Source organism: Trachinotus anak, unplaced genomic scaffold (genome assembly GCF_046630095.1).
Source record: "Trachinotus anak isolate AG129_WGS33_773 ecotype Australia unplaced genomic scaffold, CSIRO_AGI_Tana_v1 ptg000024l, whole genome shotgun sequence".
Lineage (NCBI taxonomy): Eukaryota > Metazoa > Chordata > Actinopteri > Carangiformes > Carangidae > Trachinotus > Trachinotus anak.
The window spans coordinates 9,397,783-9,533,057 of record NW_027273875.1 but is presented as its reverse complement, the minus strand read 5'-3'; the positions used below and the strand labels follow the sequence as shown (position 1 = coordinate 9,533,057).

The window sequence follows — 135,275 nt, the reverse complement described above, 5'->3', positions numbered from 1 at the left end:
GAGCGACACAGAGGGAGTGCCAGGCCCCAGCTGTCCTCCTCCTCTCTCCAGGCTGAAGATTCTGAAGAGCTCATCTCATCTCCGCCTGCCTGCTTGCCTCTTCACGTTTCCACCATTTCACCACACTTTTCAGATCTGTTGTATGAGTCGAGTAAATGTACATTTTTTACACTCAGTCTGGGATAGAAACTGATAATCCTGTCTCTTACGTCAAGCCAACTTCATGTGTAGAATGCTTGTTGTTTTTCATGAGCCTATTTGTGGCCTATAGCGGCATCCAACATATTTTAATCTCCAAAAAAGAAAACGATGAACTATTCAATATCCTAGCCCAAGTAAAAAAGAAGTATACATTTCTATAGCATATAAAGTGCATTAAATGTTTGGGTATATTTTTGCACTATGTGAGTAAACAGCAATCAATATGAGGTAAATCTGTTATTAGTGGACTGCTAATAGTACATTAATTCATATTAATGTTTAATGATATATATAATATATGTTACACCCACCACAGGTAACCAGCTGAGGATAACAGTGCAGAAGGTAGTGGGCCCCATGGTCTCCTGTATCTACCTGCTCTTCTATCAAATCCTGGCCTGTACCCATCCTCAGTCCACCTGCAGGTACACCTCTCAACTCTTGCCGTACCAGCCCACCCTGGACAGCAGGGGTGATGGAGCAGACAACACCTCATTCTGGAGGACACCGCACCACTCAGTGGGGGGGTTGGGTTCCAAACATCCTGGATTTTATTCCGGCCCTTCACCCCATGGTTCTTAACAGAGACAATGTCTCCCTCACTTGGATGGATCTCTCACCTGGTCCTTCTTGCTTCTGGTCTCTGAACTGTTTTCTCACTGCCAAACACTGTCGTACATGGCTGTAAGCCTCCTCCAGTGACTCCTGGTGCTCCTGCACCCAGTCCTCCCCCTGGCCCTCAGTCTCTTCTCCCTCAGCCCCTAGCAAAAAGCCTACAGGCAGAGTAGGTGGTCATGCCAGTTGACTGATGTACTGTAGTGTTGTATGCATAGGTTACCTGAGGAAGGTGACAGTGGTCTGGGGACAGTGTCAGCACTAGATCAGTAATAACATAGTAATATAATTCAAGTTTAAATAGCCTATTTACGTGAATTTAATGTGCACTGTGATTAAAGTGCACTGTTTTGAAATACACTGGTAAGTGGACTAAGGTATATTTTCCATAAATGTATTATAAAGCTTGCATAATGGTTAAGTTTAATTATTGAAATTTTAATTTGTGTATTATATGTAATTTTACTGCATTTAAAAAAATATATAATCACATTTGCATTCAACATAAGATGTATATTAATACACTTTTTCAGAAAAATGCATTATCTTGGTAAGCAGAAAAAGTGCAAGGTAAATAGCCCTTCATTTGCTCTGTTCATATCACCTACATTAAAATGGAGATTTGTTCAAATAAATGTATTTTTTAATTTTTATTTCATTATGTATTTATTTCTTCTTGTTCTTTTACTTTTGTTTTCTTTAATCACATCTAATTAAAAGATGCCAAAACTTCAAGGACTCTGTAAATTGGGACATTTATGCAGCAGTGGAAAACTTAAATGAAAAATAAATAATGCACATAAATCAATGTGTCCAATACCTATGCATCACGGAACAACTTACTTCATGTGGGCATGAAAGCCGCCCATTTCCTTTCAATTTACTGCCCAGAACAATGCTGCAATATAGTTTGATTAAATAATGCTAAGTCCCAAACTTAGATCTGGGGTTAAGCTGAACCTCTAATGGGAGGCAAACACTGTTGTCAAACTACTGGCTTTGTCTGCACAATAGTTTTATGATGGTGGTATCATGATTTATACTGTCTGATACACCTAAATTATGAAGGGCAAACCGAACTTCTGAAAAGCAGTTTTCATGCCAAAACTGAAAATAAATGATGTATTGTATCTTTAATGTGAGGAGGCCAGCCCGCAGACTTATAGTCAGTCAGTGAATCTCTCCAGGGGCACGGAGGCAGCCTGTCAGCCAGCTGCATGAGAGGCTTAATCTCCAATCCACGTTTGAAATGTGCCACAAGGGTCAAAGATTACAGCACCCTGTGATTATCACCACATAATGCATACATTTCCATTCTGCCAGAGCTTGGTAAACACTGTCTGAGGACTAGCTGAACACCAGGATGACAGAGAGGAGGGACAAGTCACAAAAAAGAGAAAGCTGCTGGAGACGGAAGACGGTATCAGAATGAGACAAAGGTCTGCAGTTACAAGCTCATCACCAACAAAATGTTTCATGGTTTTTATGGTTTGAACGAACAGATCCACAACGCTCCTCATCATTGTGCTGTCTGCAGTCCATTGTTCATCTCCAAGAGTAAATCAATATTATGCTGTAGCTGAGTGCACAATAACTAGCTTGCTATTTGTCCTTATAATGCTGCTCATGCACTTGACTGTAAACTTGTGTCAGATCTTAACGTAAGAGAAACATAGCTCAGCCAGTATGAATAATAATGTACACAAAGCTCCTTGTAGCTGTGCATTGCAGACCAGGTGAATCTGCTCCCTGTACCATGCAGCCACTCCTCCCCTCCCCTCTCATCCCTCCCCCCTGTCCCGACATTAACATTCATAGAGCCACTGAAGTGTGGCGAGCCACGTACATCAAGCCACCGACAAGATGCAAGGAATGAGGGGGACGAGGGAGGATGGAGGCCCCATAAATAGAGCTGCTGGAGGAAAGGGAGAGGTGGGGCCTGATGGTGAAGGTTGCTCAGTATGGGATTGTGGGAAAGGTCAGCAACAAAGGCGTCACATCTCTGGTCATACATCACAATTATTACTATAGGTCATTGACTGCTATGGAAATTATAGGAGCAGGTCTACATGGTATGCTGGAGGAGTGGACCAGTACGGGCCAGCAAGAAGTTGCTGCCAGCTGTTACTGTGTCTCTAAATATTGTATAAGCACTGCTTATATGCTTATATGATCTAGGGATGGTAAAGTCAGTCTCTGCTGACTTTGGTGATCCCCTGACCTGTCCTCTAGCTCCACTTTTATTTAACTATCTCAGCAACACTGGATGACTGAAATCTGATTAAGATGTTGATGGTCCCCCTCAGATGAATTGTTATACCTTTGATCCCTGGACCTTTCATCTTGCACCATATCAGGTCAAAACTTCACTTGGTTTATCACCAAATACCTGCAAAAGTAATGTCAGTCCCTGCCTGAGCTTTACATCTGTTCACTGCTAATTAGCAAATGTTAAAGCATGCTAAACTAAGGTGGTGAGTGTTGCAAAAATTAGATTGTAAGATTTTAAACATCAATATGCTAACATTGTGGTTGTGAGCAGATTAGCATGCCGATGGTGCCTGAGCATAGCTTGCAGTCTCTTACTTAAGAAAGTGTTCTTGCTTAAACTCTTACTACACTATACTATATGTTTAACACATATGTGCAATATCTTTTTAAATGTACATGCTTTTTTTCTGTTCCCTATAACTTTCACCAGCAGCTGTAATCATTTGGTGGTGTATATGATCACTAGTAGACACTTATGTATACTTGACATGATTTAATATTTGCTACTTCTGTGAATCACATTTGTGTTCCTATGCAGTCATCATCACCTCCTCTAATGAAAGCAGGGATGATGCTGTTTTGAGTTTTAGACAAAGCAACCTAATCTGTGTCAAAACACAAAAAGGACATGCATGGTAAGTGAGTGGTGGGCGGCCACGTGTTCACACACTGCGAAGTTTCATGTCTTTTTACCATGTAGCATGCAGTGACTGATTGACTGATGACTTCAAGACTATACTGAAAAACTTGCAGCCTGCTGCATACATATGCACTGTGTACTCATTATAAGTTATGGTTTGCACAGAGTTGCTGACTAAAAGAGTTTAGCTGAATGCAAACATCAGTCCAGCAGTGGCACATTTTGAGCGGTGCGCCACATTAAAATGCATGCATTACAGGCACAGCAGTGAAGCGTTTAAAGCCAACTCCCCACGGAACTGTTGGTTTACTGCTCCTCATAGGGCCGGTGGAATGGCTGGATTTGTGACCAGTGTCCTCTGGTTCTGAAGGACAAAGGCAACCAAGCAGGGAAATCATTGTGCTTGACAACAAAGCATGGTGTCATCGAACAGTGTTGGTGTCCCGCATTTAGGACTGATGTTGAAATGAAGCATCAACCTTCGGCATCATATTTCTTTGTCTCTGTGCTCCAACTACATTTACTACATATAAAGTGACTTAAAGGAATTCAGTGTGGAAAATGTGAAGGATTATTTGTGTAAAACCAATCAGCGAGAAAATACCCCTTCATGCCACAATATGACATGATGTTTTTGGGTCCTGTTTGTCATAGGAAAGATCATAAATCAATAAAGTTTTATGGACTGGTAGTGATGCCGCTCAGAATCATAATCCCTTATCAGGTTATCATGAACAAAACTGGCAGCTGTTTGTCAGATTACACCCAGGTGTGGACCGATACTGTGTCCTCGATTCCAAAGTACCAAGCCTTGCCAAGATACGTGTCGATCCTAGGATAGCTCAAAACATGTGAGTATGTTCATCATACTCGCTAAGAATTAACAGCAAAAGAAACACTGATTAAAATCTTAAGAAGCATATCTGCCTTGGCTTTTGTGCGAGAACGACTTGTCAACATCTGTAACATGCTGAAATCTTCGCAGCACTTGGCCTCGCAGATTAAGCACTGCAGGAGAAGAAAGTAGGTGGGGAACTCTTATGATTCGGTCCTCTTCAACTTTAATCAAAAGTACACAGACATACAGCAGCACCCCCCCCCCACCCCCCTCCCCTCTTTCATAATAATGGGCCGCTAAAAATTCAGGAGGCAGGCTCCACATCAATCACTCGCCAGATTTGAGTCCAATGCAATAAATATGTAAATGAGGAGAAGCCAATGTCTCGTAGCTTTGAGATCAGCGCATGGAGAAAAAAAAAAGGGGGAAAACTGTATTAATTGCCCATGGCCAGAGGAATCCTATTACTGTGGGCATTGATTATAAAACTGTATGTGTGAATGATTTTCATGCAGAAAGTGGACGACCAAGCCTCGAGCAAACAGTGAAGAAAGACTCAAATTAGCAAACTGGGCCAGACTGTGCATGTGAATAACCACAAAATGTCAAATGCCAAATCCAAGTTCAAATAAGATTTAGATTTATTAGATTTAGATTTCTTCACGATTATAAAAGAGGTCCACCTCAAATTACAATTTCAAGTATTTTCCATTCATAATATTTGTCCATGTGTAATGTGTAACTCATAATATTCTTTTATTCAATTGCAAAGTCCATCAGTGTTTTCTTTTTCTTTTTTTTTTATCTTGTGGTGAATTGAGCTCAAGTGTCAGGCTGTAACAGTACTTAGTGTGTCCACCTGGCCACTAGTCTGCTGATTACCACCCTGCTGTCTGAATTTTGTCTTTCCACCTCATTTCTTGCATGAAATATGTTCAAGATACAAAACTTGTGAAAACAAACCAAATCATTCATTTCCTGGACACTAATCTCCAAAAATCTGCGGGTCAAGACCCAGAAAGATTTGTTATTCTGGCCACAATATTTCTGCATACATACTTTTGGAAACAGTAACACAAAGTGTACGAATCACTCCTCACAGCACAAATAAACTTTATTGTGCATGGTTTATACAACAGGCACCATAATCACTGTCAGGTAGATTGAAATTGATTTACTGGCTTCCTGTTAGACCTGCAGATCTTTCTCTTAATCAAGGCATTTTATTCAGATAAACAGGGATTAAGCTGATTAACAGCACAACATTATCTCCCAACAGAGAAGGGAAGATTTAAACAGAAGAGGCTTCATAGGCTCTAATTCACAGAATGTGATGAAGTCTAAAACACTAAATACATTTGAGTATTTATATTGATATCCTGTTTAAAATTCTATTGTCTAGCTGTGCTTGTTTATCTTTGGCGTCCTACACTGTTCTTTAAATGATATACTATATTTAATATATTTAATTCTAAGACCAGTATGACTATTATTATCCTATCATATAACTATTCGCCACACTGATCAACAGCAACAGAAAAACAATAAAATTAGATAGAGCCACAGCAATAGTAAAAACCTTCTCTGAAATATGGAAAAGAAACATCTCAACATGGATTTCATAAAATATACAAATATAATTGATAAAATACAATTTCAACCCTGTATTCTTTAAGGTGAAACTGAACAGAAGTCACTTTTTTGTCATTTAAAGTGACAAAAGAGATAACATTTAAAATGAGACAAAAAGTACATTTTGCCTTGTGTTTTTTGGTCTTAGTAGTCAAGAGGCAACTAACTTGTTGCCTAAATGTTATCTGTTGGGGCAGATCATTTAGTTTCAGTGACTCCCACAGGTCCAGTGGGATCAACATCAAACTCACCGTAACTTTGAGAATTACTCTCCAACAACTTTAATAACTGTGCCTTTCCTGAGTGTTTGACAGGGTGTGTAAAGATGCCAAGGGCCAAATGTCATTGTTTATATATGTTTTATACGGTTAAGAGTAAAATAGCAATGCATTAAATTGTAATAAGTATTAGCAAGCAGTAGATACCAGTGTAGCTTTGAAAGTAAACAGAACTGCAGTTGTACAAATGTTGTACAAATAATCTTCAACAACCACAACCACTGGTGAGGATAATATAGCATATATGCTCCAAGCTTCCTCTAAAGCAGATAGCCCCCAGATTTGTACCTGACGGAACTCTGTTCAGGAAGTCCAAACGTATCTCAATGACGAAGAGATTTTATTTACAGAAGAAGTTAGGGTCCAACTATGTAAAGGACAAGTCTGGTGATATCTAGATTTTCGATTTTAGAAAAAAATCCATGAAAACCAACAATGAATCAATCTCACTAACAAGTACTGCTTCTGTAGCCAACTCACATTTCGCCTGGCAGCTATTAAAAACACATCAGTGAGCCACATTGTTGCACTGAAAGACCTGTTTCTTAATTACCATCTACATGGGCACTGTTTTATTTTGAGGCTGTCCCAAAAATGCTGTCCTGTGTCCATCAATACTCATTAGCACACCAAATGTGGATTAATCTGTTGCTGTAAATAGAGCCCAACAACAAGAATAGGTACTCGATTTCGAATAATTGTTAAAAACTACAGTGTTTGTAGTAAATTACAGAGGGTTTTAAAGATGAAACTACTGTATGTGACTTGTTAAATGAAAATCAAGGATCCAGGAGGATTCAAAGGTGTGATAAGACACTGAGGACTGAGACACTGAGTTATTTGTTGTTGATCTTGGTCTTTTCCTTTAATTTCACTTCTAATGTCTGTCTGGTGTTCATCAAGGGCATGCAAAGGCTTACAGGAAGTGTGCTTTGGAGCATGTTGGCTGCACTGAAAAGTATCTCAGCTACTCAGCCATGATAGTTCCAGCCTGCGTTTCCCTAACTTCACCTCCCCCTGTTCTTCTCCTTTCACCAAACTTGGATTTTGTGACAAACTGAAAAGATGGCATCTGTCATGCCCCTCCCCCGAACAGCTCCACTGATTTGCTGCTTAGTGGTTTGATAATCACTGGCCTCCTTTTTGCTCCTCTCACCTTTCCCTGACCATAAAATATTCACTCTGTCATCTGCCTCTTCTCCTCTACTAACACGATGCCTAAACATACGACTGTCATTTAAGACAAGCTTATTATTTGCAGATTCATGTGTCCCTGCAGTAGTGCTTCCTGAATCATGCGGAAATACCCATTAAATGGACAATTCCCAAAAAGACAGAGCCCATTTGTATATAACACACAGACTCATACAGTATATTATATGCATTGATATAATTACTCTGAAATATCTCTTGTTAGAATATTATTATGAATTCATTTCAGTAAGTAAAGAAGAAAACAGAGGGGGAATTTGAAGCCACTTGGTACAAATAATATTTGGGTCTAAGCTTTTTGTACTGGATTGTGTTTTTTCCTCACACTACTGAGCAAACATAAGCCACTTTATAAACTCAACAGCTCATGAACATTTGCAAAGTAATCCAAAGAATGCCATTCGATTGTAAAAGTTTATTGATTTCTGGTGAGAAGTCTCATCTAGATTAGCCAGCACTGCCAGTAACACCACAGTAAGCAGCTCGAGCTTTGATGATGCTGCAGCAGAAAGAGAACCTGCAAGCCTCTCCGTACAAGTCATGTCCCTGTCAAGATGTTCACAGCTGTAGAGTTCTTGATAAAAGGCTATTCTTTAGCAGTGATTAACAATAGAAATTACTCAATGTTGCAGCATAATTCAGATGCAAAGTCAGATTTGTACATCAGTTGTGCCTAGAAGCTTAAAAGACCCAAAAAGTTTCTATTAGTCAATTCAAAAATAACACCAAAAAAATTTTTTTTGAAATGATGGTCATCATTCTGAGGTATGAAATTCTCTCTCTAATGAGACAACCAATCACAATCCACTGTATCCAACAATATCAAGTTTTTGTTATAATGATATATTGTCAAAGCACAACCATGTTTAAAAATATCTGTTACTGATCATTTCCATTGTGGATCAATCTCATGTATCAATCTGTGGATTATTTTCTCTAGTTATCAAACAAACATTTGGTCAATAAAATGCCATGAAATATCAAAATTTTATGACTGATTTTCTGTCGATCAAGTTGATTGTATCAGCAGTTGCAGTGTGTGTGTGTGTGTGTGTGTGTGTGTCTATCAGTCTCAGACAGTAGCTTCCTATTTTAAGTGTAATGGACACAAAAATACAGGGCTTAATGTGAAATATGATGTTTATAAAAAAAAGACAATGAAAATGTCTTCTGTGGTGCTCAATAAATTAAAAAACACTTTTCCACCACTAATAGGCTGTGTTCAGTCATGTCAGCACAGAGCATATGAAAATAAAGTAGATATTTACCAATGTGTCTTAACAATCTACAGCTGAGACAAACATGGTGATAACTGTTCACAATCGTCGCGAGTCAGTTATGTTGAATCATAAGCATGTATTTGTATATTTGTGAAATAACTGAATATTGCCATTTGAAGATTCTGCCACTGTTTTTTATCAGCTTTCAGATCAAGGTGTCTATGGAACTTTCAACCCTGTCAACAGTGCACAGGTCTGGAAATGCACATTTGTGTCCTGAAGCGATACCCTCACACTATCATTTTGATCTGTCAAAAGATGCTTTCAAAATATCACTGCCCATATACATTTCAATAAATCAAGAAACTAAATTCATCCCATACTTGAATGAACAAGTACTATACCCCCCCCCCCCCCCCCCCACCCCAAAAAAAAAAAAAAATTCATTAACAAATAACAATGATGAATATGTGTTTTATTTTACAGTGAATGGTCCTAAACATCTGTTTCATAAACTTAAACAATCTTGTATCATCTCGTGTAAAACATTGCGGCTGCTGCTGCTGGCAGTGCATGAGACCACCAATGTTAATACTTGACATTTTGATACATGAAGAAAAAAACTCTTTCGGTCTTGGATGTTTGGCAAACTGACATCCTTGGAGAATTAGAAGAACTGAAAACGTAAAAACGGATGCGCCTCACAACTAAAGGTGCAGGATTCATGCTGTGCTTTCATTTGGCAACAGTTTTTTTTTTTTTTTTTGTTTAATGAGGACGTAATACAAACTAGCACAGTGAACCACATAAATGAAACAGCTACAAAAGTTTGGTCTGTTTGCATTAAATGGTTTGTCCATCTGAATCAAGAGGTTTTACACAGCTGAAATGTTAAACCCCTGAATACTGGAGCTTTAAGTAAACAACTGACTGTTCTGTACAATTGTCCATTATTCTATATATAAGGGTGGACTCATGTCGTGTTTAAGTCAAATCATTTTCCATTACATATAAAAATTTCAGATTTATAAAGATATCCTTTTGAAGGCAAACATGTGCTGACAATCAAATAATTAAAGGACATGCCCGGCAAATAAAAATAGACCAAAACAATGCTTCCACGGTCCTGAGAGAGGTTTTTGGTCGAATGTATTAAATATCACAATCATAACCTTGTTATTAAAATGATAAAATCTTTTATTACATGTGAACTCATGGATAAAGGGTGCTGTTTGTCAGTTTGTGTAAAACACTGAAATATAATAAAAATGCTGTCACGCACCTTCACATTAACATTTTATGTCAAATACTGTATATTGCAGAAATTCAGAAATTCCCTTGCAAAAAAAAAAAAAAACACTTTCTGCAGCCTATAAATGTACTTGTTTATTGCTCGATCAGTGTGGCCCAGCATTGTGAATGTATTGATGAGTCAAATTCACATGGATTTTTTTTTTTTTTTAAACAATCTATTGATTGGCTAGTCAATAAACAATTGTACTGACATACAAATATATAGCTTTATAAATAGTTAAATAGATGTTTAACAGAAAATGCAAGCAAACAAATAAATAAATAAATAGATAAATAAATAAATAAGTGTACATTAAAAACAAACAAACAAAAACACTGATTTGCCTTTAAAATCCAAGTGTGTCCTGTAGTTCAGTGTCAGTTGGATTACCAGACAGTGCCTTCGCTCATTTCTGAGGAGGGCTGTGACAGTTGGTTGGTGTATCCATTGTCACTGAGGGACACAGTGGTGTAGGGTGTGCTGGGGCCACACATCTCGCTGGAGATGCTGTGCATTGAGCCCGGTCCACTGGGCTCGGGACTGGGCGAGTCCACGGGATGATGAGATACAGTGTCAGAGAAGCACTGCACCTCTCCTGGACAGTGGTGGCCCGGATGGTGGTGGTCTAAGGCTCCTAATGGGGTGCCAGCGGGGACAGAGGAGGGCACGAAGCCAAAGTCTGCTGGAGTCTGAGCCTGGGACGACGGTGGGCCTTGGAAGTACTCATAATTCCCTCCTGAGCCATAGTATTCACCAGGATAATCTGTGTTCATGAAAATGTCTGGATTAGTGCCAAGTCTATGTCTGAATTTAATTTAAAGAAGAAAAAAAAAGGCAACAAGCAATATTTTCTTATTTAACATTTTTATTCCTGTTAAATCTCTAACATGTAGTCAAATGAACAGAAACAGAAAAACACCCTCTCAACACATGATGACTCTAAATTCTGGTGAACCCCTGAAGATGCACATGTCACTGACACGCTGATGAGTCTGTTTCATCAGAAAACCATTAACTCAGGCTCCAGAACCTTATCAGTCATTCATCCTCCATTATCTATCCTCTCACAGCTCACCTCCATAATAAGAGAAGTGCCCCAGCTCTCCCGGTTCCAGCCTCTCCCCCAGCGACCTCATCCTCCTCGGGCTGCGGAAAAACACGTGTCTCCGTCCGCTCAGTGCGCTCAGCTGCTTCATGCGTCTCTCCTTAGACCTCCGGTTCTGGAACCAGACCTTCGGCAGGCAGAGAGGACAGACCAGTGTTAGACAAGGTGAGCGGATGCCTTCCTATGCCAGGGCCATTCAAGTTTCACAGCAACATTTCTGGGCTGCATATTTTTTTTTTTTTTTTTTTTTTTTTTTAGACCTAATTGCATCAGCCCATTTTTGATGACATTAGACACCTTAAATATTATAAACTTAAGAAAAGCCTTAGGTTTATTATTTTCTTTTGCGCATATGTCAAACATGCTGATGAACTGGAATGAGGGTTTGGTTCGTGAAAAGGCTCATTTTGGGAATATGAATTAATGGCTTGCACACTTTAATCACCCTTCTATTTTTAAACCATTTCGATGTAGAAAACAGGTTCGCGGGTAGTTTTTTTTTATTAAGGGAGCTTTTAAAGAAATGTCCATGCGCCACGGCGTTAAGTGAGTCCTGCTTTTAAGGGCTGGAGGAGCGCAGTGGGAGTAAAGATTAGGAGGAAAAAAATACAGAATTTGGTTAAAACAAAACAAAAAAAAAAAAAAACCTTTTTAAAAAGAAAGAAAAAAAAGTAGCAGCGCATTAAGGATGAATTCCCTCAGGGTGTCTGCAAGACGTGGAGCGTACAAACGCCTAAAAACCACCACTGCTTAGTGTCCATAAAAGCTTGTTGAGGCGTTTTGTGTTTAATTAGAGTTGAATTTTCACTCTCTGTCGGGTCAGTTGGCGTTTGAGGCTGTGGAACCCCGCTTGAACACTGCTGAGTGTCGTCTTGGCGAGGACGACGCCCGGCTGTCCGATAATGGGTGCAGGCGGATCGAACGGCGTCTGTAACAAACGCCGTGGCTCGTTTACCTGGATGACTCTCATGCTGAGGCCGGTCTCCCGCGACAGCTGCTCCCTGATGTGCCTGGTGGGTTTCGGTGTGGCCGCGAAAGCCGCCTTCAGGGTCTCCAGCTGCTTGGCTTTTATCGTGGTCCGAGGCCCGCGTCGCTTCCCGACGGCCCCCTGCTCGTCGTTCTCGTTGCTGCACGCGTCTTTGTCGGATAAATGTCCCGTCTCCGAGTCCTTCCCGTCGTCCTGCGGGTCCTGGGAGTCCGGAGACAGACTTGGGTCGCTGCACGTCGTGACTGTCAGGACGATAACATGCGCTGTGTGTTAGGACTTGTAGGCTACATATTTACAGGACCTGAGTGTAAATGACACCTGCAACACTCCTCTAGAAATACAAGATTTATTTATTTATTTTTTTTTTTTTAATTCAAGTGTTTAACACGGAAGCAAACGTAATGTGACACTGACAACATCTCTCTAAATAAGACACACTAGCCAATCTAAAATAAAATAAAATAATACCCACTGTGCCTTTCATTTATTAAAAATTTGATTAAAAAAAACCAAAAAAAAAAAAAAAACCCCAACAACATTAAGACTACAATGGCGCCTGATAATCACCCGAGAGGAGGATGGTGTCTTTGCCGTTGTTGTTTTGATAGTCCTCTTTACAGACGAACTTGAACTCGTCCAGGATGTAGAGCTCCTCTCCCGTGGACAGCTGCTTGTTGCACATCACACAGGTGAAACAGTTCAGGTGAAACACTTTGCTCTTGGCTCTGCGGACGAGATCACTGGGTAAAATCCCCTGAGCGCAGCCGCCACACTTGGTCCCAAACCTCCTGTCGAAGAGGGAGAGCAACAGTCAGAGGGGAAGTTACATCTTAATCAACTTTTTTTTTTTTTTTTTACACTTATTGTTAACAAAGTGAAATTCTGATGGCTTTATAATTGTCATCCACACAACTAGTCAGGACTGACTTAAATTCTCCTTCAGGCTAATGGCCCACGAAGGCATCAGGAACCGTTATTAACTGTGCAGATGATCTCACATACTCAATATCAAATTAAAATTATATCAAGTCAAATGTAATTGCACAGAACATGAAAAAATAATGTAATGTACATTAGTCTCATTATGAATGAAAATCATGTAGCCTTGCTATTTGGACATTTTCCCTTTTTTTTTGTTTTTTTTTTGTGATCCTAGAAGAAAAATTAAAAGATAATGTCACATGGCCTCAGATGTGCCAGCACACACAGTGTAAGATCCATCAGCGTTTGGGGGGGGGGGGTGTCCAGTCCAACGTTTCATTTTTTTTATTGTCAATAAAAAAATCTAATTTAGGGCATAGTTGCAATTTTTTTTTTTCCAGTTTTTTCTGAAAACTGGAACCTCGGATGCTCACCTAAAGAAGTCGTTTTTACAGTACAGTTTCCCCTCCCGTGAGAAACACTTCTCTGTCAAACTGCATTTGCATTCGCAGCACTGGACACATTTGATGTGCCACGGTCTGTCCAAAACTTTGAGCAAGAACCTATCAAGAATAGGCTTCTCGCAGCTGGTGCACTGAAGCATTGTCTGGAGCTACTCCCTGCCCAGTGTGTGGGATGAACACTCTGCGTCTCTCTCTCTCTCCAACGTGCCGGTGTTGACTTGCTTGGGTACGATCCAGGAAATCCACTGTATCCAAACTAATCTGGGTAATTACATCACCACCCGTGAGGTCAAACGCAGCTCTTCTGTTCCACAGGACGACAATCCACATGTGGTAAAAAACAGCCCCGAACGAAAGGTCAGCTGTGGGGAAAAACTATCAGGCAGCATTTCTGGAACAAAATTACAGATTTGAGAGATCAGAGCCGGTCCATCAGGATGATCCGAGGTGTGCGATTTTATGGAGAAGTAGAAAAAAACACAAGGCTACCCATGAACGGCGATTACATCAACTGGGTGTTGTGCAATATATATCCTGAGTGGTGTGTAAAGTAGGGGGGAAATAACGATGATCTGCCCTCAGTGCGCTCAGCCTTGTCATGTGTGTCCCTTCAGCACTCCGATGAGCTCCCAGTCTGAGGGAAGCGTTGGAAATGAGCGCACCTCTTCAAGCTCAGCCTATTGCCTGTGAAGAAACCTGTGACGTCAGTTCCAGGGAAAAAAAAAAAAAAAAAAAAAAAAAAAACCTATAAGGAGACGTTTCATTTTACTCCACTGCACAAAACAAAACAAAACAAAGCAAAACAAAAAAATAGCAGATCAAATGAGTGTATCATGCAAAGTCAAATTTGACTAATAAGCTGTTCTACCTATTTTTCAGCCTCTAAACTTCTAGTTCATATGAAATGATTTGTAATTCCTTGTCCAAAAAGGGAAAAAAAGAAATAAAAAAAATAATTCTTCTAAATATCAAGGGGGTTTCTTTGGTTGTCATAAGTGACACTGACAGCCAAATATTTGTTCCAACAAACTGTATTAAAAACCAAAATAACTTTATTTTTTATTCGCAGGATCAGACACTGAACCACTATCCGTCTCAAGAATAACCCACTGAGGGTCAATGATGATATCCTGTGAACACATTATTTCTCTTGCAGCAGGCTGGGCTGCGTGGACTGCATCAGTGGTGGGTGACACATTACGTGGAAGGGGACAGATGAACGGGCTGAACACGGGGTTGTGGCCCGGCATTATTCTGCAGCTCATTTGAAAGGACAAGGATCACTAATGGTTATAATCTCTGGCGATTGGCTGTTTCTTAGAGATGCTATCGCAGCGTGTTGGTGCGCTGGGGACGGAGATAACGCGTTTCCCACCCTGGCTCCCAGCTCTGGCAGTCCCTGATACAACACCCGGGCAAATCTTAACTCCCGACATCGTACAATGAAACTTCAGTGGAGGCGATGTGATTATCTTTTTTTGTTTGTTTGTTTGTTTGTTTGTTTTTTTTGTTTTTTTTGCAAGCTAAAAAAAATGATAATTCAAAACTAACATCACCACCCAGCCCCTGCACTTTCACTGCTCATTTGACCACATTCTCTTTTTTATTTATTTATTTATTTTTCACCTGACAGCTGATTTCTTTTTTTTGGGGGGGGGGGCGACATGGATTCATTTTTAAAAAAACATCAGCGGCTATAATGGATCTGTGCCAAACACAAAATCCACCAATACCTCAAAAATCCATAAAATTATCGATCAAACAAACACAAATATGAAGGGAAGATAAGGGGTTATTGATTCATTGACTCTCTTATGTCCAAATCGAAACTTTTTCGAAAATATCGGAAATTGTCATTGAATGTGTCAGAGAAATAACCACCATTAATTCACCATGTGAAAAGGAACAGGAATAGCGATCATAGTTCCCCCCAGGGTCATGATATTACTGGTTTTTATCAAAAAATAGCAAAGTGTTTGTTAACGCTTCATAATGAAAGACCCACATAAACAGTTTTGATAACCCAAACTCATATCCAGATCATTTTATCTAATAGGCTACAGATCACTCTGTGAGCTCATAATAACCAATGGGCAAATATGCTTACACCACTAATAGGTCTACTTTATGCCATCATGTTTTTTTAAGCACCTCAATGTATAATAAATGAGCAGAAATATTTTAGTGAACCATTTAAGCCTTGAAGTTTTTTTTTCTTCTGTCACATTGCTACTGTAAATACAGTAAATAAGAGGCTGCATGTATGTTTTCAAAGCCTTTATCCACATCCAGCTGTTAAAGTGCAGTCACACTCTGTGATAGAGGAGGATGCCTCATAATGTCAGCAGAGGTCTTTCAGTGTGTTGTCATATGTGAATGAGGAGTCTGGCAGTAAATGTAATGCTCTCAGGACAGACCTCAGATTAACCACTACCAACAATAATTAGAGTAAATGCTAAAGACCTCTTGTACCCTGTTCCTTAAATCTGGTCTCAGACCTCTAAATGTAACAGTGGGTGACGATGAAAAGACCAGAGGGGAAAGTAATTATCTCTGTGGTGTACTAAGTGCGAATTGTGTGGATAAGTGTCTCCTTCTGGGTTTGTGAGTCTTCATGAGAGGTGTTGATTAGAGCCTGGCCCAGTGAGCTGGCCCCCAGCACCACTCCAACACACAAGAGGTCTCTGTGCAGCACTGGAATCTGGCAGGGTGCACACTGTTTGTTTTGGAATGAAAAAAGCGTGTCATTAGTATTTGTTAATTGCAGCTAATTGGCACTAACGAGATGAGCAAGGCCACCCACTGGGGAATATGCATACAAATAATTTGTGGAAAACAAAATTAATTACTTGATGCTAATTAAAGTCAATTAAAACTGATTAGGCAGCAGTGGGATGGGAAAGTTATAGACAGGAGGAAAAACACCTTGCAACACACAATATGACATCACAAATACATGTGACAGCTCATAGAGCTCCCTGCTCCAAAACACAGGGTCTCCACTGTCCAATCAGAATCTCACCAAAGGACAGTGATTACATAATAACTGTCTAAAGACTGGGAGGAGGATTATACTTGGCAAAAATCCAGTCGAGAAAGTCCATTATTAACTTCTCCTCTCTAAATTTAAAGATGCAGTTTGCTTCCAGTTTTACTCCCATTACGTGGGTTTGGCTGGTTTGGCTGTGACATCATGTTGACCCAATTCATCCTGACTGAGCATCTCTAGTGAAGTTGAAGTAAAAACTTTTCGGGTGGCTTCTTCCTGCGAAGTTAGAGCGGTCTCTTTGCATGTGGCCTGTTTGCAGTGGATTTTCACAAATACTCATAATATAAGAAAGTTATTTAGTTTCAGAGGTTATAGTCTGAGGTTTAGTTGAGGTTGTTGGCTGAGAATTTGCAATCATTTTACAAAAACATTTTCTTATGGTATGATGACTGTAATGTTGTTCAATTGCATTTTTTTTGTTTTACGTGTATCAATGCCATAATAATTAGACAAATATAGTGTAAAAGTGATAATGAGTCAACAAAGCCAGATGTAAGCACAGCTGTGTGCATTGATAAACCTCACTCTGATTTCCAGGAATGGTGCAGCTTCAGTCCAAATGGTGTGTCCATGCTGAAATATACAGGAAATACTTCATTCTATTGTGTTTGATACAATAACGTATGACAGTCACTCCATAATTGTAGGATTTATTGAACGACTGTTGTATTAGACTGCATTTGTTTGTAGTCCAATGGTCAGCTTGTTACATTGTGTTAAAACACAAATATCTGTAACCAGTGTTAAGGACAGCTTAGAAAAAAATCCCTGGCAAAGGAACACACCACCTGCAGCTTCTTCACTCTCAGCCAACTGACCTCACAGTCTTCATATTTCCCAGAGCTGAGAAATGGAACAGCTTAGTGTGACATTTGCAGCGCTCCGCACACAACATACTGCTCCAGTGTTTGGACAGCCTGTGCTTGACCGCATTAGCATAATGCAGGTTGTAGAAGAATGCGATAGAAACACAGAGGGACTGTCATATAATAGAGGCTTAAGGAAAACAATACTTCCCATAATATTTAATTACTTGCTATTATTCATCTGACAAAAAAGTGAATATCTGTTTAAAAAGGTAACAATATGCACACTCTGCTAAACAGATGGCTCCTCCGTGAAAATAACACACACTGCTGGAACAGGAAAACCCATCAATGCAGGCTGACAGCCACAGAGAGAGGAGTAATCCACAGTGACCACCTCTACGCCGACCTGCCAGGTCACATCAGGGATTTTGTCTCATACAGACGTGCAGCTTCATCAGTCTAACACCTATGAATTGATATTACTGATGGTTTGCACTGGCCCTGTCATCTTTGCAGCAGCAGTGACACAGAGGGAGTGGAGATGGAACAGCTTAGTGTGAAATTATATCCCAAAGCCTCCCAGAGACAGCAGTCTATATTAAGTTAATGTAAAAACTCCCATGTGCGTAATCAAACAGCCATTGTGAATAGAGCGAGATCAGTCCTGCTGAACACCATCAAAAATTGTTCTCGATTAGTCAAAGCTGTGCTGAAGCAGTGAGATGGTCATTTCATGCACCATACTCGATTATCGAGAGCTGGTAAAATGATCGCAGCGAGTGGCGGGGTTCAAGCAGTGTCACGTTGTCTGCATGAGTGAGTACAGGGGTGAGGAAGAGGAGACGCACAGAGAGGGAAACCTACCCCTCACGACGGAGTGGAGAGAGAGTGATCTGCCTGAGGGGCCGTTCAGTGAGAGGCCCCCAAGGGACGGAGTGCCCACGGCCCCGGTGATGATGGTGATTGATGCAGGCACAATTCAGACACCCCAGACGCTGCAGCAAATTAAAAGGCTATTTTGTAAAGTTGTAAAGGAGCTGAATGGCAGTGGGGAGCGATGAGCCACCCATCCGACCCCCTCGCCCCCTCTGCTCTGTCACACCATCAGCTTCTGTTTAGTTTCCTTGGTGTCATCAGTCCCTTAGGGAAGAGAGCTATTACAAGCCTTTCATGCCTACCCCTACTGGATACACTGCTGACGCTGCTTGTGCACATACACTGTGTATGAGTGTCTGGAAGGGGGGGGGGGGGGGGGGGGTCAAATATTGTATCCATGCAATCTAAAGCTATCTATGAGTAGGTAGATGGAAGACAACAAACAAATACTGATGTGGGTATGTATATTTTTTCAAGTTCTCTGCTGACAAGAGTAAAAAGAGCAGTGTTTCCTACTTCCTTTTCTGTAAATGATTTACAAATCATTTATCTTCAAGTTGGATTTAATTGACCTGGCTGACCTGAGGATGCACCCATTGTTGGGTGTGTGTCCTGCCTGGGAGCGATGTGTGTGCGGGCAGAAGATAGAGAGACAGTCTGTGTCAGGCTATAGGCAGAGCAGCCTTTGGGGAGCACGACTCACATGCCAGAGGTCAAACCAGTGTCAAGTGGGGAGTGAGCCCAGCTGAGCTGCCTTGGCCCACGCATTGTACTCATCAATGCAGCTGCTGTCAGTTATCAGGAGTGGCCGGGGGTGGGGGCGCAGGCTGTGTTGATAGAAAGGAGCGTGCTTGTGTGTGCATTTGGGGGAAGTGGAGGGACAAGGGATGGGGGATTGTTGTGAGCTTTGGGGCATATGGTCCTCCTACCCGAGGAAAAGGGCTCTTTACCACGCAACACATGCCGAGTCTCTCACAAGCAGGTCACCTGCCTCACATCTCAAGGCTCAGCTTGTATTTTTTTCTGCAGTCCCACTGCAGTGAATTCTTGGCTTCAATGGTACATTTACACCATTGTGAAATTGCTAATCTATAGTTATATATTTGATTCCCTTTTTTTAAATTTACACTTCAGAATAAAAGTTCTAAATATTAAGAATAGGCAGCAACCACTGTGCATAGGTTTATCATTCTGAAATGACTGATATCTATGATAAATGCTGTAGTATAATGAAATAACACCAATAATAAGAGGAGAAGGAATTTGGAAAACTGGACAGTTTGAAATTAAACTTTTTTTAAAAATATATTTTTAATGCAGATAACAAAAATAAAACAACACAATGTTTTTGTTCCTATGTTTGCTGTCTGATTATTATCATCTCCTAGGTGGCTGCTGTGATCTCAGTCAGGGGTGATTTGTTTCAGGCTGGAGTGTGGAGGCTTGAGGCTCTCCGACCTAGCAGCCCTGGGTGAGGTATAATCAGCCCTACTGCAGTAAGGTCACGACTCTTACTGAAATGGTTTGACGGGTCTATAGCAGTTTATCACCTGCTCCCACTCTGCCCAGCCCGTCCACTGAATACTGAATACTGACAACAAGGAGCCCCACTGTATGAATCGATCTGCGCTTACACAGATATGTCTCACTAAGAGGTCACCATGGCTGGTTATTATGTACACTGGCGAGTCAATACGAAAATATTAGCCAAGCAGCTTAACAGAGAGGGAGAGAGGGGAGCAGAGACTGCATGCATGAAAGGATGGATGCATGCATGTGTCAGACATCCCAGTCTGCTTCCCCTGGTGCATCTGTCAGCCTCTGATCTCTGAGTCGTATGCACACAGGGAAAGACATAGATGCTGCATTAGAATAAGAGTGGACTGCAGGAGTGCCGCAGACAGACTGTGTCCTGATGCTGCCGCCCACCCTTGTCTTTTCAGCTGGGCCTTCTCATACTCACCCCTTTCATTCCAGCAGCTCTTTGGGACCGGGCTCGTCCCAATGCACTAAACAGATGGGTGTCTCACAAAGGGTCCGGCTTCTTGGCAAGCTGGTGTCCTACATGGCTGATTACACCTAAATACCAAACCCAGAATTGATACAGTGGCTCATGGTCACGTTGCGCAATGGGGTTGCAGGACAGACAGAAAACAAAAAAAAAAGATGAGGCAGCTTGGAACCTGTTTGTATTAATCAAGCAAAAAAAAATTATCACAAATACTGCTACTGTTACTTTAGAGAAATGAGGGGTTTAGGAGCTGCTGGAAGACACAGAGTATGATTTGCAACGAAGAATAGACATCAGTTATAGAATCTAACACGTTCATATTTTATTTACTTAAAGAGAATTGTATGTTAATGGTGTAATCTGTGTTTGAAAATACTCCAGAGAAACTGTAGATCTCTTTTTTTTTGTGTTGAGGACACTGCAGTTTCACATCTTCCACCCCAGACTGTATTAGACCACAGTTCAGGTAACAGAGCATGCACTGGGTAGATACAGCTGAAATTACATTTTAAGGTGCTTTTCAGAAGAAAAACAAGGGCATCCAGAGTGGCAGATGACATATTCCTTAAGTTCAGAGAGCCCCTAATCAAATCATCGGTCACTCAATCACATAGTTACAAGATAAATCACATTTGTCCTTATCTTTATTGTTATACCTGCCACATTATTGCATGGATTAAAAAAGTATGCATGTAACATATATTATAGAAAAATCTATGGCACATAGGAACAAACACACACACACAGGTGCATCTTCCACAACGGTCTGTGAGCAATGATTCATTCTCAGATCCACTGATTCCCTGTCTTGATTTTATCCCCTGTCTCCCTGATAGGAGTGTTTTGTGTGTGTGTGTGTGTTTGTGATTGTGTGTATGCGCAAGCACATCCACATGTCCATTCACTTCTGAGGCTGCAACAAGTCCTCCAACCTGAACAACCATATAGGTTTTTTGCAGGAGGGCAGTCTTGGGGCAGTGTATGTGAACGTAAGATAGAGAAGAACAGAGAGAGGGGAGTGAGTACATGCCTGTAGCCAGACTATCCACAATTTTCATCAACATAAAAAAAACAAAACAAAAAAAAAAAACAAAAAACAAACTGGGCTCCTTATCAGCAGCTGTGTCCTTTCCTTCCTCTCAGACTACCCTCCCATCCCTGTCTGGCCTCCCAGATATGCTAATCACTATGTAAGAATATCCTGTCAGATAATTACCATACATTACCCTGTGCTCATCTCCGGATTAATTCTCATGTGCATAATCGCATTTGGTCTTCTTTTCTAGCCCAGTGTTAAAGGTGAAATGTGGGTAAATACAATTTATACCGGTCGAACATTATGGTATGGAATGTGTTACCAGGATATTCCTCCAGGATATTGTCTGCAGACGGCGATGGCTGAATGAAGAGGATTATCTCCTCAGTCATAAACTGTCCAGGCTGCTGGATCTTAGAGGGTTGTAATACCACCACCAAAGGCTAATTTCAGTAGTGGATATCCCAGGATTACCCTTTGTTATTTGATGGCTTTAAATTTGTTTGTGTATATATATATATATATATATATATATATATATATATATATATATGTTTTTGTATTTATCTTTAACTGTATTGTCAACAGACAGTTCCTAATTAGAGCCTGAATTAAACTTTTTTGTTTATTTAGTGTCCATTTCAGCAGTACACATTTACAAATTGATATATTTTACTTACCTTGATTTAGTTTGAATTTCATTGTTACAAGAGCTTTACAATAGAAATATGAAACAACCAAAAATTCAGTGCTGAAATGTATCATTTCACTTGTCTCAATTAGAAATCCTCAGAAGTTTACCCAGCTATGTTTTCCAAATCATTTCTAGAAATTTAAATACTAGTGATCAATGCATTCTGGTCACATGATGGCACAACTGGAACCATCCCCGTATTGATAGCCCCTCCCCTATTTTTATATCCTATTTGAATATATTGAGCGGACCATCTGTAAGCCATTTATCTACATCAAAAAAACGTTAGAACTGCCGTCTCCTCCCCCTGGCCCTGCCTCCAGCCCACAGACAGATCAAAACATGCGTGCATATGTTGTTTTGTGCAAGTAAACACACATGCACACACAGACCAAAAAAAACATGCTTAAGGAGCCGTAATGTGTTTCTTGTCATGACATTTTTCATCCATTCTTCTCCCAACCAAGGAATGATCTTTTTTCTTTCAAATTTTTACCACTTAAATATTTCAGTTCTGCAATAGGCTCTGCCTGACATCCACCGTTAGCCTTCTCCACAGGCGTAGGAAGCTGTTTTAATATGATCCTCCTGACAACTGATGCCTGCATGTCTGTCTGCAGACCTTTCAACAGAGAGCTGCTGTGGCAGTTACACACATGACCCCTGCGAACAAACCATAAAAGCACTATTACAAGAGTAATGACCAAATTTAACAGTTTGCCTCAGCACACCTGGGTTCCCGACAAGGACGGTATATTTCCTTTGACAGTCCCAACATCTCTGCAGAGCACAGCCAACCAGAGCTTAACTGGTAGGGTCAATATCCTGGAGAGAAGGAGGAGTACTTTAAAGGCATAGTGTGTTTGTGGGTTCTCATTTGTGGCTGCATAAAGGCCCCAGAGGGCAGAGAGGAGGATAACTAACAACTAACATCTCTGTTAATTCTTACAACTCTGGAATGAGATAGTCAGCAGCGGAATGAAACCATGTAATGTCCAAGGGGAGTTTTATTAGAAATTGGTCAGGTAAGGTAGATGGTTTCCTCGCGCTTCCATTTTCACTGCTTTGAGAAAATAAAGTTGAGTGAGCCAGACATTTGAGGATCTTGCGCATTACATGTGTAGTTCAATATTAACATATAAAAAAACCAAAGTGAGGAGCAGCAGTTGCCTTAATAGCCAGCAGGGCCTGAGGCAGAGCCAGGGGTCTTCATTCAGCCCCTACACTGCTAATATGCTAATTCGTTCTCTTCCAGCATGCCCCAAGGCTTTACACAACGTTATGGCCACAATTAGTCACATGGTAGGAAGGGTCAGTAATGCTAAAATAGCACAATATTTACTATAATATTAAAAAGTCCTTTAGTCCTTTAAACTTTATTCGAGTTTTACACTAGGGTATGTCAATTACTAGGTATACAGAGACAATATAAAACCAGAAATCAATTCAGATGACAACTTGTAACTCAGTCAGATAAGTGGAAGTCAGATAAATATGATGTGCATCATGATATATTATTCATATCACATTTGGTCACCCGTGGAGCTGTCACAGTGCTAAAGACAGAGGGGCAGTGGGTGGGAGAGTGAGGGGAGGGCACACGGAGAAAAGTGCTAATGGACTGACACAGCAGAGCAGCTGATCACAGCTCTGAGCATCCGACAAGACCGCTGCTTCCTGACTCTTGACTAAGACATATGCTCATAACAAAACACATTTCAAGCATAGCTCAGCCACTCTTGCTGCTACAGTCTAATACAATATCTATAGCTGGGAGATGGGACAAGGCAGGAGTGGGAGCTAATGCTGCCTCCCAGTCTGGGACAACCCACATTAACAGAACTGGTATATCTTTAAATAGTCAATCATGTCAATCATTTTCTTAAACAAATCAGCACATATATTGTACATATTGAATAATTCCTTGTATTAATAAGGGTGACATTTATATTAAAAAATTAACTCATTATGTTTCGAGTCATTCTCCAAAACAATATTATCTCAGGTTATTAATTGCCTGAAGTCCCTAAATGTCTTAGTAAAATATTTTCTATTAGATGATCATTTGTCAACTTAACTTTATGGGTACTTTCATCTTCAGATCAATAATAAATTCAGATCAACTACAATAGTCACTACTGAAGTAAATAATCATATACTATATATTCTAAGGGTGGCACAGTGGTGCTGCGGTTAGCACTGTCGCTGTCACTGTCACAGCAAGAAGGGTCGAGCCGGCTGGAGCCTTTCTGTGTTTCTGAGTTTACACGTTCCCCTTGTGCCTGCATGAGTTTTCCCACCATCAATGCAAGTTAGGTTAGTTACTTGTAGGCGTGATTGTGAGTGTGAATGGTTGTGTGTCTCTATATGTCAGCCCTGTGATCCCTGCTGACCTGTCCAGGGTGTACCCCACCCTTGCCCAAAGTCAGCTGGGTCTAGCTTCAGCCCCTATTACCCCAAAATGGATAAGTGCTATGGCTAATGAATTGATTAATGTATACTCTAATCACCCAGCCGCTGGTGGTGAATGCAAGTAATGATGCACACTTTAACTTTAGATCGTTTAACCAGTGGAATTTGACATGATGAGATTAATGTACAACACGCAGTGAGGTGAAAATTGTTACATGATCTATTCTACATCTATTCTTTAGCAAATAGAAACAGGTCTATTTTCATCTTTGTGAAAAATCATTTTTCAGATAACCCAATGAATTTGTAAATAACTTAGGGAGGGGGCCAAATTTCTCAAGCCATATAGGAATCACTTTAAAATTACCAAATTTTGAGATACATGGTTTTCTTGAGACAGCTATGATAGAATAAACATGTCCTCTTGTCACACTGATTTTCAGTCCGTGTTGGTCATAAGGTGATCATATCTGACTCTACTTCACACCCCCACCACTGTTACATTGCCACACCAACTCTTTGTCCAGACAGTCTCATCAATGCAGATGTTACATTTGTCATGTCAATAAAGCCATTTGCAGGCAATTGATCAGTTGCAACTTCTCGGTTCTGGCAAAGGGTGTGTGAGACTTAAAAAGAGAGAGATCATGAAGGAGCAAGAATCACTGATTCCTCACATCTGACCTCAGATAATAGTACCTGTGATCAGCTCTTCACGGTGGCTTCGCTGCAGCACACCTATTGGCTCCTCTCTCTAGAGATGGTGAGGGATCAAAGTAGCCATGACACCATACTCCCTCATCAGGAGTTGTCAGAGATCAGCATCAAAACTCTGGGGAGAAAGAGGGGTTTCTGTAGATAAACCAGTCTGCGAATATTGCAGGGCTGATAGCAGAGCTGATCCACTCTTTAGCATTTTACCCAGGAAAAGCAGTCCTCGAGGCTATGCCTTTTTCTGTTCCTGCTCAAGCATGAGGCAAGTGATCAAACACATCACTGCATCCCGCTTACCCAGAATGCTTTTGTGTATGGCAACCATGGGAGGAAAGGAAGACATATCTGTCAGTTGAACAAAGCTTTCCTGTTTTTTGAAAAGAGGAGGGAAAATCAATGACTATCTCCAGTTTGTGGAGACACAATCAATTTTGTGTGGGCCTTATCCTCTCAATGGAGATGAGAGAACAATAACAGACTATGGTCATTTCAGGGTCACAGCAGACTTGGAGAGATGGCCTTTGGTTGAGGTGTTTGTGTTGGATCCCAAGTGTTGTGTTCTGTATTGATTTCTTCTTTATCCTCTGTGTCGCAAAGAACCTGTGCTTCTTCACACAGAGTGGAGGCAAATCACCCCTTCATGGCTGCTCAAGTTTCTGTCTCTAAAAAAGACCTAAGGCCTGCTGTACTCTCCTTCTGTTGATAACATTGCACCAACCAGTGCCTAAGGTAACATTCTAACACAAGTAGACTAAACACGTCTTCTGTAGCTTTTGAAATTCCCTTTTAAATCTGAAAGGATCTAAAATCGTCCACTCTTTATCATTTCAGAAGCATGACAATGATGGCATCACATAACTGTCTAATTTTACATTGAAAAGCAACCACTAATTTAAACAAACAAAAAATACAAAAATGTATCTTTTTGTAAAAAAACAAACAAAAAAAACACCAAAACAAAACAAAAAACTATAAAATAATGATACTAATACTACTACTACTACTTTTGATAATAAATAAATATGTTTCCTATTCAAAAGGACACAGTATGCATTCATTGGGAGGCCATATACAGCACAAAAAGGATCATTTTACTTTGAGCTGCACATTTACACCTGTTATAATAGTGGTGTAGTACATTAATACTGCTCTGCCTTCAATTAATCTTTTAATCTTGCACATTAATTAAAATCATCCATTTATAATCTGTCTTTATACTGTTTTCATATTGTATTCTTATTATACTTTCTACCTCTATTTTTATGCTTCTCTAATTTCTGTTAAGCGCATGAACGCCCTGTGTATATGATAATGTCCTATGCAAATAAATTTGCCTTGCCTTGCCTAATAGGAGGTATTTTATTGTTTATCCTACATTATTATCCTTTTAAGAGTACACCAAAGTATATTTAAAAGTACAGTATATCAGTGTAAGGAAGAGCATGCTACTACTACTACTACTACTACTACTACTACTACTATGATGACTACTACTAAAATAATAACAGTAATAATAATCATTTTATTATTAGGACAGGATCAGTCAGTACGGTTTGATATTGATGAAGAAAATATTAATAGATACACGAGGCATGGTAAAATTGATCAATATTGAAATAAACAATGTATGTCATGATTATCACAAAGTATAAACCTCTCCTCCTATTGACCTAGGTGGACTTTGTATGATACAAGATTTCCATTTTAATTTCTATCAATCCCCCAAATAATTCTTAATTCTATTTCTCACCCAGGGGATTAGGCTGATTTATTTCAACACATCTGTTGTTTACTTCTTGTGATTTGTTACACCTCTGCCTGCCTGCTAACCAAAAAACTAAAACCACTGTTATTTGTTCAATATCTCTTTTTGAACCCCAGATAATCCATGATTGGCATAGTATGATCCTCTAAAGCATTAACATTGCATGGATAGAGCTTCAAATGATTAGTCTTATCCTTCATGTAAATCCATCTTTGTTCCAAGGCATTCAATAATACAACTGATGTGATTCTATTGATGTAAACCACAGTCAACATCAAGTACATTGACAGGCAATGCATCATATCACACAGGGATTTGCATAAGGCATCAGGCTGTCCAGGCCTGGAATCCACCTCAGAGACCAGCAGCTACTCTGAAATTTGAAACTACTACTGGTCCAAAATCAGATACAACTAATGTGTGCACAACAGCAAAAAAAAAGTCATTTGAAGGGAAAATGGATTTTCTACCTGTGGCAGACACATTATCTCCCTAACAGTGGCCATGGAAAGTGTTAACAGATACAGATGTTTTCCATAAGGATGACAATACCGCACACTTTGGTCAAACCAGCAGTCCTCCATCTCACACCAAAGATAATTACATCACAGTCTTCTTATACCAAAGATGATTACATCAAATGTGAAGAAACTAGTTTAGCCCAGACCTCAATGCTTACATTTCTAACAAGCCTTATTGTTAAGTGTAGTGAAAAGTGCACTGAAAGACTCCAGGAAACACTCTCTAATTGCTCATTTTATGATCAGTCCAACACTTTCAAATGCACAGGTTGTTTTCTTAAGAGGTGGTAAGCTCTGACATCATGACAAGAATAAATCAACCTGCAGAGAACAAAGACAGAGATAGCAGAGAAAGATGAGAAATGAGAAGTGGGAACATCTGTCAGTATTTGTGATAAATGGAAATGGAGCTTGCTGGGATGGCTATTCTCTGATCAGTCATGTTTTGTACATTTGTGGCAAATTGCTCCATCAGACATTGCTAGCACCTGCCTGTCAGACAAAGGGAAAGCCTGATGTCTCACAGACAGGTGAGTGACAAGGACGAGCTTGGGGAGAAAACCAACCGGAGGCTGTGGTGCCAGAAAAAGAGGAAAGAGAAAAAAAAGAGTGAAGGATGAGAAAAGCCGGTGACTCCTTTGGACATGAATTCCCTTGAGTAAAGCAGTATCAGTCAATCTGGGGCTAATTCATGTCAGAGTGTGTATGCTATCTCCTTCAGAGGGCAGCAGAAGGTTGATAAAATTCAAGTGGAAATGAAGTTTTGTTGCACAAGTGGACAGATCCAACACCAGTGGAGAGAACAGGACAGAGATGCTGATGCTGTAACTTTCCTTCTCATCACTCTGTTCTTGGACCAGATTCTGACCATCTTTCAATATAATTTTCCTTTAATTCCTTTATAATCTGGAAGAGCCTGCTTCGCGTGAAAAGTCAGTACAGGTACTTTTGTACAGTGTTGTTAAACAGCAGAAAGAAAATGTATGCATTTGTTTAAAGATTCCTAGTTTGACTTCCTTTTCAAAATGCAGAATTAAACCTGCATCTGTCCTTCATTACAAGAACCCAATACTGAGTTGTCATTGATAAAAGCATAATAAACCAATTTTACAAAAAGCTAACAATTTTACAAAAAATATGGTAAGAAAATCCTATAAATGTGGCATACAATGAGGAAGAGTTCAAATGTTAAAGGAGTTAAATCAGACATTCAGAAGAAAAATCATTTTGTTCTTGTGAAATGATGATAATAACATACTGAGGTGATGACAGTAGCTGACCCATGCATTTGCTCTCACTAATGTTATACTTACACAAGAAGATAGAGCTATGATAAAATAAAAGTATTCATCTGCATAAAAAAACATAAATATTCTGCATTATTTGTTAGGATCTTAAATCATCAAAAAGCTCTATTTGGTGCAATGCCATATAATTTCCTCATTAATGAATGTTATAAAATGTATAATTGTCACAGCAACTGTCTGTTTCTGTAGCTCATATCTGTAATCTGTGATGTAGAAAATGATCAAATTAAAGTTAATTCCCTAAGATTTTATTTTTACTAAACTAATCCATGTGATACAAAGATAAGCCAGGGCACTATGTTCTGAAGACTTTGCTATTACCTATGCTCAACATTGCATCCTGTTTTTTCAATATTTTCCTTAACATTTTTACTCCCACACACAAAGTAGTGTATACTTAATCAGATTTTTTTTTCTTTTAGTAATAACCAAAATAAATGAGACTGGTAGAAAGTACCAACATGGATATATATAAGCAATATTGTCCATAATTTTTATTTTCTTTTTTTTTTCCTGAGACTGAAAACAGAAGAAGCTAATAGTGAAATAATGAGAAAAGAGACAGAGGAGCTGCACTGGGGTGAAGGCAGAGTCAGAGGCAGGTGAGAAAATCTAGCAGATGGTGAGGTTGGGGCTCTGTGTCGAGTGCATAATGTGCCCTTGGGCCTGGGGAAGCAATGTCTAAATTAATATGATTTGTCCACCTTTGATATTTAAGAGGATTATACCTTATGTTCAAACACAAGGTTATGAATAACCTAGGATGAGAAGTGACACACAGCAGAATAGAATTAGCTGCTCCTGAAAGACTTCTTCATTCATTGTTAACTTCTTGCCTAATCCTTATTAGGATGTACAGGTCTGAGGGAGCTGGTCGTAGCTATGGGGACATGTGCCCCTATTGTGTGTCTGATGGTTAATCATGCTGTCATGGCAGGAGGAGGGGAAAGCAAATGGGAAGAGAATGAGGGATCAAGAAAATGCATAAAGGCCCCCTGCTCTTTATGGGTGTTACCCAGTCTGGCTGAGCTCTGATCCTCCTCCATGGTGTTAAATATGAAGTGCAGAGCACAGGCACTGGCTCCCAGCATGTGCACATGAGGGATACCACATATGTGTTCACACACACACACACACACACACACACACACATACAAACCAGCAAATTACATGCAGGCCTATTGAGGAAAAACAGCAGGTGCATCTAGAACCTCAGTAAAATTGGCAAAATAAAACACAGATTTCATATATATGAGCTAATAATTATGTTTTATGACATCCAAGATTTTCCTCAAGATAATTAACCCTCAGTGGGAAGAGGGAAGAACTTTGACTCACTGCTTGATAACATCGTGTTGGGGTTTGTACAATTTATATTGGATGTCATTACAAATCTTTACCTCAGTGTTTTTTCATCATCACAGCTGTCATTGCAGTTGGAACAGGGAGTGGACAGAATGCAAACTGTCCTCTAGGAAATGACCTAATGCATGATTTTAAAGATGGGAATTGTAATATAATGAGTCAACTGGTGTTGATGTGTTTTGGCATGTGTGTGTGTGTGTTTTTTTCCACTGATGGAGTCACTGGATGTGTCCAATTATTTTTCTCTGAGTACAGTGCTACAGTGCTATAAGGCTGGAGATAATGCTTTGTTTCTCTTCCCAGCGTCCAGCAACACTGGTCCACTTGGAATTTTTATCTGTGAAGTGAATTACAAAAATATCATTATCCTGAGGAAAATATTAGCAAATTCCATCTGAACTGAATAAAGGAACTGTTTTGAGTTCCTTGGATATTTTACATTAATTTTCACCATTCAGGTGAGTTTTCACCTTTGGGAATCTTTCCCAACACTGAATTATTTTTTAGTTAAATTTCCAGCAATAAGATTCATCCCTCAACTTTCCAGGTGCTGAAAATGTAAATCTCCACAGGCCTGTGTCAGTGCTGCCGGTCATGAACAGTCTATGCAGTGGTTCTCAAAGCGGGGTCCAGGCAACCCCGGGGGTCTAGAGGGGGTTCCTGGGGTGCACAGCAAGGGCAGTAATGTATTTTCACTATAATTCCAACCATAAGTAACACAATGACAGAATGTATGACTATTATTGTCATGGGTTTCAAACACTTTCTGTAATAAAGCATCTAAATGTAAAAATCTTCAGTGGGGGTTAGTGGTCTAATTTGTGCCAGTTTAGGAGTCCTTGATGTAAAAAAGTCTGAGAACCACTGCTTATGAATATCCCTGTTTCTGAATATCACGCAAATAGAATAAGTCGGGACATTTATTATTCTTTTGAATGATTGGAGAATCACCAGCAATTAATTTTCATCAAACAGCTACACTGTAATCCAATGTGCCAAGCAATTAGCCGCAATATACAGTCACACTTAATGACCATGCAACAGTAATTAGAGATGTTTATGTAGCTCCCTGCTATCGCACATTTGTGTGTCGATGTGATGCACCAAAGACCAGAATCTTTGAACAGAAGTGTGTGTCATGTGTTCTCCTCTTAGATAAGACCTGAGTAACAACAAAGGTATATGTTATTCATATTCCTCGAGGTGCTCACCTTCCCCTCACCCCTCAACCCAACCCTCCCAAACATCAACATACTTCCATCGCATGCTATGTTGCACCGGTGTGACCCCAGCACGTTCACATACACACTGCGGCAGTACCATCATGCAAATGAAGTCACGAATGCCTTTGGGAGACCACGGGTTTATCAGAAACACCTCCACCAGAGCAGCTCAGTGTTGTCCGTTCATGGAGAGCGCGTGCGAGTCATATTCACAGCCTAAAGGTCAAACACCAATACCGGTGCAAACAGAGCTGCATACGTAAAAAGCAATTCAGGCTGTTGCCACCTGTTGTTGTTGTCGTGCGTTGAGGGCCTACTTTCTAATTCTTGATAATGACAAGGGGACATGATTTGCATATCAACTCCTGCATATGTTTATTCTGTTTAAAAGTACAATTCAGGGATTCCTTTCCCACATCCTCCTGTCCACATTTGACCCTTGTCAATCACAAAACCAAAAATTGAAATGCCAGTGGCGTTGGAAGATAATATACAGTCCATGTGGGTGGTGTTATGGAAACCAAATAGATTTGTGGAAAAAAATGAACACTAGATTATTCATGAAATCGAATCCACTTCAGTATCTGAACCATACTAATATACCAAACAGTGCGTGATATTGACAGCAATGAAAGCTCCTGGTTATTCTTACGCCTGCAGAGCTCGCCATCAAAATGTAATTAAATTATGAACTGATAAACACTGTGCTCGTCACGCTTGTTTGTTTATCCATTATTAGAAGCAGAGAACTCTCATCCTGTGAATAAAAATCAGGGCTGACCCGAGCACTTCCCCCACCATACTCCTCTACAGTTATATATGATGCACATAAGGGTATAGAGGATGAATTCACACCATTGTTTTATGATCTGGTCTGGATGGAAATGAAGAAATAACCAATAAAATGTGTGGTTTACATGGAGTAAACCTTCTATCACTGTACATTCAGTAAACATAATTGCATAGAAGATGAATTTTCCTCAAGTTAGATGTTAAATAAAATACAAATATAAACAAATAACAAACTCTTTCCCTTTCCAGGATGAAACCTTATTTATGTCACTTAAAAAAAATAACACTTTTCAGGATGGTTGACATCACTCTTGCAACAGTCCACTTTCCTGTTGTAGGCTTTTGTTCACCTGCTTGTGCCATGCTTTATGTGTACACACACACACACACACACACACACACACACACATGCACGCACACACACAATTGGAGACACATTATTCTTTGTGGGTGAAATTTAGTGCCAAGTCGAGCCACAATTCAGCCACATCTTTTCTTCAACTAATACAAGTTATAATGACAGACACTTCAGTTCTCATTTAATATACTATAGGTCTAAAAAAAAAAAGGCATAATTGTAGTAGTTAGAGGAAATTATGACACTTGTGGGTAAACGTTCTGTAAACTGCCATTAGAAGTGAGGATGCTTTCTGTGCACTGTTAAAACAGCACAGACAGCAGGTGGAGAGGCAACAGGCTTTAGCCCCCACAATCTGCCATAATAACACTTCCATTTACTAACCCTTCCATAACACCTCACATGTCCCATTCTTCAGTGTGATTGAAGTCTTTTCAGCAGTTAGATGCTCCACTTATCTTCTTACCTGTATCAAAAACATTATACCTGTTTAAACTTTGTTGTATAGTATTATAAATGCCTTTTAAAAGGTTTGTAAGGGTCTTTTTTTTAATTCTTTTTTTGTTTGTTTTGTTTTTGTTAAACTCAATGTTAGTCCTTTCCCACTAAAACCTAAAACTAAAAATGTAATATTTGTGCATGGTAAGAAACATGCTATTCTTCTGGTAATGGCCACTTGCTTAAAAGAAGGACTGAGTTGTGTAGTATTTTAACAAAGAACTGTTCCGGGTAAGTAGGTGCACAAAATCACAGGGTGAATTTCTCCTTAATTAACAATGAGAGCTCTTCATTTAAAGAGGCTCATATTTTTGCGCTCACTCCTCTCAGGTGTGGTACAATTAGAACAATTACACAAGCAAAGTGGCACTCCGTTCTCTGAGAGAGAAAAAGGTGTGCATTGTGATCCTCTGGCTGATTACGGACTCCACTTCACACTGCAGCTATAATGAGAGTGGAGTGCACGCCTTGCTGAGGTTATGAACTCTAGCTGGACTTCTGATTCAATGGTATTCATTCATGTTGCTGATGTTCTCTGATATGATAATGATCCACTCATGTCAGCCACTGAAACCCCTCTTCTTAATCACCACATGCTGTTCAAAGTGTCCAAAGCATTGGTTCTTCTGCTTTCACTGGTGGAGTTTTAATGATAATAACACAAGGAGAACTATTATAACGATAGACTTATTAGATCTGTTACCATATAAGGGAAACTATCAAGATTTGTAATGTTGCATGTTGATGATATAATGACTCCATATGTCTGTCGCGTGTCTGTGTGGCATCAGTGTCCTCTAATCATTCATCTCTGAACTTGACCTCAGCTCCTCTGCCTCCAGTGGCCTTTGTCTCAGACACAGATTTGGTGATTCACAAGCAGCACATTCCTGGTTTTAAACTTCTCATTAGCCAGCATTTTCTGACGGAGGAGTTGGTGTTCTGTTTTTGTTTCTTTCCATCCAAGACATAAAGCTCTCAACTGTGTACGTGACAGTCTTTTCTTGTTCATTTCACATCATGCACAACTTCCCTGAATAGCAAGCAAAGTTTTCCTTAATCAATACATCTGATCAAGACATGCTGCAGTAGCTCTGTCTAACCTAACACATTTCACACACTGGGATGAAAGCACTGATTTTAGTTCATTGTGACCCTTCTCACTGCTCCACTTTGTGACTTCTTTTCATTATCATTTGAATATGAGACAAAAGGCGACTGACAGAATTTAGAACTTAGAACTTAAGCAGCAGCGAGCCTCTGCAGAGTTTAGCAGCTTAGCGGGAGTGTATAACAGCTGTGAGTGAAACATTATGTATTTGATTGTAACAGAAGTAAGGTAACACTTGTTAATCATGCACTTTACACCTGCCTTGCACATTATCATACATGTGTCATAAAAGTTGCTGCAAAGAGACTTGATAAAGGCACATGTTTCCTTAATCATCTTTACAGGGTTGTTTTTCTATACTCAGCTTGTAATCAATTTGCAAATTTCCACTGATTGCCTTGGTATGTTAAACACTGAATACATGTCTGTTTTATTTTCTCACTTCTTCATGGGTTGATTAATGACAAGTTGTTTTGTATTACTGTGCTCTGTTTGAAGCCAGGTCATTAGAGGATGAACTGCTATTAGTGGAGAAGCAAATATCCTCAGGCCTCAGAAACCGGATCGAGCTCTTTCTCTTCCCTCGCCATGTTTCTGCTTCAGCTGTGACACTGCTCCCTGCAACAGTGGAACAGTCCCATAGATGGGATCTGGTTGCACAAAGGCTGCACTCTCCTGTTATGACAATACTAATCGCAAGATATCTAATAACTCTGCTAATTATCAAACAACAGAGAGCCTTTTCCTTCTAATTAGGTTATCTTGGAAAGTGCTGGTGACAGCAACATGAGTGTGGAGATCTGGGTAGTTTGAGTGAGGGATGCTCATGTTTTATCATTAGGGAAATACAGTCCTCTATCAAAACCTAGACCACTGCAATTACCCTTCCAATCATTTATTCAGGCTCTATCTGTATGGACCTCATACCTAATCCCCACATATGTAGTTAAACCTGGGCATCATTCACAAAGCATGTCTGGCTCATCTCCTAGACCTCTATTTCTTTACAGTCCTCTTTTCTACCCAGCTATGGTTTATCAACACATCTATCCATCCATTATCAATATCATCTTATCCATAATGCAGGATGACAGAGATCCTTGCTCACAGAGGGTAGATATTCACCCAACTAATTGAAGAAATTATAGAAGACTTGTCCCTCTGTGTAAAAATAAAAAATCAAATCCAAGACATGAAGTTACTTCCCATTGTTTTTCATTCCAGTATCATTAAATGGTCAAAAAATAGCTGTCACCAAGCTTTCATTCATATAAATGAGCCATAAATGATCATTTAAACAAAACAATGGGAACCAAAATGAAGCATAAGAACAATACACACCAAAAATACCACATATCATTACATAAATTATATTATCTGACTTAACGTTAATGTAGCGTCAGTAATAATACATTGTGTGTACAGTACTTTAAAGGGTCAGACAATTGCAGCAAGGCAGAAAAAAAAATTTGCATAGAGAGGAAATTATTTTACCACCCAACATAAAAATAACACAGTCATTAATGAAGTAAAGGACAATCAATAACCAGAGTTAATTAATATTTAGCCATCACTTTCCAAATGGACGGTGCTAGAAGAAGCCCTGCTTAATAGGCTGACACACTGGCATTACATTGCTGTTTTACAAATGACTTTGGAATTGCATGTACACAGTGTGACACTGGCGCAGGGAATAAATGAGCGTTCACAAATCAGGCCACTGTTATGGGCTCGTCTTCAGGCATTATGAATGTTCCATTAACAGGATGTCTGATAAAACACACTGAAGCTGCTGTGACGCGTTATTGTTTCTATAAAAACAGAAACAAAAGAGTGCAGTCATCCATAGGCTATTATCAACACGTCTTTGACAGTGCACTGTAGATATGAAATATTTATGTATTTTAATGAAACATTTTTGTTCATAAAGAATCACATCCTTTCAATGGAAATTTCAGCCAGCTTTTCCTTATATATCTTTAGCCACAAATGAAATATAAAATGATTAATTATAGTATAATTTGAAAATGCATTTGCTGCTAAGTGATTAATCAAGACACTTGTAAAATATAGTCCCGTACTGTAGTGCCTCCTGGTTAACATATTAAAGAACATGTTAAATTTTAATGTTTAATTATGAGAAGATCTCAAATGAAATATTTATGACCTTTAATGATTCATGTGTTGATTTTTATTCTTATTTTTCGTGTATCTGTTGCTTCCAACGCTGCCAGTTACAGTGTTTAAATATCTTTGGGATAACTGTAACGCTTACTATATCATATATTCATTTAAAATCTGTTCTACAAATGTATTTTTGTCTTTGGTACTGTTCAATGATCAGCTCCTCAAATAGGCCTCAGGACAGGTGCATAAAATGCGCGCTGCATGCTAATGGTTTAAATGTAGAGGACTTGACAAATGATCTTGAACTTCAAACCAACAGTGGAGTTATTAATGTTTAAACACTGCTCAGCTCAGTTAGACTTAAAGTGATCTGTCCTCTTTGTCCATTTTTGCTCCTTATCGCCTGCTGTAACTGTCCTCCTCTCTTCTCCTCCTTTCACTGCATATCAACTTTCAGGTTAATGAGATGGTTTTAATCAACATTCAAGACGTGTTCTCAGATGAGAAAATGTGCATTTTCCTGCTTTATTTTTTTATATGTAGCCTCGTTATTCAGGATTCTTGATGTTTGCACTTGCTAAAATGCTTGTTCAAGTTATTAAAGTTAATACCTTTTTGTTTCCTATAAAGTTTCTGATGGTTATGATTCCACACAACGGCTTCAAAAGAATTTATCTCGAAAATGGGAGCGCACAAGCTCTGCAAACTGAGTATTGTTTACCCCATCTTGATATGCTCATGCAGCTAATAAGCAGCATAAAGACAAATTTTCCAGATCAGTATTGGTTGATAATGATTATGCATCACTGTACTGAGCTGAAATGTGGGAGAAGACACTGAGATCGATAAGACCTGCAGATTCTTCCCTCCATGGCAGAAAGGGGATCTATTATGGCGAAATCATGATTTATGTCAACGGCAGGAGGGATGTCAGGTTGAGCAAGAGATGGAGGTAAGAGCCAATAATGATAAATGCCCCCATCCACATGCCCACCCAGCCCCTCCCCAATACACTCCTCTGTGACCAGAGGTGAAGCCCTTCAGCATTTCTCTCCATACCTGGTTCTCCTCAGCATTTTCACCCCCACACCTTTATCCAGTCTTATTGTCCCACTCTCTCTTATCACCCCTTTCTTTTCTGGCCCTCATCAGATATAGTCCCCTTGTCTTCTTTCTTCTTCTGCTCATCTGATGTTGTCTGTTCCATGTGATCTGTCTATGTGGAGACCAGTGCTACTGCTCATGATGGATTCCAATGATCCAGCGCTTTAGGGAACAAGGAGCGACGCAGTCACCTTTAAGCTGTGGCTGAGCAATCTGTCTCTGTCAGACATCCCCACCATACATGCAACATGGGCCAGACAGTGAACAAGAGGAGGAGGAGGGGATGAGGAAGAGGTATGGCCAAGATGGTGTACAGGATAGGATCAAATATGCTAGATGGAGTTTTAAAAAACAAAAGAAGAATGAACTGAGGAGAAGAAGCCATTAATCTGGTTCCACACCATTGAAATAACAATCTTTTGATTTATTCACATAGCCTAAAAAAGACAGTACTGTTTATACAGTTGTTATGTACTATATTCATTTAGAATATGTATATAAACTAAACACAAAAAGTAAGGAAATTTGTGTTTGGTTGATTATTTCTTTGTTGTAACAATGCTTCTTGGCAATAAATCTTATACCGTTGGAAAGCCTGTTTATTTCCTTTTGAAATGGTGCCACATTTGTAAGGAACATGCATTTGTGGGATGAGCAGCAGAGCTGAGTATGTGGGTTGCGCCCATGAAAGATTTGCCAAACAGCTTTTTTTTTTGCTGTTGACTCTTGTTTGCTGTTGTTTGGTGAATTGGATGATTGACGTCTGAAGAAACAAGACATATCGGCAATTTAACAATTTATTCATTTAACAAACAGGAGCCTCAGTCGCGTGTTGAAGAACCATACACAGCTACAACAGCCTGGCACCTCCTCCTCATGCTGGTCACCAGCCTGGTCACACACTGCTGTGGGATGGCATCCTATTCTTCAACCAGTATTTGTCGCAAGTCAGCCAACGTGGTTGTGTTGGTCACTCTGGCATGAACAGCACGCCCAGGCTGATCCCACAAGTGTTCAATGGGGTTGAGGTCAGGACTGCTGGCAGGCCATTCCATCCTCTCCACTCCCAAATTCTGGAGTTAGTCTCTGATAAACCCCGTTCTGTGGGGGTGAGCGTTGTCATCTTGGAGGATAGAGTTTGGTCCCAGACTGTGGAGATATGGGATTGCCACTGTTTACAGAATTTCTTCTCGATATCTCTCTGCATTGAGATTGCCTCCAATGACGACAAGCCTTGTTTTTCCAGTGAGGGAGATGCCGCGCCACACCATCATACTGCCTCCACCAAAAGATGTTACTCCATCAGTGCAGCAATCACCAAAGCGTTCTCCGCGTCTTCTCCACACTTTGACCCTACGATCCAAGTGCTGTAGGTAGAATCTGGATGCTGAACATAGCATTCCTCCACATGTTCAGGTTCCAGTGCACGTGTTGCCGACACCAGCGCAAACGGGCCTGACGGTGAAGGGCAGTCATGGCAGGCCTCCTGGCAGCCCTATGAGACCGGAGATTGGCTGCATGCAGTCTATTCTGGATTGTCTGGGCAGAGAGCCGTCGGGCATATCATCCTGCAAACCTTGACTGCAAATCTGTAGAAGACTACCTACGGTTCCTAAGTGCTGACAAGATGAGGAAACGGTCTTCTTGGGGTGCCGTCTTCTTGGGACGCCCACTTCGTAGCCTGTCTCTGACATCCCCCGTTATATGGAACTTGGCCTTCAGTTTGCAGACAGTACTAGGGCTCACTCCAAATAGTGCCGCAACTTGGTTTTGATTCTTGGGGCAGACACCGCCTGACCACTGTAGCAGGGCCCATGCTCACAGGTGCTGAATCAGGATGACATCATCCTGATTGGCACCTGATTGTCAGCCCCTGGGGGTAGCAGAAGCTCAAAACAAGAGTCAATAGCAACAGCAAAAAAAAGCTATTTGGCATTGGCAGAGAAAATTTGGCAAATCTTTCATGGGCGTAACCCACATACTCAGCTCTGCTGCTCATCCCACAGATGCATGTTCCTTACAAATGTATTGCATTATGAAAGCACATTTTAATTTCAGTTGTATTTCTACAGGACGCTACAATGCAAATATTTTAGTATGATTAGTCAGCTGATTATCAGTTTGTAAATTCAAACTCAGTAGTAATTGAAAACATGGCAGTGAGTGGATAGCAAAATCAGGATTATTCAAATCAGTGGTCTTGACATTTCTGGGATTGGTAATGATAATCATTTTAGTTTAATTAGTATTGAGTTCTGCGTCAATAAAATCTGCTACAAACGACAGGTTCATTCACAACAGAAACACTGAAGTGGTTATCAGTGAGAATTAGCATCAACATAGACATGATGTTAGCATTTGTTAGCACACATTATCAACAGTGACTGGAATGAGTTTCTTTTATGAGAGCTATTTAATGTGTATTGAAAAAAAATGCTAAGTGATTACCAGGGCCACCCTGAGCTGTGTTTGCATGTTCTTTCAATTTGTGTTTCCTCCCACAAGTAAGTCACACAGCTCAGGTGAGCCAATAAGTGTAAAACTGACTGGAAGTGTGAGCAATCGATTGTCTATCTGTGTTAACCCTGTGATCGACCACCCAGTGTCCACTGAGATAGACCCTTCACCAACCCCCTTACTGCCTACCAATAGGAATATTTAGGTGAAGTCAATGAATGAAAGCAGCTTGGTATGTTAAAGGCATACTAGGCTTCACCAAAATCCACATTCAGCAGGTGTCTGTTGTGGATGTGTGGAAGGATCTTTTTTCCCTGCGTGGTAGCGGGAGGGCATGAGGCGCCCGGTGTGTAACTGACGCAGACAGATAGCGGTCAGATGTGATTAGTTCCGGCTTGGTAAGCAGTCCATTGGTGGCACGGCTGACAGAAGAAAACAGAGAAGTGCAAAGGCAGCAGTGGAGAGATCATAGGTGTTTGGCAACAGACCGGTCACATACGGTCAACCTTTATGTCTCATATAATATTCAACAAACAGTAGTTATGCTGATTTAAAAATTCAAAGAACTCTCCTCCATTTTTCTTTCTTTTATACAGATAAGTAATTAAGACCTAATGAAACATTGCTTAAGGGCCAAAGCATCCACTGTGCTTCATTTACATTCGTTTTCACCTGCCACAAATTCTGTATAAGCAAACACCAGCCATGTGCTTTGAATTGACTATGACAGTTTGACCTTCTGTATGACACTACCTCGAATATGCAAACAGTCCAATTTAGATAACCATGTTTTAACTTTTCATTGGCATGCATTTATATTCAGAAATGCCCCAGCTGATTGCCAAACAGATGAAATAAAATCTACTTAACATGCTGAGATGCATGAGTAAATAAGACCACCCCAACTCCGTATTTGCTATGTGGCACACAGATACCTCCCTGCTCTTAAGCTCCAAGCAAACAGGATTGTCTGCTGCAAATTTACATATAGGATGGATAAGCAAGGATATCCCTGTGCACTGTGTTGGGAATGTCAGTCCATAGGTGAATTAGCTATCATCTTTCAAATCATAGGAAAATAATGTCAAGAAAAAAATAACCTAACCAAATTTGGGTTTCTTGAAATATTCTGATGCATTTTTCAGCCAAACGTTTTCAAAAGTATTTTTAATCCACTCAGTACCAGTTGACTCTAACAAACCAATTTAGACAACAACTTTTCATAGTTATGCTGGCTGATCAGTCTTTATAGATAACAGTTCGCAACTGGAGTTGATATTCTGCAAAGATTAGTTATAAGAATTCATGTTTCCTGCTGTGGCCTGAACAATAGCAGAGGTAGTGGTGCACAAACAGCTGACAAAATGTCTTTTCTGAGCAGGAACATGATCTAAATACTAATCAAACATCGTTTACAGCTGGCTTTATTTGAGGCTCCTGAGAGACTGTCCCGTCCTGCTTTTTCACCATGGTAACCAGGGATTCATTTCAGAGGTGTCATGCTGCATTACCATCTCACCGGCTCATCCACTCCCCTCCACCCTCTGGCTCACTTGCTTTTGTCCCCCCTCTGTTCAGACCCCTCAATCTCAAACCTGCAAGGAAAACATCTTGTATCTTGCTCTACACACAGACACACACAGAAACGCACTTGCTTAAGCAGCTACACATATCTAAACATTGTGGCACCTACAGTACTAAAACACGCCAACATGGTGAAGCAACAAGGTTCATACCTGGTGCATATCTCCGGGGATGTTAGTTTACATTATTCACCCTTACACTGTAGAACTTTCACCGAAGCTGTTGTGCTGCTCTCTAAACCGTGTTGTGCACTGATGTATGAAGTGAATACTGTAAGTTAACACTGGTTCAGGAGCAGCGGGTCACACCTCAACTACACCCATAATCCTCTGTCAATGACTGCACTGCCCTCATTCACCCATCCACAAGCACATCCACACACACCAGCAAACTGCAAGGTGGTAGCCTGAAGATGGACTGAGCGTCATTAACCTGTCTCTCCTCCATGTTTCTGGTATACCGTGAGAGACACATTCCCAACACTGAGTCATTTTCCCTCTGAGGTTCCACATGAGCAGCCTAAGTCCAACAACCTCCTGCTTCATTCATCCTTACAATCATTTGTCCTCCCTCTCCATCCATTCATCCCTATCACTTAAATGCTACCTTTACATCACTTAACCTTAATCATCAAGCAGCATATGTCTTTGCCAGTAAACAAATGACTTCCACTTTACATGTAAAAGGGCAAGATGTGTGCTCCCTTTGCTGCATCCCACAGGTCAAAGGTCACGTCTTTGACTGGACGTGCTGTGGAGGAAGAGATAAAGATGAACCATCCTACGATGATTCATCTTTATCTCTTCCGCCATATCAAGCCAAATCTACTCTGAAACAGAAGAAGATGCGTGTAGCTGTTTCACATGCTCAATAATCTTTGGAGGAACATTCAAACCTCAGAGAGTAATCTTCAACAGCCTTTCCTTATGAGTGGCAATGAATGGCATTCTGTGAGAAAGAAAAGTGCACATTGTCACTTTTCCAAATATTTGTCTCATGTGTCCGTCTCTTATAGGAACAAGGTAAAAAGTAACCCAGTGTGCCTTTCAAACAAACACAAGAAATAAATATGTATTTCCCTCTCTGTCTGAGATCCACTATGCCAGCAGTCGGTCTAGAGGTTGGAGATGGCAGCAAATTCATACAGTTCTTTGTTTAGAGGATTCCCAGTGATCAGTGCACATTAAGGAAGCCCTGACCCTCTACGTATGCGGGAGAGTAAGATTTGGCATCTTGCCACATCAAGCAACACCAGAGGCGTGCAGAGGGTTCACCCCTTTGTTTTGTGCAAAATGGTTTCCTGGGGCTGCAGTTTGTAATGACAAAGACAGTGAGCCCCGTCTGCATGTGCGATTATGACTTGGCAGCCCCCTCATCAGCCGTTGTTCCACGGGTACAAATACAATACAGTAGCAAATTGGAGAATTTCCTTACATTAAAACTGGCAATAAAAGGATAAAGAGAAGAAGAAGAGAAAATCACTTAAAGTCTTGTCTTTCATTCTTGAACAAAATCTCACAATTAATAAATTCCTTGTTGAAGCAGTAAAATTACTCATTCAACATATCTGTAACGTAAATTATCAATAGCACCTGCATGACTTCAGTAGTATTCAAATTGTGTCAAGTTGCATTTCTGTCTGTACATCAGTCCCCCGGCAGTGTAATGTTGTAACACAACATTAGTGATTGTCATGCCTCTTAATTAAACTGCCAATGTCCTTGTATGTAAATCTGATGGATATGTTTATTGCAAACCCGGGGAATTCAATTAAAAAAGAGGGTAAAGTATTCAGCAGTTTCTTAGTAATACATTTCTCGAATAGAAAATTGTTTAATAAAATGTCATGAAAAAAGCTACACGAGGTTTGTAGGTTTTAAAAGAAAAACAATAGCCATCTAAAATACATAGCAAGTGTGCTGTATTTCTTATGGTGTACAGGCAAGCCTTCTATAAAATGAAGAGTGTTGGCCCTTATACTGCAGGCCTATGTGAACAAAGGTCAGATATGTGAGGGCCACAGCTTTAATGGAGCAACAGACCCTGGTGGAAACCTTCATTTCTCCAACACCTGGTGCTACCTTAGAGGTCAGACGGCTTTAACCTGTCCAGGTTCCATTTCTGAGCTGATGTGTCTCCTGCTGTCTTAATGGCTTAATGTTAATCAGATTAATCAAACCACGCTTGAGGGAGAGAGAGAGGTGTCTGTCAATTTCAACTTAAAACACAGAGGTAAAAAGTGAAAGAAGCCTCAGGGTGAACCGTCAGAGCCTTAACAAATCTGAATAAACTACAAACGTAAGCATATTTTTTCATGTTCAAAAGATAAAAAATAAAAAATTTAAAGTAATACCTTAACTTTCTTATTTGGCTAGAGCAGTCTTAAGGAATAGCAAGTGAATCAAATATATTGTGATTGAGCTTGTGCATATAATACATAACATTTCTATAACTTTTAAATTTCACAATTTATTACTAATATTAAATGACAAACCACTGTGTCTTCTTTCGCTAAATATGTTCTGCCACATTTTCTAAGCATACAAAGCTGCAGAATATTCCTAACCACTACAACTAAAAGCATACTGTGCAATAGACTCTTTGAATGGCTCATTACATTAAACTATCCCTTGTAATAAGTATCCCACGGCCCCATGGTAAACGTACTGTATACTCTGGAGCCGCTGACAGACAGGAAGCTCTAATGGCCTGCTGTATTAGCGGGTTAATTGCCATGTCCTGGTCTCTATTGGATTGTGAGTTGGGGCATTTTAGCTTAATTGTGAGCCATCCGCAGCCCACCACCAGTGCATTGTGGGAGTAATAAGTGTTGGAGATGGTCTTTATGATGCACTTGATGCGCAGCTGACCCCTCATAGGAAACTGACTTGGTGGTAGAGCGCCACCTGCTGGTACTATGATATAACTAAGACCTCTGTGATGACAATGAAGACAGTCTGGTGACTGAAACACAGATGTCAAATCAATTTGTACGTATACTATACTTTATTATATCATACCATACTACACAGTGTTGCCTTTGTTGCCTTTTATTGACACCTTTGGTTCATGTGTTGCTGCAGTGTTGAGAATCTTCTGTACTTTGTCTTATCCCACCTGTACTCAGGTCAGTTAAACTACCTGTGTAACTTCTATTTTAAACAAAACCCAAGTTAGATAACAAAATAAAATTTGATTTTATGTTTTTGGCAGTTCTTTATTTTTGCAAAGAGAAACTTTCCAAAGAGAAAATTTCCAAAGCGACATGTAACAAACCTATGCTATTATAGTAATCTCTCTGTTGATGTTATTTTTCTTTAGCCTTTATCAGAAGCTATTTGCTGTCATTTGTTGTTATTTAAGTTATCAGATGATTTGAGAATGAATTATAGCATTTTGATTGGTTGTTGCATTCTCATTTAATGCAGTTAGATTACATGCAGCATTTCAGTTCAATAAATAGGTTTTTAATACTTTCTGAATCTTTAAACCACATCAGTTACAAGCCAACGCTGAAACTGGGCAATAAAAAAATAACAAAGAAAGGCATTAAATCTTCTTAAATCTTCTATTTGTGCTTTCTTGTATTTTCCAACAGTTTAATAACCTATTTTTTTCAAATCGAAGTAGTTCCTCAGTTGTTGTCCTCTTCCTAGACTGCACAGGAAATTTACATTTTAATGGCTCAAGCTGCTTGGTCTCCCCTGCATCAGAGTGAAAGCTCAGCTGAAATCATGGGTGACTGCCCCCAAATGACCGACTGAAACACACCAGCTCCCACATAAATGCAGGCAGACAAAAATGAGTGTGGCTGAATACACAAACACTGTATATAATTTAACATAATGCAAAGTAAGTAAAAGTGGATTATAACTTGTGATTACTTGACAGAACGTCATATGACCAAAACATACACAGGGAATCATTGGTTCAATTTTTATTTACCCAACACTTGTTTAATTATTATTTCAACAGTCTTATTCTCTTTATTCAGACACCAAAAAACATCATGTACTTTAAACCATGTGAGACAATTGGAACTGCCAAATCTTCTGCAGTTACTTTGCCACATCTCTCACAAAGCTACTGAACAAGCTAAAAGATCTCAGTCAATTGTGTGAATCCCAGTGGATCCCCAGAAGTCATCATTTGTTTAAAGGCCAAACGGGACGCTTGTTAGTTACAGTTTGTGTGTTTTTGTAATACAGAGAGGTCTGACAGTTTAGTTTGTCGTCTGCAGCCAAGACAGTAAAGACATGCTCATGACCTGTGTGGAAAACCATTCACCTTAGCTTAATTGTGAGCCATCCGCAGTCCACCACCCGTGCATTGTGGGAGTAATACGTGTTGGAGATGGTCTTTATGATGCACCTGATGCTCAGCTGACCCCTCATATGGACCTAACTTAACTATAAGTCCACTGCTGTATCATTTTGATCAAACTACACAAATTCAAAATTTATTGAAATTCTCCCATACTTAAAAGAAAATAGCTTGAGGCTGACTCCTTACTTATCAGACCCTGTTCACTTGCAGCAAGTGTAGCCACCAGCGTCAGAGAACGTGAACTGTCTACAGTACAGTCTAACATTTCCTGAGCACCTAGTCCCACCTTATCAGCCATTCCTGTTCCTCCCTCCTCCCGATGTGTCATGAGACGTTCAATGTGTGGAAGATTGAGAGTTGTAGAAATTAAGAATTTTATAATATAATGTACAAAGATGAACTGAGTGAGAAGTATGAGCAGTGCTGGCAAGGCACACAGTATAAAAGAAAGCTTAAAGGTATGAACTTTATCTTATGTAAGCCTCATAGTAAATGGTTACTTGTTGTCATGCTGCCATCTGGAGGTAAACAACTGTATGACTGTATGAATGTATCATTCCTGCTGCCCCCTTCCCTATATTGTTCATTTAATATTTTCTATAGGTTTAATTTGAACATTAATTTTTTTTGCTACACATTGGTAATTGGTTTTCAACAACTTATCAGATACCAATTAAATTAATTTCATCCCAGTGTTATCACAGCTACTTCTAAGTGTGCTGCAGTTAAACCTGGGATGGAGACCTGATAGGAGATTATATGATTGATTGAGTGTTAGTTAAATGTCCTGCACCTTTCTGGTGCCCAGCTCATATGGGCTTACAAGACACGTAACCATAACCTTGATGGCAGCATGACAAATCATCATATACACTTCCACAAATTAGCACAAAGTTAATCAAATCATTCAATTATAGAGGGCACAGTGTCCTCTGTCTCAGCTGCCAAGCATCTCCTGTAAACATTGCCAAAACAAAAGAAGGATTTCTAATATGCCTACATTTTGACCTGACCTGATGGATAATAATAATGATGGCTCTGTTCTGCTGAAATGTCCTGCTACTGTCAAATGTCTGCATGTCAAAATGTGCATTAATCAAATATTAATGTGTATCAATCAAACACAACAATACTTTAAACAACAATTTATTTTATTATTAATCAGAGGATTATAGATATTTGAAGGTGATTTGGTTTCCTGGTTGTGGTTGCACCAGCTGTGATGCTGAAAGAAAGATTTGTTAGAGTGTAAAGTATATGCACAAAGGATATGAGATCTATCTACAAATTCAACACAAGCTGATGCACCACAACAATGTGACACAGGAAAAAAAAAAAAAAAAACCCATCTGTTACATGAGTATTTATTGTTCACATCGCAAAATAAATCAACATTGTGTTGATTTGCAACACAGGAATCAGTCTGATGTTTGACTCAACAGTCTGCATCAGTAAGTTAGCTAAAAATGCCGTTTTCTTTTTTGTTATAACAGGATTTCACTGGGTTTTATCTCATGGTCTGCCAATGTTGAGGTGCAACCACATTTTGGAACATACACAAACAAACTAGTTGCTACTTATTCTTTGAGGCAGACTTGACAGTGTGACACAGGAGCAAAGTTATGCATACTATAGCTGATGTGTCCCATAAAAGAACATGAATCCTCTGAGGCTATATGCAGCGGGAACCACTCTTCAGCTAGTAGGAAAATATCCGGCATCATTTGGTATTGTTTCTTGAAGATAAACCGTGTGATGGAAAAGACTGAGCACAGTTGGAGTGCTAAGAACGTCAGGCCTACAAATACAAAATAATAGTTGAATGAAAGATTTACAAACATTTCCACATGTGATTTCTCAGGTTATAGTCAGTGAGGCACTCATATTGGACAGGCAGTTTATTTACAAATAGCATACCCATTCACACACGCACCAAAAAAAAAAAAAGTAATAATTGTGAATTTTCCAAAGAATGTTGGGAAATGGGGAAGTTGTATTCAACAGATCTCAATAAGCAAAGCACAATCCCCCTTGTTCTATAACTGCTACTTGCTTAGGGCATCAAAAAGTACTCAGAAACATACAATCACCAACGGTCATCAGCAATTTACTTTATAAAAATATCACCATGGTGGCCCACAGATTCACAGATTTGACCGTGGAGACAAGGACATATTTACAGTAACCCACATGAAGGGAAAAAGGGAAAAAAAAACATTTGGAGGAAAAGATGAGCAGTGCAGAGAGGGTCCCAAAAGGCAAAGCTTGAGCAATTCTTGCTTTATGGTCTCTATATGGACACCTCTTAAATCTTTTTCATTTGTCCTGTAAAGACCAGACAAACAAATCAGTTAAAAAGGGGATGGTACATTTAAACAAGTTCAAATAAATATTCAAATGCAGAACTTAAAAGTTCCTCATTTACAATACAATAAAAAGAACTGTGCAATATTACGAATATACAAATATATCTTTTCTTTTTTTAATGTATTGACAAAAAATGACAAAAGAAAAGAATATCTTTATGGTACAAAAAATTTATATATATATATATATATATATATATACATAGATATATTATAGTGTATCTAATATATATTCAAAGATTCTGACAGTATTGTGTCGTAATTTCAAAAGAGTAATTTCCCAACAATTCTTTATCTCCATTATTCCTTATCTTTTTTATTTTTTTTTATTTATCTTTTTGCATGTATTTATCTGTAGGCAACTACAGTTACTGGATCAAACACAATAATCAGTTAAATACCCTAAAGTAAGGTGCTGTAAAAGACACTAACAACAAAATATGGCCAGTGTGCATGTGACACTGAGGTTACAAATTTGTCCATGAAAGCACAGTATTATCAGCTTTATTGAAATATTAGGATGACAGAGATGTAGGGAGGGAGAGTAGAGGCTTCAAAACAGAAAAAAAAGTAACTTTCATCCCCATTATTTCAGGCATGATCAGGATTTATATTTATTTATGTTTCAGGACTGCACAAGCATTGTGTTTCAAAATTCTCACCAACCAGTGGTCATGGTTGTCTGTACATACAGAAATGTAGTTTCAGACTCGATCTGCTGCAGAAAAATTTGCCTATAAGTGCAGACTGAAGCTCTGCAGTGAAGCCAGATCGGAATGTGTGGCAGGTTGGGAGAGACAGTCAAAAACATGACAGTGAGTGGGATATGCTCTCAGCATCAGAAAGAAATCTCACCTCATAGTTGTTCTGCAGTACAGCCAAAGTGGGCACACTGACTGTGTTTAGTATCTAGAATGAGTCTGCCAGTGCTGAAGGAGCAGGGGGGAAAAAAAGATGAGGACGTGCCAGTCGCAACTGAGACCAGCATATGAAAAGAATAATGAACAGTAGGACACTTATATCCATATAGTCACAAGTCACACAAATTATAGCAGCCTATGCCTCCATGATAGTTGGATCTACTGTACATATAAAAACTGGAAGATACAGTAAAAGCTTAACACTATTCAATAGCTTTTCAAAGTAAAATATCTATAACTGTGATTGGCCGACTCTGACAAAGTGAAGCCTGCTTTGATCCTGCACAGCTTTGCTAGATGTGTGGAAGTTGTTCATTTCAAACAACATCTATAAATGAATAATACTGTTTGTTTTTTTTGTTTTTTTTTGTTTTTTTTTTTTTAATAAAACCACAGTTTCATTTCTGTAGAACAGTTTAGACTAGAAAATGTGTATGTACCCACCTGGTGTGAATGGAGCATGCAACAGGATACATGAATATGACATGGGTAAGAGACAACATACCACAATGTGAATGACATAACGTGTAATGTGTTACTGTCACCCCTCCAAGTGGATGAAGTATGGAAATCCAGGATACAGGGTGGAGGTGAAAATGTTCTTTTATATTTTTATGAACAACATCATCAGCTAATACCACCAGCTCTTACTGATGATTGATATGGTGAGCTGAGAGATGAGGTGGAGGGTGCCCTCTGCTGGTGAAACATGAGATGACGACAGGGTGACGGCCAGATGGGAAAGGATCAGGACAGCACACTGGTGTTCTGTGAATCCACGTCTTGCATGTTCATGACATCTGTACTTACTCCACTCTCATATATCGGGTTGTCGAAAGCTGACTCTTCTGTCATGTTGTCATACGGTGGCGAGGATGTTGGCATTCTGAAAGACTTCCCTTGCAGTCTGAGTAAAGAGAAGAGAAACACAGGACGTCCTGTAAAGGCTCATTTGGTTGCAAATCAAATAAAGGAAGTTTTGAGTTATGACTTACTTTGAGAAGAAGACATAAATCCCGAAGACAAGCACCAAGATGATTGTAGTTGGAATAAAAACTGCAAGGGCAATATTGGTTCCCTCCATGCCATAATCCCTATCAACAACTGGGAGGACAAACACGAAAACAGATATTATTTCTGTGAAATATGTACCATAAAGAAATACTGCAAAGTTGCAAAGCATGGCTCACCATCCAGCCTGCGTTCGTTCACATACTGGGTCGAGGATGCTACAAACACACAGTTGGAGTTTAATAAGTATTTGGACCAGAGTTGTATAACGAAGCACAGTACATATATTCCACTTGCATATAAAATACACACAAAGACTTTGATTCACAAACAGCAACAAAATCAATAGCACATTATAGAATCTGGGTCACACTGTATTTACTAATGTTGTAAGAGCTGTAAAAACAAACAGTTTGCTTTGGTGTGTGGATGTGGTTTACCTCTGCAGGCAGGGGGAGTGCTGTTCCACTGTGACGGGTGTCCAGGGATACAGTAGATGGTGGCCCCACCCTGCAGCTCGTAGCCTGAGTGGCAGGAGAAGGTCAGCGTCTCTCCTGCTTGGTAAAAGGCCTTTTCAGAGCTCTGCACACTGGTGGAGGCAGCACCCGGGTTCCTGCATGGCTCGTACTTTTCAGCTGAGATGAAAGATAATATCTTTTTTTTTTTTCCGCAAAATGATTCTTTTGCATCTTTTACAACAGCAGAATGCTGATATACACTCAGATGAACACAGACATGAAAGGTAAGATTTTGTTTTGCAGTCTTCACTGAAAATGCATTAAGTTAGATATATGCTATAACTGACACATCACAAAAATGAAATGGATATCAAGTTTAAAAACACACAGTCATGCTTCATGGGATTGTTGAGCAAATCACTAGTTGTACTTTGCGAGATTATCAGAGGTGCAACTAACAAGCTACTCATTCATACATCATTTTGAGGGCGTGATTTGGACTTTTACTTTATATCGTGAAACATAAGTAATTCAGTATATCTGCATTATCATAGTTTGTCACCAGAGAAACAAAATTAGCACAAAATTAGCACAACAATAACTCACACAGTATCAGTGTGTGCAAGAGCACGTGCACGCGTGTGACCTGTGTGACTTACGGACACACTTCGGCAGCCTCTCACTCCACTTGGGCGTGGCTGAGTCTCGGTTGTAGCAGGTGAGGAGGCCGCTGCCAGACAGGATGTAGCCTTTATTACAGATAAACTGCACCGTGGATCCCACAGCGAAGCGGCTGCCTGTGATCACCTTACGACTGTGCTCCACATTTCCAGGGTTGTGACATGTCATAACTGGTGAATCACAGAAACAAATGATGAAGATGATTATGTATCATTGCTACTGATGGTGGTAGTAGAGTAATAAAACAAGGAAATAAAATATAATTATTTACATTATTGTTATAATCTTACTTTTCTAGGATAAATGACATGTAAGTTAAACAGGTAAATTCCTTACAGCTACCTCAAAGACCTGTCTTAATGCCACGTAAGATGAAAAAAAAACTAAAATAAATGTAGCTGCTAGCCAATAACCTTAACCAGAGATTGGTAGCAGGCTACAGATGTCTGGTAAGCTCACTTCTTTTTTTTTTTTTTTCATTTTCAAACAAGCATGTACCAACATTGACTCAAGTGACATCACTTAAGGCAATTGACCAGATTTTCCTGAGCTCTCCCTGGAACCACAAAAGGCTTTCCATGACTTTTCACATAACACAGTAGTCCTCACCAAGACCCGTAAACCAGTGTGTAAATTACAGTTGCAGCCACTGCAACCATGGAAGGTCAGAGGCAAAATACCAGTTTGTTGTATTACACAGCTAAAAAGGGATCTGGACAGTCACACTTTGAAAGACACTACAGTTAATGAAAATGACTTCTGACTGGCATCCGACGGAAATATGACCCACCTTTGTGTCAGTGTTTGCTAAAGTGAATCGGCTGCTCTGTTTCCCTGTATCATCAGTTTCTATCCAATACCAATTTGCTTTCAATATGTTTGGTGTCTTTTTAAAATTGCGTTTATACTGTTTACAATTTGTTTTCTATTCAAAAGAAAAAAGAAACAAATGTAAGTGTTCAGTGCTGTGACGATAACTAAATTGACTCAACAGCTACAAAGAAAATAGTGACCAGGACAGAATGAGAATTTTATTAAATAATCTAGTCTGATTAATATGCTACCTAAAACAAAGGATTCAGAGAAAATATCACTGTTGAGGTCCTACTCTCATTCACTCTCCCTGTGCTGCTTCGTGTGCTTGCTCTCACCTTCCTCACATCGCGGCACATCACCGCTCCAAGTGAGATCCCACTGACACATGAGGATCTCAGAGCCGACCAGCTCATATCCAGGGTAGCACTGGTAGGTGATGACAGTACCGTGGATTAGATCAGGGTGGGATGTGCTCTTCCAGCCATTGGTGATCTCTGGCAGTTCAGAGCAAGTGTCGTTCCTCGGCACCTCTGTTGGCGTTTGGTAGGAGAAATACAATTGGAAAAGTTTGGTGAGCACAGTAAGAAAATACATTAGTACTGGGAGTGCAGAATTAATTAAATGTTAAATTTTCCTGTATGATAAATATTACATTTTTAAACAGGATCTGGACTGTAGAGGGACACATGATGTTTTGCTCCAGGAAATCTCAGCATTAATATGCAACAACCTCCTCTGCAGGGAATGAATACGACTGCAATATTGCCTGTTCTGTTTGCACTAAACAGCAGTGGTTGGGGAAGAAAATGTACAAGCTTGTGATGTTTGCTGGGGCGGAACACAGCATGTGGTCTGGCACCAGTCGGTCAGTGCCTCCCTAAATGCAGTATACATGGCCAAGAGCACAAAGCAATGGGCACAACCAGCTGATGTAGAAGTGTACCCTATTACTGTGTTTCTGTGTTTGCTGTTATCTAACCTAAGCCAGAAAACAGATAGTCAAAGAGGCACAGAAAGAAACAAATAGACTTTTTAAAAAAATTGATAACCTGCTGACTTATATGCGTAATGTTTTATATTCCATGCATATTTCCACTTTTTGGTTTCCTATCTGTCTTGTAAATGTATTCTAAAAGAGAAAAATGAAATAATTTGATTTTAAACAAAAAAATGCAATGTAATCATAGCAATCATAATGTAATCAAAATAATAATAATAATAATAGAATCACAGTCTTACCAAAGAAGTGGACCACAAAGCCATTGTTGTAGCCATAGATGTTGGTGGCAGGATCTGACTGAAACTGAATGGTGACATCAGCCATGGACGTGTAGAGCTTGAATCGTGGCTTCGTGCCACTGTATTGGCCCAGGATGTTGGCTGTGAGGTCATCACCATCATAGAAGGTCAGCAGGTCATTCTTACCCACATGAAGACTAGGATATATGAAAAAAGAAGCTGTTACATTTCTTCCTAATGATATGAATGCAGGTTGTCATATAGAGCACAGCTCTACTGCTTGTCACATGCCTGTGGTTATGTGTTGTGTTTGCTGTGTATCTTACTCAGAGTCAACAGTTAAGTGACTGCTACACTTCTTGGCTGATGAAAGCAGAAGCTGATGACATAAGGCGATGTCAGCAGCACTTGGAAAATATTAATTCTGTTTATATTGGATGGATCTGACGTGAAGTAAACACTAAATAATTCATGATGTATGACTCTGCCTTGCGCATCGCTCTCATGAATATGTACTGAAGTGTGTATACACAAATATATGAGCATAATATAATAATATCCTTTAGGTGACTAGGCTTATACAAAAAAGCATACAGAACACTGTAATATTTACATAAAATGTAATGTAAGGCAGCCGGGCTAGTCTGATAGAATCTCTGCTGAAAATGATTAACTTAAGAATGCATGAACCTTTTCCATTTGGTGATTCATATGTCCTTGCCCTCTTTATAGAGCATCGGTAAAGCTTGACATTTATTCACACACCAGGGATGGTGAACGGTGTAAAAAGTAATAGGCGGCAGAAGTTGTATTTCCCTGCTGATATAGTAAGCTGGGGAAACTAGTTGCTCTTTATGTGCCTTAAGGCAGGCATCAAAATAGCTCTGCAGATTGGCTGGATGATTGTTAATATTCACAAGCTGTGCTGAACAGAACTTAACAGTGATAATTAGCACAGTGCCATCACACACGTCAGGGAACAGCGCTCTGTGGCTATGAATCACCTGTCCTTCGCATGAGCTCTCCACCCCCGTTTTCATTTGCAGGATTAAGCAACCGATTAAGTGCACAAACTATTTGAGATATCAGAATGGTACATAATAATCTCTGCCTTTCCCTAAACTGCAAGTTGTGATACCCAGGAGAAAAAACAAAACAAACCTTGCTCTCAAATCCTCTGTCCTTGTCTTTTTTTCCCCTGTATTCATCTCTTTGTAATTGATTGACTTTAAATCTGCAAAAATATCCATGTTGTCATGTTAACTGGTACTGAGTTGTGATCTTTTTTTAAAGACAAATGTTTGCAGATTTGCTTAATTAGTTGAGTCAAACTTTAAGACCAACCAAGATAGAAATCAGAGGGAGGAGAGAGCTGCACACTTGATGCAATCTTTATCTTTGCAGTTCTGTGACTCTAAAGCTTAACACTAAGAAAAAGGAAAAAGAAAGAAAAAAAAAACACACACACACCATGACATATAAACAGTGGCAGACAGGTGATTCAAATCAATGAGGTCACAGGACAATCAACATAAACTTGGAAACAAATGTCATAGAGATCTCAAACTTTGTCAAGAAAGCCTTCAAACATCCATATGTCCTCACTCTAAGCCTGGAGAAGAAACACATCTCAGTCACATGTACAGTGCAATATCTAAAGGTAAATTAACAAAGATCTTTTTATAAATACCCTATACATTGGTCTGGTGTGAAAATATTAATAAAAATGCATATTTCTGAACAGAAATTACAAAGTAGGAACATTTGGGTGCATATATATATATATATATATATATATATATATATATATATTGATGCTTAGTCTACAACACAGTACAATGATGCATCCATATTAAAGTGTCTCCAAGTAGCAAAAATAAATCTCATCTGCATAATGTTTTAAAGATGAGGAAAATAGTCACTATGTCCTCTGAGGAGAGAGGTTGTGATCCCACAAAGAAACAAGAACATTAAATCTTCTCATGATTAAATTCTACTCTCCAGACATTTTACTTTGTGACTTCTACTCGCTGATCTTTCTATTTTGTGTCTGTTGCTTCCTAAAATATGGACACATGGATGTTGGAAGGCTGGCTTGCCTAATGATTGATAACATTGCTTGCTCACTGATTTGACTCATCTGTCCGACACACTATGTAAGTCAGTAAAAGGGCTTGCTTGTTTTTTTGTTTTTTTTCCTTTTCCTTTTCAACTTTAAGAGCACAGTATGTGCTGAAACATTGATGCACAGACTTGAACATGAAAAGCTTGTAGTGGAGTTAAGTTTGAGGCTCCCTCCTGTTTTTTTTTTTTCTCAGATTGACCATTAGAGACCATGAGGCTAGACTGTTGAACATGCAATCTGAATATGCACTGATTTTTGTAACTTTGTTGAAGCAAACACAGTTGTAGGAGTCTGCAGTGGGGCCACTCTATTTGTGATTTACTATTTGTGAGTTTTATGATGAAAGGAAACAAATGACTCGAGTCTGTTTGCCTCCCCTCGGTCTCTTATTCACAACAGAATTTCAACATTACTTTTGAAACAAGCTGCAGTTAAACTCAAAAGAGATGCACCCACTTCAGCTTTAATTACCCACACTAGGAACAAATCCTACCTATTTATGTTGACTATCAGCATTCATGAAAAATTTATACTTAGACCCACAAGGACTCTCTCAAGGACAACTAGTTGAGGCGAGCAAGTCCCTGAGGGTGAAAGTTTGAGGCAAAAACATCTGAAAGACATGATTTTGTGCTTGTGCAATGTACTGGTGGTAAAATTTGGACAAAACTAAATTCCATCTTCTCCTGACGTACCACACCAATTTCCATGTCCACACCACCACAAGAACACTCCAAGTGTGCAAGTGCCTCTTAGGAGGACATTTGACAATGTAACAAAAAGCATGAAAATCACCAGATTACACAAGGTTTTCACACTAAAAGCTCTTATGATCTTGTATATTTTTGTAACACTTTTATTTGATGCATACTCCATGATGAAGATGCATCCTGCCCACACTTTGTGACTGCATGGTCACGTGGTGTAGCTGCAGGTTCACAACCTTCTGCAGAACTGGTCAGTCTCATCTGATTCAGCCTTGTCACAATAAAGCATGAGTGTCCATCGGCGAAGTCCTCAGAGCCAACACCACAGCCAAATTGTTTGCGTCTTTTTTCTATCGCCACATATTATGCTTCACTTCTATTCATTCTATTCCATCACTGCACTTTATTTCACCTTATGTCCTGCCAAAGGTCTCCCTGCATTCAGACCACCCTGGAAGGAGGGACACAGTACTGTCACTTGGCAATTTTACTGGGTGATTGCCTCCAGTCTCTGCATTTCTCCTTTTGCTCCATACGGTACAGGTTTTGCACCCTCCCTTTTATGACATTTCCACATAGAATTGAATAGAATATATTTTTATTGTCATTATATAAATACAACAAAATTGAAATGCAATCTTTGGAGCGAAGAGAAAAAAACAACAACAAATAATCAAGCTTATAAAACTGCTTATAAATCTAAGAAAAACATGGGTCTAGTGCTTAATTTCACCATTTTTACTAGAACCCATTCTACTCTTCCTCACATTGCTATACACAAGCCATATTCTTCATTTGAATAATCTGGTATGGTAGGCTCAATAGCATTGCTGTTGATCTTCATCCATTCCTGATGACTGTATACCACAAATGTGATTTGCTCCTATAAATGAAATTTGATTTCAGTACTTTATCTTTTCATAAGTCAGTGCAACTCAGAAATTAAACCTGTGCTTCTAAGTGTCTAATTTTTATCATTGAGGGATCTTGGCCCTTGTATTATTGTATTACCCTTGTATATTTAGTCTTTATGCTTCATCCCTAAAACTACTACAACATCATCAACAATAAACTCTGCCTTTTCCTTCTGATATCCAAATTAACATTACAAGACAGATGCTTTCCTTTTTCCTCGGCAAAAACATAAATCTGCTATTACTTTTTCACACCAACATCACAATCACGCTCACTCCCAATCCCAGTCACATTTTAGACGAGATGCAAGGCCAACACTGCAGCCATTTTCAAAAAGATGTCAGATTTATAGTCAACAGCAATAGCAAATCACACGCTTTCCCACTTGTCATATTGTAACCTCTCATCCTGTCTGGGTTCCTGTCTCCCCAGTCACTCTAACTCATCAAGAATGCTGCACTCAACCTTGGTTTTAAATTTTCCCACTGACCCCTTCCATTTGCTCCACCGTCTGAAGTGTATTCAAAACCCTGGTGACAACCACGACCAATGCCAAATGAACAGTGCCTTTAGCCCACACTTGCACAGCAGTCTGTGGTTAGTCACTACAGGCCGCTCAGCTGCCGTCTGTGTAGCAACTTGGCAATCACTTCAACCAAATGTCATCCCACCTGGCTTTTTGAAATGGTTTCCCCTCAAGTAAAGAAAGCAGTCACTCCCTGTCCTGTGCTGCACACTGACGATGAATATTCTTAAGAAATATTCACACCCTGTCTCCCAGTGTTAGTTCATCTTTCCTTGATTTTACTGTTGTCAGTTTATTTGATTATACATCTCCTTCACTGACATAGTTGGGTGTTTGCAAAGTTCCATGTGACTGTTTGAAAAAGGACTTTTGCAGTGAAAACTTCCCTGCATAGTAATGGAACCAGCCCAATACTGAGGGGATGACAGCTGCGGCTTTATACTAGGACTCTAGGCATTTTGTCACCTTCACTGACCTGTCAAGTTAAGTGAAGTCAAGAAGTGAACTAATCTCCATTAACTCTAAAAGAAGCAAAATAACTCTCAGAGTGAAGATTGCAACTTCCTTTGGCTTCTCATACACACATTTATTTATAATTGTTCTGCTTGGTGAAAAATAAAAATAACCATTTAGTTTCCTGGCTCCAGCAAAAGCAGACCTGCTGTTGTAGTGCTCTGAGTCTCCACAAGAGGACTCTGTAAACCCAATATGTCCTATCTGTAAAGTGTTTCTCACCCTGCTCAGTAAACTGACATGAACCACTGTAAAACAGATTTCCTCACTGTCTGGGATTGTGGAACATTCGTGGATAAACCCTAAATGCTAAAATCCACGTGTGAACCATTTACCTTGCTTCCACAGGTGGGGCTATCAGCTGTAACTCTTGTCTCTGGCTCTTGCTGGAGCCATGCTCTATGCTAATTAGCAAAGAGCCAACCCTCCTGTTTGGCCTAAATTAATTAATCAGTCCTCATTATGCACACCGCTCCTCTGTAATTGCCAGCACAGTCATAGTGATGAATGATAATACAGAAAACATTCCCATTAATGTGGAAAAGTGTGTGCCCACCCTTATAATGAGACAGCACTCATCCACAAGAGCCTTTTGCCACTTAAACATGCATAACACATACACACAAATAAACACCCTTTCACACAAATTACATGTTGACCGAGTCTTTAGGAGCGCTTTTCTCAAGCCGAGCAGACAAGACATGAGGGTAATGGTAGGGTGTGCGGGGATCAGACAGGCTGCGGGTTTCTAGAGCCCTAAAGGCCATGCATGACCAACCTTGTGATAAACTAGAGCTTGCCACAGCACCATTAATTTACAGCGAGTGGCCTCATGAGGCTCGGATTAAAACAAACTAAAGGCTAGCGCAATTTAAAAAGAAATCTCTGAATGGAAATCACTTTACTTCAAATCAAACTTGTTTACTGCTGCATGAAAAAAATCCCCTCTGATCTATTTTTTTTTTTTTTTTAATCCTAGGTGCACTGGTTGACTTTCAACATCAGTCATTAATCACTGAGTCTTAATCTCTGGCTGAAAAAACAGGGGGCAAGCAGGGCCACACAAACCCCAGCGTGGTACTTTGACATTTTGTATTATTGGTATCCTCTAATGCTGTTATTTCCTTTTTGATCTGTGGATCATATTTGAGTGACGGCTCATATCTAAGCGAAAGAAACAGTTTAAGGCATTATGTGCATTGCAGCCATACAAAACTGGGCCACTACAGAAACATCTACGCTTTCACCAAACCTCCACTGACTCAATGCCACAGATATGAGGGAATCCCTGGAACTGTTTAAGTGTACTTTAGATGTAATTCAGCAGCATCTGTAAAATGTCTGAATATTGCCTAAGAATGATATCTTTGATATCTGTGATGTCTGATAAATCTTATGCTATTCCAATGTATTTATTGAAATTATATCACGACAAATTATATCACTGATTTCAAACAGCTAATACTGTTAATGAATTTTTAGTTTTTTAAAGTATCTATTTATCTTTTATGTTATTATATGTAAGATTTTCATTTCTCAAGTTAAATAATTGTTCTCAGCTTTTCACTCTTACTTTAATGGCAATAATATGCAGATTTTTGAAGTGTAAATGGACATGTCAACCATGTGGCACTTGAGTGGGGCAGTTAAAACATGTTGTGCGTTTTTTTTATATAAAAAAAATATATACTTTCTGTGTCTACAACTATAGATTGCAATCTGTCTCTACACCATCCAGACCTCATGTCATAATTAAGTCTTGTAATTTTATCAGAGACAACAGGGAGAGAAATATATGTATACAGTCCTGGCCACCATTATTGGCACCCTTTCATTTTTTCCCTAACCTGTAGAATATCTTCAAAAATAAATGGAAATGTACCAACTTTGTATCATCGGAATATTTCAATTGCAGGTCCAGAGTACTTTAAGCAAAAAATATTATTTTTCAACTTACATGAAGTAATTTCGAAGAAGAAACTGGAAATACGATATGGACGTTAATAAAGGCACTTCTCCTTAATATTTGGTTGCACACCCTTTGGCAGTGACTCCTGATTCCAAACCTTTGTTGAAGCCATCTATAAGCTTCTTGCACCTGTCAGCTGGAATGTTCTCCCACTCTTCCATTGCTATTTGTTCAAGCTCTTGAATGTCTGCAGGATTCATTTTCCCAATTGCAGGTGTCAGATCTCTACAAAGATTTTCAGAGGGATTGAGATCAGGGTTCATTGCTGGCCACTTTAAAATGATCAATTTTTTCTTTTTCAACCATTCTTGTGTGCTTTTGGGTGTGTGTCTTGTGGTCTTTATCTGGAGAACCCATGATCTTTGATTTAAACCTAGTTTTCTTACACTGTGTAGCACATTTTGTTCCTTTTGATGTCTTTTCTTCTGGAGTGGGGTCCTCCTTGGCCTTCACCCATAAAGCCCTTCTTGGTTTAGTGTGCAGCATATGGCAAGTCTTGAAACCACGACTCTAGATTGTTCCAGCTCAGTCTGTAGGTCTTTGGAAATTTTATGTGGTGTTTTCTCCACAATTCGCACCTACTTACGAAGACTTCTCTCATCAATTTTCCTCTTCCCCCCACGTCCAGGGAGGTTCTCGACAGTGTGATGCTTAGCAAAATTGTATGTGTTGAAACAGGGATACCAAGGTCTTTGGAGATGGCCTTATACCCTTGAGAAGCCTTGTGTTTTTTGATAATAGCACTTCTGATGTCCTCAGAGCTCCCTTGTCTTCACCATTGTGAAAAACATGAGGTGTTTTTAAGCATTGAAGTCATCTTTCATTGGCTAATTCAAGCCTTGTGGGCACTGACAGTTTATTGCAGGTCAGTCTAATTTCCAATTCATCACAGGTGAGTCAAATGTAATTATTTTTTCACAATCATTTAAAGGATGCTAATATCAGTGTCACTGCAATCTTTTCTGTTCTTGTAGTTTTTCTTCCCCCTATTGTTTTTTTTTTAATTGTTGTTTCATCATTTCCTGTTCTGTACCAAACATGAGTGTATATGGACCACAGCTGTTTCACTAGATTTGTTTATTTTGTGATATTCTACATGTTGTACTTAAATTTCATGGGTGCCAATAATGGTGACCAGGACTGTTTTCAATCTCACAAAAAGAGTGAATGAATTATGAAAAAACTGGAGAAAGCAAACGCCTGCATGCATAAACGACCACGGTGACCAATAGCTAACAATAGCCTCTGTTTGAGATTTGTCAGTGGCTGTTTTTCTACAACCTCAGGCAGTATTCCCGCTGGTTTAATTTTAACCTCTCTGTGCCCTCTTGTGTGCAAGTGCTTCAGGCAAAAACACAAATCACTTATGCTGTAGTTTTTTGTGCTCTCTGTAGGATGCATGTTCATAGAAATATCGTGACAATCACTCACACAAGGCAAACAGATAAATCCACATAAGATGAGCAAACAAAGAGATTCTCCTGCACATATATTTAAATAGTTTCGCTTTTGACGAAAACAAGGAAATGTTTTGGTTCAAACTTCAGAGTGATAACTTGGGAAGTCAGGGATGTGTTGCATGTGTGTAAGTAAGAGTGATGGGTGAAGGTTAAATACAGTTTGTCTATATTTATGTTGGATCTCTAATGTCATTGTGCAGCATTTAAAAAAAAAAAAAAAGCACAGTACATTTGTGGTAAAGTAGCAGAATATGGGGTGGTATGTGCTATGCTATATGACAGTCTTATGTGAGTCTGTGTGTTTAGTGCATAGTGAGTGTGTGTGTGTGTGTGTGTATGTGTGTGTGTGTGTGTATCTGTGTGTGTGTGTGTGTGTGTGTGTGTGTGTGTGTGGGTCAGTGGGTGGGTCGGTTGGGTTATTGCTCACAGCAGTCTTAGAAATCCGTGCGCATGTGCATTGAGTGCGTGTTGAATTACAGTTGGGAAAGCTGGATAAGTGGCTCAGTAGTTCACTGCCAGACCATATTCATTTCAAAGCCAACTCTGAGACACACACCAGGGAAGTGGGAGCAGGGAGGCTTACTGGCTAATCTGGTCAGAGAGTGAGTTGGGAGCTATACAGAATTCTTAATGTAGCGAATGGGGGGAAAAAAAAAATCTAATTAGTGACTGCAACCACAGAAACCCTTCCCCTCGTGCATGTCATAGTGTGTCTATGTGACTGAGAGGAAAGATGAGAAAGAAAGCGAGTGTGTGTGTATGTGTTTATGTCAGGAGATGGGAGTGTTTAACATCCCAAGGTCAGTCTGACCTCCCCTGACCTCTCTGTGTGATTTCTAGTCTTACACCTGAGTGCTGTCTCTTACACTTGGATGTCAAGCATGATCCTCTTGTCCTCTTCCACATGGATGCCCCAGATGCAGTCCTGCCCCTTGTCATAGGCCTCAGGCCAATTAGGAGACAACACCACACCAGCAGAGTCTGTGATCTCCCCGCTGCAAACAGCTGCAACACACAAACACCTCAGGTTGATGCTGAGAAAAAAATATATGCACTGTTACGTATTTCAACCTTAGATCACAGTCAGTTTAACATGTAAATTAGAAAGTGAATATCACATCGTGCAATTTGTAATTTTCTAACTCGGTGAATGAAACTACCAATATGCACTGATACATGAACTGCTATGTGACTTCATAGGATGGAACCACAATCTTTATGCTTAATAAAACACAGCTCAAATGCAGTGTGCAATCTCCATGACATGAAAACCGCATGCTGCCACTGAACCGCTTGGTGACCATGACCCACAGGAGCACAAATTAAATTTCCTCATAGCTAGCTTTACTAGAGAGCTTTTCAATTTCACTGTGTGGCAGAATGACTATGCTGGCAACAAAGACCGGGAGTAAGGTCAGTGTGTTGGGCTGGAAGAGTGAGAGAGAGGGAAGGAGGTGAAGGGAAGGGGTCAGGGGAAGATCGCTGTTCAGTGTGGTGCTTAGTCTTTGCCGCGCGGCAGTGTTCATCTCAGGCCAACTATTGTATGCCTTTAATCTTGCACATGACTAAAATCTACCCCGCAAATGCACATATCAAAGTAAAATCATTGTAACAGTTTCAAGAGGAAATTTATCATGGATCAGAGGAAAGCAGCTTAAGAAGATATGGTTAACTGCCAGTGGTATTTAATGTTTGAATAAAAAGACTGGACTAACCCCTGCACTGATCAAGCGGACAATGAAAGCCTTAGGTCCTGAAGCCAGTCATATCTGGCTCTAAATTCTTCTCCAAAGGAGGCACATTTTTTAAAAGATTTAATGCTGCACTATTACTCGAGCAGATTAAATCTGTTGACTCACCCCTACAGGCCGGCTCAGTCTCATTCCACTGTGGGTTTTGTGCGTCCACACACTCAATCACGACAGAGCCTTGCTCTAGCGTGTAGCCAGGGTCACATGAGAATTCAACCACTGCACCCACACCGTAAGTGGAGTCACTGCTGCTGAAGTTGCCGTATTTCACAAAGGGCTCATAGCACATGCCTTTGGCAAAAGCTGTGGAGACAAGAATTGCGTTAATGCACTGCATTAAAAATATGTGGCACGTACAGTATAACATTGAATGTTAGCAAACTCTGCCATCTGCAAGATTGACTTGCCTTCGTATCTGATGGCTGCACCAGTGGAAGTCACTGTCCCGTCTGTGGTGAACTCTATAAAGAGGTAACGTCCAGTGCTGACCACACCCTCGTTGGGCAAATACTCGACCTCATAGGAGTCATACAAAGGAGGAGAGTCTATGTTGTTGCCATCCTTGATCATCAGCCTAAACACACACACATTTAAAGGGACATAAGCGAGCCTTGAAAGGTAAAAAAGAGCATAAACGAAGTTACAAGCTATCTGAGAGTGGCTCACTGTTCCAACGTAGGCTGTAATAACTTTGTGATAACATTCTTCACCACTTGGTAATGAGGTGAATGGCCATGTGTGACGATACCCATGTGGATCAGTGAGGAAAAATGTAATGCAATTGCAGTTTCCTTCCTCTCACCACCTTCTGTAGTCCCTTCAATTCATTCGCTTGATAGAACACTGTTAAGGGATTATAATGATAAAGGGTCTTTTCAAATCCATCTGTCACTCCCTGAAGATTTTGGTTATTTATAGCCTTGAGGGTTTTAATGCTCTATCCACAGGCATACTGTTTAAAGCCCCGGTGCCATCTATTAGCTGAAGACATAAACACACACACAAGTGCAGACACACTCTTACTGCGCACTCTTAACTCTCAATGTGATTTTTAGCATTATGCATACACCACCTGTCATCATCCTCTGCCAGAGCCACCTTCTCAAAGTGAATGTGAAGCCGGTGGCCTTCAGGGACCTCCAGGACCCAGTGGCACGTAAGATTGTTGCTGTAGTTGCCAGGAAAACCCGGAGAGACGATACGACCATAGGTAGCATTTTTTATCATTCCCCCACAGGATGCTATGTGGAAGGAAAGAGCGAGAGGAAGAAGACAAAGAGTTGGAGGGTATGACTTGATGAGAAAAGTAATGACACCAACCATGGTAGGGGTCTTGGAGAAAAGCCCCTGTCGGAGCATCGATATCATCAATATCCAGTGGACTGTGGCTGGGCTACAGCAACTCAACCTGGGTGTAAGAGTGTGTGACTGTGTGTGATGGACTTGTAAAGAGAACAGCGAAACAGCAGCAGTAACACTATCAGTTCAGAGCAGCTGCAGGCAGGCACACAGAGTCACTGGAACTGGCAGAAGAGCCTTTACCAGCAGGAGAAGGATTGTCATGCAGCCCAGTTCTAATTAAGGCAGCAGGTCCAATGGCCTTGTTTTGCACCGTCTCCAAAGAATAGCTCCCTGTGCTGCTAATCACATGCAAACACACTCATTTGGCCTCTGAGTGTAAGTAATCAACTCAGCAGGAGACAACCTAGTGAAAGTGTTCGTTAATCAAAATCACCTGTATTCTAGGGGAAAGCTGAAGAGAAAAGGAGTCGCCATATCCCTCCAATTTTTAAGATATACTAGTTTCTACATCAGTTTAATTTTTAGAAATTTAATTACAAATAAGATTTTGAAAGTATGCCCCCAAGTCATTGTTAACTCCTAGAAGGTCACTGAAAAAATTTAGAGATTTAGTTTTGTATAATTTGCATTTTAAGCCGTTTTGCCCTGAACCACCCCGATTATTAATGAGCTAACGTGTGTCTGGCAATGTACCAGTTCGTCTTACCCACACACCGGGGCTCCTTCCCACTCCAGTAAGGTGTAGTTGCATTGCGACAGGTGAGCATTTTGGGGCCTTGCAACTTGTAGCCGGTGAAACAACGGAAATAGGCTTCTCCTCCGGCATGGAGGTGAGTCACAGAAACTTCTCCACCAGCAGGCTCTTTGGGGAACGCACAGCTCAGCACAAAGGCTAGAGAGGAAATGGAGAGAAGGGAGATGTTTTCATTGGTTTTGGCATCTTGCAACTAGTCTAAAAATCATCTAAATCTGAAATATGGTACATTGTATGAATGTTAATTTGGTTGTGTTAGTACTGTCAGTAAAATGTATTGAATGTGATGCTTGGTGCTGTGGTCTGTCCACTGTGTAATCTGTGATTAGACAGAGAGAAAAAATTTAAAGCACGTTCATGCTGTAATGCAACACAATTAGATCCAAACTAAGTTAATTACCCTGATGATCCTGATGATGAACCACTTTATCAAGAGACCCGCTTTGTCTAACTTCTTTTTTTTTTTTTTTTTATCACAATTTGAAATGTTCTTTCACTGTCCCGAGGCTCCAGGGAGATTTCATGACAAACCAAGTTTTTAGATATCTAATTTCCCAGGACCCAATGTACCATTCAGGACAAAAGTCCAATTCTCACCAAAGTAAACAGCCAACAATGTTAACTGGCTCCACAACATAATCCTCTGTGTCCTGCATTGTGTATAACCCTTGCTGTTTTGTTGCATTGTTGACCATGTTGTCTCTCCTCCAAACCACTGCTGAGCACCCAATACACATTTAGATACAAAGAGTTTTTCCATTATTTATGCAAATAAATCAGGTGTAAACATCCAAAGACACACACACACACACACACACACACACACATACACACACACACACATACACATACACACACACACACATATACACACACACATCCTTGTACACCTGTGTGGGTTTCTGTTGTTGACATAATGCATAACCATATTCTACCCTGAACCATTACCCAAAACCAAGCCTTGAACCTCAAACAGCACCCCACAAATATAGTTCAGCAAGCATACACAAGCACACACACACACACACACACACACACACACAGACAATTCTTTCTAACCAAGCCCTCAACTTTGTTTATGAGCACTCCAACTTTAAATTAATTGCAGTTTACCAGTATATACAATAATAATATGCAAATGTACAGAGCCATGTTTGCAGCACAACAGTAATTAACATCAGTGTGCGGTCCGGTGTAGCGCCTCTGCAAATACTTTGACAAATGTAAATGTTGCAGAACAGTTGAACATCATAGCAGGTCTGTGATGTGATAGCTGGAAGAAGAATTGCCTCTGTAGTGGCTGTCAAAGAGTTGAGATTCCAGCAGCGTAAGATCAATGTTCCTGGACTCGCTTTGCATTGTTGTCCTGTCTCTGCTTTAAACAAATGGTGCAGGATGAGATGGTGCTCACATGGATAATGGAGTGAACTAACCAAGTCTGTAATGGAAACTATTAAACAACCTTTTCCTCCTGTCTAACAGCCACACTGTTCTACCTCATTAGTGTGGGCACTTTAATGAGCAGACGAAAACTTTTAAACTTCTGGAAATGTGTGAACAACATAACAAGCAACATAATTGGAGCCACTATGGCTTGTGTTACAACAACAGTGTAATTGTGCAGCAGCAAAATCGTAGAAACCTTTTTAACAGCTGAAACTTTACTCCAATTTTGCAAGTTGCATGTCTGTGTTACAGCGTAATGGAGTGCATGCGAAGCCCAAATAAGAGTTAATAGAGGAAGAAAACAACAAGGAAAAGGGCAGCTGGCAGACCTGTCTGTATCCAAATCACATTTGCAGTCTTAAAAGCAATTATGATAATAATCAGGCGTGGGCCATGTAGGGTAAACACCTTAATCTACTCATGTAAATGTGATTAAGTTGGTGTTTTAAGAATGAAGATGTGACTGCTTTCAGCTGCATACTTAAAGGGCCGTTTGGTGTGAGTCTGCACAAAAATCCACTATCCTCTCTCACTTCAGCTGTCAATGCTTGATTCTTATCCAATTGAACTACATCATGAATCTCTCTTAGATGCACTTCTATTTGTATGAATCAATGAGGGAGAAAAGCAAACATCTTATCAGCCTTTAAAGTTAATATTTACTGAGGAAATTGAAAGTCGCAATGCAATAGGGTTTTCTTTTAGGTTGTTTGTAACATGCCTGACCCAATCTAAACTGTCCTGATAAAGTAAACACCAGCCAACAACATTTGTAAATAGACTGTGACACAGGTCCCTTAATAAAAGAGCTGAAAGCCTAGCCTCTTACCGAGCAGTGGCTACATGTGGAAAGCAAAAGCTGACACCTGATAGACAGGCTCTTTGGTCCACACATGTGAACGCTTGAATATGTTTTGGTTCAGAGGTCTTTGCATGCACAGATGCTGGGCAAGTGGAGGTTAAACAGCACAAAAAAGACGGGACACTGTGTAGCAGGTTGGATTTGAACTGCTTTCATTCCAGCCAGCCATCTGTAAATGAAAAACAACACTTTACTGATGTTTCTCGCATTACCTTGAAGCTAAATCGGATATTCAAAAATGTCATTCTATCAATCTTTGAACTTGAACTCAAGGGAAAATGGGCCTAAATGGATAATGGCCATAAAGGCTTGTGAAACTGTCCCCATATACAATGTTTTAATCTACTGACTTAGGTTTTCTTTCACACAAGTCACTGGTTTTCACCATAATGAAACAGGCCTTTCTTTTGCAGTAAATCAGTGAGCCACAGGGACGAGGTACGCTGCTTCTGGGTCATCCATTCAATTCATAGTTTATCACTAGCTCCAATGAACCTAGTTATTGCCATTATCATAGCAGCATTTACATCCCTATTGAGCATGCAGTGGGAGAGCCAGAGGCAAATATTGTGGAGCCAATTCCTGAAGTATTAAATTACGTGCTGCCTCCATTCCAGTGGATGTGGTGCTGGGCCATAAAGTCTGATTGTTTTGCCATTACAAATAATAGATCCATGGTGCAGGCAGCCAGGAAGATTAGCTGATGGTACTGTAGGGCCACGGGAAACAGATGTGGAGCTTATGTCTTTAGTTATTGTTGTAGAGGAGAGGAAATAGTCACATTGGTGACACTCAGGTAAACCCTCAGTTTGTAGTATAGAGGAGCAGTTCAGATCAAATTTCAGCTTTTGCAGAGAGACAGTCCACTACAAAAGAGCGCTGCCAAAATACTGTATATACTGTTGAATACTGTACATCTGCGGACGTTGCAGCGTACAGTGTACAAGTGTGCACATTTTCTGAATTACATAGAACTTAACTTTACATAAAGCGCTAATATGGTTATGTTGGTTCTAGGTAAATAAGTGAGAACGGGACACATTTCCATTTTTAAATACTTACTTTGCTTTAATACAGTATATATGTGCATAATGGCAGTAATATTTGCACTCACTGTCAAACAATGAAAAAAAAAACATCACCCCACTTCCATACTAGGAAAAGAAAAACATCACAGGTCTAAACGTGAAACACTGCTGGCATAAATCCTGTGGTGACACACTGTTTCTTTGTTTAAATAGTGTTTAAAAAGGGTGTCTTTAAAAAGATTACAATTTTATAGGAAAAAAAAACTGAAAGCCTCAGGGATTTAAATGGCACAGTTTTAAATTTAGAAAGTTGCTTTATACACTGTACAAGTAGCTTGTCATAACCAATATGTAATCACAAGGCACCTGAACGTCAGCTAAATGTTTTTTTTTTTCACTTTATTTTTGTCATTTCACAGAACTCGTTTACAGGAGTTCAAGAAGAACACATCCTGTTCTTCATCCATTCTTTTTCTTTGTCTTATCTGAGCACCACAATGGATTTTTCCTGCTTTTTATTGTTTCTGTTTAAATTGCTTCCTGCCCTTTCGCACCTATCTGAAATGCAAGTGTCATTGCTTAAAATATGGAACCACAAATGTGTATTTTGGATGAATAATGAGTTTTAGTTTTTCAGTGCTCTCTCAAAAGTCACGAAAGATCAACTTTTGGAAATCATTTAAAGAGTCAACATTTCCTGGAAGAATACTTGGTGCAACTCCTGCATTCACCCACACATTGCTGCCATTAATGAGGTGTATTCTGCTGTATGCACATTTTTCATTTGCCTGAGTAGTTACAATTGAGAATGCAGATTTTCAACCAATAATGGACAAATATTATTGACTAGGGCACAATAGAGGAGGTGAAGAAGCCAGCAATAGCAAGTTATCTGCCACATTTGGACAAACAAATAAAATGCATTTCAATTTAAACCTAATAAACTGTTACACTGTTAAATTTCAAGTGTTGAATCCCTTCCGGTAGAGAGCTGGAATGGGATCAAACTCTGCAAGGTGAGGGCAGGAGATAATGAAATAGTGTGGCAGGGAACACAACACAAATAATGAAAAGTAGGTCCGATTGTTATTATATTTAATGGGGAGAATATTATCCCCCATTTGTTGCATTTGGCATTTAGAGGATAAAATGTGTTTTCACGGAGAAAAATATCTGTGCTGATGAGTCATATATAGTTAGCTGTCTGATGCACTGATATGACAGCAGTCCTGCAGTTAGCAGGTGACTTGTGGGAGATTGTGACTGTCACTGTATATAAGCCCTGTGTCCTGGCTGTGCACCACAGCATTACCTTTTACAGGAAGATCAATAGTGTTGTCTCAGGGAAAGTGATCCACTTGTAGAAAGCCAGACCGATGTTCTGCCATGATATGGCCTATTGATATTTATGTGGTTGGGTTAAAAACTCAATTTTAATGGTGATTCACTCAATAAAGTCTATTAAAGAGAAATAACTTTGGGCTGGAGGTGGCATCTCATCAATGCTAGTGAGAAATTGTGGCAAATGGTGGATCACTGCCAGTGGCATAGGCTCTCTGGCAATCTCACTTATCAGCTCAGCTTATTAGTTACAGCCAATCATTAATTTCTGCAAGACATCATTGCCATTGGCAATGTAATAAAATATGCTCCATATAATTCACAAAATCCTAAAATGACAATTAAAGCTAACCTATAGATGTAAAGAGGTCAGACGTGATGATGGTGGTTTCTGCTGGTTAAATTCCATCATAATTTAACTACAATTTCAAATAAAGCAACTCCTAATTGGGAGCAAAATGGGTCTTGGGTTGTCCACATTTGCATGTGCAGTGTTACATTTAATTACTAGTTTCCACAATGTTCATGCATACAGATGATTTTCCTCCTTAAATAAATTGCAGCATTTTTTGACCCTTCTGTTTTTAGCCAAACATGACAGTGTTGTTAAAGAAAAGAAAAATAATCAAAACTTATAATTAGTTAGTTCATCAGAGTTGTAAAACTTCATAGGATGAAGTACCCTCTCGACATACTTGCATGCATTGTAGCACAATAATTCAGTTTTAGGAGTTAAAATTTCAGTCAATCCTTGTTGCAAAAATAAGTTTATGGATTTTCACATTGCAAGTTGGAATAAACCTGCGAATATTTGTGTCACTAATGAAAATGCTGTCAATTTAATTGCAGGGAGAATAGGAGCCTAAGTCTGCCCCAAGTTTCATTATCTGCATTTCTTGATACAAACTCCTGAGTAACAACTTTGACCCAGACAACATCTTTAATAATTAATGTCATTATGCCCCTTAAATATGGTGTGTGTGTGTGTGTGTGTGTGTGTGTGTTTGTGTCTATACATTTGGATTAATAGGTCCAAATATTCATAAATTGCAATTCTGATTCTAAACAAATGGGTTGCAATAATTATTATTTCACCAGCAAAGAATACTGACAGTAAGCACACACTGTTGTTTATACTCAGGATGCACTAATTCAGGATTTATGTTGTTGGATGCATTCATGCTTCATTTTCTTTCTTTTTCTTTTTTTTTAAACCATAATGAAGCTGCAGCGACTGTCATTGGACATTACTGTTAAATGGACACATTAATACTCCCTGTTCCAGATGAAGATATGTGTGTGTAGTGAGAGAAAGATAAGGATTTACAATGGATCTGGTATTCCCTTCTCTAGTTCCACACTCCCACATCCCACTCTCTACATTAAAACACACTTAGAAACCTGTTCCAAGTGTCAGGCTCTGTGCTGATGTTATAGAGGCATCCATCAGTCTGCCATCACAGGCTGAGGCAACGCTGCAGCAGATATTAATTACCCTGAGCCGAGATCCATCTCTCCACAGTTCTGTCCCCTTCTCCACGCTTGTCCAATCATATTTCTCACAGCCTATTATAAAGGACAAGGTGATACGCTGCTTACCAAGGGGAGGACCACAAATTGAAATATCTCCTGTGTCTCCAATATGTCCAGGCTTCGGGAAATCTGCTCACTGCATTTTTTCTTATTAGTGTAACTAAATTTGTCCCATCAAATTACAAACATCTAATCTGTTTTTATACGCTTACTGCTGGCAGCAACTACAATACAGAAAGTCATCAAGGTTAAAGTGTTTTATAAGGAGTTTATGGGGTAATAACAACTGAAATCATGAGGTGCCAAGGAATATCTACTGTAGCATCAGACACAACAGGAACAAGCACTGAATAATATGAAGGTTCTGCATCGAGCGGAGCCCATGTGAAGATGAAGCCCTTATTTTATGAAATAAATTATTCTGAACCGATGTCATTCACAATGTTGAGAATGAAGTTATAGACGTTCAGCAACCCAGGGTCATTTCTGGATCGTGGTGGTCAAGGCCAGATGTCCACTGCACGCCTGAAAGGACTTATGTTTCCATAGCCACATAATTTAATGATACAGGTTTTGTTTGTTTGTTTGTTTGTTTTTTTCCAGTATTGCTCAACTTCCGGCCTGCACAGTCAGTGAAACATATCCTAGTTTGTTGATGGGTATGTTTACATGCACAGTATTGTCGCTGCACTGACGGAGTCTTATCATGGTTCTATGGATATAGGAAATATGATATGGATTATTCTGGTTTCTGATGGTCTGTCATTTCTCTACAAAGTTACAGGTATTACCAGTCTACTCTGACTTTCACTTTATGGTCCTGACTGCATTTTATTATGTGTAGATCAGCTCAGACCATCCTCAGTTTCACTTTAATTTCATTCAAGGATGTATATCATCATAGCTTTTAACATTACATGTTTAGGTATGTGAGTGCTGAGGGCAAACATGCCCACATTCAATATCCTGGTTATTGCCTGGTTTTTATTATGTCTGAGATATGGTATTGGCGTGGATAAGCATAGGCATAAGGGATGACCTGGCTGTTCATGGTCCTTCACAAAGTGGTGTGAGCAAAGGCACCTTAGATCAGAAAGTAAGCAGCAGCCAGCAGCATGAGTTAAAGCAATATCAGTCCATATAGTCCAGCGATATAGTCTGCCTACAGACTATACTGATACCAGCTGCATGGTGTAGTGCAACCACTGGGCTTATTTAATAGTGAATGAGCATGGATGGATAGATGAACAGGTCTTTTAACAATACAAAAGAGTCAAAGAAATAGTACAAGGTATTCATCTACATAAATCTATGAATCTGGAAAATAATTTCCCGTAAGATTATTCTGAATTATATTTACTAACATGCAAAAAGGAGAAGTGAAGGAGAAAAGCACACCTGACAGGGTGATATATTTCAACTCTTTATCACCATCTGTCCCCATCTATGCATCACCCTGTATGATCTGTGCTGACCCCTCGCTGTCATCATTCAGCCTGACCACACACTGGTGTTCACACTGGCTGATTTATCTCACGTCAGCGGCACTGTTTTGACGGTCGCTTTCATTTTCGAGCTGATGAAAGTGCCATAGTAATGCGATGGAATGAATGTTTTGTCCACCAGCTTCCACCATCAACTCAAATCGATGGGGCATGTAATTGGTGGCCACTTTGTGTGATTGCTAAGATAAACAGACATTGTTGCGGACATGGAAGATCAATGTCATGCACAAAACAAGCAAGAGGGGTGGTGGTGGTGGTTGGGGGGGCTTATGGTCTGTCATATTCACCAACAACAAACAGTAACTATACCTACCGGCAGGGTTTGTTGCCCCAGACACTATTGTAGTTACAATTTGATCAGATCTAATATTTTGCTCTGCATAGATTTTTAATCTGGGCAAAGGCCAACTGGTTCCAGAGCTCACAAAACCTGCTTGAAAATGTACATTTGACTAGTGACCTATCTTATTTCCTGCCATCTTTTAACCTACTTGCTAACTCAGCAGGACAACAGATGCTACACACTGTGCAGGGTGTAGGTAGTTTAAGAGATCCTCCTCTGGTTTTAGGATTGTGGAGTGAAAGAAAACAAAGACACAATAAATCTTGCTTCTAGCAAGAATGAAATAGATGTTTCTTAATGGACATAGTGGGAAACAATTAGGAGAGAAATAATCTTATACACATCATGGTGCTTATGGAGGCATTTTTATATCACTGTGCAATACTCTACTTTCAATAAGCCGACCACTCAGTGTTCTAGTTTAAACAGGAATCCCTGCTTGCTTGCATTTCTGTAAATACAGGTTGTCTCACAAATGATTGTACTTTTTTGTTCTTTTGGCTGGCACTACCAAAAACACCCACTGCTGAGAACAAGGACAGTGACAAGGACATTTTTTTTTTTTTTGCCACTGTGTCAATGACATTCAGTATTCTTACAGAAAATTCTTCATTCAACAACTGAGGAAAGCAAACATCTGACAGCATGGCACTAGCTCACCTTGGTAATGCAGCAGGAGGAATCCGGAGTTGTGCTGTTGGTCGCTACGAAAACGGATGGAGATCTGGTTGCTCCAGCTGCGTAGTACAAGGCCTCTCATCAAGACTGACTCATTGGCAAGGATGAAGGGTTCTTGGCCACCCGTGTCCTCCACTGTCACCTGCTCTCCCTCCAACACGCTCACATTTAGCACCTAAAATGAAAAGAGACCATGCCGCATGATTACACACTGAGCTTTTATTGTAGCACCTCACGTATAATGTCATGCTAACCAACCAGCCACTTCACTGACTGAGTTACCCTTTTGCAAAGGGTCCCAGAATAGCACATTTCTCAAAGAATCATCAAAGGTAACAGCCAGTGCACTGCATTTTTAGCACTGTAAGAATGAGCATATTTATTTCTATCCACGCTTTGAAAACACATAGGTGGAAATTTATTGACTTTAAACTCCAACATAAAAAAAAAATGCCTTGCACACAGCTGTTGACTTGAAGTTTCATTTCACACCAGATGGAATCTCAAGGTTTAGTCTGATAATGTTACCCTGGAAAAATGGGTTACCTGCTGTGTTACTTTAATCTGCTGCCTACCAACACGGTCACATAGGGATTTGGTGGAGTTGGTTTGGTTGAGTCATTTCTTTTGTAACCTTCTCCTGGATTGTAGACATGTTTGAGTGTATAGTGTAATTGTATGTGCATTGTGGGTTATTAACTCATGTTACGTTGCACGATTGATTCCTCTGTCTGTGCTCTCCTTGTGCCTGTAAGCTACTCCGAGGGCTATATATCTTCAACAGGTTTGAACAGCATCTGCAGCTAAATCTGGTGAAGAGACCTCAGGAGGATTGCATGTAGTTAAAGTGCCTGGATAATGGAGTACTGACATATTTCGGAGCAACATCAGATTCATTCCCCACAGAACCATAAAAGAGGTATGTTAATCCACCAGCAGGTCATGATTATTACTCTTTTTTATTTTTATCATAAAGCTTTCACCTTCACTTGTTTTTGTAAGGCAGTATTGTATAGCATTAGTGATTTTTATTCAACCTAATCCAAGACTGAATCTTCTTATCGAGTCTGAACCCTTTGATTTTTTTTTTTAAATCAAATGACTAAATTAGATTTTTTTACTGACATTCAAATAACTAAAACAAGATTAACCAGATGACATATTTGCTAAATGAGAATCTTAAAGTTTTGTACATTGTTGTGTGCTAAAAAAATCCAATAAGACATAGAGCGACAGAAAGAGAGGAGATAAAACAATATAAAATACTACCACAAGCCTAATGAATCGTGCTGCCAGATCCAAAATGGATGCAGCTCCTGTCTTGAAAAACAAGTGTGCCATCAAAGCTCGTTCAACCACATCTGTTTCAGCCAGCAGTGTAATTCATGTTGTGTTCTGAAAACTGATGCTGTCATAGGTAGCAGGCTCATGTCTCAGGTATGCCATGAGGCAGAGAAAGGGTTGCCCTCCATAGGCTGATGTCCCTTAGGTATTATGTGCGCAAGGACTGTTAGTGCAGCAGCCTGGAAAAGCTGAAACAGTGGACACACAACAGATGATCACATTGCACAACAGTGGCAGCAAAATGAATTTGGTCACGTTGACTAACTGTCACTCAGTTGGAGGGGAAGCTGACAATGAGCACAGAGAGGCTAATGGACACTCCGAGACTGAGCTTGGAGGTGACTTCCTCCAGAATGATCCACGAGGTCAGCCACTTTGATTGATTTGATTTTTATCACAACCAGGATTAAACACAACGCCAGTCTGTGGGTTTTCAGACAAACTCATAAAACACAGCACAGTCAGGACAGCAGATATTCTATGTTGTGCATATATTTTGTATATACTAAAATTGCATATACTAAATCTGCATATTACCATAGCAGCTTAGGTATTTCAGTTGTGGTAGGAGCCTCAAACAGCAGTGTCACAGTGAGTAATAAAGGAATGTCACATTGTTTTAGAATCGCTGTTTCTCAGTCTCTCAAGGGCAATGGCAATGACAAAGCCTTAGGCACATTTCTCTTTTTTTTCCTCTTCTGCCTTTTTGTCTCTGAGTTAATATGGAGGGCTTAGATGTTCTGTAAATCAGGTTACTTCAGTTACTTGCTCATCTTCACAATTCATCCACAGTAATTCTCCTTCAATTTAATATCCATACTCATCTATTCAAGAATTGTAGAAATATAATAATAATAATAATAATAATTTCAAATACCATGGAAACTCATATCTAAATTACACCCATAATTGATTGTATAGTGATGTATAATATAACCTATGCTTGAATTATTTTCAAAGAGCAGGAAATTTAGAAAGGTTCCTTTTATCTCTCACCTGCCATTTGAAGTTATTTTCTTGTGATGTGTTTCTGTGGCCTCCACCATTATGTAAAACGAGATGGCTGATATTCCACCATGGTTCATACATATTTTAGTCAACCATCCCTCCAGAAACATGTGGGAGTAAAGCAAGATGACATGCTTGATAAGACCGTGGGAAAAGGCTAGTGTGGTGTGAAAGACTAGTGTAGCACACCACCATGACTTTATGTAGTAAACATTAAACATGATTTTTCTTTCATAACACATTTATTATTAGTAGTAGTGGTAGTAGTAGTAGTAGTAGCAGACCGGTGTTAATCTTGATGTGGTTTACAGAAAAATGACAAAAGTGATAATCGTGAACTGTGTAAGACAAACAACAGCACAGACCACCACCTAACTACAGCAGTATTTAATCTTTATTCAGACAGCCCCCGATTGCCCAGGTGTTTATTGTGCTGGGGCCACCTCAGTACGGTATGCTGTCTGTGATACTGCTACAACTTATCATATTCAGTGGGGTCAAACAGATTGTGAGTCTCTGTCCACTTGGTTTACATAAACCAGGGAGGCTCATGAAGGACAGGTGAGCAGATAGTGGACAGTGAACATTTGGACTGATAGATAGCTTGGCCCCAGAGGGCCCTATCATCTGTCATCCACCCCGGGACCTGTCAGAGCAGCCAGCAACAGCTGTCCTGCCTCAATTATGAATCATTGGCCATGTCAGGAGACATCAGACTACCTTATCTTCACCACTGCTGCAGCCAAATGCCCAGAGGGACTTCTTTCTCACTGCCTCCTTCTCTCTCCCTCTCACACACACACACACACACACACTCACACATACATATATGTGTGAGTGTGTGCCCATGCACATGCATGATCCTGTGGACTGTAATGAGAGCAAGCTTAATGTGACTCCGAGCTGGAATCTCTGCCTCAGCAGACACTTTTGTGGGACTGGGGTTTTGGCTGACCAAGCACACTTCTGCACCAAGCACAACATTATCAGAGGATGCCATCTATACAGTGTGTGCTGTTCCATTTTGAGAATTGTGTAGAGAGAAGAAGGAAAGTATGTTTAGTGTTTTTTATCCAGCTTCTGAACAAAGCTCTACACAATGCAAGAGATTTATGATTTCCTCTGTGTGGGTGCTCTTTCACTTCAAGCATTCCTTTTTTCCCCAACGACTCTTCCAGTCCAATCAAAACGAGAGGAGAGAGGGTCATCGCACTCCTCTGGCCACTGTCTTTTCAATCAAACCACTATAATGAACAGACTGTCGTGCAAGCCCACAGTACAATTGGCAGTCCTAGAACTGCACTTACTATAACAAAAGAGGGAGGAAAACCTCTGAAATAAAGGTTTCTAAGGACAACAATTATTGCAGTATTGAATAGCTTGATCTTGCTGTGCTTGCCTTGACCTTTGTAAAACAGGGAGCTTCCAGTGTGCTGCAGTGTTAAACTATGAGAGTGAACAATGAGCAGAGGTGAGGATGCATTTTATCACATGCAAACAGAAAGCAGCCTGGCATGGTTTAATCTGTGACTAGAGTCGCTGCTGCTGGTATCCTACAATTAGTCCCATACAAGAGATAAACTAAATAGTGTGCATCATGCTATTAGAAAGTTACTCTCAAAACAGAAAAAAGAAATCCAAGAAAAATGCAATTGGGCAATACCAAATTCTCCTGATGATTTGAAATAAACAACCTGTCAAATTTGTCTTTTTACACTTGGCATGTAATCTTTATTCACTCATTAATTTATCCATAAGTACACAGTGCGAGTTAACTATCCACAGAGGCTGCTTCTCACTGATAATTTACTGTTGAAAACATCTGGTGGGGCTCTGCAATGAACATTTACACTGACTCACAGGAGCCATTGCTGATGCAGAAATGAGCAGTATGTAATCAAAATGCTCCCACTATAGATGGAAATTAAATGACCCTGCTGCTGGAGGAAGTAAATCAACAGCCATTGGACTCACCAGCTGCAGTGTCATCCTTACTGTGATAAAAACCCACTGGCTCATACAGCGGAGCACACGGGTAGTGTACCCACCTCATCTCCCCGTATCTAAGGCTCACATTTGACCAGACTCGGTATACCACATTCATTTGGTGTTTTTGTGTATCTCCTGATAAATTCATACATAACCAGAGGTCTCCCACTGCTCATTATATGAAAAATGTTATCTTAATTGAACATTCACCTGTATATAAAAAAAGCCAAGGCCATTTCCTTCTTGCCCTGCTGTCTAAAACAATGGATCGTTACCAATCAGCAAAAGCTGAATGTTAATGAGAATGTGCCGGAGCCAGTGGCTGAATATAACGCTCACTTGCTAACTGTCACATTTTAACGTTATGTTCTCGAGATCGCAACATGTCACCACCATATAGTGACCATCTCCACAAACATTATTATTCTTTACCCTTCCAGAAGCTGGGAGCGAAGCAGAAGCCGAGACCCTCTGCATTTGAAAGACTTTCATCAGATGATATTCTTGCTTTCTGATAAATCAGCCTCACTTTTTTTTTCAGCTCATCTCCTGGGCTTTGACATCTCAGTGTATTTGCTGCAGTGTGCATTTTTTGCATAGATTTAAATTCATGCATTGCTGATTACTCTTCACATTTTCTCACATGCATCTTTACTCTCTCATCCTCATCATGACACTGAAGGAGTTGGAGAGAACATAGCCTTCTGCCAGACAGTCTCCTCCCTTTATGACAGCTAGCTGGGTGGAGGAGCAATTAGTGTCACCTGAAAGCATTCGTCTCGGGATGGCTAGGCCCCATGAAAACTCATCTCAGCAAAGCCCTGACACCCTAAAAAGCTCATCAAGATCAAACTGGCCTTCTTTATGTCCTGCCTTACTCCCCTAAGGCACAACATGATGAAGGCTTCCTTCTGCCTCATCTCAAGTTGATTAAAGGCAGCAAGCCTGTCTTGGCCCCTATTACTCAGTTAGGCTCAGTTTCTCTGCGACATACCTGGTACGTGCTGTGTCATTCGTGCTGCTGGGGACCCAAGTCACATAATGGCCAAAACATGGGCATTACCTTTACAAAATGCCTCTTTAAGAATGTCAGATGTGAAGAGGAGGAGGAGGAGGAGGAGGAGGAGGAATTACAGGCACAATTGCATTTTAAAGAGGATCCCTTGGTTTTCTGACAAGAGTATCGAGACTTGCTTGACTCACAATGAACACCAGCACAACAAATTTAATTCCCTTCCTCATCAGCCACATTTGGCTGGGGTCAATGCCATCAGCATTTTGCTTCTTTTGTAAGAAATACTGAAATTAAAATGAGAGTGCAAAGATCAATACAGCAATTCAACCAGCACTGAGAGGAGTCTGTGTGTCAAGTATTGGTGCAGCTTATTAACATGACTATTGATTGCAGTCAAAGGAGCATGGTTGCAGAAGCGGCATCAAATACCAATCGTTAACCCTCTAGTTGGGGTTAGCTTTAAACACTTGGAAAACTCCCTAACGTCTCAATCCTTAAAGGGACAGTTCTCTGATGATCCACCTCAGCGGTTTATGCTTTGTCCTCACCTGGGTGTAGCTCATTAGCTTAGTTGTTGTGGTAAAGATTTATTTTGGTTTGTTTGGAATCCTCTGAAATAATACTGACTCACTTGAGGATGAAAAACTTGGAAGTTATAATTTTAGCCCCTGAGATCCAAAGCCTTTGTTTGATATTTATAAGCTTTAATTACCAACACAAAAGTTTCCTGTTCTCTTTCATTTCTCTTTCACATTCTTTAACTGCACAGGGAGACTTCAAATTTTATACCATCTTTGTTACAATGTTATATTTGTATATTATTGAAATCATTTTTTCTTTTAACCAACACAATCACAAGAATAAAAAATAAAATACAAATAAATACAATTAAATAAATAAATAAATAAATAATAAATAAGTAAATAAAAAGTGCTAATTAGAAAAGGAAATCACATAGCAAGTAAAGCTATAGTCATGTCAATTTGTTCCTGTGTCCTCTTCATTTATTCCCAGGTTCACGGCAAGAAACTGAAACTGATTGAGACAGGGTAAATGAGCTATAGACATATATAAGAAAAAGAAAAAGAAAGAGAAAAAGAAACAATTAATGAGAGTAGGATGGAAATAGAAAATGAGAGAGTGAAAGAGCTGGAAGAGGGGATGGAGAAGAAAAAAAGAGATACAGTATTGACCTCAAAATCCTTCCCCACCATCTTCTTGAATAATGCTGCTATAAACCTGTCAGAAAATAGAAACACTTTCCCAATCAGCCTTTGTGGCAGTGGGAGAAATTGGCCACATCTGGGCTCCTAACCCCTCAAATGTATCAACCACTCTCAGTCCTCCCTGCACAATAACATTCTCCTTCAGCAAGAGAGCAGGATGTAGCCTCCATGAAATGGAGCTGGGACAACCTGAGCAGAGCTTCCGAGGGTAACTCCTTGAGGCCCAGGCAGGTAGATCACTGAGCAGAGGAGACAGAGAAATCAGAGTGGGACAGATGGCCTGGAAAGAGCTGATAGCTAGCTAACCCACTGGATTTATTTGATCAAATAAAAAAAGCTCCAAAATAGATTTTATGCACTTTAATGCTACCAACCAGTTGTGGAAAACCACCATCTGTCCTCTACTGAAACTTTCTGCTAAAGTGACTGTTGAGAGAAGGAGGAAGTGGATATGGAGGATAGAAAAGACATATTGCCAGTTCACTGTTTTAAAAAAATTTCCAATTTTGAAGACCCATTTGCAAGTGCAAGACTTACATCCCATCAAGGCTAATTCATAAAGATCGCTGCAATTGTAACAGCTTTTTTTTTTTAATTTATTTATTTTATTTTATTTTATTTTTTGACATGGTCATAAAATGACAATTTCTGTACCATGGCCTATATGAACAAAATGTCTATCTTTATTAGGAAAAAATATATCACACCCAAAGGCATTTGAGTGAATGCTAAGATTGGTTCTTTTATATTTTATATCTCAAGGACATGAACACTGAGAGAACTGAAAAAAAAAAAAAAGCTCTCTGGTAATACAGTAACCTGCTCTGACTTTAAAGCTATTCATCACTGCTAACCTTAATATAATAGCTGGGAATGTCAGACAAAAATCAATACTCTACATCTTAACTCACAACAAATAGTTTGCACTCTATGTGTTCAAATGTCCTGCGCATATTTTACACATTTAGCTAGTAATTAGTTAAGTGCAGTATACACTAATATACATGCAGTATACAAGTAAATTATTATTTTTTTATTATTATTATTTTTAATTAATACATGTTTTTGTTGTTTGTATAACACTGTCATCTATCTCTTTGCTGGAAGTTGGTGTTACATCAGCCTCCTAATATTTTTGCAATTATTCTGCAAAAAAATCATAATGTGGCCAGAATCACCAGATGGGCCAATGCATTATATGCTGTTAGCTGTGGCAGAGGGGTTGAACAGTCAGGCTGAGGGCAGTAAATTCTCCTGATGCATTTTTCATCCTGCCTCTCCTTCAAACTGCCAAACTGCTGAAAAGAGTATTGACTAAATAGAGAAAAGGTCTGATCTTGCTTATATTCCTCACCGAACTCTGTGATGTGTGTGGTGAAAGTCCAAAGGGTCTCTGAGTGCTACAAATGACTGACACTGTCTGCCTGTAATTTTAGGTACACTACACCAACATAAATATTTATCATACAGTCACTGCATCTGTCCTTCAGAGTTATCCTCTCACCTAATTTCCCTCCTTTGCCCTTGCAAAGTGCTGGTCCTTCTGCTATAACGAGGACTCCCTTCCATATCGGAGGCCAGCTGCCAAAACAAGAACATACACTTCAACCATAATGTCCCTCCTACGGCTCCTCTGCTCTGAGAAGTGGAGCATTTTCCTCGTGGTGATGTTCTGCACAGTAAATGGTATCAAAACCCAAGTGAATACTAAGACATATATTTCTGTGTGTCTGACGGATGCAGTATCACAGAGAAAAATCTATAGCAACAAGTCAACAAACTGTCTATAATCTGACCAGATAAATAACAGGGGAAAGTCTGTGAGCCCTCCAGAGATCGTTGTGTGATGAAGACAAATAAGCTCATCAAAAAAAAAAAAAAGCGGAAGCAATCAATTTAGCTATTCCAACAGTTCATCTCATCTCTTTTTCTTATTGGATACTGTGATTTAATCAAAGTGAAAAAATGTTTGTTACTATCTGTCCCATGAAACATGCAAAGTCCATGGTCTGGGTACAATTAAAGGCAGAAATACGACAAATTGACATATACACATTGGCAAAGTTATCTGTTCTCAAATGCCATCTCACAGGGAGAACAGTGATACTTTCCATCTCTGTGTAAGCTGGTTAGTATTATCATAGTGCTGTTCACCTGTTTACCTGTCCGAATGTTGCACCAGCTAGAAAAGTAATAACGCAAGTCTAACAAGAACAGATATATTTATACAGGTACATGACCTGGTGGTAACCATAATGTCCCTGGTTCAAATTCTGCTGGACATCATTGTTCCATGTCACCTTTGTCTTCTATTTATGTCTCCACTCACAAATGCCAAAGAGAGGGTTACAAAGGGAATCTGGGAAAGGTGTTAAATTTACAGAGGCATTGCTGCCATTCTCAGATTTCAGTTCCAGGTCTGTTCTTCGTACGTGTTTGTGTGTGTATGTGTGTGTGTGTGTCTGTGTCTGTGTCTGTGTGCCTACATGTGTTGGATAAGTCCTTTCAAATAAGTAAATCCCATTATGCAACAGCTACATGTGAGTCCATTTTCTCCTGCTTGTTTCAAGAGTTGAACACGGGTGAGTGAGGGGGTAATCCATTGTAAACCAAATACCATACAAGCAAAAAAACATTCAAAATTTGAGGTAAAAAATTGTGCTGCTTACATAACGCTTTCTGTGCACACTGCTACTCCACAAGTCTACTTTGTGATCTCCTTCATTCCTTTAAAACCTTGAGACCTGGATAGCCTCCAGGCAGAGGAGCTTCACACACTGCTGATGAGAAGTTATGACAAATGCTTGACTTCAATTTTATCTTTCTGTCTTCAGTCAGTTTGTGTGTTTGCCAGGAACAGAGACCATGGCTCCTTGTTCTCTTCAGCTGTGCCAAGCAGTTGTCTGTATAGTTTGCCATCAGATCGCTATCAGTTGAGCAGTAGGAGGGAGAGAGACAGTGGCCCCATCTGTTCACATGGTGGTGCTGAAACACATGGCTTCCTCCTGTTTCTTTATCCAGGCTGGTAGACGTGTGAGAATAACATGTTCATATCTTTCCCCTTTATAGTCTCGCAGTTTCTAAAGTCTCAAATGAAATTGTGTGCCATATGCAGAAGCTGAGAGAAGTTGAGAGCTGACACTCAGTTATAGTGAAATTCATGTATGTGTATGTGTGTGCACGCACAAGTGCAGGTGAGGTGTGCCTGTGCTTATGAGTGGTTGAAGATTTACTTAAGTTACCCAGAGGAAGCTTTCAAAGAAATACACACTCTCAAACATATACTCTGTCAAGACTTATCTTAGCCCTCCAGAGGCAGCAAGACAAAGCTCACACATTTTAAAGTCTCCAGTGGTAAATGAGGCGTTTGAGGAATTGCAAATGCCAGGGAACACACACACACACACACACACACACACACTGACAGTTAATTTTTATAACCTTTTGTGAAAAGACTTACCAAGCAAACATTAAACCTGAGACAGACCCTGTCACTAGTTCCCCCATCCACCCTCTCAATCCAGCAATTTGCTGCCTGTCTATCTCCATCAGCCCACACAAGAACAACAAACACTATAGTGCCAGAGACTGAACCAGAATATGTAATAATGCCGCTCACGCTCCTGAATAAAGCCCTTTTCTTTGTAACATCATTTTACTTTAAGAAGTGTTTTATTACACATCCAACAGCACAGTTCACAATAAAGCTCCTATAACCAACATATTTTAGATTAACATGAGATCAGATTTGTACATGAATTGGGTCGCTCTTGATTTATGGCCCAGCACCAGCTCCAATAAGCTTCTGTGTTCACCTGACCCACATCAAACAGCAGACAATGTTAGCAACCCAGCTAGTGCAGCATTTAGCATTTAGCATTAACGCTCTGGCTCAGGAGGTAAAGCAGGTCGTCCACTAATTAGAAGGTCAGTGGTTTGATTCTTGGTTCCTCCAGGCTGCGTGTCGAAGTGTCCTTGAGCAAGATACTGTACCCCACATTGCCCCTGATGGCTGACCCATCAGTGTGTGTGGGTGTGATGTGTGAATGTATGAGTGAATGGGTGAATGTGGCAAGTATTGTAAAGCGCTATATAAGTGCAAGTCCATTTAGCAGCTAGTGGAGCATTTAGCAGCTGAAGGGTCAGATTAATCCATATGGTTTGGTGGAAACCCAAGACAGAGCTGAAAGGACACTTAATTTTGGACTTACATTCATTGGGTGGTCAGAAAATTTTAAATGTATGTTAATAATAATTAAAAAATCATAAAATGTCAATGCTCTATCTATAGCTTGTGCTGCTTTATATAAGCTTCTACACTATAGTATGAAAATTGCTAATAAGGGACTATAGTGAGCCTATAGCACTGACCTGAACCTCGATGCCATATCCCAGGTAGACGGTAACCAAGTAGCTGCACTCCACTCCGGAGTCAAGTTGCTGCAGGATTTCGATGTTACCCTCGGGGTCAGTGAAATTCAGACCACATGACTCTGTGGGAGACAGTAAGAAGACAAGTGATTCCCTTTTTCCCGGACCACTGATCTTTCTGATGGCCCACCTGTGCCCGTGGCCCTGTAACCTCCTAACTATCTCTGCAGAGTCCCTCTCCGACACTGCTCATCTGGGCCTTCAGCCCTCTGTGGGCAGTGGAAAGGACAGACAGGACACATCAGGGGAAAATCAGATTGTTTTTGACACATGAGCAACTCTGTTATCCCTGCTGGAGAGATGAATGGCTGTGTGCAGCATGTGAAATGAACAGCAGTGATGCTGATGACCCGATGCTTAATTTTCTTGTCCTCTGGAATGGATGTGTTAAATCTTTGGGGGAAGATACTTTCCATTTTGAATTTACAATGGTTGTTTTATTGCAGCTGCTATTTATTTCAAAGTCACTTGAAAATTGTAACTTGTACATCTGTGAAAGTCAGAAAACATGAGCACACCTACCTGTTGTTTGTGTGATGGTGATGGTGGTAGTTGTGATGACGGTTGTGGACATTGTGGTGGGACCTGCTGCTCGGGACACCTCAGTTAGGTTGGGGGGTGGGTGATCAGGGTTGGTTTTGTACTTCAGTGGTGTTTCCTTAGCATCCCCTTTCTCCATCCTCACTGAGAAGGGTGCAAGGGTGGCGCCTACTGGAAAAGGAGGCTGACCTCTCTGTGAGGATGAAGAAGCCAATGGGTTGTTGTCACTTCCTGAACCTCTATTATTTGGAGTCACTTGAGTGGTGAGGGAGTCTGTTGTTGGCTGTACCTTGTCTGCCTCCCCGATCTTCTCCTTGGAGGACTTCTTTTGAGGGAGAGACATGGGTGGCCTTGGTGTTGTGGGAGAGAATGTGGTCAGTGGAGAGGTGGCAGCCGGCGTGGCAGTAGTGGCAATGTCTGAGAAGGCCGGGGCATCCTCATGGGGCACCAGTTGAGTGGCAGGGTCTCCCGCATCCGATGCAGACACAGTGCCTGGCATGGTGGGATATGCAGCCACAGAACCATCCCTCCTAAAAAAGTGCTGGTCCCCCTGGAAGTCCCTTGTAAGTAGGTGCTCATGAAGGAGCAGGCCCTTGAGAACAGGCCGGTGGTTGGGGATGTTCATTGGTGAGACAGTGGTAACCAAGTGGATTTCGCTCTCTGTGTCCTGTGTCGGTGAGTGTGTGAAGAGGTCCCTTTCTGGGTCCAGTGTTCTCTTACTGATGCCATTGCTTTCCTTTGGACCTGAGAGAAAAGAATAAAGATTATATGGTTGTGTTAAGCAAAATATGACAGTTCAGTGAACTACAAAGGCAACATACAGAACACATCAACTCTGCCAGCCTATAATCTACTTAAATTATGCCTAAGGAGCTGACAGGCTGTCCTCTCGTATAATTATTCCATATATGTTTTGTTGCTATTTTAATCAGTTCATTATGTATGTGTGTGTGTGTGTGTGTGTGGCATTGGGGAGTAAGGACAGTGGCATGGTATAATCCTTTATACTATCTATTATAGGAGCTTTAATTTTAGCAGAACAGTCTGGTGACTTGACATACAGTCAGAAGGTCACTACAAACATCGTAATGTATACATGGTACTAGATGATAGTAGTATCACATGTGTATAATTTATTGTCAAGTGTCTCCTCTCAGTACTTGACATGCTATACTGTACATTTCACTGAACTACCAAAAAAGGACATTATTTTAAGGTCCCTGCAGATTACTACTGACAGTGGTGAGGAGCAGCTTGCAAAAAGCCGCTTTATTATCAGAAATGAATTCCACAATCACACCCCTACAGGCAGTGAAATCTCAGAGCCCAGAAACCCTGAGAAATAGTCTAGTTACTTGCGGGATAAAAAGGTTTAAAAGCATTTTTTTTCTAAGGCCTCCTTTTATAGGCTAGTATCCCTATTCCCTCTATTTTTCAAACTCACCAAGACACACACCATTCAAACACAGTGCAGGGCAGGCATTATTAAAAGTTCCACAAGAAAAGCACTCGACCAATGAAAAGTCACTAAACCTGTGGATGGAAACTGCAAAACACCCACACATCACACGTCCAGATTTAGAAGATTAAAATACATTGTAATAATGGCTCCAGTAAACAAATTAAAACAACAAAAATAGTTTTCCCTATTACAATACACCAGGAATTTGGATGCAGTACACTCTTACTGCCTACACTCTTACTGATTAGTATAATGTATTGTAGTGTGAAATATTATTGCAAGTCACAAAAGACACTTGCTGACACAAGTTTTAAACATGGGACTTTAACATGACACTTGACAGTAATAGCCAAAACAGCAGATCCTCTCCGCAATGACTTTGGCATTTTGACAGTGATACTGCTAATCCATTCAAAAGACAGACTGAGCTCCACTTGTAATGAAAGAAACAGGCATATAAACACTGTTACACTTTAGTAATGAAATAATGAGCCACCTCAGGCAGATGCATACATTTAAGATTGGATTTAAACCATAACTTTCAAAGATAATAAAGTAATACCATCAGTGTGAAGTACGCAACACAAACCTGATTATTATTACAGGATTAAACCTGCACATGTTCGCTACACCTGTCTTTGTGACACCTGTCTTAACAACAACCAGCACTGCACAGTAAAAGTGTCACCTATTTCCCCTTAAATGAGGCGGTGAATATTTGCTTCAGGCAAGTAATAAAAAAATGGCTATGGAGGTTTCCTCACCTACAGAAAGTGACTAGACAAATACAAATAAACACCACAGCCCAACATATAATTCAACTCACTATGTCGTTTTAATCATCGTATCTTTTACAGCCCAAGACGGACAGTCAGGCCAATCACTTCATCAAGTGTAGCCAAATGACTGCTCTGTGAGTCCAAGACAACCATATTTACCCCATTATCTGCTACATTTCCCTCACATCAGTTGTTTGGGGGGAAGCTGATGAGTCGATGGATCCGACCACTGCAAATCCTTAAATGCTCCAGACAGTGTAAACATCAGCAGAGATAAACTTCTCTGCATGTCCTCAGTGGCTTTGATGGGATGGTTATCCTGAAATTATCAAATGTTGTCCAGCTGGCTGCTAGTCAGACTATCCATGCTCAGATGACAACAAGGAGTTTTGCCTCATTTATTTATGTGGAAAGGGATTTTGTGAGGTTTTGAAATTCTAGTGCTGACTTGCTGTTTTAAGGTGTGTGTGTATATCTTGGCAGGATTTCTTTATATCTTGTTAGTATAGAGGTGAAAATGCAGTGTGTTTTTCTGGGTAATGCTGGACAAAATAATGAAATGTCTGCTGACTAAAAATACTACAGCTGACTATGAATTCTTGTTGCCAGCATCAATGCAATCTCCATGTCTCTCTTTTTGCATCTAATTTTCAGAACTTAATTGTTTCACCTCCTGTTCATCTCTGCTCAGTGCAGCTGGACACTACATGGCAAATTTGCAGTTTAAAGCTACAAATATTAACATAAAATAACTCTATGCATTTTCAAGTATCACATGAATAAGATGAATATTGAAAACACTGAGGGAGTTCATATAAGCCTGTCATGTCATTTAGCATCCATTAAGTCCTGCAAGTGTCCCCCCTCTCCAGGTAACCAGAAACATTTGGCTCTCCTACTCTGATTTGATTCATCAGACCAGGTCACCTTAATCACCAATGGACAGGGGTCAGCGTGGGCACTCTCACCACTCTGAGGCTTTGCAGCATAATATGAATCACTGTTTTATTATAAGGTTTTCAGCAACTTGTACTACAGTATTTCTTCTGTGGAATGACACCACACAGGCCAGCCTTTGCTCCCCACTCATATCAGTGAGCCCAGAATGACCATGACCCTTTCCTTGGACCATTTTTGGTAGGTACAGACCACTGCATGCCAGCAACCCCCCACAAGACCTGCGGTTTCAGAGACACTCTGACCCCGAGGTCTTGCCATCGCAATATGATACTAGTCAAAATCACATAGATCCGTGCACTTGGCCATTTTTCCTGCTTCCAACACATCAACTTAAAGAACTGACTGTTCATGTGCTGCCTAATACATCGCACCCCTTGACAGGTGCCATTGTAACAAGATAATCAATGTTATTCACTCCACCTGTCAGTGGTTTTAATGTTGTGGCTGATGGGTTTATGTCTACATGAAACAATACCTTGACACCTTAATTAGCTTGCATTCTGGGCGACAGTTTGTCTTAATGAGGCAGAAAAGCTGCCAGCGCACTTTTCATACTTATGGATGAAAGGATGTTGTTGACACAGTTCGAAAAATGAGTGAGATATTATCAGGCTGTGTGTTTTTATTAACTACAGCGTTCCAAGAGGATGAGGGAGAATGAGGAACTTTAGAGGTAGGTAATGAAATGTGGCATGTCACGGCTGAAACACATCATCGCTGCTTTACATAGGCAAATATGTTGTGTGTAGGACAGCATCTCAAGTCTGCCTGACATTTCCTTATTATGTTTGGCCATTGAAATTCCATATCATTTATCCAGAAAAAAAACCCCTGTGTCTGAATTGGATCCTACATCTTCTGCTTGACGGTTCATGATGAAGTTCATGGCCTTCTCTGGTTTAATCCTCATGATTAAATTATAAAGCTTGCACAGTCTACAACTGACTGGCTCATTTTGGCTCTATTGATTACAAGCGCAGTTGCTTTTCTTGCATATGAAATAGATGCTTAAATCTTCTTGCCAGGGGGTAAACCTTCAAACATCGGAAAACTATAGCGTGAAGTGTATATTTAGGTTTTAAGTGAGAAATGGCGTCTGAATAAATGTGAAAATTGACTGTGCCACAGGAGAAGCTCTACTTTGCTCATAAAACTTTGAAAGCAATTGCAAACCATTGTAATGTTTTGCTGATGCAGAGTGTTGTTAACATCATCCAGCATGCTAATAAAAGTTTGATCAGGCTATTCACGAGGAAGAGTAAACAATTTTGTTACAAAGCCTCTCCCAGGCTGACATAATTGACACATGGTTTTACATTTTACTAGCAGCCCTGACAACACCACATTTATCTTTCTTAGCGACAGAAGCAATTCAAAGACCTTTTTGATGTTCTAAGATGGAGGAGAAATATTTCCTTGTAGCCTTATTCTGTCACAACAAGAGGAGCCAAAGCTGCGCTATCAAGGCAAGCTAAGCATATTTGACATGTCTCACTAGCAGAGAGAATAAAGAGTGTAATCGGAGGTCTTCATAAATGATTTAAACATATATGGCTGCCCCACTCCTCATAACTGGAAAGTATGGAGGGATCTCATGCTAAAGCTGGAGAATGATCCTTTGGCCGAGATGATTGCTATTGCAGCATCAAACTGGCGACTGACCTCCTGACTAGCCTCTTATTTTCTTACCTCATCACCTTTTTTGTCTTTATCTGTGGTGGTCAGCTTTTGACCATCCAGCTGCTGCCCTTCAGTCAGAATATCGAGTGAAAGTGGAGAGTGAGAATGGGGAACTGGGTTAAACCGGAGTTTCTCATACACGGATCAATGCAGGATCAATGCGTACAGGTTGGAGACCTCACTGCGGTGATTACAGAGGAGCATGCAATGCTACCATACTGTTCTCATGTCTGGACTTAACTGAATGTTTACAGTTGAAGTTTCCCAGAAGAAGTGGAGCTGAAAACTGAATTTTAATGTCATTTGTCGAGTATGAGTGTGATAGAAATCAATGAATACAAAACAGGAAATAGCAAAGTAGGATACACAGTCTCATTTTATGAGTCTTATCAAGTTGCAGCCATTGTTTGCAAATATGACAAAATTTGCCTAAATTGACAGTGGCTGATTACTATTCCAGTCTGTAAATTATGTGAATTGTTTTATGTCTCAGCTGCTGAAAATCCTGACAACTCAGATTAGGGTTTGGTTGTGAAACATCATAGTTACAGCCTACTAAATTCAAATATGTCTGAAAATGCAAAGCATATTGTCATATGACAAACTGCCAAGCAAATTAGATGATTTCAAAATGTAAATTAACAGAGCATGTAAAGGCTAATGGTAAATTTGCTAAAAAAAATTTAAAAAAAATTCGGCCCCACAGCACAAGGCGCTGGGAGCCTCACCAGCATCAGAGCTGCACTTGTCACTGTAATGGGAAGTGTATTGTAACTGGTAAAGGCATATTGTGGTATTTACTTGGATTTGTTGTAAGAAGTCCCGCCCACTTTGATCAATCATCACCAAACTTTGCGCCTGCACTCAGAAACACGTCCACTTCACATATACCAATTTTCATACAAATCCTACTGTGACGACATGTAAATGTTCGTGATTTTTGGTGCCCTCTATTGTCGGATTTGTGCCAACAATATGTGTTTTTTAGGTTGTTAAAAATATTTTTTTGCTCATAACTTGGGAACTTTTTATCGTGCAAAAATTATTTTGATAACTTGTAATCAGGCACATGTGGAGATGTTATGTGCAAATTTCCACACAGGTCAGGCTTAAACTGTAGGAGGGGTTTGAAAAAGTACATTGTGCATATGTAACGACTTGTCAAAAAAATAAATAGAGGAAGTGGGCGTGGCCTGTGTCATACGATTAAGCCCCATTCAGGGAATGCAGTGATATAAGTTTTTTGAACGTACCACCAAAAAGGTGGGAGATATAAGGCAAAATGCGTTTACCTTGATTATGGCGCCCCTGATAGCACACAGATGTAATTTCTGTTATGAAAGGTCTCTGTATCAGTCAACAAGTACACTATGAATTTCATGGCTGTCAGATTAATGTTTCAGGTGAATTAAATTGTTTTTATTTTGTCCTGTAATAAGCCCCGCCCATATTTGACCAATCATTACCCCCTTTGGTGCATGGCCTCAGGAATGGTCTTGGAGCGTACCCACCAAATTTCATAGAAATCAGTGCAGCCATTTATGAGATATAAACTTTCCACATTTGTAGCGCCCCCTAGTGGCCAAGGTTCGCCAAATTAGGTCCATATCCTCACAGTCCCATGCCAATCATATATCTAAAATTTAGTGCTAATAGGACTTTGTTTGGGGAAGATATCTAACAATATGTATTTTAATTGCAAGTGATAAAATTTTGTTTGTCAATAACGTGAGGAAAATGTTTTGATAACTTTAGATCAGGTTGGCCTGAAACTTGGCATTATACATGCCAAGTTTCAGGCAGATCAGTCAATAATTGGAGGAGGAGTTCGAAAAAGTATGTATTGCATATTTCATGATTTTGTGAAAACGTTCGTCAGGTAGCAATGGGTGAGCTCATAAGATTTGGCTCAATTCAGGGAACAAGAGTATGTAAGTTATTTGAACGCGAGACATGCGGTTTGGGAGTTATGGGCCAAAAGGTGTTTACCTTGATTATAGTGCCCCCTACTGGCAGGCATGTGTCAATTCTTGCATACCAGCTGCTGTACCTACCCTGCCAAAAGAACCATCCTACCTTGAGGTCCTACCTCAGTTTAGTGGCGGAAAAATAAAAAAGAGAAGAAGATAGAAGAGGAAGAGAATAAAAAAGTACAATAGGGTTCCCAGCACCAATGGTACTGGGAGACGCGTTGCCTTCCATACATGTCCCCCAGCCCACCGTGGGCTTGGACCCCTAAAAAACATAGTTTCTTGCCAGAGGCTGCACATGGGGTGGTAACAACCCCCAGTGGAATCTGATTGCCCACCCTCTGCCACCTCCCCTCCCTCCTGAACATGGCCGACAATTACCTTGACATTGTTCGCTGTCATTGTTCATGTACAGAGAATATATAACCTAAACAGTTGACAATGACAATATAAAATAACAGTCTGTTTATTGATGATGGATGATGCAAATATATTATCCAAGAACATTCTGCGCACTTTGCAATACAAAATCTACCAGTATGTCTGGTTTAGTGTTGTTACTGGCATAACCTCTGCTATCCATTTGGATTTATTTTGTTATCCATACTTGAATTACCATCAAGCTGAAAAAAATTTGAACCTTTCCCAGGCCCTGATTTCCGATATAGAGACACAGGCAGTCCCTGGTCTCACCTGTCTCCATTCATAGTTAGAAAATCACACTATACTGACAGTCTATTTAAATTTACTGTGCTTGAAGGACTCCAATCACGTATAGATGTTCTGTAATATGTTGGCATAACCAGTGTGCTGCCACAACAAAGTGATCTTGATGTGCTCTGTCAGTTTCACAGAATAGGTGTCATGCTATCATATTTAACCCTTCACACGCTAGCAAGTTGCATCAAGTTCCAGGCACTGGATGAAATCACAAAGAGATTGCATATGTTAACATTTCTGACAGTTGTGCTCCGCATAGCATTGTACGACTCATAGTCACAAGTGTTCCTATAGGCTAAGTGCAAGTGCAGAAGACATGGGAGCTAATGTGAAATCTGATGTAGCCTGTTACTCCGCAACTCACTTAAATCAGATTTACAACAGTAGAGCTGAAGGTAGATACCATGCGGCACATCCAAGAGGTTATGTGAATAACTGCATTACATCACACAAACACTGGAGCTGCTTAATTAGAGTTAATTCATAAAGTCAAGATGGTAATGAACATAACACAATGAGATTACAGTGACCTTATTCTAAGCAGTGACACAAATACAGTAAAATACCATTTATTGTCCTTGGGGAAATATAGTGAGTGAAATTTTTCTTCCATGAGTGCATCCAGGAGAAGACATTCAGGATATACAAGGTTCTCAGAGGAAGCAAAAGGGCTTAACAGAATACAGTAGGTTCTACAGGAACCAGTCCTTATGTTCCGTCACATCCAGCAATAATGTAACATCATCCTTGTTACTGATGTTTAACACTGTTTAAATAAGTAAATATGCAAGCATCCTCTGGTTAATGATGCAGAAAAATCAGACTTGTCAGTATAAAATTATCAAAACCAATGTGGATGTTTATGTAAAACTGATCTGGGTAATCTGAGGTGAAGCACAAAGTGATGTGGTGAAAATAAATACACCCTTCTTTTCTTTCTGGCAAGGCACTTATCCTCTGAAGGTTGTGAGCTACATAACACACTGCCACATAAATAAATTGTTAAAAACACATGGTCCTAATAAATCTTAAAAATATATCTTAGTAAGAGAGTGAACAGGATGTTATTCCATGTCTCAACTGGGCTGCCCATTTCTTTTCCTGTGATGAAAGCATTTGGCAAGGCAAATAATATAAGCTGTGTGTGAACTCACACATCCTTTGAAGGCTGCATCTGATGACCAATTGCATTGCAGCGGTGCAACAAGAATCATTTAAATGCAACAGAGATATGTGTACTTCATTTCCCGGGTAATCGTGGCTCAACCTAACCCAAAAGTCATTGTGCGCAAGTGATGAATCACTTTGGAAGCACTTTTTGAAAAGAGAATATGGAGAACTCATTTCGGTTCAGCCTCTGCAATGGCTGCGAAAGCCTGATCTTCGAAGACAGTGTCCTTTGAAGGATGTGGCCAATGAATTGAGAAATTGTCCGAGATTGCTTAAGACTTTTAAACTTATGAAGCTTGTTTCCAATTGCTCATCTCCACTGACCCAATTATAATAAGAGGTGTCCAGCCATCTGGATTATGTGTGACATTTAGAGTGGAGTTAAAAGCTCACACTTCACTCTGATTTTCCATGGGTCCATGACAGTCTCGCAGTCTACACTGGCTAAGATGGCAGAGTGAGCAGTCATAGGGGAATCCTCCTCAAGATGGCAACAGACAGCCTCCTCTACTCAGTTGCATATCAATGGAGTCATCAGTGAACACTCAGTGCATGGATAGAGCGCTAATAAGATGGGACAAGCCACACTTGAGGCAGGCGGCTGATTGACATCAATCTCCTTATATCCAGGGGCTTTATTTCCCTATTATTACTGAGAGTCACTAGACAAGCAAATCAATAAGCAGCTTCCGTTGGGCTCAGATACAAGGCTTTCAGATCACTCTACACGACTCCTTCTGGGGTCCTCGGTGGAAGTTAGCGCTCATGAATTCATTTTAAGACCTAAGGTGAAAATTTCCTGTTTCTTGTCATTTGCTTGCGTTTCCTGCAGTATGTGCAGATTCTACAATTGTTTGTATAAAGCAATGAGGAAAGACTAGAAAATAATGGGGTGAAACTGATAAATGATTCCATTAGTCAACTTAATGAATTGATCATTTAATTTGGTTTGTGGGTGTGACAGGTCTCTGAAAGTGGAAATAAATAATGAAAAAAAAAAAGTAGCAGGAAGGAAATGAAGAAATTTAAATTAAGTGAGCAGTGGCTGGAAGAACCAGCCTTTAAAAAAAAACAAACAAACAACAATAGGTCACAGTTTCTTCCCTCACATAGTGATTTATAGCCTAAAACCAGAGTAGTGCTTCCATAATTACGTAGCGATGCCAATTTCAAAGCATCAGATTTTCCTTTTAGAGTCTGTGTGGTTTTTCAGTCATGAGGATAACACAGCTATTGAGATGAGACAGACTCTTATCCTCCATCTGCCCTTTGACTTCATTGAGCGGAACCATAACTTTTCCCTTTCATTTATTACGGCCTGTCTGTGTTCCGGTTCATTGAGCATTGTCCTTCAGACAGGCTCTAAACAAACTGTCTCTTAATGGTGCTAGGAAACTCATAAGACCTGACCTTTAAGCTGGAGCATAACAAAAACAGACTTACCCAGCACCACTATTTGCATGAAATCTACTGTAAAGCATTAAAGCTTCAGAGGGTAAATGGGTCAACCTTAAACAAATCTGAACTCTATGAAGGGTTGAATTGGCAATGGATTGTTTTATAACCTATCACTCTGTTAGCCAAATCAATTTGTGTTCCCCATGCCGCTATTATCCCTGTTTTTTTCTTCTTCAATACATTTTTTGTTTCATCTTTTATGTTGTTTTTCTCTTTCTTTCAGAGAACTATGGGCTGAATGAGTACAATACATGTCTTGTTGTACAAATGTCTGGTATCAAAATTACATCAGTTCTGTAATCATGGAAAAAACTGTCTTATATAGAAGCTGGATCCTTGCTGTATTTCAATTTACCAATGTGCTGCATCCCAGAAAATACTGGGAGGAATGTCTCTTTTCACACTTCATTTCCTTCCATTAGAGTAATTTATCTTTTCATTTTCTTCTCATTTACTCCATGGTGGAGTCAATTAAAGAGCTGTGGGTGAAATAAGACCTACAACTTTGAAATCTGTAGTGGATTACTATATTGTGAGAAATTTGCTAAGTGTGTTTTCACAGTAGTTGTGAAGAAGTAGAAGGATTAACAACAGAAACATTTAATAAGCACGATTATTCTCTCTCTCAAACGCTCTCCTTTGGCTCTGTCCTGTATTACTAATCATGATCAAATCCTAGTTGGCATCCTTCTCACTATAGCAGCTAAATTATATAATGCAAACCTAAATACAGTGATGTTACACTTTAAAATGGTGCTGTTTGTGCATCTGGCTCTTCTCCTGACAGCATAGACATTAGTGGTGAATTTACAGGCCTCGTGATTAATGCCATGCTCTCTGTCCCTTTTCAAAATGATTTCCCAGCCCCAATAACAATTCCATCAGCTCAAGGAAAACACTATTAAAGGAAAACCCTGGCTGATTTTCAACATTATCTGTGTACTTGCATGCCTATGTACACCATTACACTTGTCAATGCTATGTATCATAGAGAGGCTCTTGTTACGCCACAGAATCAGTTCGAGGCCATACACTGAGGCATTTCAGCCTAAAGAACATCTCGATTTTCTTTACAGCAAAGATCATTTGAAACTAGGAAGAAAAAAGTCAACTAAACTAAATACATTGACAACATTTGTCATGTTGTTTTGCAAGTATTGCTTTTGGCACTCAGAGTGCAGACCTTCGCCAAGGCCAAAGTCAAACAACACTAAAAAAAACAAATAAATAAATAAATACACCAGACTTCAGAGAGAAAAAAAACTATTTATAGTTAATGATCTGGACCTGCCCCAGAATTTAAAGTTACTCTCCATACGTGTTTTTAAACTATGTAAAAATACTCTATTCTTTAAGGTGGTTTTCCCACATGAAAAGTGAGAAGAAAAATTAAAAAACGGAGGCTTTAAGCACATCTACTCTTTCTTCCTCACTGAACCTGCTAGGTTGACAGGTGAAACAGCAGCATGTATTAATATGATTAGCGGGGGAAACATCAGAGATACTCAGCCACATGTTTGAGCCTCAGTCAGACCCAGACTCAGGAGCTTTTTAGGAGCTTATTGTGCACCATAAATCAGTGACTAGATGACGTATCAGAACGATAAGCGTAGTTAATTGGATTTGTTGTTTTTTAGCTTGTAACTGGCAGTGGCTGACACAGTGTTAGTAGCTTTGCTAACACAAACTCTCGCTTTCAGTTCTGACAAGAGAGCAGCGCAAATCAAGATGGTCTGTTAGAGGAAACATTGGAGAGACTCAGCTACATGTTTGATCCTCAGTCAGACCCAGACTCAGAGAAGGAGTGTGTTGTGCAGCAAAATTGGCAACTAGCACACATATCAGAATGCTTAGTGTAATTACTATCTTTTATTTGATTATGCTGTTTGTTAACTCACAACTGGCAGTAGCTGACATAGTGTTAGTGGATGTGCAGATGCAAACTCTAGCTCACTGTACTGACCAGGTGTCACGATTGTTTTGCCTGCACGTCATCCCTGAAAGTTGATGAGTTTGGTTTGTGTCTCATATTATATAAAAAACATCATGTGGACATATTTACATGGTTAAAAAAATCTTTGATTTTCTTTATTGAGTTCTTCCCTGGCCCATTACCCATCCCGCCACCAAGTTTGGTGCAAATCAGTTCAGTACTTTTTTGTGTAATCCCACCGACAAAAACACAGCAGAGGCAAAGGTAACAAATACAGTCCTCTTGTGTTCATGTTGCCAGTGGATTATGCAAGCACAGCTGTACACCTTGAAGAAGAGGTAAAAAATCTGTGAGGGGGCCTGCTTAGTGACTCCACCCCTTTTACAGCTTTTTAGTTTCTTTTACTGCAGCAGAATGGAGAAAAGGAAGAAAGGCTCATAAGACTCATTAGTTTTGATACAAATAAACCCATGTTAAAAAAATAAATAAATAAAACTTCAAGGTATTATCTACAACAACACATTTTTGCATAGAATAAATCCAGCAGCTCCCTTCACTCTGGCTGCATCAGCTTCACTCTTTACAGTTTGCCCATATTGTTCAAATTCACTCGCCCAAACACTAATGCAAACTAGAAATCCGTTGCCTCAGTCTTACACTATGTGGGAATCTTCTCCTGCAGAGTCACCTTCCTTTGAAATGAGCCTCCTAACATTCTCAGTAAACCACACACTGTCTCTTTACTGTTTAAGTTCACACTTACAGTTTACCTTGTACTTAAGTTCTCTCCTGACCAGCTGCTCCATTTGTCTAGCCCTTTATACTCTAACATACAGCACCGCTCCTGTGATCTGTGCTTCCTGGTGCACTCACACACATATGGTACACACAAAGCTGAATAGACACACAGACACACACTGCAAACCCTGTTTTAACACAACTCTGTGCTTCACTTGTGTATCAAACCCACAGCCAGGCTCAGGCTTGACAACAAACTGAATTGTGTCTCATTACTCATGCTCAAAATAGTCAAGCCGAGTCATGTCTCAGGATGATATTAAGAACAGTGCTTTATTGCGCTGTTCTCTGAATATGAGACTGAGCGTTTGGTGTGATATTTCAAATTTGTGGTCCAAGTGTTGCTCCAGGCCAGCGCTGATTAGTTCCACATGCTACCATTAGGAACTTGTGAGATAATCATGACATGAACATTATATTTTCATCAATGATTTCTGGTATGGTTACTAACCTATCAGACACAGGGTATGCAAGGTGTGGTATGCAGGGAATCAGCAGTCCATTTCCTCTACAAAATAATATTTTTCCTCTGTATTTTCCTTCAGCCGTTCATGTTTAAAACCCTGGTCAGGAATCTCCACTGATGAGAGGGTACAAATTCAGTTTAATAGCGCTGAAGAGACTAAAGGAGAGCAGAAACGATTACATTCAAGTGTGAACCTTAACCTTCTCGATTGGTTGGAAAGCAGCAAATGAGTAGATTTTCAGACAAAATTCCCTCTTTTTTGGCACTATAACATCTGCCACAGTCAGGGCAATGTGAACAGCACAAGTATTTTCTGTGCACTCTGTGAAAGTAAGCAAGCAAAAAAGAGCGTAATAGGTCAAAGGGGCTATAAAAAAAAAAAGAGAAAAGTTAAAAGGATGAGAGAAACCATGTTTAAAATTGTTGTATGTTTTTGATATGTGATGGTTGAATCCCTTTTAAGAAAAAGCAGTCACACGGTTAGATAGAAAGACCCACTATTAGGTTATCATTCTTTTGAGGGAGATGTTATTTTCTTCCTTCTAAACATGACAGACACATACTGGAAAATTGCATCTAAGTGGAGAGATGGTGTTCACCTAAACATAGGAAAGATGCTTGAGTCTGTTGTTTTGGCTTTGATCAGAACTACAGCTTGATTTCTTACACTACAGCTTTCTATTTTAACGTGTTCAACCCTCTTGTAAGTTGCAAATATATATATTTTTTTCAGTCAGTGCCAGCTGGATATCTGTGGAAAACATTTTAAAAAGTTTTCTACTAACCAGCGCGGTGGTGAATTAGATCCAGATAGTAGTAAGAGTAGTTGCTGTAATATTACACTTATCAGTCTCTTTTTAACAATGAAAAACCATTTCAAGCATTTAAAAAAGTAATCGATAACAGTTCAGCTTTTGTCATCCTCTACCTGCATCAAATCTCAGCAATTTTGAGAAAACATTTTTCAAAGCAATCCTGAAACAAGATTCAGAACATAAAATACGAACAATAATAAGCTAAATCCTGGAGGGAGAGAGAGAGAGAGAGAGAGAGAAAGAGAGAGATGTCTTCAAGCAGAGGCATTTTAATATGCTGGCCGCATGTGATGTTGAAATTAGTTTTATGCGTTTTGGCAGGGGGATGCCAGAGAGCAAAGCTAGGTGAGGGCCTGTGAGTACACAAGTCTGAAAACATAAATGCTGTAAACCAAAACACAAGCTGCCTATTGGGAGGTGAGGGGAAACAATATTAACACTGACAGTGATGGATGATGCTGCTTCCTGTAGAGGTCTGATAGATACACAGCCGAGAAGCACCGTGCTCTGGACTGCACGTGATCTCCGTGTGCATGAAACTTGCATTCATAAGTAACAGGTGAACATAACCAATGTGCCTTTTCTTAAAGATAAATTGGTTTATTCTGTACTTTTTTCATTTATATTTACCAGCTGGACCGTCACTGTAAAGTAACTGTTGGCTATAGAAAATTCATTCATACCGTGGAGCACTGCTTGCATTGTCTCTAAACAATTACATGTTCAGTCTTACAAATTTATGAACCACCACTGTTTAGGCTTGTGACATCATCTGTCTCAGCAGCATGTGCTGATAAAGTTGTTTTTTTTAATATGTGGAATTCTTGGTCAAAACATCGGATTGCTGCAAAACATAATTTATCATTTATTTTGCCTGGAGATTAAGCACCAAAAGACAACAGTGTAACATAATGGCATATGGATGGTTTACCCCAGCAATTGCTATGTGTACATGAGTGTCTGCGTGTGTCTGAATGGTGCTCACTAGCTTTCCTTGGCTATCAGTAATGTCACAACAAACATCCAGACATCCAACAGCAGACACAAATTAAGTCTAGATCGGTTTACTCTTGCCTCTCAGAAGGAAGAGAGCAGCTAAAGCACAAGATCAACAGCCCTCCTCTCCAAAAAACAATATCCTCTCCTGCCACACTCTGGAGCTAAAATTGATGTTAGCCCTCTCTCACCACATCAGCTCTGTTCAACACATCAGACAGCCACTTGAGGTAATTTAAGTGTAGAACGGCTCCCTTAAACTTCTGTGCTTGCAACATGGGGAAAAGGTTAAAGGGAGATGCGCTAGTGGAGGGTCAAATTAAAAATGAAATTATTGTTGATAATAAGAGATAAGATGTCTCTGGCAGGTACAGATTGGTGATACATTTTTACATTTAAGCATTTTCTTGCCATGGTCTTGTTTGTCAACGTTGGTTAAAAAAAACACATTTATTGATCATATTGACTTGTAATAATCTGGTTATTAGTATTTCATGAAAGCAGGGTGTTTTACCTCTGAACAGTCCTCCAGTAGTTGCTTTAAATAACTGCAAATCGCAGCCTCTTGGAGCTTATTGCATTAATAGATGTGACTGATAGAGCAGGAGTCGAAATACTCTGCTCTGATCTTATTTAAACTTCTCACAGACGAGGAAGGCCCTGCCTCATGGTGCAAGAGCAGGTTATTATGAAGTGCTATAAATTACCACACCACCACGTAATTGGAGAACATCAGTAGAACCAATAAAGTTGAAGCACTGGCAGATGGTAAAAACAAAACCCAGATGATGAACAAGTCTCTTGCCAAGCAGCTGTTACTCTTTGGAAACAGGCTTTACATTAACATTGTTGACTTCATGTGTACAACCTCAAAAACACCACATCACTGCACTAAAGTTGCAAAGTTGTTTTCCACTGGTGTCTGAGTAATGAAAAGAATCATCACATTTTATAAACTTTTTATTTCATTTTTTTCTGTGCTTTATAGCTTCACCAAAATTGGATTTCAGGCCTGGCTACCCTAAGAGGATCTACAAACACATGTGGTGCAAGAGCAAATTTGTGTGGAAGAGAGTGAAAAAAAAAAAAAAGTGTGAAAATTAAAGTGGTTTAGACTGAATGGACTTCAGGTCTGTGGAAGAAGAAAGTGGCAAGTCATTCATCCTGCTCACACCACTGATAATATATATTGTTAATGGTTTGTCTGTTTCAGCTCAGCAGAAATCTTGAAGCATACATCAGGAGGTGGTTCACTCTCGCCCTCTTTCATGCAGCTAAACTGTGCTGTGGGTGGCATTAACTTTTTGCATCATTAATCCAGTTCTATTAATTATAGATCCCTGCAAGCAACAATACTGTGTAACTGGTGAATTGCCAATGAAAACCAATCAAAAATATTACTGCACCAAGAGACAAACACTGGAGTGATAATTCAGTTTGCTTCAAAAAGCATCAGAACCCTCCCATACACACCCATACCTTTCCAATATTGCAAGGTCGGAGGTAACCCATAATCCAATGAGCATGGTAAGCATGCACTCTTCAAATTTGATTTCATACTTCACACATAACTATGAGTGAATGATATCTGTCCTATAACCTCTCTCTGTGTTGGAAGGTTTTCCTCCCCGCCTCTATCTAAGGCCACTTGGAAGATGTAAAAACACCTGTATAGAATATAAATTATTATGTTTTAAAAGCACTTTGTACCACGTTAAATCACACTGAACTCTTTACTCTTGCATGCATTTCCATCGTATCTCCTAGGGAATGAACACTTGGACAAACATAACCAAAAAAACATGGCTGAGAAACCTCCACTAGGCTTACTGTATTTATTATATACATAATAATCCCACAAGCCCCTGGAAATCTGATTTAAAAGATTAACTATTACTATAAAACTTAGAATATGAATGAATGCATAAGAAACAACCATCAATGTGAGTGTTTGTAAATCCTGATTTTCTGGTGCTTATTGAAAAAGAGCACAGAGAAAAAAACAGAAACGCAAAATAAGAAAACTGTAAGAAGCTAATTGAGAAAACAGGTTATTAAAGATTCCTTTAAGATGCAATATTGTTTAAATGAGGAAGCATGCAACACCTTATGTAATCCAGTACACTCATACATAGGACACTGTGAATCCCTTGTACATGGTGTACAATTTGAAACTATATAGGAAGCAATTACATTATTTCAGTTGAATGGCTGATGCTGAAAAATAACTGTGCTGTAATAGTAAAAAAAAAAAAAAATCACATGGAAGTCAACTCTCATAGGATACAGTTATTAGATTTGTCCTAATGCAAACAACTCATATGGCTTCCTGTGATATACCTCTAGTGTGTTTTATGTTTTCATAACTGACACTGAAATAGTGACACTTCAGCTCTGAAGGGACAAACTAACATATTTTCCCAATGACTCCACAGGAAATAACCAGGAGCTAGCAAATACAAGTCCACATCTACTTATTAAGAGTAAGAAATTAAACAGAATTAGCTTCGGCAATTTATCTAAATTGGACCTTCTTCAGAAAGTCTGCCTACAGACATTGCTGCAGAGTTTCAACAGGGTCAATTCAACTTTAAATTTACAGTCTCAGTGCTATACTCCATTCCTGTTCTGAAATAGGCAGCCTCGTGCTTATGTGCTTATGTATAGATGTATTTCAATGTAAATCTACTTCATTTTATTTGAACATGAGGCACCATGATTATTTGCATGCCATCTGGACTGAACTGAACTAAAATAACCGTGGAGGAGCATCAGCTGGGAAGTGAGAGGCAACACAAAGCTGACAGTGCTCTAACAATGAGGGGAAATCTTCCCTCATTTGCCTCTCTTAAGTCTCTTTGTGTACTCCTATTTGAATCCTGTTGAGAATCTAGCACAGCGCCTCAAGGTCTTTAAAGACAGCAGGTGGTCACAACACCCACACCAGCACTAACCCCTGTGTCATCGCACATGCAGGAGACATACATCAAAGCTGATACTCGCATCTGCAGCTGTTTGTTTATGGCATAGCTACGCGGCAAGATAGGAGATGAACAGCTCTTGCTTTTTACCATTTGGCTTAGTTGTCTTCAGCATCAACACACACACACACACAAGCCCTCCTTTCAAATCATCCGTAATGTGTTATGATTATGCTGCAAAATCAAACTTGTCACTGCAGTGTATAACAAGGGAATCTGATTTGCCAAAGAAAATTGCCATGTAATCTCTTTTTTTTGTCAGATGGGTAGCCTTTCATACCTCCCAGCAGGCATAGTTCAGATTTGTCGTGGTTTTCCTTTTGAGATGGTGAACCTGTCCACCAGGAGCAATAAGTCAGATAGATAACGTCTGATCTGAGGTTTTGTTATACAGTGTTGTTTAATACTACACTGCAGTGTCTCTATGTTGAATTACACTCAGGGTGCATCGAGCAGTTATTTAAAATTGTGCAGAACTCAACTGAGTTTAAGGTCTAATACATTTGACTGGAGAAGAGTCAATGACAAGGCCATAAAATGCATTTTAAACCTCACTTTTCTCATAGATCTGTTTGCGTTTGAGGTTCCTACATAAAAGTTCAGACAGTAGCAAGAACTAAAAAAACTTGATATGACTTCATGTCCATATATAACAATGAAAAACCTTATCAGCATTGATCAGTATCCGCTGGCAGGTTTCACAAACATGACCTAAAAACTTCTCTCTTATCTGTTTTCAAAGTGATGTGGACTGACAGTAGCAGTATCATGCATGAAGCCGGGTGAATAATTCAATGTATTTTTTAAAAGGACAAAAGACTAGGAGAGACTGACAACTTGTCAGCGAGAGATAAACTGAGCGAATGAATAAGAGATGAAGAAAATAAAAATGTGTGCTAGCTCATGTAGGTAACCCAGTGCCATCCACTTTTCTGCGGCGTGCTTTTATATGTGTTTACCCCTTTCTTTTCTTTTTTTTTTCTCTTTTGCAGTCATATGTCTTAAAAAGAAACACTTCCTTTTCATTTTTCAGTTGCTGTGTATCCAATGAGGCCTTGGCAGGCATTTCTAGTTCAGAATGGTTTCTAGGTTAGAGAGGTGAAGAGATGTTTTAATGGTGACTAACACTGGCTGCTAATGCCTTTGGCCACTATGTGACTCACTCTTGCTCCTATCAAAGTGAACTCTGACCAAGTGTGTCCAACACGACAGCCGTGCGCAGGGCTGAAGGGGCGCTACACGAACAAGACAGGAGGGAAAGGCTGCAGAGTGTAACTCAAGGCGAGGCCAGGAGGCAGGTTCTGCTATGATTTGACAGTTTATGGTCAGTGCATTTATCACAAATGTCATTCCTCATCACTGTTGAGCTGTACCACACAGCCCACATACATGCAGCACACAGTAAAGGTCTCGATAAAGGCATCAGTGAAGTGCTGGGGAGAGATTTTAATGATATTTTGTTGTAGAAAATGTATTCCTAAAGCTATTTAATAGCCAGCGATGAAATGCCAGATGCCCATGAATTATATAACCATCTAGAGTTGCACAATTATAACATGAGCTGTATTTGATACAGACACAATAGCCCGAATGTTTTTGAGTGGTGACAATAATTCTGTGCAATCCAAGGAGTACCAAACCCCATATTCCAAAACCCAGTCATTTAATAGTAAAAGAAAAATCTCACCTTCATTGTTCAAATTCAGTGGTGATTTGTTTAGGAATGCAGCATGGTGTGAAAAGAGAGACACAGTAAGTGCATGTGAGTGGTCTTGATAAAGAGCATTTTTATAGGCATATATATTTTACCTTAAGTAACATTTTTGTAACTGTCATAAACTATCAAAACTACATTGCAAGCATTTTATTTCAGACTTTAAATGCATATGTCTGTGAAGGTGCAACATTTGTCCCCATCTACAGTTTTGCCCCTTTGATCCAAACCTGAGCGACTTTTAAATGTCTTCATTTGAGCAAGGACACACAAGAAATGTAAACAAAGTCAGTAGTAGTATAGCATGGTACCATATGTGATTGTCTACTACATTGTTAACAGTTCAGGAAAAGTACATATGTGTGCAGATTTTTTTTCCCAATCATCACTACACTGATTGTTTTCTTCCAGTCATCTTGACTTCAAGGCTAGAGATCTCTTGCAATGCGTGTATATTCACTGACTGCACATCTGCAGCCATGTTTTGCTTCTCTGATTTTGGGATTTCTTTTGCCCTTTTAAATCTTTGGATTTAAAAGGGCAAAGGAAATCACAACTTTCCATATGGGACTTACAAGATATTTGTAATGCATAAATAGTTTAAGTCGGATATTTGTGTAATCAGATATTCTGGTCTCCACAAACACAGTGCACCAAAGGCTTGTGGGAAACAGTACAGTACATGATATCATCACCAACCGAGGTTAGAAAAGTTAAAATTGACTATCAGATATCGACCTCAGATTATGAAAGAGTCATTATCATGAGGATCAAATTATCTCTGTCTGCTATGGTGGCAGCAATTTCATAATTGAGACATAACATTTTGGAATAAAACAAGTCAATTAGCAGTGATACCACTCAGTAGTTTGTTTTACCAATTTTTTGTGTAATGCAATTACTCTGAAGCTTGTTCCTTTATTTCACTTTCATGCTGCTTTCAACTCGATCATACCTATATTATATATTTAAGGTCAGGAATTTTTCTACTATACCTTATTCCTGTGTAATATAATGAAAGTTAAATTCAGGGATTGCACCGCTGAGTGTGTGTCTGTGATATGGAAATTTGCAGGCCTTGAAATATATATATATATAATATAAATAGCTAAACATGTTAAAGATTAAACTGCACTACATCAGTACTGTACAGGACAGTTAACATGTACTGTTCCAAAGTCAATTTGCTGGTTAATCTGAGTGGAAAACTGTCGTCACAGTAGTGCAAGGTTAAGCGGTTTGTAGCACCACGGAAAATAAAACCCTGGTCTGATCCTTTAAATCTTGGCAGATCTACCAGCACTGGTGGAAAAAAAACCCTTCCACCCAGCATTACTGGAAACAGATACTATATGATGCACATTGTCTCTTTGTTAAATGTTTGATTAGTTCAGCCTCCTGTGAAAAGAGTTTTCCCATGTGGTCGTCTGATATTTGTCCCATGTTTTGGCAGGAAAAAAATGAATGGACAGATAATTGCAAACCCCATTTAAATCATCCCATTGCCCTTAGTTATTTACTTTTGCCGGAGATAAGGAAAACAGTATACGATTAGATTTTTAAATGCCTTTCAGTGCGATTGCAAAATTGAGTCCTCAGTCTTTATTAGTTTTGACCAGCAACTTTGCAGCCAAGCACAAAGCCAGTCTTCAAAGAGGCCTGAGGTCATAGTGGCACCAGCAGCCTGTGAGTTAAATACTTCAATGAGAGAGGGTCTCTGTTTATCACTTGTTACAGCATCAGTTGTCATCACTACAAAGTCAGCCAGCACCCTCACGCAGCTCCAGCTACCTGTCTGCTCTGTCCCGTGGGGAGGTGAATGAGCAAGTGGTCCGACACATCATGGTGTCAGCGCTGCGAGCGGTGCCAGCCACAAGGTTAAAAGGACAGCAACCTTTATGTACGGCTGTTCACAGAGAGGTTATGCTAATTCTGATCTTGACTGAGCCTGAAAGTGTTGCCTCTTTTTTTTTTTCATTCTGTAGCAACATATCATCATAGTTTCATCGCTTCTCCTGAGGAAACAAATAAATAAAAGTAAAACTAAATAGGAGATTTAGGCTGACTTGGAGCCTGAGAGCATCAGACCTTGTCACCCTTATTTAAATATTCTGGAACCAAAACTCAGACACATATCCATCTGCCCCAAAGGCAATGTTTTGATGTAGGTGTTTACAAAAAGAAAATTAAACAGGAGCATGCAAATGACTGGAAGAATGATGAATGGAAATGAAATATTAATAAGCAAAAAAAGCTTTTACAAACAAGGTAAGGTTAAATAACCCTGAAGTCTAGGTGGTTTGCTTGTTCTGAATTCTCTAGGTCTTTTTATTCTTCATGAAGAATAAAATATCTGCACCTATTCATCTGAGATTCTTTTACCTTATGGAAATCTTTCTTGTTAAAAGTTGGTTTTTTTTACCCCATTGGAATTAATTAGCATCCTGTAGAGCTGTTCTTGGACTATTTGATTTAGGATTTTAAACATTTTCTGTGGCACTTTTCTAATCCAGAAAAAGCAGCCTGTCTCTCCAGTAAACTGCAGTTTCTTCAGTCAATGTCCTCTGCCATCCTGTATCCATCAAGCTTAGCATCAATACTGCTGATGGCTGACTCCCTGCATTGAGGTCTGAGGATGAGGGACATGTCACACAGTGCCAGAGTGATAATCAACCACTTGTGAGAAGTTTCATCCTAAGAGCAGAAGCTCCAGGTGGGATATTTAACAGAAATTGCAGGAATATAGTGACAGACAGTTTCTTCCCTTTACTGCACTAATGCATTGTTTATTCACCGCACAACAAACCAGAACAACAGGCGCTGCCCTAAACCAAAAACATAAATGGAGACTCCTTCACCCAGTAGACTCTCTTTCTTAAAGAGACCATGTCCATCTAACACACAGCCCAAATACAGAAAGGCACACAAAATAACTGTGTGAACATACAGCAAGCTACCAATCGTGGTGAATTTTGTCCATATAGTACGCTTCAATATATCCACTATTACAAATGCATAAGTAAATTTTGCTATCACTTCATAGCCAATGTTAGCATTAACAGCTGTTTACTTACAAGTCTAGAAGTCTTGGTATAGAGTTCAGCATCTAACTTCATTCCTTTACTCACAAAGAGCTGTCAGCTCTTGTTTTGCTTCTATTTCTGTATCTTCTCTTCTTTTCTACTGTAGTTAGCATGCTAATCAGCTAGCCCCAGTCACTTTCCAATACCGAGTCACTGTAGCATCAGGTCTGGCCTGAACAGGTAGCACTTTTCAGAGGTCGGCTTATAACCTCTTGTGTTATAAATGCAATGATAGTTCAATGGGAGGAACTATGTTTGGCAGCAGAGAACACTTACAAACAGCCCCTTTAATATCATAATAGTATTTTACATTTGGGATTGGAATTGTTGTTGCTGCTGTATTGCTCTACACCATAAAAGACTTTATAAATTAGTTGTTTGATGGACTCACAGCAGTTAATTAACTAACAATAAAATACCATTTTATTGCAAATGTTATTTATAAAACTGGGCAGTCAAACATTATTTCTGATTTCTAAACTTTTCCATGCCACACTGGGAAATTCAGCAGCAGCAGCCCCGACCTGCCAACTGGCCTGTAAAGTGCTCCTCTTATCAGCCTGGAATTTATGTCAGCATGTGTAGTGCAATGGCCACATTTACAGATAAAACCATCTATCTCTCTCAGTCTGATGGCTGAGGACAGAGAGAGCTTAGGTCATGTTGCTGTTATAGTAGACAGATAACTGATGAAGCGATGACCCGCCGACGACTCAGAGATTGGCACAGACAGAGTTTTATGGCCCAGAAAAGGTCACGGAAGCCATAAACAAAATCAGATGCCGACTGAGCGGGCAAGGTTGTTGATTAAAACTCCACAATTTTGTTCATAACTCCATGGAGAACTTATAAATGAGACATGGACTCATCGACCAATCACACCATCAGTATAACTCAGAAACAAAGGGTAGCTCAATAGGGTGATAGAGCAGATAAACAACTGACATTTGAGGCAACAAGTGGGAAAAATAGAGCAAGAATAAATAAGACAAACAGGAACGATGGCACCTCTCCGTACCATCCAAAGTACGATAGGTTGCACAGCTTGCAAAACAGGGTAGATTACTGTCATCAAAGATCTTTCAAAGTGCGGACTGCTGAGCTTCACTCGGTTAGCGACATTGCCTTCTGAAAGATTCAGATAAGAAGCTGATTTCCTTAGAGTATTTTTATATCTGTTATTTCTTTGACTGCTGTTATTCTTAAGAAGAAAACTGGTCGAGATCAAACGTGAAGCAAAGATCTTGACATTAAAGGACCGAAACAAACATGTCTGACCAGAGAGCTGATGTTCCCCATGTAGAGGCGTAAGGAAAACCAATGGATTTAATGTCGCAAACTCAAAGATGAGGAATAGCAGAGAAAACTCTTTCATTTAAGGCCCCCCATGAATATCATTTTGTTTTCAAATGATGGTGTTATTCTGTGTGTACGTAAGAATAAAAACCATGGCAATAAAAGTCAAGGTCTGACTACAATTCTTTGTTAAATCTCCTGTTTGAGTGTTCAGTGTCTAGTTAATGACTCTATCAGATGAAAACACACTTTTCCCTGAGATGACCATAATGATGAAAGATAGATGGAGACCGTCCATAGATTATACAAATGTCTTCATTCCTCCAGTGCAATGAGTCACAAGTTTGGCTGTGAATACTCTAAATTATTAAGCTGTTTGTCAGACGTCGGCAACAGATTCTGCACTGACTTTGCATAGTGCTGATGCTGCAACAGGATGCACAATGGCATTTCATTCTGTTTGTGATTGAGTGCAATTGTCAAGCTATGAGCTATAGCGTCATGAAATACATGTTTACTGAGCAAGACAGCCAGTCTCAGACAGGCACAGTTTGTAGGATCAGTTCAGCAGAAGGCCACATGAGTCAGTCAAAAGAGAGCGATTTTCAACAAAGATGGATTAGATGATGAAATTATTAATTGTCATATAATCACTAACAATAACAAACTCCATAACTTACAAAATCTGAATATCTGTGGTTGTTGTGGTAGAATTGGTATAAAAATTCTCAGTTTTTATTGTAAATCACTATGAGTCAGTGGACTTTTTGTGAATTTAATCTTATCACAGTCAGTCATTCTCTGCCACATTTAATACTTTGAATAGCCACAAATAACAATAAAAATCTGATAATTTTACGCTTTCAGATAATACTGTACATCAGCAGAACCGTGATCCCCGAGATAAGGTTTAAAGTCACAGAAGTAGATGGCTGTCACTGGCAATCTCTGGTGTTATTTCTCGAAAAGGCCTCTTTGTTCTCCCCGCTTATCATCCGCTTAAGCACAAAAAGAATACTGTTATCAGGCTTGAAATGTATTGTAATTGATTAAAACTATTGAGAGGGACAAAAGGACAAAGAGAGTGAGTAAGACAGACAGCGAGTGATGTTTGGAGGAGATGATGGCAGGAGAAGCCCTGGCCATCCAGCAGAATTTTAATTACTGCAGGCAGCAGCAATTCTCGCAGACTAATCTCCTCCACAGTAGGATTTATAGGCATTACTGATGCTGACAAAGTGATCGCTCAGGGAGAGATAAAACATTATAAAATAAAGCATGAAAATGGATACGAATAACACTTCCTCCTCAAGGCAAGGTTGTTTTAATGTTTGTTTCACTAAATGGCATTGCTTATTAACAGATTGTTATGGATTATTACATTTTGTAAAAAAAAAAAATTATAAATGGGTGTTGTTGTAGAGGCTTAATGGCATTTTTTTTTAATTGAATTTCTAAAATATTGTATTTCACAGTTTATTTCACAATTTTTGTTCCAAACAAAGTGAACAGAAATGTCTTTCACAAGAGGTTTAGCACCGCTGGTGTGAACATTTCCCCAACAGCAAAGGTTAATGTCATTTTAAAGCCAGTGTGAGTGGGAAGTAATAATAATGATTCTACACTAGCTGTGATTTCCAAGGCTTGGAGTTAGGACATCCCCTCACCCCTCCTTTCCTTCCCCCTTTCCCCTTCCTGACATTCTATTATTGAGAAACAGCAACTCTAGGATAGCATGCTACTGCTGCCACACTATATCCGCTCCGACTTAATCCTCCTGGCATTTCACTAGCCTGCTCTCCTTCCTCACACACGCCAAACTATTTAATATTTAATCCACTTTGAATGAGATTACCACGCCACGGGTTAGCAGAAAATTTTGGCAGGGGACGGCCTTATCAATGGGTATGATGCATGGCAATTTTTCTTTTATTTCCCATTGGCTATGAAATGGAACGACGGTTGATTGTGCTTGTTGAGGTGAACAGGGATTGATGAGAGGTCTGAGACTGCAGAGAGAGTTCCTAATGAACAAATAAATCAAACATCTCTCCAAGACTGAGCGGGTGGATCGCAAAGTCACACCACATCAGACTTGCTAAAGGAGATGATCAGGGGCACTAATTGAATTGCAGAATACACACGCATACAGTGCAGCATGCCCCGCCCCCGAACAACTGGAGCTATCACCTCAGTGGATATTGCCTTTAATTTCACAGCCCGAAGTCAATTTCACACCCTGCAATCTCCATATGTTTATCTACAGAAATTTAATTTCTGTTATTAGCGACAGTCCTTTCGGCCACATGCTCAAGTGCTCATGCACACATGCCATGAACAAGTCTCACACACACACACACGCACACATTCCCAGACACAAACATACCCTGAACAAACACATACACCCTCGAGGTCTAAGTGTGAGAAGAAATATCATGTATAAATTCGGTGCAAACTATATCCTTCCTGAAAGCATTCATTCTAGCTGATGTAGGAAATGGCTGGCTGATATTAAGAAGAGCAGCCCGAAAGAAGAACGTTATTTGAAAATGAAGATACTGATGACTTTGGATTGACATTTAGTTTCAAAAGGGTCTTAGAAGCAGCAAAAGAATATTGTGGCTTTGTGTTGAGCAGTTACGTGGGTTGGTATAACATACAGCTGAGGACATAGCTCTTTGTATTTCCCTTTAAAGGCAAGCTGATAGGCTGAAGCAGAACTCTCAAGGTATGATTAATGCTTTCAGTCAAAGCTTTCCATATATCTACATTGTTGAGATGTTCCCTTTAATTTCCCAGACTAGCTGTTTGTCTACAGGGAGTCTTGCTGCCAGTCTCACAGATGGGATCATTACTGGGAAAAATCAGGATATATTCTTGTGTGATCAAAATAAAAGCAAGGGCCCCTCTGGAGGCTTGTCTGACTAAGAATAGAAACAAAAACATCATCTCACAAATCTTGTGAACTAAACGCAGTGATGGAAATCCAATAGAACTGGTTTCAAAGCATTCCACAGTTAACCATCCCACTCGATCTACTCTGTTCTCTGTAGTAGCTGCAGCAAACCTGAAACTTTCCACTAATATAAACAAAGGCAAAGTAATTGTTTGCACACACAAAGCCAGCTAAAATTGATTTAATATGTATCATGTTTCAGTGTACCCATTTGCATCTGTCTAAGTACCTTCAGCAAGAATGAAATTAAATGATAAATGTACTAAGGTTCAGTTAAGGGCAGGAAAAATACATTGATACACTAGTGACTATATGTGGGATAAATCCTGACCTAACATATTTTATTTCCACTCTAAATCCAGATTACTATTCCAATGTATTACCAGCAGTGACACAGGCATGCTCATGTTTATGCAAGAACGTGCTGGAACAAGAGGTTTATGTTTACTTCCTCACATTCCCCCTAATCTCAAAGTTATCAGGTACGTTAAAATGAAGATTTTGTGCAAAGTAAACTGATGCTATTCACCCACATGCTTCAAAGTTGTTGTTTTTTTAATACCTGTCTTAAGTCAGTCTTCCTCAATTTTACATCTTTCAATGTAAGTTTCCTTGACAGAAGCTCACTAGTGGCTGCAGTGACGTGCACTGTGGATAGACTGATCTTGGGCATAGAAAGATAATTAGGTATTATGGCTGTCTGGCTATGCCTTCAGCATACAATATGCTTGAGGTGGTTTACTGCTTACACTTTTTGAGTGTGGTACAGAAAACATCATAACAAGTCTCATGTGGAATTGGGAACCTGTGGGAGAGGGATTTAGATGTGTCGCCAACCAGCCTATGTGATTATTGAGAAACTGTGTGAGAGCTCAGCACACCAGCATGAAGAATGAGATTTGTAATGTAGAGATGTGGGACTCAATACGACAATCAGAAATGTGGGAATGCCCACTGGCCTCGTTCCCCGAGCTTACATATGATAAGCTCCAACTATCTTGTCTTGAGCTGCCAAGTTAGTGTGTAACACAGCCTCATCTGGCCGGGGCAGTGGGCTATGACATTTCACCCCCCTGCCAAGAAGATCCTTCTTCTATCTTCTCTCTCCAAAGCCCCCGTGGCCCCTGAGAGCACCGTCAGCATGCAGCAGTCAGCTGAGGCTGATTGAATTAACTGACACAAAATGGATTCTACTTGCTCAACCTGCTGGACAGATGAATGCATCGCTGACAGACTTTGAATCCAGGCAATGTGAGTTGTGTGTCTGATACAAGCTTTCAGCAGGATATAGTGGCTCAGACGGCCATTAGGATAAACACATTCTCAGTGCTACATCAGATACAACTGGGACAACTGTAAAAGATAACAACCCTCAACCCTGGCATGGAGCTCTCTGAGGCTCAGAGAAAAGGTTTCTTGTTTCTGCGCTGCTTCAAAAGCATGGTTGGATGTTTGACGTCGATTTATTTGTTTCCTAGCAATGGGGCAGTGGTAGCCTGAGGTTAAAGAAGCAGACTTGTGACTGGAGGTTGCCTGGAAAGTCTGGGTTGTGGAAATTAATGAGAAACACTTTCCTGTGGTTGCAGCAGGCAGCCCTCAAGCGTGAGTGAACACAATTTCATGAAGTGCATACAATCCTCCTTTCCCTACAACTTTTGCCCCAAGGATGTAAATGAATGTGAGCTATAAGTCACCATACCTGGTAGAATAAAACGCAAAACTTCCTGTGAAATCTGCAACAACAACATCAACCATTAGTGCCACAAATATGATGCTGGGGTGCCCTGAGGAGAGTTACACTATGATCAAAATACTCAAGAGCACTAATGGATGCTTAGACCAGTGTTGCTGTTCCATTAGGTACACACAAGGCCACGGGGTAAAACATACATACAGTTTCAGGTTTGCTTGAAGCAGGGATTCCAGAAGTTTTTTTTTTTCAGTTTCCTTGTTGTACTGGGGAATATGCTATGCAGATAGAATGACAGAAAAAGATTTTGGGACCTTTTGCATGAGACTATGTGTATTATAATCAACAAATAGAATGGAATGAATCTTCCACTGAACCCTTTAAATGATACTGTGCTGTGTCCTTTAACAATGATCATCTTTTCTTTTCTAAATCTAGTGCTGCTGTCTCCACAATGAGACATTTGGGAAAGAGACCCACAATTGGAACAATCCTGGAGGACGGGCGTGGGTTCATCCTCAGGGATTGACTCATTGATTCCCTTCAGCCCTCGAGTCTGGCTTTGAGAGCCACTAGGCAGGTTTCAAGGGCTCTCATTACAGTCGCATACATGTAAAGCTGTTCACCGCTGCCTCAAGCTGTCTGCAGAAGAACCCTAAATTGAGCGCTGCAGCGAGGATGATGGATAGTCTTGTCCAGGATACAGATGGCTTCTGGAGGGGGTCCGGCTCCCCTTTGGGACAAGTCAGCTGGGCTGAAGACCACATAATGACAGTCAGAATCTCCTTGCAGTGTAACATAAGCCACCACAGAGCCATCTATAACAGCTCAGAGACCATGCACGTCTCTGAGATGTTGCACTGGTACTACACAATCAATAAAGCAGCCGAGCATAACACTAACAGCTCCATCGTGCATGTTATCAACTCTAGACTGTGCATAGTCATGTGTGATGTGTGATGTGTTTCCCCTATGGAAACTATAACCCCAATGTAGCGTCCTCCACTGTGCCACAATTATAATACTATTACGTAATTATAAAATATGTTTTCTTATTTCTTCTTATCTTATCAAAAGGCATTTCAAAAATGAAAATTATAAATTACAATTATAAAAATATTGAGCTTAGTAAACATAATTTCATTTTTTTATCATCACACTTTTTTTTCCATTTCAAAATCAATGAAAAATGATATTGGAAATAACAAAAACCATAGTCTAATATATCAGCTTCAAATCATAGTTCTTGACATGATTTACCAATATGTGTGATTATAAATTACTGATGACATATATACAAATAATTTATAAGCACACAATTTAATTGTCTATGATGAACATATCAGTAATGTATCATACTTCTTATATGAACTTTAAGATTATTCAAACTCACTTATCTATTACTGTATAAATCATTCATAATCCATTAGAAGTATTAGTTAACAAGCAGCCATATATACAGAGAGTTTCAAAGGCTTTTCCTAAACGACATAATTCTTTGGATGCTGAAGTCACAACAAAGGAAGAAAAAGCAGTCAGTTAAACAGAATCTAAATAACTAAAATAAATTGATCCAGGACAGGTCTCTGTTTCCTGAGAAACTGTACTATAACCACCAGAGTCCTCAAGTGAATGTGCTGCCACGACTTCACAGCACAGGGGAGACACATAAATAAAACTGAGCAAGTGCCGGTTTAGTGTTGCTATAGAACAGGAAGATCTGTGCTGTTTGTCACTTTGACTGAGAGAGCTGGAAGCTGGTGGGTGATAGAGTGCACTTGTGTGAGCGAGGCCTCCAGGGTCACATGTCTTTGTGTGCTGCCCTTAGAGTAGGCCTTGCCCTCCTGTTCCTGCTGACCCTGGCTCTCCTGTTGGTACAGGTATGGCTAATCACAGACTGTGGCATTGGGTCCACGCAGTCAGCCCTGAATAAAACATGGAGCGAAAAATTTAATCAAGAGAGGGCATCTGCCGCTGTCTCAGGCTGCTGGTACTAACACTCCAGCTATTCACCACATGTGTCCTCATACTAATGTAAGGCCTAAAAGGAGGCAGAGGGCAACCTCTTTTCATAATCAAAGTGTTTTTATTCATGACATGTCTATTAATTAGTTTGGAATAGTCTGCACCATGTGCTCAGGAGAATTTAAATTGGCTGAAGAGGATTTGCCCTTTCTCTGTTAAGCCAATGATTTCTTGGCAAGTCTTTATAACCAGGGAGGGACAAAGAGGGGGAGAGGAAGAGACAAGGAGACAGAAAGGGTGTCTGTGTGTGCATGTGTGTCAGTCTGTCTATGTGTGTGTGTGTGTGTCTCTCTCTCTCTCTCTCCCTCTCCCTCTCATTCCCTCTGTGTGAGTGACTCACGGAGCCTATAAATCACTGTTAGAAACAAAACTGCATCTGTAAGTGCTGTTTGCCTTGTTACACCGTGTCTAATCTAGGTGTGTATATTAGAAAGAAATACACATGTACACAACTCATTGAATCCAGTGAAAAAAGAATAACCATCCACATGTAATATCTTCATTTGACACATCATCTACAAAAGAGAAATGCGACTTAGGAATTTAATGCATTACAAGAGCATCAGATTAGTTTAAGAAAATAATATCTTTGCAAGAATTGGAAGTTTCTGTTACATTTTGCCAAAGAAAGGAAGAGTAAAATGATTGTGAGGGAATATCCATGGAGACGTCTTCGAGTGTTTTGAGGAGGAAGAAAGTAATATTCTCCAATTAAGATGGTGGATGTTTATGTAAATAAATAGAATTGTTTGAAGGGTAACAACACCTAAGTCTTGAGAGACAGCTACATGGCAAATCTTATTGCTAGATTGTGTGATATCCTTTTAAACTGCTGCACCAGCGGCTCCCATGTATTATTCCACTGTAACAACTCGCAAGACTTAGATAATTAAATGTCCTCTCTCGTGGCTTAATGCCTATCCTCTGCGTCTCACCTCCACAGAAAAGAAGCTATTAATGTTTGTCTCCTGTCATTAAAGCTGCACTTCCACTTCTGTCAGCGCACAACCTGACACAGTTATCTGCTTTCATTCAAATTATGAATCACTAACAGTATTCAATTCAAAACCAAAATAATGGAACCTCATAAACAACCTGTCTCTGGTTCAATTAACAAATAGGCGTGCAGTATTGACACTTGTCAAGACATAATCAGGAGTGATATTTTAGTCATGGTGAAGGATGGAACAGGAGGCAAATTGTTTGCTAATTCTCATTTCACACTCCCAACGTGAAATCATCCAGGCACACAGAGCACCAGTTCCTTTACATGCACAATGGTCTGGCTCACTGCGTAACACCAAATTATCTTTCCCTTGGCTTAATTATTCATTAGGCAAACATAATTAATTTAAGAAGCTTCTCTCACAGGAAGTGTTTCAAATAAAGGCCAGAAGGACAGCTTTCTGCTTAATCATTAACTGAACACAGAACGCAGCCAAGAACCTGCAAGAGTCTAAATGCTTCATTGAACGTAATCTTAATCTGTGCCAACAATTTTTACAGCACTGAAAAACTGGGGCCCTGTGCAAATAAATGCACTGCAATATGTTTATTGCTTCAGCTGATGCGGCTAGAAAGGCCTTCAAATTTAAGCTCTTCAACCATACGCTAATGTTGCGTGCGTGTAATTCAATGCCCATGCTAATATGAGCAAGGAGCAAAACCAGCGCACAGATTCCCAAAAGGCAGCTGCAACATTTTCAAGTCCTTACTTGCATACATCATTTACCAGGCCCTATTTTGTCTCAAGGTGTCTAAGGGGGCCCTGATGCTTGTGTGACAGAGAGAGGATGTGAAACCCAGACAGAGGGATTATCTTCTGCGGTTCCTCTTAACCAATCCATCTCCTACCCTACGTATTTACCAGAAAACCACCCTAATTAGACACACTGAGTACACAGGCACACACAGACAAACTTTGCCCTCTCTTCTCCTCCTTTATCTCCCCTTCCTTCGCTCAATCTTCCCGACTCTAACAGAAGCGTCTTGGAGAGAAGGCACAGGCTTTGATCTATCTTTTCCGTGATTCTGAGCTTTCAGATCAAGGGGCGGTTTGTCTTCAAGCTCACCAAATCCTCAGATGGACCGAGACAAAGAGCAAACATACTGAAGTGCCTTCCCAGATCCATTTGCCTAATGGCAGATCTGTCTGTTAGTGTGTATGTGTGCGTCGGTGTGTGTGTGTGTGTGTGTGTGTGTGTATGTCTTTGTGCATTGACCTTCCTCTGTTGCATCCTCTTGTGCCACTCCGTGCCAACAATTATTCTAGACTTCTTTTTGTGCTTGAGTATCATTATTATTATTCCACTATTTTCAGCCTTGGTGAGATGTTGAAATTGAAGGGCTGAAGCTTCCATACCACTTTTGCCATTGTCTGAATTCACCTTATTTCAAGTAAAGTTTCCTCCTGGAATTAAGCTCTGCAAGCAAACTATCCTCCCTCATATTACCATGGAAACAACAAGAATTTTTTTTTCCCTGGGGATCTATTAAAACACTTCTATTCTGAGGATCTATTTGTGAGTCAATGAAGAGGGTGAATATGACACCTCTGAGCTGACAGTCTGTCCACTGGTCAATAATTTTAGTTTAAAGGCTTCAGACCGAGCTGTTGTTTTGGTGATAATATATAGTATTCTTGAGAAAGAATATTTCAACCTTTAAAGTTTCACTCAGCTACAGTATTGTTTTTCAGTTCCACTCTTCAATGTGCAGTTTAGTTTTAGCTGCCATTGTTGTTGTTGTTGTTGTTGTTGTTGTTGTTGTTCTCTGAAATGTCTCATCTGTTTTTTGATTTTTTTTTATAAAATATAGGGAAAAACACAAAATGTAAAAATGTTTCTCTACTCTATACACGTCAAGGATTCTCTTGCCAATCAGTCAATAAACGACAGCTCTTTTAGATATTGACCTATCATTCAATTTGATAAATTAACTTGTGTTTAAATATGACTGATGTGGCAACAAAAGACAAAATTGGTGCGTTCTTATCGCTCACCATAGAAGAGAAAACAATGATGGGACATTATTCCAAGGTAAAGTCACTGAAAAAAGCTGAATAAACTGTGTCTAATGTTTTCTTTCTAAAAAGGTCCTGACCACACTTAACACAGTTTCAAATTCAAGCGTTATAGTACTTATATTAGAATGTTTATTACCTACAGTACATAATATATTGTATTTTTAAAATACAAATATAAAATTTTAGTTTTTTTTAGCCATAATCAAATCCCCATCGACCTGTCTCTTTCGCAAGCAGTGGCATGCAAAGGCAAATGAGTGGGAAAAAAACATTTGCAAACCTTTTAGAATCTGTTTGAACTTGTGCCTTCAAATGTGTCCTCATATTTGCCTTCATAATCAGTTTGGACAGACTGGATTGTGCTGTGAAATGAAATGTGAGCTCACAAATCCCATTGGCTTATAGGGTGACAAATCCAGCTGGCTGGAAACCTTTCTCTCGTCTCTTCTTTCATTTACAGTTGAGTGCAATAAATATGAAAAAAAAAGTCAATAGTTAACTTTGTTTGAGTTTAAAAGGTTAAAAACAGCAAAGAGCACCCTTGCAAATGGCAAGGGATACTGAGACAGAGAGTGCGCATACAGACAATAAAAGGAAAGGCTGCAGAATAAAATGACTCCAAAATCACAGCAGGCGTTTAATCCAATTTCCTTGGCAGTTGGAGCTGCGTAAAAATCACATAGTGGTTTGTCCCCTATAAAAGCCATAGGGATGGCTGTATGCCATCCAAACAGAAAATCCTGAAGCAGAATTGATCAACAATCTAATGAGAGAAAGCCAGATTCAAAGGGAATGTAAGGACAGAAGTAGAAATCAACATGAGATTAAATACCTTGTTGACGTTCACTCAAGTTTTGTGATAATTTTTTTGTTGTCGTTGTCGACGTTTTCTGTTGTGTTTGTGTATTATTTTGGACAGATATCTAAAATTGTAATTGTATTTTAGACAAAATAAGAGCTAATATGTCAGATATGGACATGTATCTGACAGAGCTCTCTGGAAGTCAGGCCATGCTTTATCTCATTTTTGTATTTCCTCTACGCTACTAAAACATTAAAAACACTGTAGTCTGACTTACACTACTTAAACAATGTTACTGGGAGCTGTCTCCTCCCTCCTGTCTCTGCACTACCTTTCATCTCTACCTCAAATGTGCATCCACACGCAGAGCCAGGGCTCCTGGAGCTGGGCCAGAGAGTGTCCCTGCAGCCTCTCAGCAGAAACAGCTTTGTCAAACTCAGTTAGCCGCCTCCGAGGGGAAACACCTCTTTCCACAGTAATACTCCCAACTATTCTCATCATGCCCCTGCCTCTGCCTCAGCCACCTCATCAATCCACACAGCAACAAAGGTAAACAGCCTCGCACCTTCCAAACAGAGGCCCGTGCTGCTTTGTTGACAGAGTGCATGTGCAAACCGCTGCACAGAGGGTGCGAGACTCACAGGATAGACTGAGCTTCATTTACAGAGGGTAATTGCACTGGAGCCAAGTGCGGCACTTTTGTGATGAGATTTTTCACAGCTTTGCTAAAACCTCGTCTAGATTTGTTTACTGGTCGGATGAAGCTACTTTGACAGGGACATATAATAAGTTCAACCAAACACAATCATGTCACCTTCAAGCGGAAGCGGTCACTGACATTGACAGGCTATTTACCCACCATCCTCCTTATTGTGTACACCTAGGCATAAAATAACATGACACTTGTCTGGTTGGGACCACTTAAGATGCTCGGAATGAAAACATTTTCATGGTTATTGTTTCGAGCAGCGTTGTGTTCTGAATGCTCTCCTAGTTTCCTCCTGTTAAGGCACTCTAGATAAAAGCATCAACAAAACGGTGAATCTAATGTTCTTCCTGATATAAATCGAAGGATTGTGGTGGAAACGATTCCCCGCTACTTTCCTCTGTAACTCTGCTCTCTCTTTTGCTCCCTCCTTGTCAAATTGTTTCTAACCTACTACCTTAATTAAGCTGGGGCACATTTTTTTTTTACCATAAAAAAAACACAGGATAAACCCTCACAGCCGCAATTTCATTCAAGATGTTCTACTCTATTATGCTATACTACGTACATGTTCCTCAGTCTGTCTGGGAAATCAGCATTGGAAAAAAATGAGAAATACATTTTTGAAAACAACCGATTGCCACCATCCAGGGTGTGGAGATAATAGGAGACAGACACTGTATAGGGGAGAGTCTAACCAAGTCATTATTTCAGCAGCTGTCCTCACATGTTTTGAATTCAGAGTCGTTCGTTTTGTCCTGATGAAAAACTCAGGATGTAGCAGAACAATTCACACACAATACAGCAATTGAAATGGAGAAAAGTCAAGAAGCATGTGAGTGGTTGGTAGCTGCGTGGACACTCGTTCAAGATATGGCCCCAGGATGATCTTCCACAGAATATTTTCTCTCCTTCTCCCAAGGCTGCCAGCTGATAAAGATCTGGGGGTTTTTTTTCTTTGTTTGTTTGTTTGTTCCAACAGAACAGGCTCCACTAAAAACAGAGATGTGTTTACAATGCTACTCGTGTTGATAGAGAAAAAGAAAAAAAATAGATTAATCTGAAGTGTTTTTCTTTGTTTCTCTTCAGACTGCCTCTTAAAACCAACAATGGTTATAATGCACACACTATTAAGGGTAGGTGCTTAGAGTTTCTCAGGCAAGGACATTTTCCTATTTAAGTAATATCTGTTGCAAGGATCGAGGTGAAATCTAGGGTGGAGAGAAAATCCTATATTCTTTGAAATTGGTGCATTTCTAAAAGAGCACAGCATGCCACAGTGGTTAGTACTTGTTGACTCACAGCTGGGAAGATCTGGTTTGTTTCCCTTTGTAGATTCTACCCTGTAGTACAGTATGTCTTCTGGGACGGACTGAGATATGTTGTCTTTTCAAGTTGGTGATTTGCCCTTTATGTGTTTCATGTGAGATGAAACTCCTTTATTAGTTATTATTAAGGCCATAATCACAGCAACATGAGAGTGTGGTGTTTACATGAGTGTGATGTTATTTGGATTACGGTGAATTGAATCCACATTTACCGCTGATGATTGATTGTTCTCATGTGTCCAATGAATGGATATTCCCACCCAGTCTCTTCCTGAATACCTCAGTTTACCGTGCACACACTGTGTAATGCCCAAGCTATAGCAAAAACTCATCCCCTACTATCAGAATTACTTTTCTCCTCTTGCATTTATAATTCAGATATAATAATATACAGTACAGTGCACATGCATGACTGAATACGTGCACCTTTCCCAAACTACCAAGCATCTGAAAAATTATCTCTGGGTAAATTAAGAAGTGGAAAGGAGATTTTCTTTTTTTTTTAATGTAATGCAATGCTAAGCATAAAATGGTCAAACTAAAGAGTTTATTCAGTATGATCTTTCAGTGATGTTTTGAGCTCAGAGGCAGTAAGAAAACCCTTTATTCAATTAAACGAAGAAAGAAGGGTGATTTCAGATATCAGTGACATCTATTTAGTCCATTTAAATATACCATGCTCTGTGAAAGCATGGGCCTACAGGCTTCAGCAAATCAGCCAAAAACAACTAGAAGGTAACCAAGAGGAGCAGCTTAATAATAGGCACACACACACACACACAAACACACACACATGCACACACACACATGCATCTAAATACACATCTATTTCCATGCAAATATGGTGGTCTCACAATTAACCCAAAATTACAGATAAAAGCCGGAATCATAAGTAGTTAAATGGAAGACATTAACATTTCAATGTCTGCCAGGCCCTTTCAAATGGTATAAGCATGCTACCGTATGTAATTATTCCAGTTTGTTTTTAATACTAACAAGTTTGTGGTGCATTTTAGTTGCTGAACTTTCAGGCAAGGAGATTTGAATTGTTCCTAATACTGAAACACAATTCAGGAACGTCCCCACAATGGTGGTGCCAAATAACATCATTTGGTGCTTTTAAGGACAAATTCAGAGACGCTAAAGGGAATCAATGAAAATGAAAGACCATTCAAACCAATCATTAAATGTCACTGCTTTCCTCTTTGATGCAGGTTGGATGAATCATTAAAGACACGTTTGGGTTCAGGCCTCTTCACTCTCAGCTCTGTCCTTAAAGGATAAACATATTGACATGCACCTCCAGCGAAGAGGACACAGAGAGTCAAACAAGAGTCTCCAGTATGTGAGTGGCTCTGAGGCTGTACTTAGACACAGTGAGGTTTTGCACAAAATACTGACATTGGCATGGAGCCATTCTCACACTGACAATGCTAACACGATGATGTTCAGCATCTTAATTTATGGTGTAAGCATGCTAACATATGCTAATTAGTTCAATCGCATAGTATAGCCGGGGCTGAAATGTCGGAAATGTCTGGCTGAAATGCCTGAAAGTATTGTCTACAGTATGGGAGAAATGCTGACCTGTTGTTCGTGATAGATGAACAGTTGGGGGATAAAGTTAATAATAATGTCTTCGGCAAATTTAGTGGTAATCCATCTAATAACAGTTCACTCAAAACCACAACTTTCAACTAATGGAAATGCCAGCAGAATGACAAAGTCATTAAGATTAGTCATCTGGACACAATGAATATATTTAATACTAATCATCCAATAGGTGTCAAGACATTTCACAAAAAACATGGCGGCAAGAGGAAAATTGATCGATTGGTGTCTGTACAATATTCCAAAGCAATCCATCCAACACTTGTTGAGGTATTTCAGATGACGTCCTTTATTTATTTCACAAACTGATTTGTAAAAAGAGAAGAAACATAAACTAATATTGAGTGATACGGTTACATTATGTTCCTGTCAAATGTATTGTCTGGTTCACAAAGCTTTGCCTCTATCAATAGGAAAATGCTAGTCATTTCTTTTCATTTCACATGCGAGCTGAAAGAAATGTCAGAAATGCACAGGCCAGCTTTTACCACTAAAAGCTGTAGTCCTGCAATCAATGACGTGGTCCAACAGAGCTGCAGCTGTTCCCTGCTAAGTAGTCCATTCTTACAGGCGAGCATCATTTTTAAAGGCAGCTCACTGCTCTGACAGATGAGGACGGCCACAATGAGCTGGTGCGCCGTTACCAGGAGAGAAGCAGAGGCAGAGGACTGCCTTATAACTGACAGACAATTGCCTGGCCATCCGGCAGTTGCTTGGACTGAAAATGTTCGATATTTTGAAGATGGCGGTCGATGTTAGAACCTTTAAATTATACACAAGGTCCTCTGGGACATTGCTTCAATACATCTCACTACAGAGATCGAGGCTCACAGTCACATCTCAGCCCTCTGTGTCTGTATTGTCTGTACTGAAGACATCAGCTGTACAAAATGCTTGGGAACGGATGTTCGCCTGTGATACTCTGCTACATTTTAGCCAGTGACTTAAAGGGAGGTTGTTTCCACTGCAAGATTCAATGCTTTTAGTGATCTTGTAATGAATTTGTGATAGGTAGCACTTGTACTTAAAAAAAAGCAGAGAGGCTGCAACTTCTCCCAGCATCTTGCACACTTTCTTTGCTTGCGTTTGTCTTTGGTTATTTTCAATTACTCGTGGAGCAACTATCCCCTTCCTTGATCTATCCACAACATTGTTATCGTTCTCTGCTACTTATAATATGTTTACTCATCCTGATGAATTCAATTACATCTTTTCAGAGGAAATTACTGTGGGGGTGGTTCAGCCTGCCAGAGGTCAGCACTAACTGTGAATACTAAAACTACTCCCCCAAACACATTACACAGCCTATTACCTGCTGCTTTCCACACAGCACTCTCCAGCCCTACATAAGCCTTTCCGCTGCCACAGATGAAATGCTTTCTAGATGGGATCTGGCATGGAGAAGAGGGGAAGAGAGCTGGAGCTGTCCCCAGGCCTAATCGTTTCAGAGAGCCATCCCCAGTGCAGCCGCAAAACACGCCAGTGCTGATTAGGGAGGTGTGTACACGGCCAGGCAGAGCGTGAAAGGTGCGGAAGGGAGGCTCGGCCTGGGGGACGCTACTATGCCGACTCTTTTTTCTTTTTTTTCTTCAGTGGATGACTGGTAGGATCGATAAGGTGCAAGGCCAAAGGCAAAGCAGGTGGAAAGTCAGCCAGTGGCACAGTACCTTGACAAAGTGGTAGACATCGCTTCATTTAGGGTTTTGCCAGAGGGGTACTCTTCACTTGGAATAAATTAAGTGTGGATGCCCCCCCACCACCATCACCACCATTGGCCTCCCTGCTGGATGTCCTACCACAGTCCTCTGCTTTGAGAGGGAGATTTCATAAATGGAGCAGCTGAGAGACATTTCCTCTCCTCTGCTGAAAATATAGGTTGACAATTCCATCGTAAACCTCTTACTTTAGATCTCTGAAGAGATTGTTGTGTTGAGACAAAACACAGTTTGTTGGAGAAGCCTCTCACCTAATTATCTAAGCGGAAGAACCCATTTCAGGTCTATCAGCAAACTGATTAAACAGGACAGGAAACATTATCTTCTCTTGGAGAAACTGTTTTTTCTTTCGTTTTTTTTTTTTTTGGACTGCTTTACTGTACCATGTAATACTAAAAACTTTTTTTCTTGACATATCAGGTACAAGAACAGACTCTAATTTACCTGGGATATGAATGTAGGCTGAATGTACTAAGGCAAATTATGTTACACCAGCTCCATAATCATTATATATTGCTAGGTGTGTTCTCTTTGTATATCTGAGTGTTAACTGTAATTTTTGTGCTATTTTAATAGGCTATTCAAGCTAATCATATGTATTATTGTTATTGTAGCAAATTATAAATGTATGAATCTAAGGATGGAGACTTCAAAACACACATATTATTAATTGAGACAATTACATTATGTTACTTAGAATACAGGGAATATGTAAATAAGAAGAATTCCCCTATTCATGCATAATGTCTAAACGCCCCTTTTCTTTTTTTTTAAGATGACGCAGCTCTTTCACCAAATAGTAAAAATATGGAGGAAAAAAACGAACCATGTGTCACATTAAGATTAAACTGTAGTCTTCTTAAAGTTTTAGATGAAGAAATACAGCCTTTATTTAGTGAGAACATCCAGGTTTATTTTCTATAGGGTAAAACCAGCTGTTTGAGAGCCAAAACAGAGAACAAATCCAAAAAGATCCTTGCAAAATACTCTCTCTCTCTCTCTCCCCTCCGACAAATAAAGCTCCACAGTTTGGACGAAGAAAATACATGAGGCAATGACTCAAATTAGGATGCACAGAACATTCACTCGGAGCGAGAGAGGCATTTGCACATGAAGAGTTGAAAATGAGTCGCATTCAGCCAAGCTGTGAGCTCCACCTAGGAGGCAGTGAAAGAGACCACGACAGGCACAGAGAGGGGCTGAGGCAGGCAGGCACCAAGCCTTGAAGAGGGGCATTCTGGCATAATGACTCTCATTTACCATTGACAGGCCTTGGGAAAGTTAAACTAATTATGACAGCACACAGATGCTGAATAGCCCTTGATGAAGTTAATCACTGGCAATCCAACAAACAGGTGGTGAATTTCTGTTACCTCCCCTAGAATTAGGGGATGTGAGGATTTTTCTAGCGCACCACGATCCTGAGAAATTTCATGAATATGTGTGAATGTGAACAACACTGCTAGCTCTGGAAGAGAGACTAGCGTTGTGACCTCAAATGTTGGCGAGACAAACGAGAGATTTTCAAATGAGCGGGATGAGCACGCACAAAATGCTAGTTTGAAACATGAAATGAGCTCCATTCCCCTGTAGTGGTAACAGGTGTTAATACAAAAGCTAAAAACTAGGCACGGAAATGTTTCTTCCCCCTTTCTGTTCTGAGTTCAGTATCTCGGTGGTGCAGATTTATTATGTTCCTTTTCCGATATTAACTTTCAGACTTAAATACAATTTTTGGGTCACAGCCTTAAAGAGAGTAAGAAAAATGTTTCTGTTTCCATGTGAACTGGTTGCTAAATCGCTACACGAGGATAAGGTAATAATTATGAATTAACATGTATTGTGAATCTACTGATGTCTTATCCAATGTGAGTAATTACAAATAATCTTCTGATCTTAAACAACAAAGACTTATTGTTCACATCCACATCACAACACTTCCAACACATTCTTAAAACCAAAAGTGGCATTTCAAGGAGAGCTCTGTCAACCAGGAGGAGAGCATAACTTAAATTAATGAGCTTTCAGATACATAAAACATCTCTTTCTCTAACTCCCACATAACAGATCGCTGTTAACAGGCGGAGATAAATGTGTAAGCATAAAGATAATAGGCTTGGCTGAATGACATTAAGTTGTGTAAAGCTTCAAGCGCCTCACTGGGGCCAAAGAAAACTCTGAATGGATGCATGATTAGCTATTAAATATCTGTCAGGTTTTTTTTTATTATTATTATTATTTTCATCAGATGTACTAATTTGAATATTTTTACAAAATTCAATTAATAAGGTGGTTTGTTGCAAATGATTGGGCAGAAGATGTACAATGAATATTTTTTTTCAGTAAATGTAGTACACTACTTTTTTACAGTGGTTAGGAATCATGATCTCCTACAGTATTTCTGACACAGAATCTGACTGTAAAAGTAACAGCTACTTCTGATAACGTGCTTTACACAGAGTATGAATTTGACTGATACCACTTATGACAAGTTCAGGCTGTTGCCTTCTGGTTGTCTATGCAAGTTAATGTTCATAAAAACTTCTGTCACTTTGTCCCTCAGAGATTCGCAGTGAGACGATTAAAGGCCCGTAGCATTCTCGCACAGTGCTAAGTATGACTTGTTGCAATTTGGAAATCGCATCCTCAAAACATAGCCGCTGGTTGCTGTGCACAGGTCTCTCCATTAATCACACCACACACACTTCACCAAATCACGGAAAAATCACGTTTGACTTCTAATGACGTGAAAGATGTTTTTATTTCATTTATATTTATTAGTAATTTACATTTTTTCTTCACCCATTTATGACGTGAGATGGTTTTCTATCTCACGAGACAAGTTGCCATTCCATCAAAGGACAAAAAAATCTAGGTTTAAGGTTTATTATATGATTTCTATGGAGTCACAAACCACTTGACCTGTTTGCCTTTACGATGTTGAAGAAGCCCAAATTAATTTAGACATGAGGAACCCATGCAAACTCCACTAAGAGGAACTGAGTCACTATGACATTTCCAGAAAATATAAGTAAAGGCTGGAGGACAAACTAAATGAAAGTGCCTCGTGAAAAGCATGGGAGAGATTTAGGGGTTGTCCGATTTATTTTTCTTGTTGTTTTTGCATTTAAAGTTATACACGACGAGCCGAGAGGTTTGGATCAGACTTTTAATCATCCTCCTTCTGTTTTCTCTCTCTCTCTCTCTCTCTCTCTCTCTCTCTCTCCCTAAATGACCTCCTCTTATTAACGTGAAAAAATAAAGGGATCAAAGGCTCGAGTAAAATTCATTTGCAAAGCAACATTGTTTGTCATAACCATAAACTTAGTGCCTACAGCCCTAAGACTGTTTGGTTTTTTTTAACTTAATCATTAGGTAATTAATTTTTTGCATGCTTACATTTCCATTTGTCTCTTAAATTGTTTGCTTTCTATTTGATGCTAATGTTTTCACTACCTCGACCATATGAAATATAACGCTGAAGCAGTCGTCTAAGGCAGGGGCACAGAGCTTTCTGTTATACCTAAAAAGTCTTTAATCTACCTGCACACACAATTTTTCTGACTTTGAAAAGGCATGAAAAGTTCGAAGCCAATAAAATCTCATATGAATTCACACAACAAGAAAGAGAATGGAAATGGTTCAAGCAACACAGTGTTTTCGTAATGTAATGTTTCTACCACAGTGACAACACACAGTGCAGGGTATTGTTTAAAAGAAATCTTCACAATGCCTGAACGCGTCAGTTGCACTGCACATACAGAAACACGTAATCAGCTATTAGAAATGATTGTTTTATGAGTCACTATTGATGTATTGTTGACTCTCAAGCGTAAAATCCTGAATAACAAAAGCAGCCAGATTTTGCACTGCAAATTGCAAGTGTAAGGAACAATGCAACATCAGTGGAAAATAAAGAAACCCAGCAGTTAGGGAACAATCAGTTGCTTGTACTTTTGATGACCCCATAAAGCTATAATTATAATGAAAATGATTAATTGGTAAGGGACATTTTTCTTTACATAATAATTTGCTCACCACACATGAGACAGAAAATGCCTCTGCTCCTGTGCCCATGACAGTGGTGATAGATGGGTGTTTGTATTCCCTGCTAGGTAACAGACTGAAGCAAGTTCCCAACAACAAGCTCCGCCACAAATAAGAAATCAAGACGTCGTCTAAACCTAAACTTCACTCACTCCCGTGCATGTATATGCATTCCAAACTTCTGACAACAGCAAAACATCAAACCCATGAGAATTAAAAATTGAAATGGCCCACCTTGGAGAATTTACAAAGAGATGAACATTTGCTGGCTAAGCAACAGCAGAGAATTCACTAATGGAAAAATTTTAGTTTGCTTCAAAAATAGCGCGCTGTGCACTTTTTCCTCTCCCTAGGGTTTTGAGCCGTGAGTGAATTGTGCAGGTGAGTTCATGGGATATGTGAAAAGACAAAAAAAAAGAAATCACACATCGACTACTAAGCACTACTTTACAGTGTTCCACTGCTGAGTGTATGTTTACTCAAATAAGTTAATTAAAAATATAAAATGTCTTCTGGGTGTGTTAGGTTATTCTACAAATACCTGGATTTGAACCTTGCTTGCGTGAGGTTCTGAAACTCTGCACTAAAGCAATGCAGCACCTTTCCTCCACCAGATATTCAATCAGCAGATGTTTCGTTGATAGTGTTCAGTATTGTTTCCGGCACTGGTCCAGAATTGCATCACAGTTTTTGATAGGCTGAGATGTAATGACTGAAACAGCCCAGGCGATGTGAATTCATTTTCACACTTATTGCATTGTTTAGTAATCACTTGGTCCTCATGAATGTGTTCATTTTCAACGTGAAACAGAAAGCTGTTTCATCAAAAGAGAATGTGGAAAGCCATTCAATCTACTGGCATTTATATGACCTCATGTTATAACGGAATCTGTACAGTGCATAACAATGGACTAATAATGCATGTTCCATGCCTGTTCATAGAAAAACTGTCAAAATGTGCAAATTCTTATTTTTAATATATATTTAACATGTACTCCTGCTCGGATAAATAAGTAGAGAGATACATATTACTTTGTCAACCCTTTGCTGAGACTGTACAGTGACTGCACATTCCATAATATTTTATTCAGCTCATTTATAAGTCATGTCCAGCATAGTGGGCAAACTGCATCTGCATGCATTACCTTGAAAGGGACTCCTATCCATGTCCATTACCTTGACAAATACGTGATAGATTACCACACACACACACACACAAAAAAAAGGACGGTGGTTGTAAAACTGTGTAGACAAGTTGAAATACTGAAATCATACTCATGATGATGAAGAGAGGGCAGACGCACAATAGAGAAATAATTAGGACAAGGCCACCGTGCATGGATCCGTTGCCGCTTCCCACACAAGCACTCAACTGTGTCAAACAGCTTGGTCAATAATCTTCAGCAATTCCTGAGGATTAGAGTCTTATTACTGAGCACCGTCTGTCACACAGACCTCAGTGCCCAAACAAGTCACTTCCTGACTGTTTACTCCGGGTTTCAACAAAGAGATGAAGAATGCACAAGAAAGGTGACCACATCAGGTTGAATATGTTTTTTGTTTGTTTTGTTTTTTTGTTTTGTTTTTTGTTTTTTTTTATGTTTAGTTTGGATATCTCACTCAGTTTTATTTTGCCCTGGGGTTGTTTTAACGTTGTATCTGTGGTCAGATGTGTGTGTGTGTGTGTGTGTGTGTGCCTGCGTGTACATGCACTTGGAGCAATCCGAAGAGGTTCTATAAGTTGCTGCTGACAGAAACCTGTTATGTAACTGACCATTAAACACATTTTTAATGAGCCATACTGTGTGTGCGCTATGGAGCCCCTTTATTTCCCACTCGTTTCTAATTTAATAGTTATGTTATCTCTGAAATTAAAGGAGAAAGCAGAAGTTGTGTGTAGATGATGAATAGACGTATCCTTGTGGACTACAACTTTTAAACCCGCAATATTGTCTCTTTTCTCTTTACAACTTGCGCACTGTAAGATTTTCACATTGTAAACTTCGTATCAATTTGTAAGCGCTGAATTGTTGTTCATAAAAACCACATGCACATTTGTAGAAGGAGAGTCTGAACCCGGTGCCACAGCTCTACCTTCGCCTCGTGTAGTTTGACAGAAGGAAGTACACGGAACAATCCCCACAAAGTACGTGCAAGACCCAAGTTCTTACCTTGCCCGTGCATTTGGGCCACGGCGGCAGCAAGAACCAAAACCGTGAAGAGGCTTTCCAACTGACGGTCTCGTCTCCTACACATGTCTGCTAAAGTCGAGGTCGCTCTTCGCGCAGCTACACAACACGTCCTTGTGTTGAAATATAAGAATACTTCCAGGGCTTAAAAAAAGAGGGGGGTGGTGAGGGGGGGTGGGGGGTGGAAGAGAAGCAAAGCGAGAATTTGACCGACTGCAAAATACAAACAGAGCCTTGCGGGTTGCCGGCGCACTTCCTTTATAACGCGCGGGGTGAAGACAGTCGAGAATAATCAAGAGAGATACGGAGGTCCCTGTTTAATTTGGACGCTCGGTAAGCGAATCCGTAGCTGTGTGAGCTGTGGGCACATGGAGAGAGGCAGCAGCCGAGGCTTCAGCACCGCGGACAGCTCCTAGCGTCAGCGGAGGGAACAGCCTCCCCAAAGTTAGTTCAGCCTGTTCAAGCCCCTGTAGCTGCTCTCTGCGTTTCCTTCACAGCCCGCTCACACTCCTTTCTCTTTAGGAGCAGAGTCGTCCTGTCATTTTGTCTTTTTTTTTTTTTTTTTTTTTTTTTTTTTCCATATTCATGCACTGTTGCACAGGTTGAAATGAACAGAGGAGGGGATATGTTCAGGTATGCCAATCTAGTTCTGCTGTTTTGATAACAGCCAGCACCGGAAAACTGTGTTCTTATCTATTTATTTATTTATCTATTCATTTTACTGTTTTTTTTATTTTTTTATTATTTAAACCGGTAGTCTCACTGAGATCAAAATTTCTTTCTCTTTCTCTCTATATATATTTTTTTCACCTGATACCTTTACACAAGAGAACATATAATATGAGCATGGACCAAAACAGAATTCACAACAAAAAATAAAAAAGGAAATTGGGCTACATATATCAGTAGTTACATATATTCAAAAAAAGAAAAAAAAATTAATTCAACATGTTCAAGCGCAATATTTTAACATAAAACAATCAATTTTGATTTCAAAACTGATGCAATTTGTGTAATCCACAGTATTAAACATTTCTCATAAAATGCATGCAGCACAGATTAATTTAAAAAATCCTAACCAAGCATTATAATGACTGTATTTAGACGAGAAAGTAGGCTAAACGTAGTTTTATTGGCATGATCTTTTTTGCAGCACAGATTAACAGATGGATTATGTGCAGTGCACTTCTCTTCTGTTTGGCCCAAGAGGACCACCCCACCTTTTCATCACATGTGATGAAGCACAGTGATCTGTGATACGTGGTGTCAAGAGGCTGTAAGGCTTACATGTTTACGATATCGCCATAAAAAACTGAATGGTAGATTGAACAATGGGCTTCTGTACAGAAATCCAACTCTGACCTTCAATTTGCTGGTCAGGTGTTCCACATGTACCTTAAAGGTGAGTGTTTTCTATACACTTTTGTCCATACCACCATTACATTGCTTTAATTTTATTCAACAATCACACTCCACTTTTTTGTCCAAAGGAGTCAGGGCTGCAGCTGAGTTGTACTTTTTTTTTTTTTTTAATCCCATTTCCAGTCGAGGTCAGATTCTGCATGACAAGCTCCGGGGTGAAACACTCCGCAGGTGCTGGAAATAATCATGACATGAGCCTCCACGTCTCTTAGGTCAACTCTTTTGTCCCTTTTTCAAGGTTCAGTTTCTGTCTCAGGGCTGTATCTATTTGCCAGTGCCAACTTTAATGAATAAAGTAGTGGTTTCTCAATTGGTTACTGAGGGTATAGGAGTACAGGAAAAAAAAGCATAAAGTATCTGAGCACTACAGCTGCAAGAGCCAACACCATGACAGGAATGTAACAGTGACACATTGTTTAGTCTCCTGTGTAGGCAGAAGATAGATATAAGCCACACGACCAAAGGTGCTGGAGTTTGTTTTCAGTTCATGTTAAACTCTGCAGCAGAGTACATACATGGACAACAGCAAACACTCATGAAACCACACAATGTTACAACAGTAGAAACATATTACACACAACCACTCACATCAGGTGAATGATGTGCGCCAGGGGTGTGTGAGGAGGGGACTACAGGGGGGCGTTCAGAGTCCTGACAGCTATGGGGAAAAAGCTGTTTGTGAAATGTTTAGTCTTCGCGGGTAGTGACCTGCAGATGTCGGAGAGGTCAGAGATGGTCTCTGCTTGCTTTACAGTCTGGTGAGTATATATGGATTCAGCAGGTTGCATGTGATTCTGGATGCCTTTCCCATGTTTGATGATGAACTCAGTGAAAGCTGAGTAGAGCAAAACATGAAGCTGATGCTTGATTATTATTATCGATAATTTTTTGAGCTGCCTAAGGAAGTAAAGTCATTTTATGATGATGATATTCGGCCTGCATCACAAGTCAACACTGAGAAAGACACAAAACTGAAGCATGAGCAAGAAACTGAACTCCTATGTGCTGCAAGAGTTGTTGTTGTATGACCTTCGACCTCCCTGTGGAGTCTGAGTAAGTGAAAAGGTGATTCCTCCTGACAGATCAATAAAGACACATAATTACATCATTGGGCTTGTACCAAGAGGTAATCAGAATAAGGGAAATTATCAAAGTCAGCAAAGTAGCTGCTACAGACTGTGGTTTTAATTCATTAATAATCTCATCATCCAGTCTGAGTCTGAGAAAAGTGATTATTCAGAAATAACTAATCAGATAAGTTTGTAGAAATATGCTCACCCCTTATGACACCAAAATCGTCAAAAAGTATTAGTAGATAGTATCTACTATGCTTATCATTACACCCCTTTTAGTTATCTAGGTCATATTAGTCCAAAAGAGGCTTAATATAGCCAGTAATATAATTGCTCCCAGTCACCCAGTCAGTAATTTCAACATAAGTAATGCACAGACAACAAAAATCAGAAATGGTTCACAGTCAACAAAGAAAAATTAGCAACAAAAGATACCACAGGATAGATTTGTGTGTTGTTGTATTGCGCTCAGCAATACCCTGACCAGAAGAAGACATTGAATGTTTTCACAGGTCGTCTGTTTTGCAAGACAGCTTCAAAATAAAAGTAATTAGAAGACAGGAGTTGAGATGGGGATGTGAGCAGGGAATAAAGATGTTGGAAGAGAACCAGAGTCAGACTTTACTGAAGACACTGAAAAAGTACATGTAAGCAGATGCGATTTCAAAACAAGACCACTCAGTCTAAAAATAAAGTGTGCACGGAGGGAGAAGTGAAATGTACACACCTGCTCTCTGAGCTCCACGCATGCAGTATCAGACCATAAGCCATGTGTGATTTGTTAT

The 135,275-nt window shown here is 39.8% G+C and overlaps 2 protein-coding genes across 4 annotated transcripts; both read right to left on the bottom strand.

The window, feature by feature from the left end:
* Window positions 1-9,365: 9,365 nt before the first annotated feature.
* Window positions 9,366-14,315, bottom strand: LOC139608020 (LIM/homeobox protein Lhx1-like). Its single transcript, XM_071461438.1, has 5 exons — window positions 13,650-14,315; window positions 12,862-13,082; window positions 12,262-12,536; window positions 11,277-11,433; window positions 9,366-10,964 (listed from the first exon to the last, which is right to left on the bottom strand). The coding sequence occupies exons 1-5, from the start codon at window positions 13,817-13,819 to the stop codon at window positions 10,588-10,590; spliced, it is 1,200 nt and encodes a 399-aa protein (XP_071317539.1). The 5' UTR covers window positions 13,820-14,315; the 3' UTR covers window positions 9,366-10,587.
* Window positions 14,316-46,948: 32,633 nt separating this feature from the next.
* Window positions 46,949-132,405, bottom strand: LOC139607838 (seizure protein 6 homolog). 3 transcript variants are annotated; one of them, XM_071461085.1, is made up of 18 exons: window positions 131,978-132,405; window positions 85,603-86,364; window positions 85,021-85,142; window positions 74,050-74,242; window positions 65,284-65,469; window positions 64,348-64,516; window positions 63,683-63,849; window positions 63,384-63,578; window positions 62,391-62,529; window positions 53,310-53,506; window positions 52,406-52,600; window positions 51,233-51,424; window positions 50,556-50,750; window positions 50,295-50,333; window positions 50,100-50,208; window positions 49,915-50,011; window positions 49,040-49,113; window positions 46,949-48,143 (listed from the first exon to the last, which is right to left on the bottom strand). In XM_071461085.1, exons 1-17 carry the CDS (start codon window positions 132,060-132,062, stop codon window positions 49,087-49,089), a joined length of 3,069 nt encoding a protein of 1,022 aa, XP_071317186.1. In that variant the 5' UTR covers window positions 132,063-132,405; the 3' UTR covers window positions 46,949-48,143; window positions 49,040-49,086. The 3 variants fall into 3 exon arrangements, 2 of the variants coding, with proteins under 2 accessions (XP_071317186.1, XP_071317187.1); XR_011684905.1 differs by having other exon boundaries at window positions 49,040-50,011; XM_071461086.1 differs by lacking the exons at window positions 46,949-48,143; window positions 49,040-49,113 and having other exon boundaries at window positions 49,452-50,011; window positions 85,603-85,813; window positions 85,910-86,364.
* Window positions 132,406-135,275: the final 2,870 nt, after the last annotated feature.

Coding starts and splice junctions, on each gene's coding strand:
- LOC139607838 (XM_071461085.1), bottom strand. CDS start 132,062: ATGTGTAGGAGACGAGACCGTCAGTTGGAAAGCCTCTTCACGGTTTTG. Junction 65,470..74,049: donor CCTCCTGCTGCATTACCAAG/GTGAGCTAGTGC, acceptor TTTCCTCTCTAG/CCTTTGTGCTGAGCTGTGCG. Junction 50,334..50,555: donor CACTCCCCCTGCCTGCAGAG/GTAAACCACATC, acceptor GTGTGTTTGTAG/CATCCTCGACCCAGTATGTG.
- LOC139608020 (XM_071461438.1), bottom strand. CDS start 13,819: ATGCTTCAGTGCACCAGCTGCGAGAAGCCTATTCTTGATAGGTTCTTG. Junction 11,434..12,261: donor TCAGCATGAGAGTCATCCAG/GTAAACGAGCCA, acceptor TGCCTGCCGAAG/GTCTGGTTCCAGAACCGGAG. Junction 10,965..11,276: donor GCACTTCTCTTATTATGGAG/GTGAGCTGTGAG, acceptor TCATGAACACAG/ATTATCCTGGTGAATACTAT.